The sequence below is a fragment of the Chrysemys picta genome, chromosome 12, assembly GCF_011386835.1.
Source record: "Chrysemys picta bellii isolate R12L10 chromosome 12, ASM1138683v2, whole genome shotgun sequence".
Taxonomy (NCBI): Eukaryota; Metazoa; Chordata; order Testudines; family Emydidae; genus Chrysemys; species Chrysemys picta.
This window is the reverse complement of record NC_088802.1, coordinates 44,539,354-44,650,998: the sequence shown is the minus strand read 5'-3', so window position 1 is coordinate 44,650,998 and position 111,645 is coordinate 44,539,354. Positions and strand designations below refer to the sequence as shown.

The following is a 111,645-nucleotide window of genomic DNA, read 5'->3' as shown; positions in this document are numbered from 1 at the left end:
CTGCCCAGTGGTTTCTGCCTCTGTCATCTCTCCCCACACAAGCAGTCCACGCTCAGGGCAATGACAGCCCGGGGAGGGGAAGGTCACAGATCCACTCCGGAGTGTGACAAGTCGTCTGTTCAGCTCACCAACAAGCTAATGGTTTTTGGCAGGAGTCGTCTGCTTCTCCAGGCAGCTCTGCCCACCTCCAGCCCCCAGCCTTCTCGTCCCACGGGGCTTTTCTTTCACAGTCAGCACCATTCTCATCTGCCTCTCTGCCCATCTGCATCCATTTGCCCGTCTCCTCTTTCTATCCCTTTAAACACCCTGGCTCTCTCCTACACTTCCTCTCCCTCTCCTCTTCTTTCCTGTCTTCCCCTTTTTCTCAGGCTCATTCACTGCCTTAACGCCAACAGATCTCTTGCTCTCCCCGTCTCTATCCCTCACCTGCTGCACTGAGCGGAGCTAGGAAAACACCAGTCTGGGACAGGTCTGAGCATGTCTCTTCTTCGCTCTCCCCATGCCGTGACATGTTAGCAACTAGCAGAAGCTGCCAAGCCGTTGAGTGGAAAAGCTCTGCTCCGTGTGAACTGAGATGCTGCCTTGGCTCTGGTTCGTACAATCTGAAACACATTCTAACACCGAGAGGCCGACACCTTTCTGCAAAGCAAGGCAGCCAGGGCAGACTGTGCGGCAAAGCGCCTGGATGGCTTTAGATGGGTGGCTGCCTGGCAGAAAGAGGCATGTTTTGCCGACAGATTATAGTGTACAATTTTTGGAAGAAAACAGCAATACAGGGGGACAAAACCCCTGGAATGTAAATTAAATTTAAATGCCAGCTTTGCTGTGGCTCGGAACTGGAATCCCTTAATCTTGTCTCCAAGTACGTCCCTCTCGTAGCCATCCTGCATGCACAGCCCCTGGATCAAACTCCAGAGCCCAAAGGATGTTGCAACGAACTGGGCCAGGTCAGGACATTTGGAGCCCCAGGCTGAAGTCCCTGCCAGTGAAAGGGGTACCGTTTGCATAGTGGCTAGACAGCAGGACTCCTGGGTTCTATTCCCATCTCTACTTCTTGTATAAGCAGGAGCCTCAATATAAACTTATAAATGCCCCATGCCTCGGTTTCCTCCTCCATAAAATGGGGGTGATGCTCTGACCCAGCTCCCAGAGGGCACTGTGGTTCAAGTCCTTACTGTTTGCACGGGGCTTTGAGACACTCAGATGAAAGATGTTAGTGGAAGGTAGAGAGTTATTTGGTAGTGCCCAGGCCACCTGTGCCTGCCTCCCGGGATACAGCTGCACTGGCAGCATGAGCTCTTCGGCTGCGACTGACCTCCAGGTGACCTCACTGCTTTAAGAGAGGACTTGAAGCTAAGACAAACAAATAGCAGGAGCAGCTGCAGAACACGTACCTAATGCAAGACATCAAGCGGTGCAGAGGGCCGGACACCCATGGGACGGTCCTAATTAAGGCATTCCCCACCCCTAGTTTGCGATGTGCCATGAGGAGTTATTACCAGGCCCCCTTAGAAAACTGCAAAGTGCGAAGAGAGCTGGTCACCTCCCCCCCCCCCCCCCCCTGCATCTTCACACTGCATCCTGGCTTCTGGGAGCTGACTCCAGCTATGCCAGGTCCGGTGCAAAGCCAGCGCTCCTCCCCTGAGCGGCATGCACACTTGGGGAGAGCCTCAGCACAGAGGAGGCCAACCTTAGCCCATACCCTCAGAGGGAGGCTGGGTGTGACCAGGTGCATCTTGAGGAATCACTGGCTGGAGAGGTGAAGGAGAGGGAGAAAGATGAGCAAAGGGGGAGAAAGAGAGAAGGTGGGGGGGGGGACTGGAGAAGTGGGAAGGGAATCAGAGAAGAAGAGAGAATATTTCTACAGCACCTTTTCTCTTAATGAATCCTAAAGCAACCACGTCACTGAAATGCAGCCACCTCTGGGGTGCAACACAGCAGCTGTTTGGGAGCTGCACAGCCACACAGTGTGATGGCCTGAGACAGAAAATGAAGGAGGATAGTGGATCCAGGAGAAAGTGGGGAGGGAATTTCCATCTGCAGACGTTAGTTCCCAGAATGGAATTTGAGCAAACTGGAGCACCCCCCCACACGTCTCACTCTAGAGAAAAGCGAGCCAAGGCGCTTGGGGAGAACAACCCCATTGCAGTACGTTGCCCTAGGGAGTGCCATGAAACACAAAGCACTGCCACGCATGCTTTCCTGAATCGGGGCCTTAACCCTGGGATTCACACAATGCAGAAAGAAGATGAACCCGTCTCAGGAGTTTGCACGCTGTGGGAATGATGGATGGAGCTTGGGGAATAGAGACTGATCCTCTGCGGCTCGTCTCATGCTCCTCCTGTAGCAGAACAGCTCCTGCCCCCTTCCGGCAGGTACAAAGGCAGCTAACAGCGCCTCCTGCAGCTCACATTCAGAAGCATCTAGCGGCCTGATGGCTGTCACAAATCACTGTGCTGCCAGGAAAGCCAGACTCAGCCATGCCAGTGCTTTGCCCCAACAATTCACCTGGAATCGTGCGTCTCTGCAGCTGGTGAACCCTTCTCCCGGGGGCCCTGACCAGAACACACATAATTTTTATAAAGTGGCTTTACTACTCCAAGAGGAAACATTTTTCATCTTTAAATATTGATGCCTTATATAAGAGGCTGTCTGGAGACTCCAGCTGCAGCTTGGCCAGAAACAGGAGAGAAATTGTCTCCTGGCTCTCAGGAGAGCTTCTGTCCCATCTCAGTGAAATCGGTTCAGCAATGTGTTGGCTCAGAGCCAGAGGGGTTGGACTGGAGAAAGAAAGACCAGTCCAAAACTCAGTCCAGCTCCTTAGCTGAGCCCTAATCTTAATTTTTAGGTGCCGATAAATCCATGCCCAGTGCAGACACATACCTTGACCTTGGCTGAGGTCTATCTCAGTGGAACTAGCTACCACCTTCAACTCTCACAGTTCTCCTGGCCACTTCCCCACTCTACCCCCTGGCCTTGGAGAAGCTCCAGAATTTATCAGATTGGCCCAGGCAACCTAGGCCAAGCCCAATAAAGAGTGTGCCAACCCATAAGCCCTCTCCTCCAGTGGACCACCACCCAAAGGAGGGGGCTTGTTTGGGTAGGATCTGCCGGTTGGTGGGGGTAGGGAGAGGGAGTGGAGGCTTGTTTGGGGTTGGGTTTATGGTATTAAGCTATTTAGGCAAGGATCTGGTTGCTATGGAGGGAGGCAATAGGATGGGAAGTGGAGAAAGGAGTCAGTGTGGATACAGTCAGAGAAGTTCTACATTTTACAGGATGGATTTTAACTCACCAGGAGTGAGTTCTCCCAGACACTGGTGTGGTTTTCACATGCACCGTGCTGCATATCTGGGTAAGTCCAGGCCTTGAAGACAGGTTGTTGTTTCTTCTTCTGTCTGTTTTTTGAGCAATTATTCTACCTGGAGTTGGAAGGGGGGGGGGGGGGAGTCACAAGGAGGAAGAGAAAGGTAATGTGTTTTCCTGTTAGAGACTGCCACAGTAAATGCGATACAACACACACACACGCTTCAGACTGGAGCTGGGAAAAATCCCAGCAAGCCGATGCATCAGCTCTGGTCCTGCCCCACATGCTCTCTCTGAAAAACGAACCCGCACAAACAGGGAATTTTTCAGCTACTCAAACAAAGGCTGGTCACAGCATTTTGAATCAATATATTTTCTTACCCAGAAAATAAAAAATAAAATAAAAAAGGGGGGGAAATATTTTAAAACATTTTTGCATGGGGAAAAAAATCATTTTTGACCAGCCCTGTTCATTACATCCACTTCTCTCCAGAACCAGCAGACTGCTCCAACCTAGTCAGATTTCACCCCTTCCTCTCAGCTCCGGTCTGATTCCACCAAACCCTGCTCAGGACCCAGTAATTCTGCCCAAACTCTGAAGATGAGCTGGTTCCACCGAGGGCTGGGGACAAAAGCTGGGTTCTAATGGGTGTTGAGACACCTTGGCTTGGGCATACTGGCCAGTCTGCATCCTCCTTATAGTTTGAAGGCTGGTCCTACCACCAGCAGAGTCAGTGGGAGTTTCACATTTGACTTCAATGAGAGCAGGAATAAGCTCTATGTGAGGAAGGGTTTTGTCTTATTAATTAAGGTTGGTAAAATGCTTTGAGACCCTCGTTGGAAAGGCACTAGAGAGAAGTATTAATTATTATTATATGGCATATGCATATAAAGTAAGAATTTAGGCTGATATTATGGCCCCAGTCCGGCAAGGTACGTCAGCACATCCCTAACTTTAAGCCGGGGTGGGCAAACTATGGCCCGTGGGCCGGATCTGGCCCATCAGGGACTGCCACCCCCATGGCACCGCAGGTCCCGGGCTGCTCCCGGAAGCAGCCGGCATCCAGTCCCTGCGGCGACGGGGGGGCAGAGGGCTCCATGCGCTGCCCTCATCTGCAGGCACTGCTCTCACCTGCAGCTCCCATTGGCCAGGAACAGGGAACTGCGGCCAATGGGACCTTCAGGGGAGGTACCCGCAGGCGAGGGCAGCGCGTGGAGCCCTCTGCCCCTCCCTCTCCCAGGGGCCGCAGGGATGTGGTGCCGGCCACTTCTGGGAGCGGCATGGGGCCAGGGCAGGCAGGAAGCCTGCCTTAGCCCCGCTGTGCGCTGCTGCCACCCCGTTGCTGCTCAAGGTAAGCAGCACCAGGCCGGAGCCCACACCCCAACCCCCTGCCCCAGCCTTACATTCATGGCCCTGCATACAATTTCCCCACCCAGATGTAGCCCTCGGGCCAAAAAGTTTGCCCACCCCTGCTTTAAGCACATGTGTACTCCCAATGGGACATCTCCGATGCTTTGAGTTAGACACCTTACTGAATTGGGAACCAGATGCCGGGTGATCACAGTAACTGCATGCTTGTATTCGTATTTACAGAGTCTACCTAATCTAGCAATACAGGCAGAGATGAAGACACACTTCTGGCCACACCAGATCTTTGTCCTGTCCTTTGCAGACAGCTTGGGTCACAGTTTAGATAAAGACACTTATCTTTAGCTACAAACTGTGGAAAACACTATCACCTCTGATTACCAAACAGCACCTCACCACTTGCCTGATGCTGCCTGCCACTGTGAACCTAGCGTGCATTGGATGTTTGAAGGACAAGGAAATTTGAAACATGAAACTTCCAGCAAAGGGGGAAAGGCCGCGCTGCGTGGGGATTTGGAAGAGTCAGTGCTGTTTTAGGGTATGTGTGTATGAGAGGAAAAGAGAACAAGTGTCTATTGCTAGTGGCTTTACTATAGTCACTGGAGTTAAAAGTCCATTGAAATTAGGGGATACCCCAGATGTTGGCTCTGCCTAAGAGCAGAATTCATCTTTGGGTTGGATATGGAACACTGTGCAAGTCACTGGCAGTGGGGAATAACACCTGAGACCCATGGATCTTAAAGCATACCACTCTACTGCCTGAGCTAAAGCGCCTGCTCTGGGGTAGCCAAACCTATAGCAGGTTCATCAATAGAGCTGGTCAAAAACGAATTGAAAAGTTCCAAGACCGTTTGCTCCCCACACTGGCCAGCTCTCCAGCTGAGCAAGGCATCCAGGCATCTGAATTTCTTGCTCACCCAGAAATTTTTGAAAAATTCCATTTTATTCTTACAAAAATTGAGTGTTTAAACATTTCCATCCTGCAGAAAATTTCTTATTTCCAACTTTTTTTTCTAGTTTGGAATGAAAAACAACTTGGAAAAGTAAAAGTTTCCAAGGGACCAAAATTCTGGTTCCTGCCCAGCTGTACTCCTCAACCGCTATGCGTGGCCCAGCCACCACTAGGGGGTGACAGAGCGCCACACTGAGGGACTGGGTTACAAATACCTGTATGTCCCAAAAAGGTTAAGTGGCAGAAAGTTTGCAGCTAGCCTGGAAGCCTGAGCAGAGGGCGCTCACTTACAGCATTTCATCACTTCTCTGCCTGACTTAAGGCCACAACCTTGGAAAAAAATTATTAGAGCTGGTTAGAAAATGGTGTTTTCCATGAAAATTTTTGAAAGAAATATATTTCATTACGAAAATGCACAGAAAATTTTCCATTTTGCAGTTAGCAACCTCCCCTCCCCCCCCAAAAAACCCTGAAAACATTGTTTTTTGAAAACTGAAAAATTCATTTTTTCAAATAGAAAATAGAACATTTTGAAAGACGCAGAGATTTGCCACAAAAATTTGTGTTTGAGAAGAAAGCCATTCCCCGTCACCCCACCAATTCTATCCCGCTCTAAATCATGAGGGAGATAAAAAGTTGTAAAATTTTTTGGAGTTTGGGGCAAGAGTTTGGATCGTTGCTTATTCTATCCCAACCGGTTCTCTACTCATCTGTTAACGCTACCAAGTCTTCAGCCAAGGGTGTGTTCTACTCTTCCCCCCACCCCTGCCCATGTCTGTCTGATCTATATAGATTGTAGTTTTTCACGGCAGAGACCATCTGCTTCTCTGCGTCAGTACAGCGCCTTGCACCATGAGTAGGGCCCTACCAAATTCACAGCTGTGTAAAACGTGTCACAGGCTGTGAAATCTGATCTCCCCTGTGAAATCTGGCTATTGTAGGGGAGACCAGTTTTCACAGAGCTGGGCAGCTGGAGAGCAGTGGCTGCTGGCCGAGAGCCCAGCTCTGAAGGCAGCACTGCCGCCAGCAGCAGTGCAGAAGTGAGGGTGGCCTGGTATGGCATTGCCAACCTTACTTCTGCACTGCTGCTGGCGCTACCTTCAGATCTCGGAGCCTGACCAGCAGCTGCCCTCCGGCCGCCCAGCTCTGAAGGCAACAGCACAGAAGTAAGGGTGGCAATACCACAGTCTCCCTACCCTTGTGACACCCCCCCCCGGCCCACGACTCTGTTTTGGTCTGGGACCCCCCACAATTACAATACCATGGAATTTCAGATTGAAATCTCTGAAATTTATGATTCTTAAAATCCTATGAGTGTGAAATTGACCAAAATGGACCGTGAATTTGGTAGGGCCCTAGCCATGAGGCCCCATTCTTGGCTGGTCTCTAGACATTACCATAACAAACTAGATCATTAATCATAATGTCAGGATTTCCATTCCGGGCTTCTGTCGCTAGAGGTTAATTATTCAACTGTGACAGTTCACACCAGGCTGAAGTATGTTAAACAAATCTTCAGCCCAGGAACATGCTGATCATTAATCTATTGTGGAATGAAGCCATGTGGTTGTGTTCAAATAAGAAGAGGTCGGAAATTGCAGCTCATCAGCGCTGGGTGCTGCTCTCCTTAGAGACACTGTAGCTAAAAAAGTCCACAAGCAAATGATTCAAAATCAATTGTTCAGACAGCAAGCTGGTGTGCGATGCAAAGAAAACCCCAAAGACTGCCCACGTGAGAAGGCTTTTTAGGAGAGTCAGGGCTATGTTCAGTCTTGGGGCTCAGATTTTCCCTGCACATTCTGTGTCTGGCCTGGGATGCCTAGGGCCCAGGGCCGGCGCTTCCACTAGGCGACCCTAGGTGGTCGCCTAGGGCGGCAGGATTTGGGGGGCGGCAGGATTTGGGGGGCGGCATTTTGCCGTCCTCAGTGGAAATTCGGCGGCGGGGGGTCCTTCTGCTCCAGGTCTTCGGCGGAAATTCGGCGGCGGGTCCTTCACTCGCTCCGGGACCCGCCGCCAAAGTGCCCCGAAGACACGGCGCGGAAGGACCCCCTGCCGCCGAATGCTCAGAGGAGGAGCGCTGCCGCCTAGGGCGGCAAAACCCTGGTGCCGCTCCTGCTAGGCCCTGCCTTGACAAAGGATTTAGAGCTTGGTCCAAAGCCTCCTGAAGTCGGTGAGAGTTTTCCCATTGATCGGACCCGAAGGTTCCTCCCCTGTGGCTTTGCACTGCACTAGTCAGTCATCCTGGGAGACGTCTCTCAGCGGTTCACAAAACAACGTGTTTGCCACCAGCAGGGCAAGCCCAGGAACCATCAAGGGCCAGATTTTCCCAAGAGCTCAGTTCCCATTTAGGAACCTGTAGAGGATTGGACTCACCACCAGTGCCCCAGTGGGGCTCTCCTTGTCTAGCGCCCCCTGCTGACAGCTGCTCCAGCCCTGCAGTGGTGCCTCTTGTCATGACTCATCCCTCCAACCAGGTCACTTTAAAGCCTCCCCCCTTCCGGGGTAACAGAGTCCAACAAACAAGAATCTGGTGGCCTCCCGTCAAGTCTTCGATCGAGTCAAGACCTGCTAATACTTCCACCCTTGGTCTCCGGGGTTTTCACCCCGCCGCGTTCAGTGGGCCAGCAGGGCAACCCAGGCTCCCCTCTCTGGCTTCCAGCACAGGGACCTTGGAGCGAGCAGGCAAGGCCTGGCTACTCCAGCTCCCCTCAGCTTCTTCCCTGGGCTTCTTCCTCCCTCAGCCAAGCAGCAGCCTTTCCCCGGTGCCCTCCTGGCCCCACTACATACCTGTATTCTTCTCAGGCGCCGTCACCCCTACGGGTTCACCCTTCGGTCAGGGCAGGGGCTCCCCAGGCTCCTGCCTGGAGCTCCCAGACAAACCCCGTATGAAAATACAAACTTCAACCACCGCCTCACGGATTCCCAGCTGTGTCCAATCACAGCAATTAAGCTGGGGGATAATTGCTGCATCACAGGCCAAGCTGAGCCTGACTCCCCTGAAGGGGCCAGCCAGCCTGAGACAGCCCCCAAATGAGTAGCTGGCTTTTCCCAGAGAACTCAGCACATTGGGGGGCCCATGGCATGCTGAGCACTTTGATAGTCCGGCCCCGTTTGTGGGTGCAGAGCCCTCTTCTGGCCTAAGTGCTCAGGAGTCGCTGACATATCACCTGGGAGATTAGGATCCATTTGCATCAAGAGCAAGTGCTGGCCAGGTCTCTGTGGTTATCCCGTAACTCCATCCCACCTGCCATATCAACTGGGCAACCAGGAACACGCACCAGGGGCCTCAGTTTAATGCTTCATCTGAAGGACAGCATGGCTCAGCACCCAGCATGCCACAGCCTCACCCTCCACCCCAAACCAGGATTGAACCACAGTAGCAGCATGAACCCTAGCTTCTTGGAGCACAGATGTTACCGCCTATAGCTAACAAAGCCTCTACACCAGCTGTTCTCAAACGTCATTGCCCCATGACCCCCTTCTGACGACAAATATTAGTACACGACCCCAAGAGGGGGACCGCAGCCTGAGACCATCTGAGTCCCACTGCCCCAGGCGGGGGGGCAAAGCCAAAGCCCGAGCCCCACCACCCTGGGAGGAGGGGAAGGGTGGGGCCCAAAGCCCAAGGGCTTCAGCCCCACTTCCCAGAGCTGAAGCCCTTCGGCTTTGGCCACGGGCCCCAGCAAGTCTAACACCAGCCCTGGCGACCCCATTAAAACGGGGTCGCGACCCACAGTTGGAGAACCGCTGCTGTATACCAACTCTGTTCCCAACACTCAGCATAGGAAGTGGATGGGGGGGGGCATCAAAAGGGGGCATTGAAGTGCACTTCATTATGGTTCCTCTCTGCTACCCCAAGGCCATTGGGGACCATCAGAAATGGAGCAAGAGTTAGAGCATTCCTTGAGGCTGCTCTAACTTCCACCTGGGACCAAGCAGGCCCCTGGACAATCACAGGTGGCTTAAATCCCCCTTTTGCTCCCCTCCTTGCCCCAGATGCAGGCATGGAGTATCTGAGACTCAGGCCTGGTGAGTTGGGCTCTATTAGCTGCGGTGTGCGGATTTGTTCCGTTCTGTCTGAGTTTCTGGAAGGGAAAGAGACTCTGTCTAGCATGTCTCTCCTTTTAAATTAAATTTTGTTTCTCACTCTGCTGTGCCTACCACCCTCTCAGAAGCTCGACAATATTTTTTTCCTCTTTCCTCTCTTAACAGTTTTGTCCTTTTCTTTCCTTTTCGGCAAACACTGATTTACTTTTTTTGTCTGCCTTCCTCATAAAGCCTGAGACAACATGCCTGCGCCGGGCTCACGCACTTCCAAGCTTATTAAAACCACCGTCAATGTCATGGCAGCCTGGGGAAGCAGATCTGTCAGATCACTCGTGTTCCTTCTGCTGGCAGGATGGATAGCTTTGCAGGAGGACAATAGCATTGCATGGACATGCACGAACTAGCTATTGGCTACATTCATTTCTCAGCAACCGAGTTGTGGGTTTTAGAATATAAATCTAGTAGACAGAAGATAGAAGAGAAGAGATGGAGAGAGACGCGATGGGAGATAGATGTAGGGATCCCGCTGTAAACCACTGAAGTCAATGGAGTTACACCAGTATACGTCTGCTGTGTATGAGATCAGACTCTGATCCTCAGGGAAGAGTTCTACATAGATCAGAATCAGTAGAAATAATGAGAAATGGAGCAAGGGAGCGCCGCTGAGATCCAGATTAGGTTTGGGGTTACATCTAGGATTCAGGCTACAGGACAAATCCGGGGTCAATTTAGCTGCACCAAGGTTGCACAAGCCATTCCCATGTGACGTTAACGCCACATGGTGGAAATCTCACATGACTAACAATATCCCCCCCAAATACAGCACGGAGGAAATGCTGGTGAGCTCACTGACAGCAGGAAGTGTCAGAGGGAAGGCCCCCGCGAAGAGCTGGGACCTGATCATTGTTCAGGATGCAGATAGGAATCCTGAGCTATTTGGGGTCTGCATTCGTACAGCCCCAGCTCATTCGAGGATTTTCTTCTACTTAACCAGAACTCGAAGGAGAAAGGGGCCAGGTGTCCCTACCTCATGGGGAACAAAGGGAAAAGGTGAATTTCTGCTGGGCTCAAAACAGCGAAACCATGCCACTTCCCACCCCAGGGCAGCACCGACCATCTGCCAGATCCCTTCTGGGGAAGCGAGGGAAGGTGTGTGGTATGGGAAGAGGCAGTGTTGTCTAGTTGGCGGAGTAGTGTACGCGGAGCTGGGACTCTTAGGTTCTATTCCCAGCCGTTGTAGGGAGTGTAATCTAATGGTTAGAGCAAGAGACTGGGAATCAGGACGCCCAAGTGCTTTTTCTTGGCTCTCCCGCTTATAATAATCTCCTAAGCAAGACCAAGAGGGTGACTCCTTGCCAGTCAGATTAAGGTAGGGCGTACTGAGATTCAGCCTGTGCCATTAAGCAAGAGGAGGAGGTCTCACTAGAGGTCCTGTGTGTGAGGATGGCAATTCCCCACTCCTGGTTTTATGGAGCTGAGTGGCGGGACTTTCTCTATGTCAGCATCTGATTGAAATAAAGCTGCTTCTCCATTTGCCCTGTAATGTCACGCGTGAGGTAGCTTTACCTGGGGACCCTGCCTCAGGATCTCTGGCTAGGCAACCTTGAGCAAAGCGCTTTCTTGTGAATTTTGCGGGAACAAAATAGGCACAAGCTATGGACACGCTGGGCTGCAAAATCAGAGGCAAAAGCATTGTGCCCTTCTATGTAGAGCAGCGTCCTTGTGTTTCGAGAAGGTACTGCTTAATTTGAGAGGATGCATTTAGGTCCAGATGCCTCTGCCTGGAGTTGCGAACAGTTCCCGACCGCCACGGCGCTTCGGCTAGGGTAGAGGGATGGAGCCAGCCCTGCTTGGCTGAATGAGCCAGAGCCGCTAATAATGAGTAATGAGGGCCAGCACTTCAATCACGCCTTGGCCGCAGCTCCATGCGACCTGGTATGTGACAGCAGAACGGGTGGGTGACATCACTGTAATAAGCATCCTGGATCTATCCAGAGCCCCATGACTAATTCTAGATGTGGCGGACATTTTTAATATTCCCCCATGAATATTCATGGGCTGTCAACGATGAAAAAGGACCCTGTCTCTAGCCACTCTCCCCTGCCAGAAGGGATTGGTGGGGAGGCGGGAGCGGAAGGGAAGGAGAAGAGGAAAACTTCACTAGCCGCACAGGGAATGCAGAGATCACTGACGTTGATGGAGATTTGCTGATTTACACCAGCTAAAAATCCAGCGTCAAGGAAAATCAGACTGGTCCAGAGCCAGTAACTGACCCAAGTCAACCGCCCTGAGATGCCAACGGGAACCGGAAACCTTTACCGCCCTTCAGAAAAGTTTAAAGAACCTCACTGACTAGCTTTCCAATTGACGAGATGTACTTCTGGGCCCACGTACAATTTGCCGTCAGCTCCTATATGTGACCGTGCCTTAGGACAACGCTGCCTGCAACACAGACACTCCCCAAGCACCAGCAGAAACTCAGCCCCTTCCCTAGCCCAGCTCAGGCAAAAGCCTGGATAAGCAGGTAGTCCAAGGGCTTCAGATCAAGCCCCTAATGAGCAGCGCTCCCAGCAAATCCACAGTCCTCTTGGCCACAGTGTGTTCACTTGATGATGAACAAGAGAAAAGGATTTGCTATATTCAGTCAAGTCTAGTATCCCGTACTGGGGATACTGGAGACTGTATCTTTAAGGGCTGAGCTTCCCAGATAGAGAGTCTGGGTGGGATTCTGTGAGCAATCTCTCCCAAGCACCTTAAACTCTGAGGCCCAGATCCTCAAAAATAAATAGGCATCTAAGGACCCCTAAATATCTTTGAGGACCGGGGTCTGAGTGATCACTGGTTACCACAGCCAGTAACCGGTGCATCAAGCCCCAAGTCACAGCCAGGCCCTCCAAGCGCCCCAGAACACAGAGCATGCAGAGGAAGGGGTGGGGGTTACCAAAGGCCTGTTTATAATTGCTTTTGCCGCCACCACTTCCTGAATTTCCACCATTTGTTTCAGTTACCTGGGGCATGGGGACAATCTCTCTGACCCTTGTATCGGGCTGTAAAATCATAGCGTGTCATCAAGAGCTGCTCCCCAGTTATAATCAGGGTGGGATTACCCAGGAGCAGTTCCAAGGGTAAGGGGCATCCTAACCAGCCCTTTAATTTATTGCTATTTTCTAACTCCTCGTGCCTATGGGATAATGTCAAACCGAAGGAGAAAAATAAGCAGGGACACTATTTAAGCTGTCAGCCAAGGAAATGAATGTAAAGGCAGCAATCTGTGCTAAGTACTCTGAACGCATCCACACTCATCCTGACGCCAGATAAACTGCTCGCCTGCCTCTGACAGGCCACACTTACACCTCCAGTAAGTCCATCTGCAGGTAACCTGGAACTAGCAAGTGCTTGCCTCTCCCACCTTCCTCTGCAGATTTGCTATTCAGGATCACGTCCTTCCCTCTCCAGAGAGATGCATGTGACTGGGGACTCCTTCCCTAGAAGCCTTCTGGGAAGTGCAAGGTTCTCAGCATACAACCAGCAGCCTCTCTGAGCTGACACTTAAAAGAGGCTTTATGATGAATTCCATCTCTGATTTCCTAGCTATCACCCCGGCAAGTGCAGACACACCCAGGGGACATTTCATCACCTTTCCCCCACTCTGAAGCTCTCTGCCCAGCAGCCCTCAAGGCAAGAGAGCCAGGAACGGACCATTGAGTCAAGGTTCTTCCACCTTTCCCATGCACAAAGAAGCCCTGCTTGTCTGCTGCTATGGTTGGCCAGCTCCACTTTGACATGGACCCTGCCTGCACCTTAGGGACAGCTGAGGATTCATTCACCTCACCTTGAAACAGTCTTCGCCACATTGGCTAATTACCCAATACATCTATTGATTTCCCTCATACATTTCGCCTCAATCGATTGATTTGACCAGCCTCTGTAACTCACACTAAATTAGCTGCTATTAGTCTGTCGGTAATTTGCTGCGAACCAGTTATTGGGAGGCCTAGATTTGCAGAAGCGTATGGCTGCTGGGGCACTTGCAGGTTCAGTGGGAAGGGAGCCCAGAATGCAGTGTTGAGTTTTCAGAAGGAAAGTGAAGGTTCGAAATCTTAGCAAATCACGTGCCGGTCCTTAAATGCAGGGGAAATCAGGTGCGATAAGAATTGCCCCAACCTCAGTGCAACTCACTGCAGTAGGCATGACTGATTCCTTGCAGTGGCTTTGCTGAGTAGCGGAGGCACCAAAAGTGAGCTCTTTTTCACCCGGTATGGCCCCTTTTTCAGGCACACACAAGCACAACACGTAGCAGTTTCCACATTAGCACACTTGTCCTTTGGACTGAGCAGCTAGCCAACATTTGGGGCTTTGCAAGACATGAACGAACAGCCTCTAAATACTGTTGTGGCGATAACTGAGGCTTTATGAGGTCCATTGGGCCTCTGGTCCTGGACCCTTATCTCTGAGATCAGCCACAATGGGAACTAGGTGCTGCTGCGTGTCTCTCATATTGTCCCTGGCTGGTTTAATGGGGCGATGCAGGGGCGGCTCTAGCTTTTTTGCCGCCCTGCACGGCAGGCAGGCTGCCTTTGGCGGCATGCCTGCAGGAGGTCCCCAGTCCTGAGGATTCGGCGGCATGCCAGTTGGAGGTCCGCCGGTCCCGCAGCTTCGGCATACCCGCTGCCGAATTGCCGCTGAATCTGCGGGACCGGCAAACCTCCCGCAGGCATGCCGCCGAAGGCTACCTGACTGCTGCCCTCGCAGGGACCGGCAGGGCGCCCCCGCAGTTTGCCGCCCCAGGCACATGCTTGGAGTGCTGGTGCCTGGAGCCGCCGCTGGGGCCATGCAGATTAGCTGGGGCTGAATGTCCTCCAGCCTCAGACATATACCAGCAGTTTCAAAGTATTTGCACCTCACTCATGACCCAGTCCGCTTCTGAGAGCGCCACATGGGTATGGGTTACAGGCCACATCCCCAACACTCCTCTTTCCTACCTGGTGCAGATTTTAGCACCACTTGCGCCGTCCTCTGAAAGTGCCCAAGCAGGCATCAATTCCACTCGCACCTGTTGTCAAGGGTGCAGTGGCATGAGCCCAAACCATCAGCCAATGTAGCCTCGTGGCGCGGTGGAGAGACACTCCTGGAGCATGGTGCAGGAAAGGAGGGGTTGTCGTTGGTGGAAGTGACTGCTATTGTGGGGGGATGCACCCGGCAGGTGGGGGAATGCCCTGCACAACAGGTGACTAATCATAGAATAACAGACGAGTGAGATGGAGCAGGCCTCGTCAGGCCCGGCTCGGTGGCCATGTAGGACTGTGCTCTAGGTTGTGCTCTCTAACCCTGGAACGGCGTTCCCATCTCTCTCTCGGAGACACTACTTCACACTTTAATAGCTGAGGAAGGACAGCCTTGAGGTTAAGATATTGGACTGTTAGATCTGGGTCTGCGTCTCCGCTGGGCCGTGACCCAGGGCTAGTCACTGCATCTCTCTGTGCCATGGTAAGAATACTCCTGGGGAAGGATGGCCCAGGGGTTAGTGCTATCCTGGGACTTAGGAGAGCCTCGCTCTGTGGTCTTGGACAAGTCATTCAGGGCCAGATTGTTAAGGGGATTTAGGTGCTAAAGATGCAGATAGGTGCCTAGTGGGATTGTTAAACAGGAGTTAGGCACCAAGCTGCACCTTTCAGCGCCTAAATACCTTTGAACGTCTGGCCGTTAGTCCCTCAATTTCCCATCTGTAAAATGGGGACAATGGTGCTTCCCACGGGTACATTGAAACCGGTGAAGGGCTCAGAAGGGCACAAAATGCTTCGATAACCCTCTCCCTGTTAGGAAAGTTTTCCTGATTCTCAGCCTCAATCCATTAATCCAAACCAACCCCCCTAAAATAAAGGGGACAGATCACTTATCTGGTGAAACACCCTAATCCTTGCTGAACAACTGGCCGTGGCAAATCATTTCATTGCTCTCCTCCGCCATGTGTAAAATGGAGATAGTCCCGACCCCTGCCATGCAGGGTGGCTGGGAGATGGATTTATGTCTATAAAGAGCTGGGAGATCCTCCGTTGGCAGGAGCTGTAGAACCCCAAAGCAGCAGAAATGCACTTGCCTACCTTGCAGTGCAGCTTAGCTAATCGTGTGTGAAATGCTTTGAGATTCTCAGATGAAAGGAGCGAAGCACAAAGTGTGTTAGAGGAAGGACGACACAGGGAGTTTTTAAAAACTCCTGCCATATATCAAACCACTGAAATCTCCTCGCAAAGAAACGATGGCTGAGATTCTCTCTGGCCATGCAAAGGGCTGAAATACAATTAAGAATCTGGTCCATTAAGTGTCTCCTAAAGCCGGGGGCCCGGATCCCAGCTGGACGAAATCAGTGCAGCTCCATTGACTTGGACAGAACTTGTCCAGTTGACAGCAGCTGGGGATCCGGCCCAGGAAATTCACAAATTTGAGCCCTGATGCTGCTTTCTCTGAACTCAGTGGGAGTTTTGCCCTGGATTTCAATGAAAGCAGAACTAGGAACTAAGCAGCCGTGACACGTTTAACCATTTCAGCGCTGCCTAATGGAAAAGGCACCGGGGGCATCCTCACCTCTGCGTTGGTGCCCCATGTCCTATGCCTCATCTGCAGTGCGGTCATTCCAGCAGCACTGCACTTGAAATACCGTCCCACCGCACCATAGGCCAGGCCAGCACCTATAGAGTTAACCCTTTTCGATTTCAAATCTAGAACGCAGCAGGAGCGAAGGCTTGGTATTGAGTGTAGCATCGCCTTCCCCCTCCCAAGCTGCCAGCCTCAACCACACACGTCGGAGTCTTTCAGATCCTTAAATAAAAGGAGCCTTTTCCATTCTGATTAACAAGAGAGTCTTCCTGGGAGACTTCACTGCTGTTTGTTCTCTGCCACTGGCTTGTTTAATTTACCAGCCCATAATAGCGGCTAAGAGAATGAAACCGCTCGGCTCCCTGCGGCCCCCTTGGCACACACCTGAGCTCGGAACAAAGCCCCCAGCCGCCTTCCCCGAATCCTTCGGGTTGTGACATCTCAGAAGATTGGCCTGTCGGAGGCATTTGTGGCAACCCGCATTCTCCGCCGGCGCTGTCACAGGTAGGGAGAGAATTGGCCTTTAGAGTAACAAGGGCCGCACCTGCTACTCCCTCTGCTAACTGCAGCCTTTTCATCTCCACTGCCGCGAGAAATGGATTGTGTGGTTGATTGAGATGGACAAAAAACACAAACTAGCGGCATTCACACAACCGCCCTCTCCCTCCTACACCCCCGCATGGCTTTATTGCTTGCCCGCCCTTCCCCCGGCTCCCTGTGAATGCAGGGGCTGGGCTGACCAGAGGAGAGAAAGGGGGACAATTGTATCAGGGTCCCAAGCTCAGGGTCCCCACCAACTTCTGTAACGTCTGCGTACATAAAGCGAAATGGGAAGGGATGAGGCCCCAGCAAACATGATGTGCCAGGGCCCCACACTTCTCTCAATGGGCCAGAGCGGCGATTGGCTCCAAGTGCCATCACCACCGCTGGCACCAGCAGATATCTTTCCCTTACAGCAGGGGCTTCATAGGAGCCGGCCCAGCAAGATCTGCCCAGATTTCTTGGACCACCCCAGCACATGGGTACCACGATCCCGCTGCCTTCCTGGCGGCTTCTGGGCCTGCCTCTGGGCTCCCAACCAGGGCTGCTGCCACGCTGCCCCTCCTGGCAGGCTTTCCCCCCCACCAGGCATTGAAGCCTGGGGTTTCTCCAGCTGCAGCGACTCAAGCATCTGTCATTCTGCCCAGTTCTCCCCACTCCCTCCCATCGGCAAAGAGCCCCTTGTTCTCCAGCCGGACTCTTCTCCACCACTGGCAGCTCTCTGGTCCTTGCCTAGCTGCTTAGCCCCACGTGCTTGGCTTGGCTATTTGCTGGTGCTCTGGAATAGGCTTCCCCCGTAGAGCCTGGCGGAGCAGCTCGTCTCTCGCCTAGCAGTCCAGTCCGGCAGCCACCCGCACTTGTGTCCCACAGCTCCAGATGCTGGAAAGCCAACTGGGAGTGGCACTGCGAGAGGGAAGGTGCTGAGTCACCCACACCCCCTGAAATAATGCCCGCTCAGGCTCCAACCTCGCCCTCTGCCCGCCTCCTGGTGCACGTGATTGAGCTCAGCACACCTGTCCTGTCACCTGCACTACGGATTGAGCGCCATTCCCCGCAGAGAGCAGGAGGAACCTTCCCAGAGCAATAATGCATGTGGGATATGAAGGCCAGAGCTGTTCCCATGGATGGCACAGAGCTGCAGGCATTGCACTGCCAGTCACCACCCCTACACTCCTATTTATCACCTTCCCTCCCAGTTCTCAACCATTCCATCCCTTCTCTCCGTCCCCACATCCTTCCATCCCTTTTCCTTCTCTCTCCATCCCTTCTCTTTACCCCCTCCCCCCACTCCTCCCTTGCATTCTGCTCCTGGCAGGCGCCTAGCCCCGGGAGAGACGTCCACCCCCTCTTAGCTCCCTCTCAGAGACTCTCAGCACCCTGTGCTCCTTCCACCTCACTCTTCCCCCTGTCCCTGTCCTCCCTCATACACCAACGTCCCCCCCCCAACATAACTCAGAAGCACTGCCAGGAAGTCTCTAAACAGTGAGTTTAATCTGGATTCAATATGGTAGTTACTTGTAGTTGGTAAACACCAAAAACCTGTTTAAAGGGGATTAATAGCTATGTAATCTAAAAGCAAGTGTCTACTGCATGGCTGCTCCCACAAGGACCCAGCTCCCCCTCAGCCCACGGCCACCTCCCACCCTGCTCCCTTCTTCTCTGGTTGTCAGGACTTGACCCACCTCTTGCTGTCCTCTTGTGGAACTAACAACTTGCTGGATGCCTTAAGCCGTTGTTTTTGTTTCCACTGAGTGGCAGCCGAAGCTGCCAGTCCCGTGATAAATTAATGAGATTGCCGGGAAGCTCCCCCTCAGGAGATGGAGACCTTAAAGTACTAAAACTGGTTAAAAGCATCGACCTGTGCCTGCAAAAAAAGAAAAACAGCAGGGGACCAGCTCTGGGAACCACCTACTCCACGAGAGGAGTAGGCGGAGTCGACGGGGAGCCTGCCGTGTCTGGACCCACGGTAAGTTCGAACTAAGGTACTTCGACTTCAGCTACGTTATTCACATAGCTGAAGTTGCATATCTTAGTTCAAAGTGGGGGGTTAGTGTGGACCAGGTATCAGGTTAAGAGGCAGGGCTCTCACCGCCTCGGCGAGTTAGTGGATGCGCCGCCATCACTCTGCTATCTGCAGGGCTGCCCGTGGCCCTGCTAGCCACCAGCGGCTTGTTATCAGTAGTGCGCTGGACCAGGCACTCCCGGCCAGCTGACCCCAGAGACAGGAGTGCTGATGTCCCCATTCCCCCTCCCAGAGAAAAAGACATCCCTTGCCACCTAAATCCAGTTATCCCGGATAATACCCTACCTCCTCAGCCCTTCGAACGTGGTCCCACATGAGGAGACGATCCCATGCCCACCCCTACTGAACAATACGCCGTAGCTCTTAAATAGAGCTTTTCATCAATGCATTCCAAAGGTGCCCCCGTCTACCTCAGTTTCCCCACCACTGCCCCTCTTTGTGCCTCTGTTTCCTCTCCTGTCCATTATCTATAGCTGTGTATGTACAGTGCCTAATACAGTGGGCCCAGATTCTACTGTATCAGAATACTGAGGGTACAGGGAAGCAGAATAACAACTCTTCAGCTGTGGCTCTCAAAGCACTTTACAAAGAAGGTCAGTGTCATGATCCCCATTTTACAGCTGGGGAAACTGAGGCACAGATTGGTGAAGTCACTTGCCCAAGGTTACCCAGCAGGCCAGTGGCAGAGCCAGGAATAACCCCCAAGTTTCCCATGTCACAATTCGGTGCTCCATGAAGCGACACTGCTCCCTCTCCCCATCAACGTACATATTTAAAGCCTCCCAGGTCACAACTTGCCTGCCGTACAATCCGGGGGCTGAAGCAATCAAACCAGCACTGCAACACCTTGAAACATCCTGTGACAGCGAAACGCACACAGTAAACGTCTCCGCTCTCCTCCATTAGCGGCACTAGCTAGTCGTTGCCTCTCCTCTCTATCAATACACTGATCGCCGGCACAAATCTCCAGCGACACCACGGGGACATCCCAGTCACGTGGCATCATGGCTCACGTCCAACCCGCATCACGGTTGTTCCAATGCCACTTTCGAGGCACAACACAAGCCTTCCCCAGGGGAGCTCTCCGGCCAGTCATTCCTGTAGCCACGAGGAACTCGCCAGCCTGGGCTTGTCGATAAATGCCAGCCAGCCATTGTTCCTTAGGGATCAATGAACTTATGCTACAGTCAATGAACCTGCTGAACTCTTACTGGGCGACAGGGAGAGGCGAAAGGGGTGGGGAGATGAAAGAGGGAGAAAGGGGAACAAATGCAAGTGGAAGGGAACAAGAAGCAACGTGTCCTAGTGGATAACACATCAGCCTGGGGGCCGGAAAACCTTAGTTCAGTTCCCAACTCTTCCACTGCTGTGCTGCATGACCACTGGCAAAGCACTTTGCCTCTGTTTCCCTTCCCTCTCGTTGTCTGCCTTGTCTATTCAGATTGTAAGCTCTTCAGGGCCCAGATACGGTGGGTTTGTACAGGGCCTATTGCAATGGGACCCTGATCTCAGTTGTGCCCTCTAAGCACTACTGGAATATAAAGAATACTACTAAGTGGTGCGGAAGGTAAAGGAAGCGGAGAGAAGGAATTCCAGCTCATTAAACTGCTCGGCCTTGGCTTCCCGCTCTCCAGTCCTGACCGTGTTCTCTCTCTTTGCCTGGCTGATAATTATTACCGCTTCCTCACACAGCGCCAGCAAACAGTCCCCCGTGCTTGCCACTTTCTGCACAGATAGGCAAACTGACACAGACCAGGTTAGAAGGGAAGAGCATGTTCGCATGTCTCTTAATGGTTCCCCTGCTCCCCGCACCAGGGAGAGTTGTATTAGAATGTGTTACACTAAATGTGCCACTGCTGTTCCTAACGGCTCCTGCTAATGCATTCGGTTGTCTGCGGCATCACAGTTCACCTCAGACGGAGCCAGGACGATCCACCCCACTCTCACTTTTTCATGGCTTTTAATAGGCTGAGAGGTTGGAGGTTTTTTTAAACTTTGGCTCACTGCAATCATTGCTCAGGCTTGACATTATTGGGTTCTGGTCTTGACTCTGTCACTAACTCACGGCACAAGCTCCGGGCCTCAGTTTCCTCATCTCTGAAATGGGGATGTTGACTGTCATCCACCGCAGGAGGGCCGGGGTGGGGACCAGATTCTGTGAGGATAAACTAATGACTGCGTGTAAAGCACTTGGAGATCTTTGGGCGAAATCATAATGGTGTGACAGCTGCCATCCTGGTCAACACTGAGGATTAACCGATACCCTCCAGAGCGAGTCAGGTGGAAAAGCCAGGCTCTGTAGCTGGGAGTTGTACACCCTCTGTGGATCAGACACAGACAGGATGTCATAGAGAGCTCAGAGGCCCGGGCGGCCTAGTGCCTAGAACACCCAACTTCTGGTCCTTTGCCTCGGTCAGGGCAATAGAGGTGCCTGTTCCAGATCTTAGGCCAGGACTCTTCAACTTTCCACCCACATCTGGGACTCACCCTTATGGGCATGAGGTAGGGAGACCTGGGCCCTCCCTCTGCATCTGGTCCCAGCCCAGGGCCCTGTGGGAGATGACACCGGCAGAGTCGTCCCTGCAGCAAGTCCAAGTTTGCTTCCCTGAGCTAGAGCCCTTCAGTTTGGGGCATCGCCCCTATAGCCCAAACAGTCACTCACTCAAAAAGAAACGAGGGGTCCAAAGGAGCAGAGCCCTGCAAGACCTGCTGGTCTCAAAGGAGGCGGTGATTGGAGAAGGCTCTGCCTGGTGCCATACCTGCTCTGTGGTCTCTCCTCAGGCTCCACCTCCTGTCCAGCTTCCCATAGAAGGGTTCCTCTCTGCTGCAGCGTGTCCACCCCCCCTTTACCTGGGCTCCTGAGCTCCCTTCTAACCCGCTCCTCCAGTCGTAGCCTATCTGGCAGGCCTGGAGGGGCGGGCTACCTGGGCCCAGTATGATCTTTTAACCCCATGGGCCAGGGAGGGGTTTGTATAACTCACCACAGGAGAACATGTACCACTCACTGATCAGTGGGTTACACACCTCTGGGCAGAGGGAGCCCAAGTATCTGGGGCCTAATGTAGTTCGAATCCCAGATGAGCCTCTGCTCACATGACAGCCGCCATCTTGGATTGAAGTGGGGCCTTCCAGAGCTAGAAGCACAAGTCTCTCTACATCTTGAATTAAAGATCCAGTCTCTCTAGCCAAGAACGATGACAGACCCACACCCTCTGTGGGTTAGAGACCCACAACACACCCTGGCTACTGGGTTACACTAGCATTTATATAGCCCCGTATAGGTACAAAGTGCTCTACCGTGAGGCAAAAAACAGCCCTGGAGTTATAGCAGGGCTTGGTAACAAATCAATTCTCTCTCTGAGCCAAATGTAGATGATCACCATGTTAGAGAGGGTGAAACTGACGCACGGAGGTGACGTGACATGCGGAGTCTGTGGCCGAGCCAGAAATAGAGCCCAAACCACTAGACCAGCCTCTCTTGGACTGCACAGTATCAAGGCTATTACACAGGAATAATCTCAACCAAAACACTCCCCAGCTCACTGCCCCCTTTTCCACTGTCCGAGGCAGGGAACAAGGACTTTTAAAGGGAGTCAGGAGGACTCAGCCCTGTGTCCATTGCTAAGTGAATTCTGGACTCCTTCTGTGTGTGGCAGGCAGCTACTCGCGTTTCAGGCTGAATCAAGCTGACTGCATACTGAGCCAGTCTGGCTCTTTCCTGTGCAGAATAATGGTATTGGGAGGGCTGGGCGGGGGGGTGGGGGCGGAAGAGGGGTGAATCCTGGCATTGGCTGGAACACAAAGCAGCAATCTCAGCACCGCTGGCCTCAAGCAGAGAGTCTAGCCGTGGCAAGGAGACAGAAGGGGACTCCTCCATGTCTCATGGAAATGGCTTTCCTCTAACCAATTCCCAGGGGAGACTAATGCCCTGCAGCTGACAACCAGAGGGCTCGAGGGGCAGGGACCATCCTCACTAAATCATGGAATGCAATCTTCGCCCTGTGGGAGCCAATTCCGTGCACACTGAAAATTATGATTCAAAGCACTAGAAAACCCACCAGTTTAAAGATCCTAATGACACCCCAGAGACTTCACTAGGCATAATATTTGCAATGAGCAGAGTTATAGAAAGGAACAACCTCATCGTGTGTCCTGAGCAAGTCATTTCACCCTGCAGCTCTTCATCTATCAAGTGAAGCTAACCCATCCAAGCACAGCGACGGCCCTAGGCTGCTCTGCCTGGCCCTGCTTATCCACCCTCATCCGTGGGGCTCTGCCATTTACACCAGAGTCATTTGTCCACTTCTCCTACAGTTATCTATGAGCTCCTGCCATACCATCCCCTGCAAGGGGCACTTTGGTCTGGAAGCCCACTCCTCATTCAAATATATTGTTAAGATCCAGGTCTATTGCCATGCCTACATGAAATCAGCCAGCCAATAACGGCCCAGGAGAAGAGCAGTTGGAGATCATCAATGAATGGTTCATATAACATTTATATATACATATATTGAACTACCAACACATGCAGCCACGTTGCTTGGGGTTTTCTCCCCATCCCCAGCCTGCATCTGTTTGTCTTTCTGATCCTTGATCCTGCAATCAAATACATGTGGGCAAACCTCTGTGCCCACTCAGATTTCATCGAGTTGCAGGATCAGGGTCACAGGGCCCACTTGTCAAGAGATCTCAGTGCCCAGGCAGGAACTGAAATAAATGGCCAGGTTTTCAACTTGCTCAGCCCTGTGGTTGCATATTTTGTGCTGAGCTCTTTTGAAAAATCTGGCCCCGCTTATGGGTGCTGGACAATTGTAAACGTGGCCCTTTTTTGGTAAGTTCTTTGGGGCACAGACCATGTTTTCTCTCTGTTTGCATTGCACATTGTGGGCACCACGTGAATATAAATAATAATATTAAATCAGCAGCAAATAATTCGTGACACGTTCTAGCTGATGAACGCCACCTCTGATTGGCTGCAAGCAGATCACCATTTTCACAGACTTATTTGCTATCTGAAATTATTCAGCAATATTTTTCACAAAGCTTCTCTCCTACTTTATTCGCCTTCCACAATCGGAGTCATACCGTGTAGCTGTGAATGGGGGCATATAATAAATCATATAATAAATAAAATAAAATAATAATAATAATACTTAGCTCTTACATAGCACTTTTCATCAGCAGGTCTTCAAGCTCTTTACAATCAAGCCAAGTGTCGTTTTACAGATGGGAAACCAGAGGTACAGAGAGGTGCAGCGATTTGCCCAATCACCCATTAGGCCAGTGGTAGAGCCATAGAACCCAGGCCTCCTGAGTCCCTGTTTAGTGCCCAGCCCACTAGACCATTGCCCATTAGAATGGGAATCATATGATCTTCTCACTGGGCAGGGCTCTGGCAAGAAATATTGGGGAGAGTGGACTGAAATCATGAGTGATGTGGAGAAAGTGAATAAGGAAAAGTTATTTACTTGTTCCCATAATATAAGAACTAGGGGCCACCAAATGAAATTAATGGGCAGCGGGTTTAAAACAAATAAAAGGAAGTTCTTCTTCACACAGCGCATAGTCAACTTGTGGAACTCCTTGCCTGAGGAGGTTGTGAAGGCTAGGACTATAACAGGGTTTAAAAGAGAACTGGATAAATTCATGGAGGTTAAGTCCATTAATGGCTATTAGCCAGGATGGGTAAGGAACGGTGTCCCTAGCCTCTGTTTGTCAGAGGGCGGTGATGGACCACAGGAGAGAGATCACTGGATCATTACCTGTTAGGTTCACTCTCTCTGGGGCACCTGGCATTGGCCACGGTTGGTACACAGGATACTGGGCTAGATGGACCTTTGGTCTGACCCAGTACGGCCATTCTTATGTTCTTATGAAAAAGGTGCTTTCAAGTGGTTGATGTCCTGAGCTGAACATGTCCTTTGCACAAATAGAGGAGCTAGTAAAGCTTGCAGGTGAAAATGTTGGTGAAAAGTGAATGAAATGTAGGGCAGGAATAAAGCCAAAACATTAAACAACTGAGCTCAAAAAGTGCCCCCAGATAGCCAGTCAGATTTGTAGTCCTAGATGGGAGAGATCATGGCCTGACAGCACACCTCTGGGCTAGGGCTCCAGGCACAGTGAACACAATGTAAGCTAGGCTGACTCCACTGACCAGTGGAATTACACCAAGGACAAATGTACATTATGTATTATTTGTATCACAGTCGCACCTAGGAGCCCCAGCCATGGGCCAGCATCACAATGTGCTCAGGGCTGTACAAACACAGAACGTCGAAGGTCCCTGCTCCAAACAGGGAGCAGAGACGAGACAACAGGCAGATCCAGCCAGACCGAGGGGGAGGGCACAAGGAAGCAATGAGACAATATCCGTTGTCAAATGGGTGGTGGTCTCAGCACAGCAGCTGCTGAACTGGTGTCAGGTTTTTTGTAGTAAAGGAGAGTTTTAAGGAGGGATTTAAAAGGCGACAGTGAGGTGGCTTTGGGGTATTTACGGGGCTTTCCCCCAGGCCAGCCCGAGACAGAGCACAGAGATGTTTATTTGAAAGCTGAGCAAGTCGGCGATGAAGGCTAGCATCACTGGTAGAGTGGAGGAAGGCCAACATCTCAATAGCATAGGAGAGATGACAGGCAAGGCAGAGGCAGGCTGTGAAGGGCCTTGAAAGCGAAGCCTCTCTGACGTGGAAGACGTGGTAAATACATTGATCTTCAAAGCTATTGAGAAACAGGACCAAATCCATCCCTGGTGTAAGTGGTGGTGACTCCAGCCAAGTCAGTGGAGTTCCTCCTGCTTACACCAGGGCTAAATTGGACCCCTAGCACTTAGCTTGCACGTTGGACTCAACAGAGGGGCTCGTTTAACAGCACAGCTCTAAGTTCTGGTAACCCTTTAATCACAGCCACGAAGGTCCATTAACAGAGTTAATTAAAGCATCAAAAGCCGATCAGCGGTCCAATGAATAGCAGCACAAGCTGGTTTGGAAGCATTATAGCTCTCTCCCACAATTCACCAGGGAAGCATGCAAATTAACATGCTGTTCTGGAGCCTAATGCACTATATGATTGTAAAACCATATAAAATAATTGTTTGCAAAATAAGCAGCCCTGTTAATGGCCGGTATCACCCATTAGGCAGCATCCGAGATGGCAAACACGGCACGAGAGCAGGGACGGGCGCAGTTTTACAGCATGTCCCTTCCTCGTCGCAGAGAACTTCCAGCTCCCAAGGGACACGAGGGAGCCTTATAGGAAAGCCCGACAGCCTGGATGAAAAACGAAAGGGGCAGGCGTCGAAGCAGCAGGGCTGGGATCAGCAGCACACGGGCGTCCGACGCAAAGGAAAAGTCAACAGAGAAATCTGCTCCATTGCACTCCAACTTCCACCCTCGCCCTGCGGCTGGGGAGCCTTGCTCAGCACCGCCAGACTGTTTAGTCCTGTTGCCTGACATCTAATGCAAGTCTGCGGTGCAGAGAGCAGAGAAGAGCCCATTAAAAGCAAGATGTTGCTGAGGAAATCACTCGCCCCTGCTCCCACCCAGCAGAGGGCCTGTTGAGTCCAGGATTCTGGATGTGATTTGACATCGCACGTTAGGGCCGCATGCATCTGAGCAAAAGGCGGCCTGCAGGGATGGAGTCTGTACTATAAGCAGCTTTGCACGGCTCCAGCCCGGGTGGAAAAATCTTCCCTGGCCCCCTGCAGCGCTTAAGTAGTCTCCATGTACTGGAGTGGGGATGTGGGGGAAGAGAATAGGCCATTTAGCCTGAACAGCGGTGTCACAGATAAGAGGGGAAGTTTTAAGGGTAGCTAATGCAAGTCGATGTAGGAGAACCCCACTGTGGCTACTCTAGCAGGGGTGGGTTGGTAAGACTGGTGGAGAAGTGGGTTTCTTGTGTATTGCCCTGCCGACCCCGAGGCAGACTTTGCCTTGCTTGTGCATCTGTGCAAAGCAAGTGCAACCCCCGGAGTGAACTGCCAGGGATATGGACACACCCACTTCGCACAGATGGGAGTGACTGCACCAGGGACAAGGTGGGGGAGTGGGGGATCAGACGCAGATATACACACACCCAAAATAGCAACCAAAAAAAAAAAATGAAGGGGTGGGGGAGAGAGCTTCCAGCCAAAGCTCTGCTGTGGTCTTCATTAGAGACAGAAGAACCATCCGCCCCCACCGCTGGAGGAGCGGACACATCCAAAAACATGCTGGGGCTTTCCAGGCCTGAATAAAATAAGACACAGCCTGATCCCAGCCCTGACAGGCTCAGACTGCCCCTCTCAGCCTCGCTGGGTTCGTTTCCCTCCCAGCTTTGTTTTACTATCTGATTTTTCCCCATCTCTGCTCCTCTTCTCACACTCTCTCCTCAGAGGAATCAGGAGCCCAGGGACAACTGAGTTCAAGTCAAACTGTCCCACACGCTGCAGGGCTGAGCGGGCTCGGAACGAGCCCCATGAATTCCCCCAGCCCCTCGCTGCAGCGTAGGACAGCTGGGCCGGTGGGTGGGATACAGCAGCGAGTGGGTAGAATTCTCAGACTGGGTTACACAGGAGGTCCGACTACGTGATCAAATAATCCCTTCTGGCCTTCAAATCTATGGACCGAGCACTGGACCAGGTCACAGCGGACCTGGGTTCAATTCCTTCCCCATCCTCTGCAATGCTGAGCAAGTCACTTAATCCACCCTGAGCCGCACCTGTCAAGTGGGGCCCCTACTTCCCTGGGGTGCTGTGCGGCCAGATCCATTGGTGACTGGTGAAGCGCTCAGTGTTCTGGCGATGCAGGCCATAGAGATAGCTGGATTGCTAGTGGCATCTAGCTGCCATCCCCAATGCATTCACCTATGTAGTCACCCAATAGACTTACCCCACATTTACTTCCCCCCACCCCTCGCTGCGTCTCACCAGCAGCCTGCTTCCCGCTCTCGTGCTTTGTTGGCTCTCCCCTGCGGCTCCGCCATCGCAAATAACAAACAGATTTCAAAGCCCCCGTCTCACATTGATGTAACATCAATACAAACGGAGATAAAAGCTCAGCGCTCCAGAAACAGCTGCCGATCACACAACGCCGGCTTTGCCATGGAATATTAATTGGGGTATTAAAGGGAAAGTCTCGCTAGTGCAGCCTGAAAGGCCAGGTCAGCAGCAAGGCTGCTCTGGCTCCGCCGCTGGGGGATGCAGGGAATGGGCCTGGCATGGCTGGAGAGAGCGGAGGGGGATCTGCTATGCCCATCTGAGGGAATCTGCACCCCTCCTCTGCATGGTCCATAGGGCAATGGGGGGATCATTGGAGGAGAGCAGGTGTGTGGGACCAATCCCCCCATATTCAGACCGAGATGCCATCTCTACTCCTTCTGTGGCTCCTACATGGGAGCTCAGCTAAGGAGAGTGGGGACGACAGCCACATGTTCTCCTCTCACCGCAACATGAGTTACCTCTCCCTGAGTGGCTATAAAAACCTCTCAGCAACATTTACTCCCAACAGCCGGGCTGATGGGGGCCCAGTCAACAGCAGCTGCGGGACCTAGCCTGCAGGGCACCTGGGCCTCGGGGAGCACGGGAAGTCTGAGCTCTGCAGGATCTCACCCTTTCTGTGGATCCTCACGTTCCAGCTGCACCATTGTCCATTCCGCTCTGCGGTCGCTCCCAGCAAGGGGTGCCTGGGGCACAGTGGGGCTCAGCTGTGGAGGTGACCTGGACAGGTGACACTGCGGAGGCCAGATGGCATAGCAAGGCTGGGATCTAGCTCAGCCTGTGCGAATCGTGCTGCTCACCCTGGCCGGGGCAGATGAAGGAAGCGGGGGGGGAAGGCATAAGAGAAGGAAGCGTGTCCAGCATGCCACATGCCACATCACATGGATGCCAAACTATCTCCCCCCCGCCCCATAGCGCTCCATGGCTCAGCTGATCGTTATGTGCTGGATTACTGTGCAGACAGCATTTATCCACCCCAGACAAGGACAACTACTCCCCTCTGCCTACAACTCAACGATCCCGCTACATCCCTTGCCCTCCCCATTCTCATGTCTCAGCCTTCCCTGCATCTCCTTCCCCAGCTCAGCTTTCCCCTCTCTCCCCCGCAGTCTGGGCCTCTGCAGTTGAGTCTGTGCATAACCAAACCCCTTCCCCAGCCCAAAGTGGGTCACAATGCCCATGTGGTATGGCCTCTAGTTAGCAGGCAGTGGGCCAGGTGGTACCTGGCACAACAGACAGGCCTTTGGGCCTCCCTTCGTAGAATTGTGTAGCAGGTGCAGCAGGAGAAGACAACCCAGCCCTCCCTTCCCACCCACACCTCCCCCGCAGCTGCAGTGAGCAGGTCACACAATAGCTTCACCATTCAGGTCTCCTGGTTTGCACTGATCTCTCTGTCTCTGCACTTGCTGTGCTCTGACATTTATGCTAATGGGGGCAGGATGGCAGCAGCGTTCCTCAGCCTTCCCCCGGGGGCTCATTAGCAGACAGCTGACTAAGTGAGGAGGCCCCCATTTGTGAAGGGTTGTGGAGCCCCTTCTTCAGGATAATTGCCTCCCGGGAGCCAGCTCGGCTTCTCTGACACACACACTACGGGCACCAGCAGCCTCCTCATGCTGGCCCTGGCAAGCTCAGCCCCATGCCTAACAGTGACTCTTCAAGTACCAGCCTCTCATGAACCCTCGCCCCAGCGCTAGGCCCTCACTTACGTGGCCTCTGGCCTTGGAACCCCTCAGACCTGCCTGTCAGTGCCAGGCCTTTGTTTATAGGGCCTGTGGCCACACAGCTCCTCTCACACACTCCCCTCAGTGCTATGGCTGCACTTGGTTATAATGCGTCTGACCTAGGTGGCCATCCTCAGTGTGAGGCCTTGAGTCCCATGAAATCTCATTCTGAATTCCCCACAGCCATGGCTGGCTGCCCTGGGCTGGGAGAACAGATGGGCCTGTTGGAATCAATGTGCAATTGGCCAGGATGGCTCCACTGAGCATTATTTTGTAAAACTGTGTTTGTCTGAATACTTGGGGTTAGTGGGGCAGGGGGTCAAGTCGGGAAAACCCCATTCTACTTGGCTTCTTACCCCACATGCCTCGCCATGATGTTTCATCACGGCTCACAGCTGAATAGAAAGATGGTCTTGGGCTCCCCTCCGCTCCCAGCCACGATGCATGGAGCATCTGCCCTGCCATTTGTAACTGTACAGATCACCTCCGTATCGCCCACCTCAAGCATTCAAAAATCATGACGTTGGCTTAAAAATCATGAGATTTTAAAAATAATAATACATTTGGGGTTCTTTTTCTTTGCCTTCTGGGTTTTTGAGTACGAGGGTGCACCGGGGTAACATTTTCAAGTTTTTCTCTAAAATCAGGAGAGCTAGTAACTTTTTTGTTTTTAAGATAAAAGCTGAGTAGGAAAACTTAGATTCACATGATTCTGGGAGTTGGGGCTTTAAGACAAACACAAAATATCACAAAACTCACAATAAAATCATGACACTTGGCAACACAGTCTCCTCCCCAACTGTTCGCAAGTCCATAACACTCCACCATTGATGACAATGACTGTTTGCAGGGAAAAGTAACATTGGGAGATTATCTAATGCAGTTTTAGTTTCTTTTAACGCTATGGAGCAGTTCGAAACAAAGAAAAGGAACCATGTGACCTGCCAGTTCTTTGCAAACCACCAGCAAGGAAGGACCCCACTGACCACAGCCTGAGAACCATTCTTATGGACAAAAAGACAGACCTGGTTCTTTATTTCAGTCAGCGAGCAGCAGTGGGCACCTATTGATCTGAGAGCGATTGACAGGTGAAGGCTAGAAGGACAGAGACACAAAAATGAAGCCAGTATGCTTCAGTATTCCACCCTTACTATGAGAGAGAGAGAGAAAGACTACAGAATTCCCCCTTTAGTAAATATGCCATAATATTTCTCGGATATTAAAAAAATACAATATACTATAGTATGCTACTATTAAAAAAACACCACCATAGTCTACAGAATTCCTCCTGTATTGAAAAAGGCATCAGAATCCCACAAGTGACCACCCTTATTAAAACATAGCCCAGGACATTGCAGTAGAGGGGTCTGGCTTTATAAGTGTCTGTGGTGTTGCTAGATTATCCTGCAGTCACTGCAGAATACTGTACCTTGACTTATAAGGGATGACAGCAAAGATTTGTAAAGGTATTTAGGTGCCCAAAGATGGAGACAGTTGCCTAGTGGGATTTTCAAAAGCACCTCGGTGCCTAACTCCCACTGGGAGTTACTTATCTGCATCTTTGAGTGAGTTGGGGGGGAGCTACCTGTGAATGGGGGGGGCAGAGGGATAGAGGGGGGCTACTGAGACTGGGTGGGGGATGATGGGGGAGGCAGCAGACTCCAGACTGGGCAGGAACATCCTCTCTCTTGCTGGGCCCATTCCAGCCCACTTCCTGCTCTTTGGCCTGATCCTGGGTGCCATGGCAACCGCTCTGGGTCCTGCTCTCACCTCGAACCCCATGCCCGGGCATGAGGGAGTTTAGGCAGGGGTGGAGCCCCAACAATCTTTCCATGACAGAGGCTTTAGCTTTCCCCTGCTCCCCTGGGTCTGTCACCCCCCTGTTTAGCTGCCTAAATACCTTTGAAAATCTGGCCACCAATCCTTTACGGAGGCAAGGCACCCCTTAGTTTCGACAGGCATTTTGAGGGAGGAAATACTTCAGGATAAACTCTGAAGCTAGTCATTCTGCAATGGCACTTTGCAACAAGGATGAGTTAGATCAACGCTCTGTCCCTCCTAACCCTGCCCTCTGACACAGACCCCACACACCACGAGTTACCCCACTGACATCTCCATTAACACCGAAGCTCACAAGCGCCATATGCCGGAAGCCTGGGCACAGCATCCCAGCATCCCAGAAGGAGACACCACAGGCCCCATTAAACACAGAACACGATCAGCATGGGAGTCACTGAGCAGAAACTTTTCACATCGCTGCTTCTTGTCATGTCTGTGCACCGTGGCTGTCAACAAAACCTTAATGTAATTGTGCAGACAAGCAAGGGGTGGAAAACAACAGTTTCAGCAAATCAACGTAATTTGCAAGGAAATTGGTGAGTTACTGGCAGGAACAGTAATGAGGAAGGAAGCTTCTTGGGGAGAGTTTAACTTTTTGCTTCTTATGCTGCTCTGTCTCTTGGGTCATCGGCTCAGTTGCTCCATGAATTCAGCCATTGACGGGAGAGGAGCATTTGACGACAGGACAGTTTGACACCTCTTGCCAAGCCCCAACGGAAAAACAGCTACCCTTCCAGTGGAGTGAGCTTCCTCCCAGCAGTGCCTGGGGAACACCACCTCATCTTGCAGCCTGCATCACTTCCCTGGGGGACCTCTCCTCACAGCTGTGACCAGGGCGTACCTTGTTCTCCCACTGTGTGTTTGTTCTTGCTGCAAAGCCCTGGAGAATTCCTACTTCTCTAGTGATGCAAAGGGTGCCCCTTCATGCACTCATTCACTGCCATGCTCTATGGCCGCTGTTCTCAAACTGAGGGTTGGGACCCCATTTTAATGGGGTCTCCAGGGCTGGCATTAGATTTGCTGGGACCTGGGACAGAAACTGAAGCCCAAGCTCCACCCCCACTCTGGGCTGCAGACCCCCCCTCCACACTGGGGGCAGCAGGGCCCGGGCTGCAGACCCCCCCTCCACACCGGGGGTGGCGGGGCTCAGGCTGAGCCCCTCTGCCCCCCTCTCCGAAGGTTCGTGTAGTAACTTTGTTGTCAGAAGGGGAAGTTTGAGGACCCTTCTCTATGGGATCTCCCTGGATTTCAGCACTGTGAATTTAACAACTGTGCCTGCGTCTGGCTCAAGGATTAATCTTACGGGTGCTGACACTGATGTCTTCATCTGTCAGGAAGAAACCAAGCCTTTTTAAAGTTTCAATTGAGTTAAAGCAAGAGGCTGCATCCCCAGAGGCCAAAGGAACGGGCTGAAGCAGATTGATATATGTGATTTTTTGGGGAGGGTGTTTTACTTATATTCAGCTTCGCTGCGCAGGTGTCTCTGTGATTTTCCCATCCACTGCCTGTGCTGGGAAGGCTCTGGTCTTCCCGCCATTCTCTTTTTTCATGACAGACCCTCCCCAACTCAGCTCCTGGCCCTTTAAATAGACGTTTTGCCATGGTGCAGTGAGGATTGTCTCCTGTCTTAACCTACATTCCTTCCTTTTCAACTCAGCATGAGCAATTAAAATTTAAATAAGAGGCTCTGCACTGCAGCAGGGACTGGTGGGGGGGGGGGGGGCGATGGAGAAGGGAGCACCCTCTCAGCCAGGCTCCAGCAGTGCCACCGCCCTGGAGGTGAGAATTTATTCCATTCCCAGCTAACAGCTCCAGGCCGGCATCGTCACAAAACACCCTTGGGATGGCAGGGTCAGGTGCTGACGCTGCTCAGAGTTGGAAGGACTATACCATGCTGAGAGCCTACAGAGAGAAAAGCCAGCCCCAGGATTCTGCTCCCTACCCCCAAACACTCAGTTGGTTTGGCCAGTAGGTCATATCAGAGAGTTCTCAACAACCAATTGGCAGAACGGCATCGTGAATGCCCAGCACTCTCCCCCATTGTCACAAGTGAGTTGTCTACAGTGGATGTGCGCTGGGGCAGATCAGTTGTGGAAGGGCACCTGACTAACTCTGGTTTGCACTGGGTTGGCAGCTAGGGGGCGCTGAGCTGGAGCTGGGCATTGGGGCATTAATTTTGTGCCTAGAGAGGGCAGCGTGTACCGACCAATGTTTCTGGGATCTGTCTGAACACAATGGGGCCAAGTTAACATTGCCCCAGAAACATTAACATGTGAATGTCTGGACCCTTGTATTGCAACCCTTCCAATTCACATTGAGGTCAGTTCAGTTTCTGCACTGACATTTCCTTGTGTTTGTAAATATGCCGAAGGGAACGCTCTTGCCCGGAGCTAGAGTGGCTGGATTAGCAAGCCTGACAGCATAGGTACTGCAACTATGGATGCAGGGGGTGCTGCAACACCCCTTGGCTTGAAGTGGTTTCCATTATATACAGGGTTTACAGTTTAGTTCAATGGCTCTCAGCACCCCCACTATACAAATTGTTCCAGCAGCCCTGCCTGACACGTCTTTTCCAGCGCTAACCTCCGTGATCTGAGAAACCAGAAGTGTACACCCAATCCCACTGTTGCTAATCCCAGGCATTCAAAAATCAGATTGGCTTAAAAATATAATCAAATGGGGGCTTTTTTTCCTGGCCTGCTGGCTTTGGCATCTAGGGGGCACTCAGGTCACCTTTTTTCCACAACAATGAGGGCTAAATTCTTTTTTAAATGAAAGCCAAGATTCTCATCTAATCACCAGACTCCAGGATCTTTGAGAAAAATACCAAATGTCTCAAGATGTGTGATAATCATGAGAGTTGGCCATGCTGCCATCCTGATGAACTTCCCTTTAGAAGGAGACGCTTGGGATTCAAGACTTTTCCCATAATAGCTTCTGAAAGTCAGGCAAACTAGAGAGCAGCCCAAGTGGCAAACTTTGCATCCAGTGTTTGCCCTGAACTCTGCCCAAGCTTGGGGAGACTCCGGTGAGATCAGGGGGGTCATCTTGGCGCATAGGAGCCAGCTGTGAAGTTTGGGGGCTTTCCGATTTGAAAGTCTGGGTCACCCCATGATAGAGCTTAGGGCCAGATGTGAAAGTCAGGTCTTTCCCCAAGTTGGAGGGTTTGACCCTCTGTCCAATGGGAACAGAAGTTCCTGGGAGCAATCATTTTGCATGGCCCCACATGCTAATGAATCGAAACAAGACAATGCAGGCTAGAGCAAATCACTGGAAACATTTAAATGTTAAGAGAAACACACACACACACACAAATCCAAAGGGTCGACCATTAACCTCCTGGAGCAAGTGAACCATAAAGCCTCTGGCCTCAACATGTGAAAACCAAGTGCAAAGAGTTACAAAGGAATTTCACAAAACTGGGCAACCAAATGGCAGACGAAATTCAATGTCGATAAATGCAAAGTAATGCACACTGGGAAACACTTCCAGCTATAAATACAAAAGGAGGGGGTCTAAATAAGCTGTTACCACTCAAGAAAGAAAGATCTTGGAGTCATTGTGGCTAGTTCTCTGATAACATCTGCTCAATGTGCAGCAACAGTCAAAAAAGCGAACAATGTTAGGAGCCATTAGGAAAGAGACAGATAACGAAACAGAAAATGGCATAATGACATACCTGGAATACTGCATGCATTTCTGGTCACCTCATCTCCAAAAAGATACATTAGAATTGGAAAAGGTACAGAGAAGGGCAACAAAAATGATTAGGGGTATGGAACAGCTTCCAGACAAGGAGAGATTAAAAAGACTGGAACTGTTCAGCTTAGAAAAGAGACAATTAAGGGGAGGATATAATAGAGGTTTATATAGTCATGAATGTATGGAGAAAGTGAAGAAGGAAGTGTTATTTAGCCCCTTCATATAACACAAGAACCAGCGGGTCACACGATGAAATTAATAGGCAGCAGGTTGAAACCAAACAAAAGGAAGTACTTCACACAACCTGTGTATACTTCTACACAGTCAACCTGTGGAACTCATTGCCAGGGGATGTTGTGAAAGCCAAAAATATAACTGGGTTCAAAAACGAATTAGATAAATTCATGGAGAATAGGTCCATCAATGGCTATTAGCCAAGATGGTCAGGGACACAACCCACGTCCTGGGTGTCCCTAAACCTCTAACTGCCAGAAATAGGGATTGGATGACAGGGCGTGGATCACTTGATAATTGCTCTGTCCTGTTCACTCCATCTGAACCATCTGGCACTGACCACAGTCGGAAGACAGGATACTGGGCTAGATGGAACATTGGTCTGACCCAGTACGGCCGTTTTTATATTCTTATGATAGATTCCCAAAAACAGTTTGGCCTTTTTTAATTATTATTCTCTTTCCCTTTTCCAGGACAGTAAAAAGTGCTCACGAGATGAGGTGCAAAATTCCTTCTTGACTTCAAAGACATTTCTCCTGGCCAGTTACTCCTGATTCCTGGCATACTCCGTTGGAAAGCTCTTCACGCAACCAGCTGGCAACGTACAGTACAAAGCTCTTGCTTCCCCTGCGACTCACGCTTCCAGATTACAGCATCTTTTTGTCGAGGTGAAAAGGAAAGTAGGAAGCAGCCTGCGTTTCAAAGGGAGCCTGACAATATCAGAGAGACTTTGAAAGTACTGTGCTTCCCTGTTTGCAAACAGAAATGGGGTAGGGGAGAACACCAAAGTTTACATTCCACCAAAGGGATCTACTGTCATTAAAGATGCCCCATTCTGCCTAGAAGGAAGAGATTGTTAAAAAAATCTCTCTCTGATCTCCATGCAATAAATAACATGAACGCCTTTAAATGAACACAGAAACCAGGGCTGCCATGATGATGAAACATGTATCTTCCTTCCTCCATGTCATGGAACCTTCTGCTCGGACACATGAACTGCATTATGGTACCTCCAGCATCTGGAAGACTCAAGCAATGGGACACGACTGCATTTCCTCTGCTAGAGATTGATCCTGCAGCATTGGAGTTTATGGGAGTTTTCCCATTCAATAGGAGCAAGACCAGTCCCCCTAGGGCTGGTCAAACCGTTTAGTGATGGGAAAATTGGGTTTTTTGACTAAACAAAAATGTTCTCTAAAAGTGTCTGTTTTCCATGGAACTTTCAACTTTTCATCAAAAAAAACCAAACACCCAAAAACCAAAATCTGAAAAGTTTTGATTCAGAAATGCCACAGTTGTGTCTTATTGAAGTTGTAGTTCATGTTCCCCCTTCCCTGTTTCTCCTCTATGTACTATGCTCCCCAGTTGGACTACATCTTCCATGATGCAACACCGCCAGGACTCCCATGATGCACTGCAGCAGCTTAGCAAGAAGGGAGGCCATGGTGCACCATGGGCAGTGTAGTCCAGCTAGGAGAGAGGACTGGAGCCATGAGGCACCCAAACTGCAATTCTCATAAAGCAGCATAGTGGTATTTCTGAATCAAAACTCTTCAACTTTTGACATACCCACAAAAAAAATAATCAAAACCCAAAACTTTTGGCTGAAAATGTTTGGTTTTCAGCCAAAAGTTTTTGGGTTTTGATTATTTTTTGTGGGTGTGTCAAAAAGGCAGTTTTCTAAAAAAACAAACAAAAAACAATGAAATGATTCCCCACCTGTTTTCATTGAAATTTTCCATAGGGAAAAAACCCAAAACATTTTCCAACCAGTCTAACACTGAGACCTGGCAAAGCATCCAGGAGAATCAAATACTCCAATACAACTGCATTACTGAGCTATAGCATAGTTTCTGGCAGACTAAAACACCAAGCTCTGACCTCCTCATTACCTCCCCAATAACACAACATGCAGGAAACTAAAACAATGACACACAACTGCATTATTTCTGCTCTACGACAGCATTCTGCAGACTACAGCACCCAATTACCTCTGCTATAGCATATGGACTGGCTCACCTGCATGTCTGCCTGCTACTTGTATACACACTGACTTATTACACCAAACCCCAGCTTCGCTTCTTACTCTACTGCCCATGTAACACAGGGCTGTTAATATCCATCAGTTGCCTCCTGTTTATGTCATTTACCTGTATAACTCTGTGTATTCTCTGTACCTGTTTAAAAAGATAAATCAGTAAATAAAAGACAGGGAAAGCAAGTTGGCTTATTGGAATTTCAACCTTAGCCCAGCATTCACTGTGATTCAAGAGCAAGGTAATGTTTCTATCCCAAAGGATTGCTGTTCCTATTTCACAAAGCCAGCAGAGGGGCAACAAGAGACCCACTTTACACTGCACAACACCCTAGTGTGTAAATCGTTCTTCTGAGGGCTGGCAACCATCTTGTCTTCCAAAAATGCTGCCTCTGAGCAAAGGGAGCAGTGAGCTGTTGCCTGCTTTTATAACCTGCAGCCTGGTGGTTATAGGACGGCTTCAACCAATCAGAATGGGGAATAAATAGGCACATATAATGAATCCTCCCAGGTCTCTCTAGGAAGTTGGAGTCTGTCTAGAAGTTAGGCAATTCAAGGCTCTGAGGGGCAGCCTAATGCACCACAAGTCAAGTGGATGGACATTATAGTCCAAGCAGCCCCTCCTGGTGGTTCACAGAATGGAACATTTCAAGAACTGCCCCATAGGGGATCTGTGGCGAGGAGCTAGGGCAATAAAACAGTCTCCTACACACAGGTCTGCAGAGTGAAACCTTTGGACTAAGCCTGACCCCAGGATGGGTAGTCAGCAATTCTGCTTTGCTGTGTGATCAGGGACAAGCCATTGGGCCTCTTTGTGCCTTGACTTCTCTGTCTGTGTCATCCCCATCCACACCTTGGAAAGGTAAAGTGTTATTCAGCTGTTTGTAAGTGCTAAATGTTGGTTTCATTGCAATAAAGTTTCAGTAGCAATGGCCAGTCAGTAGCTACATTGGATGCACTGCCCATTGCTCCCCCAGCTGCTGCGGGCTCTCTTGCTGGCTGTTAGTTTGTGGGGGCACATCAGGCTGCTCTAATCTCCTTTTGACTGGCACTTCTCAAAGCAAATTGCTCAGTCACCAGGGTCAGCCGAGCTCCAGGTTTGCTGCATGTAATGCAAATAGAGCTGCTAGGCGGGGAGTGAGGCTGTTGCCATGGGGTCCAGAAATGTCATTCGCTAGTTCCCTTCTAGGAACAGCAGCGGGGTTCGGAGACCCCGCACCTCTCTCTATCCATCACATGCCCAGCAGAGTCATTGCCTCTTCTTTCCAGTGTCACACTGTCCCCTCCCCTTTCTGCCTCCTGTGCAGTCATCAGTCCTAGGTGAACACGCTCCTGAGGAGCTGAGCTGGGAGTCCAAGGGGCAAGCAGCTGAGACTGGTATCACCCAGGCGACAACAGGGCTGAGAGGATGATGGTCAAGCCAATGTATCGGGTCCTCATTCTCTTACGGTGGACCCGATTCTGCTACACTTACTCCGGTCCCTTGCTCCCATGGGTAACCCTATCACTGGGCTGTATCTGTACCTATGGTACCAGCCAGCACAAAGGTAGCAGGTCAGGCCCAATAGGGTTAGTTACTAGAGTAGCATCCCTCTGTGACGTTGTGCAGTCTATATGGTTTTATAAAAACATGATAATACGTGAATATAATGTAACTGGGATAGTTTTAGAAAAATATGGTAAAAAGTGAATATAACGTAACTGGGATATGCTTCATGGAAAAGGTCTCTTGTAAGGTATCATTACAAAGCTTATAATCTACTGAGTGTGATCATCCGATTTGTGTAAATGTACCACTCTTGTATCTAAAACTAGAAATGTAAAATATAACTCTGAGGGCCTATTGTAATTATGTAAAGTGTGGGCCATTAATGATGGTTTGGAATCTTGATGACTCCCATTGTCTACAGATGGCTGTGTTTACCTGTGAGTCTTCCTGTACATGTGTGTGCTGACAAGTGAGTAATGAAGTCTTGCAGTGACATGTGATCATGTCACCTGAACTGGAATCCATCTTTAACCTGGTGCTTTTCCAGTGAGGGGGGGGTGGAAACCCAGAGGGACAAAGGGTTCCCGCCTTATGCAAAAGATATATACAGGGGTGGGAGAGGAGCCATCATGAAGAATCCCCTAGCTATCACCTGAGCTGGAACAAGAGCTGTACCAGGGGAAAGAATTGTGCCCAGGCCTGGAAGGTGTCCAGTCTGAGAAAAACTTACTGAAACATCTCTGAGGGTGAGATTATTTGTATTTAGTTTGATTAGACATAGATTTGCGCATTTTATTTTATTTTGCTTAGTGACTTACTTTGTTCTGTCTGTTACTACTTGGAACCACTTAAATCCTACTGTCTGTATTTAATAAAATCACTTTTTATTTAGTAATTTACTCAGAATATGTATTAATACCTGGGGGAGCAAACAGCTGTGCATATCTCTCTATCAGTGTTATAGAGGGCGAACAATTTATGAGTTTGCTCTGCATAAGCTTTATGCAGGGTAAAACGGATTTATCTGGGTTTAGACCCCATTGGGAGTTGGGCATCTGAGTGCTAAAGACAAGCACACTTCTGGGAGCTGTTTTCAGGTAAACTTGCAGCTCTGGGACAAGTGATTCAGACCCTGGGTCTGTGTTGGAGCCAGATGGGAGTGTCTGGCTCAGCAAGACAGGGTGCTGGAGTCCTGAGCTGACAGGGAAAACAGGAACAGGGGTAGTCTTGGTACATTGGGTGGCAGCTCCCAAGGGGGTTTCTGTGATCCAACCCGTCACACCCTCCATCACAGCCTGTTCCATGGTGATGGTTAGAGGCCCCTAGATCTCTTCTGGCTCCTTTAATTAGGCAGAGAGCCGGCACAGGAGTAGGAGAGGCAAAGCAAATGGGAGAGCTACAAAGAAGGGAAAAACAAAGGGGAGATCAAGCAGTGCCACAGCTGGAAGACTGAGTGCTGACTAATTCACCCCCTGCTTTCCCGACACAGCTGCAGTGCCCAAGAGGGGAGGGGCTTGCCCCAAGAACCCTCCCTGGCTTCATGCTCTGCTAGCTGCCTTTGGTGTGGGAATGAACTGCCTGCCTGCACCACCAGTGAGGGGGTGTGAGCGCAAGGAAGACTCCACCGCACTGAAGGAAACATCTCCCGTCCTCTGGCCTGACAATGACTTTGCTTTTAATGGGAGCCAGTGTCCCAGCCCGCTCCTGCCCCAGGCACCACGTACCCAATTAGCCACGCTTCTATTTTCTACCTGATACGGTTTGAGCATGTGTTTAAAGTGACCCACGCGGAACTCTCTGAGCCCAGGGGAGTCAGGCTTTAACCGAGGGATGCTATTAGCCCCAACCAGGCACTTACGCTGGTTCCCAGTGGTGGCAAGAGGGAAATGGAGCTATTTGCTCCCACTTGGACCAAAACCAGCAGCCGCTGCAGGCTGCACCACTGATTCTTAAAGACCCCACTGCACATGAGTAAACGCCCCATGACACAGGGAATTAGACCCGGGGTTCCCAAACTGAGGGCTGCGGCATGGTCCGCCAGTGTAACTGTGTTCTCCAGTCAAGCTCTTAGTAAATCTTTAACTCCATGCGACTCATGTGAGCAAAAGCTATAGCAATGAAACGTTTTGAGCTGTATATGCTGGACAGAGTATAGAAAACAACTTCATTTATTTATAAAAACCCAAGCTGCAATATGTCCAGTTGAATTCTCGCGAGTACAATGATGCATTTCACTGCAAGGTAACCTAGCAATGTCCACACAGGACGCCACTTACAACTGTAAAAAAAATGGCAAGCAGTATTTCTCTCTGACTTGGCTGGATTTCTTTTTCAGAAGGAAGAAGAATGCACGGGTGGAGAAGATGATGAAAGTCCTGGACCATCTACAGTGACACAAAATGAGCCAACCAAAAAAATAAAGTGGTAAGAAAATACCATGAGGCATGCTTGAAGTTTGGATTCTCTTTTACCAGACGGGTTGAGTACCTGTTGCCTCAGTGTGTTATAACAGAACTGTTATTTTATATTTTTATGTACAATATTTGATTTTTTTTAATTAGTAGAGAGTATGGTTCAGTCTTTACTTACAAAACCCTAAAATCAGATTTTACACTAAAAAAAATATTGAAATCACAATAGAGGGTTCAAAGTTTAAAATCAACAAATAACTGTTTTTTAACAATTTTGTTAACATTGTTGTGTTGCTTATTGTTCAGTTTTTACATGATACAATTCTACATTGTTTGCCCTGTTTGAACACCACATTTTGCTCTCAAGGTGTTTTTTTAAAGTGTAGCTTTACTAAAACTGTTTGGTTTCGAAGAGCTTAAAGCCGGTCTTTGAGTGCATATTGCTAGGGATTTCTATCCTTACAACTGTTTACATTAAAATGAAAAGGAAACATGGGAATTCTTTATTTACAGTGTTATAGTTTAGCTGTATGTAATAATTACAATTACTAATCATCCTAGTTGTTAATAGTGGTGTTAATAGTGGGCCCGCAGTGCCTAGTGAAGCTGCACAGGTGGGCCACAGGGAAAAAAGTTTAGGGACCCCTGAATTAGACCACACTGCCTGTGGCCCACTCGAATTAGCCACTGCTGCGCATGACTGCTCACAACTAGACACTCCTCTGCATCCCCCTTGACACTGGCTAGACGAGGGCAGTGCTTCGCAGCCTTTTCAAAGGGCAGATCCTTCTTTAAGGTAAAAAAATATTGTGACCGTCCTTGCATTTACGATCAAAGTATGAGTAAAACTGTATTCATGCTAACAGTGCTAATAAACCTGTTTGTTTGATTTGTGCGTGTGTGTTTGGAGCGGCTGACGGAGAATCCTTGACATTGAAAGGGGAGGCTGTGCAGGGAGTGAGACTTTCTTTGTTTTCATTTGTAATAAAATTTCCAGTGCCTCCCCTTGCCCATGCCTCCGCCCCGCGCCCTGGATTGCCTTACACAACACCCACCCCACTCCCAGGGATCGCAACCCACCAGTTGAGAAACATTGGAGTAGGGGGAGGGGAAGTCAGGGCTCCTGGGTTCTATTCCTGGCTCTTCCTGTCTAACCTGGGCAGATGAATCTCGCAGTGCCTCAGTTCCCATAAACAGGGAAAATGCCACCTCCCGGGGTGGTGCAAACCTACATAAGAAAAGGAACAACCTGATTGGACATTGCTATGATTAGATTCCACTGCATGTGGACTCTTCATATTTGACTCAACTGCATGGTTCAGATTAGAACTGACTGCACCTGTCCCTGGGGATTTGAATGCCGGGATCATAATCTGCCCCCAATGGGCAGTGCTCTTGAGAACTGTGGAGTGTGAGTCTTCCTGATGAGGAGGAGGAAAGACACTGTTACAACAGAAACACAAGGGCTAAAACCATCTCAGAAGACAGAGCTGCTCACGGATGGGGGCGGGGGGAGCCAGCAGGGATGGAGGGCTGTGACTGCTTGTCAGTTTCACTAAGAACAATCCGGCGGGCGGCTTGGGCAAAAGGTGACTTTATTGCAGAGTTCTGCGCTGCGTCCGTGCACAGTCACCGCGGCTTTCTCGTTAGTCTATTTTCTTTCACCTTCACCGAGACGGCAGGGTGCACGGCGAGGCCACGGGCTGACAGCTCACAGCAGCAGCAGCTTGCGCAGCTCCTGGGAGGAGGTGACGGGCAGGGAGCAGGCAAAGTTTTCACAGAGATAAGCAGTGGCTTTTCCCTCTTTTCTCTCCAGGGAGGAGAGGAAGGGCAAGTGGTGGTACAGGAATCCAGTGCTGTCCCCGTCCGCCAGCATCAGAACCTGGGATACACAGAGATGGAGAGGGTCAGGGATGGAGTGAGAACACAGTCCAGACCCAGTCAGCTCCCCTGGCCCCCCCGCGGGAAGTGCCAGTGCTGACTGCATCACACCTAGACATGCTAGGAGAGGAGAGGATGGAAGGCGAAGAGAACCAGATACGGATCTTAGGGTATGTCTCACTGAGCACAGCCCCTTCGATCACATCCCCACACACTTCACTGGTGCTATTTACTAACCTCTTCGAAGGCTGAAGGGACTGGGTATGTTTAGTTTGGAAGAGAGGAGATGGGGCGGGGACATGCCAGCTACTTGAAAGGCTGCCATCAAAAAGATGGAGAAAAGTTGTTCTCTCTTGCCACAGGGGGCAGGACAAGAGGCGATGGGTTCAAATTCCAGCACAGCAGATTGAGATTAAATCTCAGCAAAAACTTCCTAACTGTAAGAACAGGAGGCCAAGGGCACAGACTGCCTAGGGAGGTCACAGAAACGCCTTCACTGGAGGTTTTCAAAAGGAGGCTGGAGAGCCACCTGTCTCAGGTGGTTTGGATGCAACAAAGCCTGCATCTTGGCAGGGGGTTAGACTACATGACTCTTGCGGTCCCTTCCAGTCCTATGCTTCTATTTCAAAGAGATCTGGGCCCTACTGACCAACCCATGCTGCCAGAAGAATGTGGGACCACTAACTGCCCCATTTCTAGCCCTGTCCCCTTTCCTGCACCCCCCCTACATGGCATATCCTGCCTGACTCAGCCTGCTACCCCTCCTCCCCTTGTGCGTGTCTCCCCTGAGGCCTAAATGCCCGTTTTCCCCTCTTAGCAACAGAAATGTACGGCACCCTCCTGACCAGAGTGAGCATCGGAGCATATGGCCAGAGCTCCTCAATGCAGGTCACTGCATTGGAATGGTGTCCCTAGCCTCTGTCTGTCAGAGGATGAAGATGGATGGCAGGAGAGAGATCACTTGATCATTGCCTGTTAGGTTCACTCCCTCTGGGGCACTTGGCATTGGCCACTGTCAGTAGACAGGATACTGGGCTAGATGGACCTTTGGTCTGACCTGGTACGGCCATTCTTATGTCACTCTCCTCTCATTGTATCTGTGGTAATTTAGGGCTCCACCCTGGAAGGTGCTGATCCCTGCCAACCCCCACTCAAGCCATCCTGCTGGTACATTGAAAGGGCTCAGCGTTCGGTGAAGGGTGTCACACAGGGCTTGGTGTGGTGACGGTGGGGCCTGAGGAGGGCTGGGCATGCACTGCTGAGTATCACGAGAGGTTGAGTGTGCAGTGATGGGAGCTGTTCATGGAAGGGCTGGCATGCAGGGAGGGGTACTGTCTGTGGGCTCAGTGTACAGGGAGGGGTACCGCCTGGGGGCTCGGTGTGCAGGGAGGGGTACCGCCTGGGGGCTCGGTGTGCAGGGAGGGGAGGGGTACCGCCTGGGGGCTCGGTGTGCAGGGAGGGGTACCGCCTGGGGGCTCAGGGTGCAGTGAGGGGTACTGCCTGTGGGCTCGGTGTGTTCTGTGTGTGGGTGCCTGGGCAGGGTTGGCATGGAGGGGGCAGTAGTGCCCAGGGCTAAGTGTGCAGGGAGGTGTGTTGTGCAAGGGTGCGCTGGCATGCAATGAGGGGTACCGCCAGGGGGCACAATGTGCAGTGGGGGGTGCCCGGCCGGGTGCTCGATGCTTATTCGTATGTGTAGCTGCACAACCCCTCCCTGTCGGCTCCCGGCTGGGAGCGGCCGCATGGGGCCCATCGTGGTGCTGGGCCGTGTGCTAGGGCAGTGACTAACTCTGCCGCAAACCCACCCAAGTCCTGTTTACCCGACGAACAAACTGTGATCAACAGCGCTGCTGGCAACACCCCCGCTGCCCAGCAGGCTTCAAACTCACTTCTCTAATTGAGCTCAAACGGCGTTAATCTCTTTTAAGCCATGCCAGCTTCCTGCGGGCAGGAGTCAGAGCCGCAGCCCAGACAGACCCAAGCCGGCCTGAGAGTTAACGCTCCCCTCAGAGCCCTGCGACATTCGACAAGGAGACGATTTCCTAACTGGGGCAGACGCTAAATAACCGAGTCCCCCTCTCAGGCCAGTGGCTGCATGTTCAGCACTGACTCCCTTTCCCCCGACACCACCTACAGAGCCCAGAGAGGGGGACAAATCTTCCAGCACGCCAGACAGAGGGGGGACAAAGGCAGGGGGCATGGGGCAGAGCAGTGCTGGTGCAGGATGCAATGACACCGGGAGGCTGTCCAACAACCCTGCCACTGGTGGCTCATGGCTAAAGCTAAGGCTTTGTCATGGATATTTTAAGTAAAAGTCATGGACAAGTCACAGGCAATAAAGAAAAATTCAAGGAGGCCCATGACCTGTCCCTGACTTTCAGTAAAAATATGCATGACAAAATGGGGAGCTGCGGGGTCCCCACGGCTGGGCAGTTGCGGGGGGAGCTCCGGGGGCCCCCAACGCCCATGGGGGCCCAGAGCTCCAGGGTCCCCCGCCACTTATGGCTCAGAGCAGCAGCGTCCTCCCACTGCCTTGCTGCCCGTGGCTGCTGGGAGCTGCAGGGTACCCCCACAGCAGCTCAGGGGACCCCATTGCCCCAGGCAGCAGGGGTACCGCACAGTTCCCAGCCTCCCACCCTAACCCAGCAACCACCACACAGATCACACCCACACCCCTGAGCACAGACACACTCCTGACACCAACAAATGCCTATTACCCTAACCCAGCAACCCCCACACAGATCACACCCCTCAGCACAGACACACCAATACAACCGTACACATCACACTGATCACACCACTAACCCCTAAACACACACACACTCCCCAGCAATAGCATACCCCAACCCCCTCACGGATCACATCTGTTCTTAAGCACACATACACACACACAACCACTGACACAACCCTCACACCCTAATGCAGCAAGCACAGCACAGATCATACCTTTGCTCCCCGGCACTGACATACAACACCCTAGAGCAGCAACCACTGCACACATCACCCTAACTTGCGCTTCCACACAACACACGTCAGTTCCCCACCCCAACCACCGCCTACCAACTCCCCCAAAATCCCACACACTGCACCCCACCAGCACAGCCCCACCCACATCCAACTAAGCCTGCTTCAAACCCTGCGACCCATACACCTCTCCTAGCTCCTTTGCTAAAGCCCCAGGCTTGCCCCGGACTCCTCCCAACCAGGCCTCAGCCTGCTCCGCACAGACCCGGCTAGTCTCCCCCGCACTGTCCTCTCTGACATGCCCCAAACTCCCGCCCTCACCCCAACAGCTGTCCTGCCCCAGTCCCCTCCATCTGGGCGGCAGGTCCCCTCGTCACACAGCAGCCGCTGCTGCCCTCTTACGGACCATCTCTCTCTCCCAGGGCGCTTCCCATTCAGCCTGCTCCCATCTCTTCCACAGGGGCCTGGAGCTAGCTGCCCCCTCCCTGGCTGGCAGGGCCCCCTCCCCTGTCCCTGGCTCCAGCTCAGAATGGGCATCCTTTCTCTCCCACCCCCCTACCGCCTCCCCCCAGTGCCCCACTGGCTTTGTCTGGAATTAATTCCAGGAGTGATTAATTACCAATTCATATCCAATCTGATATTCATTATTCATTTTCTCACAGCCTCCCTGAGGTCCTCTGGCTGGGCCAGGACAAAGCAGGGCCGGCGCGCTCGCGCTCCGTGGAAGAGGAGATAATGAAATCCTTCATAATTACCCCGCAGGCCATTAGCAGGCCAGGGAATTAACCCAGGAGCAGGCTCAGGCCCCCGCCCGTGCCAGGCCTCTGGCAGTGACTGAAATCTGCCTGCCACCGTCAGGACACTGCCCTCGGCCCCTAGCACTGGGCAAGATTAGGAGGAGAAGACACCAACGTCTCTTTCCTCCCCAGTCCACCAGCCCCTGCTGGCCCGGAGAGTGGGGAATCCAGGGCATGTTCTCAGAGGGGCAGTGCAAGGAGGACTGCAGCTCACAGGTAAAATCTGGACTCCCCCCTTCTAGCCAATCAGCAAGAGCCCCACAAGCCTAGTCCACCTTCAGAGTCAGAGGAGACTTCAATGAAGGGCTCATCCACCTCTTTCAGAGAGCACAATAAGAGCCACACAACCACATGGGGCAGCCCGAGACCCCCTGGCCTACTGAATGCAGGGACCCTTGAAAGAGTAACGGCAAGAACTGCACAGATGCAGCTTCCTTTGAGCTCAACGCGTGTTACAAGAGTGGGGGTGACTCTAAGAGCAAGCGTCACAGCGGGTAAAGGACACATTCTCTGGGGTGGGGGAAACTGAGCCACAAAGCAGGGAAATGACCTGCCCAGGGTCACAATGCAAATCAGCGGCAGGTCAGGAACAGGGTGCATGACTCCCGGCTCACTACAACCAAGGGTTGTAAGCTGTAAACTCTCTAGTGTAACCATAGCCTAAGTTGTATAGTTTTCTGCTTCACTTCTTGTTCCCAAGCTGCCGGGTAGCATTGCTGATGGCTGCTAAAGAGATGCCATGCTCTGCCCCAGAGTAGGCTGCACTTTGGAGGGGAGGAGAAGTGAGCCTTCAGGCCCTACATCTTCCATCAGTTGGTGAAGTGTCTAAAGGATGAAAGATGCTAGATAAACGAAGGATGCTACCGCTATTAACCCCTGGTTATCATGCACCTTTCCCTGAAATGTCACCATATAAAATGACAGGCCTGAGATTCCAGGCGTGGGTCCCTGTTACCCCAGCTCAGCACAGCAAAGGGTTAAATGAACATGTCCTTCTGCGGCACTCACTGATTCCTCCCTCCTCACAGACCAATGGCTGCTTTCTTGCCCCGGGTGTCCCCCCAACCCCCAACACTGGTAGCCAATGTAAATTCACCAGCTCTCTCAATCTCAATGCTGTTTTTTCACTACGGCAAGGATTTCGCTGTGATGTTTGCGAGGAATTAATTACTGGAACGACCTAGTTAATTACATCAATGCAGCCGAGGCTAGCCCCCAGCAGCCTGCCAGCAATGGGTGGGCGGGCGGGGGCGTCGCGTTGACGTCTCTTAAACTCCAGACACAGCTGCTCCCCAGAGCCCCGCCGTCTCCAGAGCGAGAGAGGGGTGGAGAAATGGAGTGCGGTGGGCAGGGACCCGGAATGGGTGGAGACGCCTGTGATGAGCTTTGGGCGAGCGGCCTCTGGTGGGGGGAAAAGGCAGTTTGGGCCCAGGCTGCCACGCGTCTCGTTGGACAGGGAAGTTGCTCTGGGGTCCCGGTGTCTGAACCTGTCCAAATACTGAGCAGTGTGGCTGAAGGCTTTGCCCCTCCTCTCCTTTAGCTGAGGTGGGCAGCCGGGGAAAAAGAGCCAGTTAACTGCCAAGGCGCGTAACGGGCTCCGCACAAAGAGGACGGGAAGCAGGCCGGAGAGGCGGCAGCGCTGCCAGGCACATCCAGGGATCCCAGGGGGAAGCCGTGCTGAAATCCCCCAGCCAACGGTGCCCCAGCTCCAGCCCTTCTGGATTCGCCCGCCCCACACTCGACCATGCTCCCTGGTGGGTTCCACAGAGCTCACGCTCCCTGCTTGCCCTGGGGAGAATGGAGCCCTCCAGCCCACTCCCTGGATGACCCTGGGACTCTGCTCCCACTTCAAGGCAAGCCTGTACCCTGGACTAGCTTTATCCTCCCTGCGGGAACTCTCCTGGGGCTGGTTCTCCTTGCCCTGTACTTGGGGCAGGCACGGAGACTGGTGCAAGTGGGCACGGACTGCACCCCTTGGTAGCATTTGCATGGGGGCCAGAGACGGCCTGAGGTGCAAGTGTAACCTAGCGCTCTGTCCCCCTCTAGTGGGCAGGGGAGAGACAGGCCCCTTGAGTCTGCAAATAACATCCCATCATTAAATCTCTCAGAGCCTTTCACTGCCAGGTCATTCTGCTGAACCCAGCCCCGGCTGGTAATGACTGGAAGTGGCTGGGAAATGAGTTGATGGTCTCAGTCCAGTTCCTGTGGTGACCTGGGAGCCGTGGAGACTGAGTTAGCAGCACTTCTCTCGTCCTCAGAGGTGGGTTTCTGCAGGTCACACCAGAGGCACACGGGCAGGATGGCGTGGGGGGGCTTGGACTGCTGCTGCCTGCACTGCCGATTCTGGGCACAGAGAGGACGCCAGCCCTAGGGCTGACAGCCTGGCACCTCTCAGCAGCACAGTGTGTCAAAAGCCCCAGCAGCAGCAAACCCTGTTGCATCCATGGGACCCAGCAGCATGGAGGCATCTTTCTTCGGGCTCCTGCCTGGAGTTTCCTGCGCACTTAACCTCTCAGCTGCAGCAAGGACAGAGCTGCCCCCTCCCTCCAGTGGCAGCAGAGACGCTGCGCCTGGCTCCTGCTCTGGCCGCAGCTCCGAGGTAGCGACTCACAGGAGACTCAGGACACTTCAGCTCCGATTCTTCTGCTTTCAGCCCCGGTTAACCAAAATGCGAGGGGGCAGGTAAGCCCTAGTACGACAATCCAGGAGGTGCTTGTGTTCAGCAGCTCTGTCTCCTTGTCAGACTCAATTACACGTGGAAGAGACAGGATCTCTCACCCCAGGCCCCGGAGACAACAGAGAGAGAGAGGCAGCTATCACCAGGACGGGTGCAGGCCTCTGACATCCTGTCCATTATAGATAGGCTGAGCAGGGCACGGTACTCGCTCGCTGAAGACACCAGCACCGGGAGAGTGGACCCTGGTCTGTGTAACTTGAGATGTTCTGATCCAAATTTTCCCAAGCTTCAGGCGGGTTGGAATCCAGGGTTCTGGTTAGGCCCATCCCTATGGAAAACTGACAAGAGCCCCTCTCACATCCCCAACTAATAAGGATGTCCAGACTGGGTCAGACCCAAGGTCCGTCTAGCCCAGTATCCTGTCTTCCGACTGTGGCCAATGCCAGGTGCTTCAGGGGGAATTAACAGAACAGGTAATCATCAAGTGATCCATCCCGTCGCCCATTCCCAGCTTCTGGTGAACAGAGGCTAGGGACACCATTCCTGCCCATCCTGACTAATAGCCATTGATGGACTTATCCTCCATGAACTTATCTAGTTCTTTTTTGAACCCTGTTACAGTCTTGGCAGTCAGAAGACCTTGGACGGAACCATTTTCCACTGGGAAATGAAGTTCCCTCAAAATCAAAACGCTTCACAAAATCACGTTGATTTCATAGAAATTTCATTGTGGAGAAAAATCTGGGAAAAAGTTCCGCCAACATCAAAGAATCCCGTTTCGACGTTCTCAAAACAAAAAGTTTTGATTATTTACCCGGGAACAACTTTTTGCTTCAACATTTTTAAATTTTGAATTTTATTAGAGATTATGAAATTCAAATCGAAATAGAAACAAAACGTTTCGACTGATCTGAAATGAAGCTTTTCTTCATGGAGAACTCTGAAATTTTTGCATTTTGTTCGGCGTAGAACTTAAACCAAATTTCAAAATCTCGTAATCCTCCTGAAACAGAGTTTCCGTCCTCCGCATAGTGCTACGAATGACACGATCGACAAGTCAGCTCCCCATCCTGATGATGTCACATTTCACTTCCTGTTCAACAGGCTGTTGTCATTTCCTGTGTGTTCTCCTACATGTCATTGTTTATATCCTGAGTGACACAAGGCCGCTGCCCATTCCTCTGCTTGCATCTCAACAATGCCATTGTTCTCTTCACTGGCTGTGCTCAGGAACTAGCAACTCATACCTGGCTGTTCTAAAAAGCACTGAAAGTTCATTTCAAAGCACAGCCGTCTCTCTGCTGAGGCTGTCCTTGTCTCTGGTTTACCAGTCAGTCAGTCTCCAGGGCTTCTCTGCTCTTTTTACTGGACTCTTTTATAGACACATGGAAAGACTCCAAAGTAAGTTATTTCTTCCTGCATTCTGCAAAGTGATTCTAGAGACTGGGGTGTGATGCAACAACAGGGAAATAACACGTCATGTCAGAGGCAACGTTTATTTAGAGGAATAGGGAAGGAGCCTTTTAGTGCCACAATTTTCACTAGGAACCAAATGGAAACCATGCAACAGGACACTAGCATGTCATTTAATTCAATATCCATTGGCAGGACCGGAGTCAGATGAAACCACAAAGAGGATAACCCAAATCCATCACCAGGTGCAACCCTGCTCAGGCTCTTTTCTATAAGGCAGGAAAAGGGAAGGCTCCAGGAGATCAACAGGAGCACAAGAACAACAGCTGTTGTTAAAGGAGCGGGGGAGGGCACCTGCTCTGGTTCTGCTAACCGATCTGCTAAAAACAGAGATGGCTGCTGGGTTCTTCATGCACTAATAGTTGTGGCCGACAAACAATTGGGCAAAAAATTCTCAACCTTCCTCCGCTCATCAGCCAAAAACCAGCTGTGGTTTCTTACCCTGCTCCCAATCCCACAATCCTCTGAGGTCACAGCCCACAATCCTTTGACAACCCCAGAGACTAGGCCAAACATGGAATGCTCGGGCGGTTGCCAAGGAGCCCACACTTTGGTATTTTAACTATCTCCACAAGTCCAGGCTCTGACGTGAAACCCATTCAAGGGACCAATCTTCCTCCTGCTCTTTCCTGCCTGGTACTGCGGGGAAGGCAAACCCAAGAGGCAGGGGCACTGGAATGGGGGGAGGGGGGGAAAGAGGAGGAGCGAGCGGAGGCCAGGGTCTTGGGGGGAAGAGGCGGCACAGGAGCAGAACCTTGGGGATAAGGGGCAGCATGGGTGTGGGGCCTCAGAGGGAAGGGGTGGCATGGGGCGGGGCCTCGGGCTAAGGGGTGGTGCCATAGAGGAAAGGGGGCGGGGCAGGTGGGGTCACGGTTTGGGCGTAGGTGGCCCTCCCACTTTTAGGGAGTTTCCATCGCCCGTACCAAGAGGAGCAAGAGATATTCCCTCACCTATCTCTGCAGTGCTGGAGTGAATGTCTCGAACAGCTGGGCTTTGGCTTCCAAAGCTCCGTGCTGCAGTTGGAGGCAATTGAATTAAACAGCTAGAAAGGAAGTGAATTTCCTTGCCATTTGATTTGCTCGCGCTCCCCGGTCGGTTTGTCGTCCGAGTCCCGCTCGCAGAACCTGCTCAGGTTGCAGAGAACAAAGGCTGGCACAGCTGTTGAACAGGGAGCAATTTATTAACAGTGGCACCAGAGGACTCAGCCTCCCGCTGCCAACACAGTACGTTCAATTCCGGCAAAGTGGGTCACTGGCTTTAATCCTTCCAAGGGAGAGAGGGAGGAAAGAGACCCCGCGAGCAGAACAAGGACTGGCCCAGGGCACACTGGAGCCATGGGACAGGCCAGCCTGTCATGAAGCCAGCACCAGAGAGATGCTGGAGCCAGCAGGAGAAGAACAGGCTCTGGGCAACCAGGAGCCACGTTCCCTTCATTACACCTCCCCACCTCCTTTGCCCACAGGGGATTCATCCCAAGGGAGGGCACACTCTGGGGTTGCCTCCACCCACCCCTGTGAGGCAGCCCAGCCTGCAGCGGAACCTGTGCATGCCCAGCCACCTTGCGTCACACCCGACGCTCAGCCAGCACCACCCACTGGCTCCCCGCAAGAACCCCACTTTCCACTGCTGCAACCTCCCACCCCGGAGGCCCTCAAGCCGCTGCAGCCCTGAGTAAATCCAGGCTGACTCTTCCCTGGCACGTATCCGTGCTGCCTACATTAGCTCTTGAGGCAGATCCCAGGGAGGGGCACAGGGCTGTTGTGTAGAATGGACGGCGACCATCCCGCGCAGGGAAGAAAGGCCAGGAGATGACGGGGCTGCTACAGACACAGACCAGAGTCACTTACAGGAGCCAGTGACTGGCTGGGGTCCAGGGAGCCAGGGAGAGATTGCGGGGCAGTGATGGGCTGCACCAAAGCCATTGCAGAGAGCATCACGGCTGCGGGGTCCTGCCAGACACATACACCGGGCCAGACTGAGATCCTGCGGGCACTGCTGAGGGTCTATTCACTTCACTGGGATCATTGCAGGGCTATGATGTGCACAGTGACTGATCTTACTGAGTTGAACCAGCCTGTTAACACATCAGGGCTCTTACGAGGAGCAATACAGAGAGCAAGTGTGTTGTAGCAGAGGTGCAAGGAGAGCTCCTAGGACAGGCGTGTGACTCCTGGCACTAGTGCGCAGGCGTGCGGCTGGGCATGCGACACCTGGCACTAGCGCTCTGGCATCCGGCTGGGTGTGTGACTCCTGGCACTAGTGCTCCGGTGTGCGGCTGGGCGTGTGACTCCTGGCACTAGTGCTCAGGCATGTGGCTGGGCATGCGACAACTGGCACAAGCGCTCTGGTGTGCGACTCCTGGCACTAGCATTCCGGCATCCGGCTGGGTGTGCGACTCCTGGCACTAGTGTGCCGGTGTGCAGCTGGGCATGCAACTCCTGGCACTAGCGCTCCGGTGTGCGGCTGGGCATGCGTCTCCTGGCACTAGTGCTCTGGTGTGCGGCTGGGCGTGTGACTCCTGGCACTAGTGCTCAGGCGTGCAACTGGGCGTGTGACTCCTGGCACTAGTGCTCAGGTGTGCAACTGGGCGTGTGACTCCTGGCACTAGTGCTCAGGTGTGCAACTGGGCGTGCGACACCTGGCACTAGTGCACTGGTGTGTGGCTGGGCGTGTGACACCTGGCACTAGTGCACTGGTGTGTGGCTGGGCGTGTGACACCTGGCACTAGTGCTCCGGTGTGCAGCTGAGCATGCAACTCCTGGCACTAGTGCTCCGGCATCCGGCTGGGCATGTGACTCCTGGCACTAGTGCTCCGGCATCTGGCTGGGCATGTGACTCCTGGCACTAGTGCTCTGGTGTGTGGCTGGGCATGCAACTACTGGCACTAGCGCTTCGGTGTGAAGCTGAGCATGCAACTCCTGGCATTAGCGCTCCGGCATCCGGCGGGGCGTGTGACTCCTGGCACTAGTGCTCCGGCGTGTGGCTGGGCATGCAACTCCTGGCACTAGCGCTCCAGCGTGCGGCTGGGCGTGTGACTCCTGGCACTAGTGCTCCGGCGTGTGGCTGGGCATGCAACTCCTGGCACTAGCGCTCCAGCGTGCGGCTGGGCGTGACTCCTGGCATTAAGGTTCTGAACTGCTGCTGTCAGAGATGAACCCGGTCCAGCTGTTCACAGCTACGAACTTTCTTCTCCTTTGGCACTGACCCCATCCCTTCTCTTCTGCCCTGTTTCGTTCAGCTCGACATGTTACCAAGTAAGCAAGCTGTCAATCAAAGGGGCAGAGACATTGCCGGCTGAATGTGACAGCTGCCACGGGGTCCAGCTGTCACGCTGTTCGGAGGGATTTCTGCCTCTTCCACGGCAATCCGACAGCTCCACTCCCATCCCCAGACAGCAACGCTGCAGCTCCTCCGGCCCCCAACCGGGGTGCTCTGTGCTCCTTCCCAGCCACGCCGGGGCCGGCAGAGCCACACAGCCCTAATCAGGAGTGACGAATCAATTCCGTTCCACTGGGAGAGCAGAACACGAGGTGAGCGATGGGAAGATGTTATACCTCTGCTCATCCTCCACAGGGGAATGCCTTAAAATACAGTCACCGCTAACTGCAAGGAACAGCCACGCGCCAGGGGCTTGTTTAACATCTAAAGGGATTGCATCCAACATGCGGGTGAATGACAAACCCCCATGCCCAAGGCAACTGTGCCGCGCAGAGCTGACTGCCCTCAGCCCATAGCACGGACAGCACAAGGCACTTGGGGGCGAGGAAAATGGGGGCGGCACTGGGCTCATGGGAACTCCTGGACCTGAGAGTGGATGCATGGATCTTGGTCTCGGAGGCTGGGGCTGAGGGAGGATCTAAGGGAGGTTTGGGGATTCGAATGGCTGGAAGAGGACATTAGGCTCGGGGGTGGGGAGGGGGGTTCCTGGCACACCAGGGATCTGAACTAAGGGATCAGAGGAGCTTCTGGGGGAGTTTGCAGGGTTCCAGTTGAGGCCGTGGGGCGGGGAGCGAAGAAGATGTTGCATTTCCAGGCAGAAGTTGTGTTGCTGAGTTCAGTAACCTAGATACATGTGCAATTCAGTGTTGACAGCCAAGCCGGCTACGTCCGCCCTGGAACAAGTGTCTCTCTCTGGGAGCCCCATGTAAACACATACGCTGCGTTGTAACAATTCATTTCCCGGGAACGGGCTGACAGAAAGAGCCTCTGCGGCCATTTCTCTGTGTCAGGAGAGGTGCCCGGGGAGTGGCATTCATGGTCCCTGCCTCCCAAGCTGATAAACAAGGCACAGCATTTGGAAGGTGTGTGGGGAAAGTAGGGCACCCCTTTAAAAGAGAGGCGGGGATGGATAGGGGGAAGAGTGGGTGGGGAGAAAGAGCATCAGGAATCCAGCAGGCTGCAGAGAGCCACCGCCAGGTGTGAAGAGAGGCAGGGAAGCAGAACCAGCCTGTGTGCCCCTCTGGCAGGTTGTGGAGAGGGTACCTTGTTTGGAGCGAAGACGGAGTGGACACAGCGGAGCAGATCTTTAGTATCTTCTCCTTCTGGGGCGCCGCAGATAACGACCTGTCCGCAAAGAAAGGAATGCAAAGGTGAATGGAAACAGGCTGTAAAGCCCACCCACGTCAGGCCGGCTCCCCAAGTCTGTTTACACCAGCTGCAGATCTGCTCCACTGGCTCTTCCCTCTCACTCACAGGATCCCAAAGCGCTTTGCCTAGGAACCAACCGACAAACTATTCAGGGATCGCTTCCCCCACCATTGAAATGCAGCCACTTTTGGGGCGGAACAAAGCAGCTGTTTAACAGCGCTCAGCAACACTACCGCAAACATTTCGGGCCAGCCACGAGAAACGTCTCATTCAACTGAACCTGCAGGAGGACTCTGAGTCACAGAATATAATTCCAAGATAGAATCTGGCCAGGAAACTGGGGTCACCACGCACAAAGAGCCCGGGGGCATCACTGAGCACAAGAGAACAGGGCTCTAATTGTACGTCTCACCTGACAGACAGCACCGTCACTGGCAAAGGGCCTCTTAGCACGGGGCTGCGGGGACACTGGTTCAGTGCTGACTCAAGGGGAGGGCGTCCCCTACTGAATCATCAACATGACTGCACTGAACCTTGGGTTCCCGCATGCTAGCGTTGGCTTGGCTTAGCCGGGCAGGATCACACCGTAAGGTGGGGTAGGGTGTGCAGGCCAGATGGAGATGGGAGAAAATAACATAAGAACGGCCATACAGGGTCAGACCAAAGATCCATCGAGCCCAGTGTCCTGTCTTCTGACAGTGGCCAATGCCACATGCCCCAGAGGGAATGAACAGAACAGGTAATCATCAAGTGATCCATCCTGTCGCCCATTCCCAGCTTCTGGCAAATAGAGGCTAGGGACACCATCCCTGCCCATCCTGGCTAATAGCCAGTGATGGACCCATCTTCCATGAATTTATCTAGTTCTTTTTTGAGCCCTGTTAGTGTCTTGGCCTTCACAACATCCTCTGGCAAGGAGTTCCACAGGTTGACTGTGCGTTGTGTGAAGAAATACTTCCTTTCGTTTGTTTTAAACCTGCTGCCTATTAACTTCATTTGATGGCCCCTACTTCTTGTGTTATGAGAAGGAGTAAATAACACTTCCTTATTTACTTTCTCCACACCAGTCATGATTTTAAAGACCTTTATCATATCCCCTTTTAGTCGTCTCTTTTTCCAAGCTGAAAAATCCCACTTATTAATCTCTCCTCACACGGAAGCTGTTCCATACCCGTAATCATTTTTGTTGCCCTTTTCTGAACCTTTTCTAATTCCAATATATCTTTTTTGAGATGGGGCCACCACATCTGCACACAGTATTCAAGATGTGGGGCATACCATGGATTTATATAGAGGCAACATGATATTTTCTGTCTTATTATTTATCCCTGTCCTAATGATTCCCAACGTTCTGTTGGATTTTCTGACTGCTGTTGCCCACTGAGTAGATGTTTTCGGAGAACTATCCACAATGACTCCACGATCTCTTTTGTGAGTGGTAACAGTTAATTTAGATCCCATCATTTTCTATGTATAGTTGGGACTATGTTTTCCAATGTGCATTACTCTGCATTTATCAACATTGAATATCATCTGCCATTTTGTTGCCTAGTCACCCAGTTTTGTGAGAGCATCTGCTCTATAGGAATCTTTCTCTGTCGCTGATTTTCAAGCGTGCCCATCACCGCAGCCTCTAGGCGCTAGGTGCGTGACTGGCACGGATGAAATGCTTGGGGACCAGAGGCAGAGCCCTGTGTAAATCCCCATTAGGGTCATGGCACTGTAGCCGGAGCTGCCCTAAGAGCCGCCCGCTGCGCTGGGCCCTGCAGCAGCGTCCCCAGCTTGGGAGCAGCGGGTCTGGGCGGGATTTGCTAGCCCATTCGAAGGCTGCATTGAATTCCAGCGGGAGTGGAGACAGGCAGAGAGAGGGAGGGGATAACGCTGGGGGAGAAGGGGGCTCACTCCCCATGACTGACTGCAGTAGGGATGTGGGCTCTGGGGTGGACCTAGGGCGACCAAAACCCCTGAGTGGGGGGTGGGGGACCTGTGCGCCAAGGCTGGGTGTTGAACTGCATCAGCACAGAGCAGGCAGGAGGCGGGGATCCAAGCCGCTGTCATTAAGAAAGGCAGGATACCCTGGAGCGAGGGGCACTGCCTTTTGCTCGCCTCTCCTGTGTGCTTGCTGCCGGGTCAGTGTGACCCCACGAGCGACGGCTCCCCCTGCTCCCACCCTGCGGGAATAGGCTCTCTTGACCTACAGTGAATTAGCAGCCCCAGGTTCTTCTTCTAAGCATTACAAGCGAGCCAAGCGGGGGTGGCAGACAGACTGGGGGTGGGGTCAGCCAAGACTGACTTGATGCCCGTGTACACACGCATGCGCCCTCTGCTCTCAGCCTGCTCAGCAAGGAGGCGTCTCCTGCACACTAACCTGGGGCGTGACACGAGCACATCAGGGCTCAGCAGCCTGTTCTGCCCTTTGGAAGGGCAATACTCAGCCCTCACCCAGCCTAGCTAGCTCACCTGTCTGCCCTGCCCCTTGTCAGAGATCTCCGGGAGAGAACGGATGAGGGGCGGGCAGGGTATCGGAGAGACCAGGGGAGGGGAGTGGTGGGCAGGGGGTATGACAGAAACCGGGGGAGAGGCAGACCAGGGGAGGGGAGGGGCGGGAAGGGAATATGACAGATACCAGGGGAGAGGCAGACCAGGGGAGGGGCGGGGTGGGAAGGGAATATGACAGATACCAAGGGAGAGGCAGACCAGCGGAGTGGAGGGGCAGGAAGGGGGTATCAGAGGCCAGGGGATATCAGAGACCGGGGAGGCCAGGGGGTATCAGAGACCGGGGGTATCAGACGGACCATGGCAAGGGACAAGTCTAGGTAGGGCCTATGTATCAGAAAGCAGAGGGACACAAGGAACTGCGGAGAGAGGAAGGCAACTAAGTCAGCTGACTGGATTCGTGCTGTTTCAATTGTTCTTTACTTCCTGTCCCAAACCGCTTTGTAGTGATGCTGAGTGCTTTCTCCCTGCTGTCGTGTGGCACCCCAGAGGTGGCTGCATGTCAGTGATGGGGAAATGACCTTTTCCTTCCCCTGCGGTAAGCAGCATTTTGGGATCCCCCGTGCTATGGGCTCGCTCATCCTTGTGATTCATTCGTCTCCGCCTCGCCCCTCCCCTCTCACCCATCTAGTCTGCCTGAAGGCAGAGAGTAGAAAGCCTGCAAAGGACCAAACCAACCAGAAACAGATGGAGAAGCAAAGGAGTTCATGGAATGGTCACGGGGCGATTTCAGAGTCACTCCTAGTCAGTCGCTTACAGTACCAGCCTAATCCGACCCCTGGGGATACACCCAGCAGAATTGCCACCAGCTGTTCCCGAACGGGGAAGCCGTGGCCAGTGGCTGCACGCACGCTCCAGCCACTGGGGGCTCCGAAGGGCACAGCTCTCTCCCCTCCCTCCCCGGGGGCTCTCTGCGGGATGGAAGGGTATGTCCCACAGCCCTATACACCCTAATATCCCCACAGGAGCTGCCAGGCAGAGAACCCCATCCCTTCCCCAGGGCACATGCCACCAGCCACAAACCAATGTGCCTCCGCCGGGGAGCGGCAGCCTCGCCACCCAGCTGGTCCAGGGCAACAAGGACACCAGCAATTGGGACTAAGCCTGCACAGCTTCCCGCACAAGCCCCCAGCAATTCAGACTCTGCCCTCCCTCACCTCTGGTGATCTGACAGTGGAGAGGGATGCCTGAGGACCCCTGTCTGCACAGAGGGGCTCGGGGTTTAGGCTGAGAGGATGCCTGGCTCGTGTTTAGAGGGTAGAATTCCTGGTTTGTCGTGTCTTCCCCACTCTGGGACTCAGTGTCCGCCTGCTGTGGACTGGGGATGGTGGTCCCTTGCGTGGGAGCTGTGGGATTTCACGAGTGCTTGTACGGTGCTCTGGAATCGCAGACAGACGGCACAGCGCATGGGTAATACTCCCTAGTGGGGCTTCAAACCCAGCCATGCTCCCGAATCCTAACCACTCCACGGGGCAGTGATGCCCAGAAATCACCTGGAAGGGGGCAGGAACAATGGGCCAAGACACACAGCCAGCCAGCCAGCCCTTCAGAAGCCAAGTCCAGGCAGACCTCAGCCCCTCTGCCTTGTGCTGTCACCTCCCAGCACTGTGGGATTCTCCCTTGTAAGAGCTGGCTTGGAACGAAGCAACGCAGCAGCGCAAAGAGCTGCACAATTAAAGCAAGGGAAAGCGGGAGGGAGGGACTCTGCCCCTGCTCTGCCCATGACCTGCATTCGATCCTAAAGCCGGTTAAGGACAAGGATGACAGGCATGTTCTTACCACCCACACGGAGCGCTTTCGTCTGACTCTGCCATTCACCAGGGCTGGGACAGTGCTCCAAAGAGGGCTATCTCCGTTCTGGCGTCTCCCTTCCCAAATACACACACATGCACAGCAACACTCGGGCATGCACATGCACAAATGCACACAGCAAAACCACAAGATACAGAGGCACACAGGTGCATGCGTTCGTGCCCAAACACACAGGCCCATAAATACACACATATGCACAAATACACACAACCGTGCACACACACACACACACACACACACACACAAATCCAGATGCACACCCAGACACAAGAACATGTGCCTATGGGCAAGAGCAAACTCACACAGACACCGCCATCCCTTCTCTCAGATCCCCCTCAAAGGTGCCCCCAACATACGAGGGAGGGGCCTCTACACTAAGGCGGAGCAGGACTTGCCGGGGGAGCAGCAGGTGCATCTTTGACCACACAGATCAAACTCCCTACCTGTTTGAGAGTGCGGTGAAAGGCCACGGTGGCTCGGGCCATCTCTGGCAGGGCCACGGGGATCTTCAGCAGCCTCTCCGAGAAGGCAGCCAGGATCTGCCCGGCTTTCTTCACCCACTCCATGTTGCCGGAGTAACAGGCTGCCCTGAGCAGGTTAGCGACGGCCACGGAGTTGGTGCTGGGCTCCACGCCATCTTGATCTACAGGGAGACAAGAGCCTGTCAGCCCAGTGCCCCCCAGGTGCAGCACTCACCATGGGGACATGGCTGCCTGGCATGCCAGCAGGACGGCGCCGAAGGAGCGTGTCAGGGTGTCAGGGCTGGGCACCGCTCAGCCTCTCCAGGGCTGCTGCTCCGAGACGCACTCAGGGCAGATGTCTGCGAAGGCTGCGGCCTTGAGACTTGGCCACGGACAAAGCATGAAAAGATCCAGGGGCTGGGAAATCTTTCCCTGGGGCCTGTTTCAGCTTCATCGTGGGGAGGTCAAACCCAGGCTGCTTGTTAAAAGCCATTACCAAGGCCCCCAGCAACTCACGGCAGCAGGGTAGTGGCCTGCACGGCCATGCTGGAGACCCAGGCTCCAAGCCTGACTGGGACGCTCACTGTCTAGGCTGGGAAAGCTACAGAGAATTCCCATGCTAGCCTGCAAGGACCTCTGCAATCAAGCAAGGACTAGCATGGATGGGCGACGCCCTGCATATCAGCGCCCCCTTGTTAGCCAATGCCCGGCACCACCACACAAAGCACTACTGAGGACTCTGCTGCTTTGGGGGTATCCTACTCTCTGCTTCTTGATGAAACTACGACTACAACTAACGAAAACGACAGCCCAGCTTCTTGTAGGTCCTACACATAAACCCCACTGTGCCCAGCATGACATTATGATGAGTTCTCAAGACTTCCTCGTGCTCCACTTGAGTCTGGGGGCCCAGCCCGGCTCCACGGGGCACTTACCATCCTTCAAGCGGAGGAGCAGAGAGGAGTCCCCGGCCTCGCTGGAGAAATACGCAAAGCCTTTGGAGTCCCAGAAGAGCTCGTCTTGTTTGCGCTGGAGCTGCAGGGCCCACTCCAGCCAGCTCTGGTTCAGCGAGGCCTCGTAAAGGTCGAAGAGCGCCTGGATCACAAAGACATAATCCTCCAGGAAGCCCTGAATGGGAACAGCGCTGCAAAGACAGTCAGGGAAGGGAGGGACAGAAGAACGTGAGATCCACCACACCGGAACGGGTCTGCGGTTCCTGTTAACACTGGAAGGCAGATGATCCCCCCGTCCAGCGGGGCACTCCGCTGGGGAACACTGCCCCATGCAGTGGAGGTCTTCCTGAGCCCAGCTTGTGGTCAGCTTATGACCTGAAGGATATTGGGCCAGATCCTCAGCTAGTGCAGACTGACTTTACTGGAGCTAAGCCAGTTTACACCAGCTGAGATCTGGCCCGTTATTTGTAACCTGACACCCTCTTGCCGGCACATGGTCCCCAGCCATCTCCCACATGACTAGTAAAGTACCAACCCGGATACTGAACTAGATACCACGGGCCGGATCCTCTGACTTCACAAGGTCAGAGCCCCTCAACTCCCACTGAAATCAGTGAGAAAGGAAGGGGCTCAGCACTGCTGAGGATCAGGTCCTGTCTCCCAAAATGGATGCCCCAGTGCTGGGAAGGGTGAATGGAATATGGTTAGGGACCCATCTCCCTGGCCTCACATTCGCCCCCAAGCCCAGAGCCCTGCCAGGCAAATAACAGGGTCCACAAACACGTGTGCAGCCCGTCCCATGCTGCAGTCAGTTGTTAGCCAGGCAAATAACCTTCCATTCAAATTGTCTTCATCCCGGTTGACACACGCCTAATTTGTGTTTGCCCAGGATTGCGCAGTGGCAAGGAAGGAAGAAGTGAAGTGGAGGGTGAGGGGGTTCATCTGGATTGTGGAGCTACTGGCGTCTGTTGTCACAGTCATCCCATTGTTTCTTCGGCGCTGCTGGCAAATATTAAAGAAGTGCCCAGCGCTGGGGTGCTATGCAGCTCCGAGCGTGCAGCCGGCTCCCTCGCGCCTGGACTCCAAGGGGGCCTGCGTGTGCGTCGTGAGGGTCTGTGCAGGTACCACTGCTGCACCTGTATCTGCACTCACCTGCTGGTGCGCATGCTCTTTGCACGCATGTGCACCGTATGCCCTGACGTGTGCGGGTGTGCTCATAGGCACGGGCACATGTGTGTGTGTTCAAGTCTGCCCCTGCCCTACACTCTCTGTATGTCTACACCATGCGTTGGGGTGTGCGTCACTCTGGAGGTGCGTGTAACAAACACACCAAGGCCTCCCAGACGCCAGCAGGGGTCGCCAACGGGATGATCTGTCCCTAAAGCCCCTCCGGCATAAGCTAAACTGGAACCTTTCGCCACCAGTGGGAGGCTGAGAGGGGCCAGCCACTAGAGGGAGAGGTAGTCAAAGGCACGGCACACAGGCGTGGGAGGCTAGCGGGGATAGCGGGGGGTTAGCAGAAGCTGTTTGGAGCGGGCCCTTTGAGTGTTTCCCTCTGGGCAACAACTAGTGCTGGCCCTTGATAAATGGAGCTTTGTTACCGATCCTGTCCAATCTTGATCTGTGCGTAGACTGGCGTTGACCGTACTCAGCCCCCTGGCGGAGCTGTCATTCTGCAGGCAGCAGGGGAAGAAGGTGTCTTCAAATGGTAAAGATAAGAAAGAGCTGGGAGAGGATTTGACCTTAATTCCTCTGAGCTCTCTTGGGAGCCCATCCACCCTGAGCTGAATTAAGCGAACCTCAAACACACAGACACGGGAAACAGACCTGCCCCAGGCTGTAGCAGCATCCGCCCCTCTGAGCAGAACCCCAGCCCCGAGGGGGCAGGCAGACAGAGCTGAACGGACCCACGGGCAGAGGGCTGCATGGAGACAGATCTGTGAGAAGAGAGGCTTGCACGGCCATACAGACAATGGTCTAGACAGACCCCCTGGATAGAGGGTCCCTCCAGCTGTACACAGAGTTCTCTGGACTTGCCACGCCAGCGTGGCCTGGCTGGGATCCTGCTTCTCAGTCTCTCCCCTGCTCTCTCGTTCCAAGGCTGCAGCCAACCGGCCAGTCTGCTAGACCAGTGGCAACGTCCTGCAGCACGAGCCAACGTCAGCCTCTCCCTCCGCAGCCTGGCAGCGGGGGCAGTGAGTGCAGTCCTTTGGCTGCCTGCAGGCTGGGCAGCGTGAGGGCCCCCAAGGGGACGGCTGGGGCCTGCGAAGTGGGAGGCTGTGAATGGGGTGGAGGACACTCAAAGGGATGCAGAAAACCCGCTCCTCACGGAAACCGGAGCCCAGACACCACAGCAATGGCCACCCTTGAAATGCAGCAGAACAGATGAGGCAGATTAAAGAGACAGACCGACTGATCTGACAGACAATCGGCCTTCTTAGTTCTATGCTGATGCCCCCTCAACGCCACGCTGAGCGACTCCTCCCGCACTCACCTCTGCTCCACCGCGCTGCCTTTGCCCCGGTAGCAGCTCCGCAGCAGCCTGCCGCTGCTGGCATCGAACAGGTGGCTTCGCAGGAAGTCAGCAGCCCGCCCGGCCCGGCTGACGTACTCCTCCTTGCCGAGGATCGCCCCGCTCTGAGCGAAGCCCGAGATCATCAGGCCTGCATGGGTCAGAGAGAGAACAGAGCCTCGCTCACTGACCAGCCATCTCCACTCCTTTGTTTAAACAGCCCGCCTGGAGCTTCGCTTTGCTGAGGTCGAAGCCAGGCTGAAAGCAGCCCAATAACCAGCGTAAGCCCCTGAGAACGCCACGTCTCATCACAGTGGCAGCTGCCAGGAAATAAGCTCCAAAATGCCCCTTTGGTGGAATACGGAGTCCCTCTCATCTGCAGTACCCCAGCCACGCCGTGCGGTCACGACAGACAAGCACAGCAGCCACTCGGACTCCGGGAGAGCTCACACGCAGCCTGATTCATTGGGAGGGCACGCCGGTCAGGACAGAGGTTACTACCTACCATGGGACGCCTGGGCTTGTATCAGCGATAGACAGACACCTGGCCCCTTCACTCCCATGCCAGCCAGCAGTGTCAGTGCTGGCCAGGGGCTCTGATCCTAGCCTGGGACTTGAACCCATGACATCGCAGCCCCACTGCGCCACACGGACACTTTTGACAGTTTATATGCGTTAAGGAGCCTCTACAAAGGCTGCCCTGAAAACCGGAGAAAGGTTCTGCTGCCCCCTGCTGGCACATGGGAGAACCGTCTCGGCAAGCAGTCCTGAGTGCCCCCTCCTGGGTTTGCTCCCTTATAACCCTGCCACTCGCAGAGAAACAGCCAGGGCCAGGAGGCGGAGAGCCTCAAAGAGGACGTAGCTCAGCAGCACCTGGGAACAAAGGTGATGCCTGCGCTAGGCCTGCAGGAGAGGCAGGGGCACTGTCCTGCCAGATGCCTTCCCAGGAGGCACCTTGCCCATGCTCCCAGGGGGCCTCTCAGCTTGACCCAGGGCGCTGGAGATGCCCCAGAGGTGAAGAAAGGTCACAGTCCAACAGACGGAGAGCAGAGCCCAGCAGGGACCACCAGCAGGAGAAGGGGTCGGAGGGGTGGGTGGAGGGGAAGCCATGGACAGTCAGGGAGGGGATGAAAGGAAAGCCTGTGATGGGGCTGGGGAAAGGGAAGGCAGACTGGGGGTTAGAGGGAAGGAAAGGGAACAAAGGGCATAGGGCTGGCCGGACTTAGCCCTGCCTGGAATGGAGCCGCCCTGCTGCTGAGCTCCCAGCCCAAGACCTCTTGGCAGGGCCGGCTCTCGGCTGTGAAGTAACAAATGCAGGGACCCCTCGAGCAATCGCCCCTCACCTCTGTGTGCCCAGGATGCCCCAGAAGCCTGACATACCTCCCACCCCCTACCCTCACACTGGGAGGCTCTGCAGGCCCCCAGACCATTCCCTCCAGGGACTGGCAGGCCAGAAGGCAGAGCCAAAGGACAAGTCCAAACAGGGAGCAAGGGAGGGAATTCAGCCATGACCGTGGGCTAAAGGCACTGAACTCAGGGGTCCAAAAGGGACCCTAGGCTCTGCACTGCCTCCTGCTGGCTGGGCCCGAGACTGCTCTACGCCCTGGGTATCTCCCCATCTCATTTCTTGTAGCACCTCCTGGTGTCTGGGACAATTAATTCAAAGAGCCCTCCCTCAAACCACTCTCTCAGCTGATCTCAGTGTCTGCATGGGCTGCCCACTCCTGGGCAGAGGAGACTATGGCAGCACTGGGTTAGAGCTTGGTCCAACAGGTCCGGGCACAAGGCCCCTGCTCCTGGAGTCATGTGATAACAGCCAAATCTCAGCTTTCATTTAAAAAAAAAAAGTAAGCTCCTAGCCCTCGGGGTTGTGGAGAAAAGCTTGATCATGTGACCCAAGCGTGGCTGACGCTTGCCTGAGTCTGCACACAACCTGAAACAACAGCTCGGAGAGGTGTGAGCTGGCCCAAGCTCTCCAAATGAAGCATGGAGCCATGTCGTGGGGGCAGTGCCCCAGTGCAGTGGGGGGCAAGGGAGGTCCCATGTCATGGGGTGGGCCTAGGACCCCAGATTCTGTAATCCAGCCCTGGACTATGGTTTAGAAAGGCCTCTTGGCTGCTTTAGTAGCTGAACGTGACTCCCAGCGAGTCGTGTGCACCTTTCACACCCAGCGACTCCCCTGAGCCCGAGGGACCCTTCTCACCATTCCAGGACGCCAGCATCTTGGTGTCCAGATGCGGGCGCGGTCGGTGACCCCGGGCTTTGCAGAGCCGCTCTCTGCTCTTCGCCAGCATCGTCTTGAGCTGTTCCAGGCCCAGCCCGAACCTGGCTGCTGTCAGCTCCAGGGAATACTGCACAATCAGCACGTTCTGCCCCCTCAGCTCCTTGTGCGGGTCCTGAAACGAGACGCCAGCTGCATCACAGCTCCCACCTCAGGGACCAGATGAGGCTGCACCCCCGGCGGGGCCTACACTCGTGCCCTCCAGGAACCTCTCTCTCACACAGGAACAGCCAGGACGGCCTCCCATCACAAACTCAAGTGGGTGACTGCATCCTACCCCCAGGGTGGCTCTCTCCAGGGACCCCTAGCTAGCAGTACCTCCCTCCCCAGCAGCCAGCACCACTCCTCCCCCAGTATCCCCAGCCACCAGTGCGCCTTCCTCCCAATCACCACAGCTACCAGTGTGACTAACAGCCAATATTTCCACATAGTGTCTTCCCAGTATCCCCAGCTGCTAGAGTCACTTCCTCCCAGTACCCCCAGTTGCCACGTATCATCCCCTCCCAGTCCGGCTAACTGTCGATATCTCCATACGCCTTCCCAGAATCCCCCTGCCCATATAGCTACTTTGGAATCCTTCTCCTCAGAGGCCAGTGTCCCCCATGTCCCTCCCTCCCCTCCTCCATTTCCCTCCCCATAGCCTGAGGCCCCCTCTCCCAGCTCACCTTTGCTGGGCTCACGTTCCCACCTTCCTTCACCCCATAGTGATGCATGAACACATCTGCCAGAGTCTTCCTCTCCGAGGCCCCCTCCACAGGCTCTGGAAGGAGGCGCCGTATTTCCTCTGCCGTCCACACGCAGAACGCCCCCTCCCGCTTCTCTTTGGACTTGGCTGTTGGGTAGGAGTCTGCGTCCTCTGCGCTGTAGAATCCTCCAGCCTGAAACATGCAGCAGCACCATTAATACAGACACGCTGGCCGGTCAGAGCTGCCACCCCCTCACCACACATGCGTTAGCCATGTATGTTCAAGCCTCTGTAACTGATCACCCCGGCCAACGGGCGGCGCTGCAGGGAACAGGGCAGAGGGGGATACTCCGGACACAGAGAAATCTCCACCCCAGCCAGCAGGAGGCACTGCAGGGAACAGGGCAGAGGGGGATACTCCGGACACAGAGAAATCTCCACCCCAGCCAGCAGGAGACGCTGCAGGGAACAGGGCAAAGGGGGATACTCCGGACACAGAGAAATCTCCACCCCAGCCAGCAGGAGGCGCTGCAGGGAACAGTGCAGAGGGGGATACTCCAGGTATAGTGTACTGATATATCAGTATAGTGAATAGGGGCACTGGTCTGGGGATGCAAGAGATCTGGGTTCAGTTAGTGGCTCAGTTTCTTGTCTGACCTTGGACAAATCCCTAAATCTCCCCGTGCCTCCGTTCCCCCTCCATAAAATGGGGATGGCACTTCCCTCCCCCCAGGGTGTTGTGAGGCTAAAATCCATTACTGATTGTGAGCGCTCAGACAGAACCGTCGTGAGGACTATGTAATACCTACATAGGTCAGGCATAGACCCGTCTCTGTCCCAGCCAGCAGGAAGTGCTGCAGGGGACAAGACAGAAGGAGACAGAACTGGCATAGACCAGTCTGTTGCAGCCAGCAGAGGTGGGGATACACAGGCACGAAGGAGCCTGGGCACGGGGAGCGGAAGAGCGGGTTGCCCTCGTGCCAGTGACTTTGATCGCTGGCGAAGCACGGGAGCCACCGGACGTGACGGCAGCAATGAGGCAAGTGATTCCCGCACCCATGCGAAGCTGCTGACTTACCCTGTCGCTCAGATCTCGGGAGACATAGAGCAGAACGTCCGCAGCAACATCTGCAAAGAATTCATCGCCAGAAATCTGTTAAAGACACAATGAGGATTCCATTCCAGTGCTAACAAAGGAAGGAAAAGCGACGCTAACAAGATCGAGCAGGGGCTCCTGATTTAAAGAGCTCACGCAGGGAAACAGCAAATCTACTGGTTCAAGGATTGCACACCCAAGACTGGATTGGAGGGTCGCCGTCACACCCGGGAAATCTGCTGGTGTCTGTGAGTTACCGCAGATCTACCCCAGGGTTGCTGAGAGCAGACGTCCTTTGGATGCTTACACAAAGTCAAGCGCAGAATGTCCCACCCAAAGCTCCACTCTTGCTTGTGTTTGAAACCTCAGCAGCAAAACCCTTTGGAGGCTAGCAGGGTGAGGCAGGAATCCCCGTCTGCCAGAGACTGGCAGAGCGTGGCGAGAGTCCCCAGCTTCAGACAAGCCAAGTTTCCTGGGATGATCTCAAGACAATAGATGGGCCAGTAATTTCATCTGCCTCCATTGCAGGTGACAGGTAACCAGGATCCTCAGATCCATCATACTTGGGCCCTACACTTAGACCCTGTATTGCTCTGGTGTGGCCACGCACAGCCTCTCTCCTGCTGATTTACACCCGCTGCTCCCTGTGCCGGGGGTGCTGAGCTCCCAGTGGGGTCCGTGTCCACGCTCTGCCCCGGGAAGGCGTCTCCACGGGTGCTCAGCTGAGGAATCTTCCCAGTTGTGCCAGGCTTTTGGCTGATGGCTCACAGGTTCGATAGCTTTCCTCTGCACCCTCTGCGTAACGGGGAGAGGAGACTCAACCTGCAGGCAGCTCGTGAAGCCAAGCTAACGCCAGCCTTGCCAGCAACTTCCTCTGGGCTCTTCACTCCAGGCAGGTTGGGGGCATGAGGCATGCAGGGGCATCCTTCATGCCCACACCCAAATGCATGACTCCGATGCTCCTGAGACATTCCTGCCCCGTGCTCCTGGCAGAGGAGTTGGAGCACAAGCGGGTCCTTCCTAGGACACATCCCAAACATGAAGTTCCCCATCCCATCTGCAGCTCTCTGCCCCATGTACAGTTCTCCGGCTCTCTGAGACCAGGGGTTCACACCTCTCACACACGCTCCCCTTCCCAACCTGTCAGCAGAGAGAAGGAAGAGGGTGGTGTTACTGAGCCTGGCAGAGAAAGGGTTAAGACCAAGGAAAGAGTATTGAGATGGGACAGGGAGCCACTGGGGAGCTGGTGCAGGGACCTTGACACACGGGAGCGGATATGCTGAGACACCCAGGTATGTCTAGATTAGACATTGTGGCCCTGCTGTAACTCCAGTTCACTGATCGCCGGTTAACCCGAGGTGGCTAACACCTGTGTCCATCCTGATCTACACACTCTCCCAGCGTGCATCCCAGCGCTCAGCCACGGGTCAACAACCAGTGCTTGTGCCCTGGGAAACACACTGGTGGAACGTTTCCAAAGGCGTTCGCTAACGGGAGTTCAGAGGGGACCGATTGACTCTCAAACACCGTCGAGACATGTGGGGAGGGTGGAGGGACCCTGACATACAGGGGTGGAGTAGGGAGGCACTCTAAGAAACCCCCTGTCAGGTCTCAGAGTGAGCAGCTTCTGTATCTGAAGCTGCTGCCAGATTCCCTCAGCCTGTCTTCGCTGGGAGGGCCCAGTTCTTCCCATCTGCTCTCTGCTCAGCGGTCTGTGAGGAACGAGTCTGCGGTTCCTGGGTGAGACGCTAGTGGATCAATGTTGCCATCACAACAATGCCCATTGCTGACAGTGTCCGGTGAGGGCTGGGGCACGTTGGCAGGGCTGCACGGGGGAGGGGTGCGCTGCCATTGCTGGTGCTGTACCAGTGCTGGGGACGGGACGCCGACTACCTGCCAATTTGACACAAGTGCCGCACTTGCTCTGCAACATGCTGGGATTCTCCAGAGCCACAAGGAGCGGGGATCCCAAAGGTCATTGAAATGATCTGGCACCTAACTGCCTTCGGCGCCTGTCGACGGCCTGGCCCAGAGCTCCCTCTCGCCTCTCATCCTGCCAGTGCTTGTGCAGCAGCTTCTGCGCCTGGCCGCCACAAAGCTCGGACAAACTTCCCCTCAGTGCTACGGACAGGGCCTGCCAGAGGGTCCGATGGAGTTTTTGACTGGAGCCAGGAAAGTAGAGGTCTGGGGGCTAGTCCCGGTTCTGTCACTGACTTGACGTGTGACCTTGGCCAAGTCACTTCATCTTGTTGTGCCTTAGCTACACCAGCTGTAAAACGGGGACAGTGCTACTTCCTCACCTCCCCCCCCCCCCGCCCCCCGCTTTGTAAAGCTCTCAGAGGCCCCTGGGTGCTGCATTCACAAAGTCACAGCGTTACTCTAAGGGACTAAGCCTGAGATCTCAGGGGGGAGGCAGTGAATGGGGCCAGGGAAGAGGATGTTGGCAGAGCCTGCCAGGAGGGGGAAGGTGGTGGGCGTGTCCCAAGATGCCGGGAAGAAGCTGCCTGCTGGCTTGTTTGGAATTCCCTCTGCCTCAGGAAGCCCGTGTCACCAGGCTTTGCTCTGGCAAGCCAGCTCTTGTTCTCCTTCCCCTGCGGAAATCCCCAGCCCCGGATAATGCCATGTAAATCCAACTGCTCAGCGATGTTCTCTCATTGCCGCCCTAGGCGCTCCTATCCGCTCTCATCACGCTCCTGTGGAACCAAACAGCCGGCTAATGCCAGGAGAGCCTCTCACCAGGGAGTCCCGGCTGCACTGCTGCTGCTCCCCATCACCACCGACATTTTGTCAGGGACAAGCCTGTCAACAGCCCCTTTCCATCCCAGCCTCCCCTCACCTGAGCAGGAGTCTTGGGATAGGACCTGGAACCGGGCTGAGCAGGGTATCTGTCTCTCTCTCGGCACCAGAGGACAGCTGGCAAGTTTCCCAGTCCTCCCCACACCAAGCACACTCTCCAGTCTAGACTGTCCGAAATGAGCTGCTTCTTGCTGAGATCAGACCTCTGCTCAGGGGCCAATTCTTCCGAGTTTTGATTCAGAACCTTAAGTTATCACTAGGGCTAAGAGTTACAGTGGGCCTACCTGAAACGCCCTGGCATAGGCCACTGCTAGCTGCCCCTGATCATACAGCATCTTCTCAAAGTGAGGAACATGCCATCTCTGGTCGGTGGAGTAGCGGTGGAATCCCTGCAGAGACAGAAACAGTCCACGTGGACCAGGGCACAGCACATCCCTGGTCAGCCATGCGATTAGACCTCCAGGGTTTTCTTTCATGCTACCCAAGCAAGATGCCTCCAAGAGCCATCGCTCCGGGCCATCTAACACCCAGCCCCGCTTACCTGAGCAATGTGATCATGAATCCCACCATAGGCCATCATCTTGAGAGTGTGCAGCGCCATCTGCAGGGCCCGTGCACCATCAGGGGATGCCCGGTGTAGGGCCCAGTATGTGAACAGGAAATTTAAATTGACTGCAATACAATAACAAAGCCGCGCACCTGAGGTCAGTTCCATGCCCTGCGCTGCTCCCTTCTGCTGCGATGGCTCAGCTAGGAGACAATGGACTGACCTGGCGTGGGGAACTTTGGAAACTCTGAAAAGCCGCCATATTCCTCATCATATGATTCAGATAGCTGCTGGAAACACCTGGCCATCACCTCTGGAAAAGGTGGGGGCGAATCTTCCCCTTTGATGCTGATCTCAGCCCTGGCCAGCAGCGCTGACATAATCCTCTCGCTATTCTCCACAAGGGCATTTTTGTTCCGCTTCCACTAGGAAGGAGACCATGAAAGAGCCGGAAGGTCAGTCTTGCCCCATCAGCTGCTCATGGCCTTTGTCCCCTCTTGATGAGGTTCCCTGTGTTATTCAAATCCAGATTCTGTCTTCAGACCCCAGTCCAGTTCTTTGGTCCAGCACCCAATGATTCCCCTCCCCCGATAAATTCTAATCAATCGCTAACCCATCCAGAGCTCTGTACCTCTTCCCTATGCAGAGTCCATCAGCCAGTGTTTTTTCTCACTAACTGGTCCCTCTCTTTTCCCCACATCCACTTCGCTTCTCCCTCAAACACACATGTCCCCACTATCCCAACCCCAAATCCAATTTTCCCCATCAACCCTCCAAATCAAACAATCAGTGCTAATAGCAAAGGCTAGTCCACTTCCCTGTCCCAGGTTTCTGTGCTGTATTTTTCTGATGAGGACCCAAAAACCTACCACAAAATCTCACGCAGCAAAAATGTATACCTGATCGGCAATTCGGAGAAGCACCGTTCGAAAGCCGACTTGGTAAATTCCATCTTCGGGAGGGAAATACGTCCCACCTATGAAGGGTTTGAGGTCAGGAGTCAGCCACACACTCATTGGCCAGCCCCCTCCACTGCTGGTAGCCTGCAAGAAAAACCATGGATAAGTGATCATCTCTCGGCCATCCCTTGGTATCATAATGTGTGTATCTAACCCAGGGATGGTGGAGAGGTTCTCCCCACACCTCTTGTCATGCATTTCCCCTTTCTTGTCATTGTCCCACATCAGACCCACCTCCTCACCTGCACAAAGGTCATGTAAACTTTATCCACATCTGGCCTCTCCTCACGATCCACTTTTATGCACACAAAGTTGTCATTCAGAATCTTGCCGATCTCTTTGTTCTTGAAGGACTCCTGCTCCATCACGTGGCACCAGTGGCAGGTGGAATAGCCGACTGAAAACAAACACTGTCAATTAAAGAAAGGTTCCAAGCTGAATACTGGGACAAATGTCCTACTAATGAAATCTATTCACTGTGGAATACTCTCCCAAGGGGATCCCCATTGAATAGGACAGTTACAAATCGGATTGGAGAGTAAACTGCAGGGAATGAGTCTGCATTGGGGAATGCAGGTTAGGTCACTCTGTCATTTCCATCTCTAACCCCTATGATTTTGCCCCATAGACTCTTGTAAACAAGAAGGAGCCCATTGGATAATAACATAAGAACGGCCATACTGAATCACATCAGAGGTCCATCTTGCCCAGTATCCAGCCTTCCGACAGTGGCCAATGCCTAGTGCTTCAGAGGGAATGAACAGAACAGGTAATCAGCAAGAGATCTGTCCCCTGTCGCCCATTCCCATCTTCTGGCAAACAGTGGCTAGGGACACTTCAGAGCATAGTTTTGCCCAACTTAAACTAGTGTCCATTTAAGAACTAGTCTATCTGTGGGAATTAACCAGAATTGATCATGCTTAATCCATTTTGGAAGTGGATTGAGCAAAACCTGAAAACAGCACTCTTATTCTGGATTAAGTGTATCCACACAAAAAGGTATTCAGGAATAGCTATAGTTATTTAAATTCATATCCTATCTTATTCTGGAATAACCTCTGTGTAGACAAACCGTAAAACTATCTGATCCTCTCATGCTGACACATAGTACAAGGTTATCAGGCAACCTTCTCAAAGGATCTCCAGTGCCATTCACATACCAGCCTGAGACAAAGACGCTTGGCCTATGGTGTAATTTACATAACCATGCATGGGGAAGCTCAATGCATTTGCTCTTGGGTTACCTGACAGAAATATCAGCTTGTTTTCTTTCTTTGCTTTATCAAAGGCTTCCTGGCCCCACGGGTACCTGGGAGAAAAGAAAGAAAGGGGCTGCTGGGTTTTATAATGATATATTTTACACTGGCTGAGGACCTGTTATAAGATGGGAGGCAATCAGTGTGCTCGTTGTGGATAATCAAGTCCTATTCTGGGCTCTGGACTGTAGCACATGGTCACCTCCTGCCCCGCAAGGTTATCATAAATCTGAGCATACACGACATGAAGGGAAGAACTCCATAGCCTCAGGGTGACACACACAACTCCATAGCATCAGGGTGATGCCCAACCCCCCCCCACACACACACACATAAATGTCCCTAATAGAAAACTCAGGCTATACACGGGCCACAGGGTGCCCACCACTGATTTAAGCTGTGCTGCCATCCATCCCAGATCCCACGGACCCTACCCAGCTTCACTGTTGGTACAATGAAAGGGAAGAGGGGAAGGCTCTCTCTCACCAGTCCACCGGATTGTGGGCATGCTGGAGGAGGTAGGGAGACTTCTCGTTAATCAGACGGTTGGTGTAACGATGGATGCTAGATCGGCTGCTTTTCCCTCCTGTGGCCATGGCTGGGCCCCCTCTCAGAAACACAGTCCTGTGACAAGGAACACAAAGGTTTGTTAGCATCACTCACCCCCGAAGTCGAGTAAGACACCAAAGTCCCAAGAACTGCTAAGGACTGGATCAGCATATGGCCCAGGCTTCTTGAGGTCCCTGTACACGCCCGGAGTGATCCCTGGTGGGCCGGCTGCGGCAGCGTGGTCAGTCTGTATCTGTGAATGCTGCTGGTTCCTCACTGCAAACCCAAGGCTGGAGTCATGAGCTGTGACACTAACCTCTTGGGTTACTGCAGGGGTCTGAGTGGAGGTGACTTAGGCCCCGCCAGCACAAAGCTAGCTCAAGCACGCCCCCAGTGGGCAGGGGAAGGAGTGTTAATGCTGCCATTGTGATGCGGGAGCTGTGTCATAGCCCAGCTGAGAGCGGCTCCCACAGCCCAGGTGCACAGCTGCAGCAAGGGAGGGCTGTGTCCTCTCCCTCCAGCCAAATACCATCTCCTTAGCCATACCCCAGAAGGCTACCTGTTCAGCATACACATGGCTCTTCTCCCTGCAGCCCCCAGCCCGATAGGTATGTGGCTCCTTTGAGCACACTCCAAAACCCTTCCCTTTCTGTCCAACACAGACCATCCACCTATCTAAAGCTCAGAATTGCCACCTCATTCTGCCGCAGATACCTGTACTCATTCCCACAGTATGTGAGTGCCTCACAACACCCCTGCGAGGTAGGGGACAGTTATCTTCCCCATGCTTCCAGCTGGGGAACCGAGGCACAGAAAGGCAAAGTGACTCACCCCAAGTTACACACGGTGGGGTAGGCAACTGAACCCAGGTCTCCAAAGTCTCCAGCCAGTGTCCCAACCTGGACCACACACAACCTCCTAGCACCCCAAGGAAACTCAGCCCCCAGGATCCTCTGTGCTGAACCACTGAACCACTCCCCCCCCCCCAAACATCTCTCCTTTTACCTCCTAACTGTACCCACAGACCATAAAAGGCCTCACAGCCACAGCCTTGACTCACTCCACAAGGAAACCAGCAACAGGGACTTTACATTTACACAGCACCAAAACATGCCAGATGCTCCTCACACTGATCCAGAGACAAGGTCTTTCCTCAGAGTTCCCAACCAAAGAGGCTTGAAGCCAACGAAGGATAGGAAGTAACATACACAAGTAATTCAGTGAGCCGGGTCTCTTGGGTCCCACACTTTTTGTGGGGCTCATCTTTTCTCACTCTCTTGCCATCATTTTGGAGAAGACCAAGGACCGGGTGGGCCTTGTGAATGGAGTAACTCCTGAAATAGGACATGAAGGAGGAGGAGAGGATGGAGACAGGGTGGAGAAGGTCTGGAAGGGGGTTCCAGATGGGGGGGGGTGTGGAATGTGGGAGACAGAGCAAAGACAAGAGCGAGAGACGAGAATGAAAGGGAAGGTTAACTGCAAAGCTTGGGCCAAGAGAAGACAGACAGGTAGAGTAGACACTTATAAGGGGGATTAGCATGGAGTGATCCTGACATTACACAGCTTCTGGGATCAGCTCCAAAGACTGCAACCCACAAAAAATCCATGCTGCACCAGGCAAATGTACAGGCATTGGCACGACATCGAACATCCTAACAGGGAGGAATGGGGCTCAGATTCAGGGACAGGCAGACGAAGCAGCTAATCTCTCTCTGGTCATTACCAATCTGAACAGGATCCGTGGCAGGCTGAACAAACACATAACTCCCAGGAGCAATATTGGGTCAGATCTAGCTGTAGAGAACACTTACTCTCGTACTGCGATGAAGGGAATGCCTCAGTCCTAGGGGTGGCAAAGGGGAATAGGGCTATACTGGGGTTGGTAATTTGACTGGCAGTAGGATAGATAGGGCACCTTATTGTAACCTTGTATAACCTCCACCCATTCTGTTTGTTGAATCCCCCAGTTATCTCTTGTCACACACGTAACGTGTACAGTGTTTAGCACAATGGGCCTCCTAGGGGCTGCCAGATTCAGAATACAAATCATGCCTCATAATAAGAGCAGCAGGCAGGACAACACTCTTGGGTGTGGCAGAAATTCTCTCGGGGCCAGACTAGGGGGAGCAAAGGGATCATAAACTGTCAGCACCAGCACAGACAGAGGGGCGCGCTGGGCTGGACAGAACGCTGCCCCCCAATGGATCAGTACCAATGCCAGACAAGGGGATCCTACTGGGGCAGACAACATCGCCCTTGGATCCGTATCCTAGGCAGAGAGTGGGTCAGACAGAACCACCCAAGCGTCAGTAGCAGCAACAACACAGGGCGCTCCCACCAAAACACAGAACCACACATTCTCCCCCGCCTTTCGGGGCTGGCTCAAAGACAAGCCAGGGACTCTCACTGGGTCAGAGAACCACACGCCCCTTTGGGACAGCGCCAGACCGGGGGACGGAGGGGGGCGGGTCCCATTGGGTCAGACAGAGCAGCCTCCCTCCCCCAATCCTGTGGGGGGATTAGGGGGATCCCCGTGGGCCTGACCGAACCCCCTCTTTGGATCAGTGCCGGGAGGGCTGCTCCCCTCGGGGATCCTGTGGCGCTGTGACCATGTCAGCGTGTCTCCGGGTTCCCGGACCGGGCCCAATCCCTGGCCCGGCTCCGTTCGGGCCGTTCCCTGGGCTCTGCCCCGGTACCTGCGAGTCCAGGCGGCTCGGTTCGCTCCGGCCCGGCGGGACAGGAGGCAGCAGCAGCGGCGGAGAAGGGGGGCGGAGATCATGGCCGCCGCCAGCGACCTACTCCCGGGCTCGGGCTGCGGGGAGGCCGGCAGGGGGCGGCAGCGGCTGCCCAGAACGAGAAGCGGCCGGACAGCCCCGGGCCCACGGGGAGGGACAGGCGCGCTGCGCCGGGGAGGAGGAGCCCGGCCGCGGCTAAGGCCTTCCGGCTGCCCGCACTCCGGGGATTGGCCTGGGCTGAGTTCCTAGGACAGGGGAGACCTGGCTCAGGCCCTGGGCGGGGTGACTGGGGCTGCGTTCCCAGGACGGCGGTGACCCTGGCTCAGGCTTGGGGGGTGACTGGGGCTGAGTTCCCAGGACGGGGGTGACCCTGGCTCAGGCTTGGGGGGTGACTGGGGCTGAGTTCCCAGGACGGGGGTGACCCTGGCTCAGGCTTGGGGGGTGACTGGGGCTGAGTTCCCAGGACGGGGGTGACCCTGGCTCAGGCTTGGGGGGTGACTGGGGCTGAGTCCCCAGGACGGGGGTGACCCTGGCTCTGGGGGTGATTGCTGGCTCTGGGTTTGAGTCCTGAGCCGAGGCAGCTCCAGGCCTGAATCCTGGGGGACCCTGCAAGGCTTTGGGGTTTGAGCCCCTCTCTGCAGTCCTCTGTTCAGGCTGGGCTAGGGCCCAAGCCTTTGCTCCCAGGAAGGGCCAGATCCCCTGTTACAGGACTACATGCCAACACCTCTGTCTGTAAAACTGGCCTCTCAGTGAAATTAATAGGCACCAGGTTTAAAACAAACAAAAGGAAGTACTTCATGCAACACGAAGTCAACCTGTGGAACTCATTGCCAGGGGATGTTGTGAAGACAAAAGTATATCTGGGTTCAAAAAAAGAATTAGATAAGTCCATAAAGGTTAAGTGTATCATAGGCTGATAGTCAAAGTGATACAACCCCAGGCTCTGGGTGTCCCTAAACCTCTGACTGCTACAAGCTGGGACTGGGTGACAGGTGATGGATCACTAGATAAATTGCCCTGTTCTGTTCATTCCCTCTGAAGCATCTGACACCAGCCACTGTCAGAGGACAGAATATTGGACTAGATGGACCGTTGGTCTGACCCAGTATGGCCATTCTTAGGTCATCACTGCTGGAATACACAGCACAGCAAAGCCTACCCTGGATACCGCTCCTGGGACATTAGACATCAAATAAGGGACTGGTGATCATTCTGCACTGCACTGCACGCACAGTAAAAGTCCCTGCCAGTACTGCCAACACCAGGCATTCAAAAAGCATGAGTCAGAGCTCCCCAAATCAGGAGATTGAAAACAATAATAAAACTGGGGGCTCTTTATTCACCTTCTGGGCTTTGAACCTTTAAGGGGGGTGTCACATTTTCCAGTTTTTCTCTGCAACCATGAGAGAGAGAAACGTCCATTTTTTAAGAATGAAAGCTGAGATTCATGTGATTCCAGGAGCTGGGGCTTTCAGAAAAATTCCAAATATCATGAGATGATAAAAATCATGAGAGTTGGCAATAATCCAGATTGTCTACTCTAGCCACCACCTCTCTCCATCTGAGGGGGGAAAAGGTGTGTCCTAATCCCGTGCTAGCTATCATGAGGTAACTAACATCAGGTGAAATCCTAGAGAAGACAAGGTAATCTGTAGTTTTCACGTTAGCAACTCAAAGTAAACCTTGGGGGAGCATGGGTTTATCACCACCTGGTAATGTGTTAACACTACAACTGCCGTGTCTTCCTAGGATTTTCCCTCATGTTAGTTACCTCTTGTGAGCTAGCATGAGGTAAGTACACACCTTTTTTCCTCAAAAAGAACAGGAGTACTTGTGGCACCTGGTGAAAAAAAGGCCACACTATCCCCAATAGGATTTTTTTCCCTTTTCCTCTACCCTTCCCCAAGTCGCTAGTGTCTCTGTGCCCTTATGCTTGTGGTTGTGGCCAAAAAGAGCTGCCACCACCATCTGCTACCCCCCAGTGTAGATGGCTGCCTTCCCATATGTGGGCGGAGCCAATTTCCCCACTCCTGCACAAGCTGCATAAAACACCATTGATCCTTCAACACAGCTTGATCAGGTTAGGCCAATGTGTCAGAATGACTGTAGGAGACTCCCCCTGCTCCTCCTTAGTCACTCTGACATCATCAGGATCTGTCTGTGCCAGATCACTTCAAAATAGCCTGTTCTTGATCTGTGGCATTCCAGTGACTGAAACCTTCTGCAGAAGGCTAAGTGGTTTTATCATCCACCATAAGCAACGGAGGTCAATTTAATCCTTTGTGTAACTCCAGTGTAGTCTGACTCAGATGGAACAAGCATTAACTCAATGGAGCTAAACACCAGGGATACATTTGTCCTGGGGGCTGCAATGTCGTAGGATGTTTCCTTTCAGAGTGAATATTCGGAACCTATCAGTTTATGTTCACCCACACTGTACATTTTGACTGAAGGGAACAGAGTATCCCTTGTCTATGTAATTTCTTTACTTTTCCTGTGAGTAGCTAACTCTAATGGATCTCTTGTGTGAGCCCTTCTGCCTTTGCTGTTTCCTTCCTTGGTGGAGCAGCAGATTCTAGCTTTAGAGAACTGAGGTGGGGATTTTCAAAAGCACCGTAAGCCTTGGTGCTACTACAGCGTCACCCCATGGTGTAGCTTGATTGTTCCTGGTAACTCAACTCCCAGCCACACACAAATCCCTCACCCATGCGCAGTAGTGCACTAGGCCAGCACAACTGGAGGTATAGGACAGCCCTCACAAGCTTGTCTTTGCTCCAAAGTTAATTCCTGTTATAACTCAAATGTTGCCCCCTAACTTGAATCACTTTCACACACCGAAGCCCTTAAGGCAATGGTACCACTGCATTTGAGCTAAGTTGTCTGGCCCCATCGCGGGTATAGGCCAAAGCTGGAGCCAGCACAACGTGTCAGCTGCTAACACAACCATGCTAGTGTGGTTGCTGATTAGCTCCATTAAAGTGCCACTAGTCCTCCAATGCCTTCCCACAATTCCCACCCCCACCCTGTACGCAGAAAGGACAGATGACTTCTCCCACAGTTCACTGAGAAAGAAGCCACGGAGTGGCTCCGCTTTCTGCAGGCCAAAGAACTGTGGGATAGGACCCCAGAAGTCTTAATGACTCACGAGTGAGTGCAGTGCCAGCAGGGGCATAGTGTTAATTCAAAAGAACAAGTGTTACTTCATAAGAATGGCCTTACTGGGTCAGACCAAAGGTCCATCTAGCCCTATATCCTGTCTTCCTACAGTGGTCAGTGCCAGGTGCTTCAGAGGGAATGAACAGAACAGATAATCATCAAGTGATCCATCCCCTGTCGTAGCATGGCTGCTTTCACTCAAGTTCAGCTAATTCGACAGAAGTAACTTGAGTGTTGATAACTCAAGATAACTCGATATCAGTGGGAGTCAGGCATGTAGGTGCCTTTGAAAATCCCATAAGATGCCTAGCTGCCTCATTAGGTGCCTAAATAGAGTTAAACATCTGGCCCTTAACTTCTCTGATTCATTTATAAAATGGGGATCATGATGGTGACCCACCTTTGTACAGTGCTTTGAGATCTATGGATGAAAACCACTCAATAAATACTAAGTATTATTATTTATGAGTCCTTCATGGTCCTGAAGGCCGGGGAGCAATGAACAGACTATTATGGACCCAGTCCCTCTTAGGTTTGGTATCCAGACCAGGTTGCCCTGGTATCCAAGGTCTTTTGGGAAACCAATGGAGAACTGTGTTCTTGTCTATGAGTTCACAGTATAGCCCGAGAAATGTATTCGCCTCCTCTGGCTGCCCATAATGGACTGCAACATGAATTATGCACATGCAGAACAGCTCCCAACCATTTGCACTTACTCTTCAGTTACAATAATTTGGTGTTTCACCCAGAGAAACAATGAGGATATATTAATAAAATTCATCCAGTATGCGAGAGAGGACAATCTGCCAGAAAGTAGAGTGCAGCAGTATAGAGCATCTGACAATGTACATCACATCACACACCAGCTCTGTGTGGCTGGTTCCTTGTTGTTTGTAGTTCCACGCTGGATGGAGGCCCAGCGCTCGCTTGTCATCATGCCTAGAAAAATAACAAGGCTTGATGGGTTTGTTGTGCCTTTTTTCCCTGCCCAACATCAGCTTTTCTGAACCAAGGAGATTGCTCCACTCCAGTCTCCTTCTGCAGCTGCCTTACTATTCAATTAACTGCTCGGCATTGATCTGCTTTTAAGTGCCACTGGGTAACCTGCACACCTGCACTCCCCCCTGCCCAGCTCACACCAAAGAGGAGAAGGACTGGGCCACATTAACCTCCCCCTGCCTCTTGTTAGCTCTTGAGCATCGATTTCCTATTTGTGCAGCGGTGAGGAGAAAAAAGACGCCTGAGAAAGCACAATGCTGTCCTTTTACTGGCGTTTATTAATGACACGGTGGGAGGAAAAGCACATTTTTGCTAAGGGGGTTGATTCAGTGCTGCAATAGATTGGCTTCCCTCCCCCCGCCGAGTCCATGTTTGTTTGCTGCAGGATGTGAAGAGAAGATGGTCTTAAATATTCGTTGTCATGAAGGTATGAAACCAGCAGCGCTGCTTGGTAATTGACAGATGAGTGATCATTCCCCCAAACCCCAGCGTCAGCGCCTTGAATTTCCAAACGCTTGGAGTCTGATGGGTACAATGTAGCTGCAGCGCCCGGAGCACAGGGAGCCTGACTAAATTGATTACCTGCTAAACCCAGGTAGATTGTTTCTATTTTGTTCCTGCTGTGCCTTGGGGGGGGGGGGGGGGGGATTATGTAACATGTACAGAAAAAGCTTTTGCAGCAAAACAGATCAACATGCAGAGCAGATATCAGGACTGCAAAGGCAGGCCGCTTCGAGACCTGGAATATATGACATTCGCTTCTTCCCCAGGGGATGGCTTGAAATGTTTTCTTTCTTCCTTTCTTTTTTTTAGTTTTGCTTTATGTCTTGGCTTGATTGTTACTAAAAGATCAGCTATAACACCTTGTTGCACTGGCTTCTTTCCCCATCGCCCCTCCATCCTGACCCCTTAAGAGAGGAGACTTCAGGCTCTGTGTTCATTCACGGTTAGCAGTCCACCACCGCTTGCTATGCTCTGCCCCCCTGCCATGGAGGGCCCATTCCAGCCTTGGGTAAGAAGGGAGGTCAGGGTCCATGTTGGTTCAACTCTGCCTTAGAAGAACCCTTCGCACTTCAACCCCATTTCAGCCCCCGTGTGTTAGGTTGGAAGGTGATCACCAGTTGGAGTCAGACAGAAATTCCCCCATGCCATTTTAGCTGGGGTGAAGGTGCTGCCTCCCTCTGTAGTATTGGCCACTGGGCACGGTCAAAGCCAAGAGAATGGCATGGATGGATCAGTGGACTGGTTCCAATGTTATTCCTTAAAGACTAACAGCTCTGTTAGTCTTTAAGGTGCCACCGGACTCCCTGTTGTTTTTGTGGATACAGACTAACACGGCTACCTCCTGATTCTTGACACAATATTATTCCTGTTCGTCCTCTAGGTTACACCGAAAAGGCTCTGGAATTTTGTGATGGCTGAGAATGACGAGGGATCTTTGCAGATATGGTGGAGGTGGCCCTGTCCAGTCTGTAAGGCGCCTGTGCAGCAGTCCGTGCTCCGAGAGACAGCCCAGAAAGTGAAACTTCGGGAGGAGGGGGGCAAAGGTGGCTTTAAACCAGTTTTGCACAAGGCAGGTTATATCTGTGTGCTCAGGGCATCTGCAGTTTCTGGTATAAACTAGAGTAGTCCTGGGGGTGCTCTAATTTCTGGCAGCCAACACTGAGCTGTGCGGAAGGCCAGACTCCCCTGTAGAGCAGGATGCTACTGACCTGTCCCCAGGCATGGCCCCTGCACTGGGAGCTACCTGTAAGGGGGGTAGCGTAGGGCCACTTACACTGTCCCAACAGTATCATAGCAGCCCTGCAGCCCCTATATGTTGCCAGAACAGTGTACAGAGTCTGGGGTAGTGGCCAGAAGTGGACTCTCTGTTACATGACAAAGGAATTTCACATTTTACTGTAATTCATTTGGGGAGAGACTCTCATGTCTTTCAAGGATTGGGGAAATTCATAGCTTGGGATAGGACAATAATGTGACACAGAAGCTCCTTGGCAAAGGGTCCCCTGTTCTTTGCAAATGATGCTTACCTCAGACCTGACAAACTCAGTACACCAGCGATGTGTTACAGGATATTTATCCATAAAGAATAACAAGTAAGGTATCTAGAGAAAGCTTGTAACTTGTCAAGAGTTATAGTCATTATGAGATGTGTACGGGTGATATTTAAGGAATAATTTTATAGGGTTGCCAGGTGTCCAGTTTTTGACAGGAATGCCCAGTCGAAAAAGGACCCTGGTGGCTCTGGTCAGCACCACTGATCAGGCCGTTAAAAGTCTGGCTGGCGGCGCAGCGGGGCTAAGGCAGGCTCCCTGTCTGCCCTGGCTCCGCACAGCTCCCGGAAGTGGCGGGCATGTCCCTGCAGTCCCTAGGCACAGGGGTGGCCAGGGAGGCTCCATGCGCTGTCCCCGCCCCGAGCATCAGCTCTGCAGCTCCCATTGGTCAGGATCCGTGGCCAATGGCATCTGCGAGGGCGGTGCCTGCAGGCTAGGGCAGTGCGCGGCACCCCCTGGCCAACCCTGTGCCTAGGACCCGGACATGCCGGCCGCTTCCGAGAGCTGTGCGGAGCCAGGGCAGGTAGGGAGCCTGCCTTAGCCCCGCCAGCCGGGAGTTGCCTGTGGTAAGCGCCGCCTGGCTGAAGCCCGAACCTTTTCCCACACTCCAACCCCCTGCGCCAGGTTGGAAACCCATCCTGCACCCCAACCCCCTGCTCCAGCTCTGAGCCTCTCCCGCACCCTAACTCCCTCCCGGAGCCCACATCCTATACCTCCTCCCGCACCCCAATTCCCTGCCCCAGCACTGAGCCCCCTCCTACACTCCAAACCTCTCATCCCCGACTCCACCCCAGAGCCTGCACCCCCTCCTGCACTCCAACCCTCTGCCCCAGCCCGGAGCCTCCTCCCGCATCCTGAACCCCTCATTTCTGGCCCCACCCAAGAGCCCACACCCCCCAGCTGGACCCCTCAGCCCCTCCCTCACCCCAACCTGCTGCCCCAGCCCAGTGAAAGTGAATGAGGGTGGGGGAGAGCGAGCAATGGAGGGAGGGGGGATGGAGTGAGTGGGGGCAGGGCCTCGGAGAAGGGGTGGGGCAGGGCAAGGGTGTTCAGCCGCAGCAGCTCCAGGCACCAGCGCACCAAGCGCGTGCCTGGGGTGGCAAGCCACGGGGGGCACCCTGCCGGTCGCCGTGAGGGCGGCAGTCAGGTTGCCTTCGGCAGCATGCCTGCGGGAGGTCCGCCGGTCCCGCGGCTTCGGCGGCAATTCGGTGGCGGGTACGCCGAAGCCGTGGGACCAGCGGACCTCCCGCAGGCATGCCGCCGAATCCGCGGGACCGGGGACCTCCTGCAGGCATGCCGCCGAAGCCAGCCTGCCTGCCGTGCTTGGGGCGGCAAAAAAGCTAGAGCCGCCCCTGGTGTTCGGTTTTGTGCAATTAGAAAGTTGGCAACCCTATAAGGTAATTATATTGAAAGTCTGCTTTATGGACTGGGAGTAAAAGTTAATCACCAGGGGATAATGTGTCTCAGTGGTAGCCCATTCAAGCAGGAGGGAGTTGTCACCCTGCCCTGGTTAGCCACTGATGTAATACCAGGCTCAATTGTCTAGCCTTGTTCCACCCCAAGACTTTCAATGAAAAACCATCAGAGACAACCGCAAACAATCAAAATCGCCTGGAGGTCAAAAAGGAACATTACAACAGATGGGGGATCACCCTGGCTCTGGATAAAGACATCAGTAGAACACAGGGTGGGGAAAGGCCCCTGGATCCATTCACTGAGCAGACATCGCGGGGGGGGGGGGGGGGGGGGGGGGGGGGGGGGAGAGAAGAGTGCTCATGAAAAATTGGATACTGGTTCCCAGGAAGCCAGCTAGCCAGCCCTGCAACAGACTGAACGTTGAGAGGAAAGCCTAATTTATTAGCTAGGAAAAGTAACTATTAGTAAGTCTAGACCCAGTTTCCGTTTGATGATTTTGTTTTGTATTGTAACCATTTGTTTCCATCCGTCACACTTGTTTCTAGGAGAATCGCTATCCTTTCTCAAATAAACCGTCTTTTGTTTTATTACAAGTGCTGTGTGTTGGGGGTGAGGGGTGTTAAGGTAAAACTGGCACACTGAGACACACTGCTCCTTTGGGGGCAGAGGCTGTGGGATTTCTGTGAGTAGCCAGTGACAGGGACTAGCTATCACTGGGACTCGGGGACTGGGCTGCAGGTATTGTTAACCTGCAAGACGAACTCAGGGCTGGCAAAACCCAGAGGAGAGTGGTCGAGGGGCTGACAGGCTTAGGGAGCGGACACCAGCCACCTCAGGTCAGACTCCCTCTGGCTGGAGGCAGGGGGTGGTAAGGTGACTCGAGCCTGGGGACCCCATGAAATGTCAAACACACAAGTGGGATCTGATTTCGTCTTGGGAGGAATATTGTGCTTTCCATCTAGATGACATTAAACAGCCCCTCATGCTACCCAGTCGCTTTTGCCCCTCTAGCGTGCTATCACTGCCTTTGAGATGGGGGAGCCCAGTCTGGGCCTGCTTCCAGGCCGTACGTGGTGGCCTCTCTGGCTCAATGTAAAGGCCGCCTGGACAGACGGCTGTAGCGGAGACTGCCTGTGAGCTGACAGATGTTAGCCATGTTTATTGTTCCACAGGAGAAGATGGCGTTGACATGTCCATGCCCCCCACACAGGCAAACAACAAACCATCTCCAAAGAGCTGCCAAGGGAACGTAGCTGGGCAAGAGAGCGAATGGCAGAAATACACCCCGAGCGAAGCCAGAACTGAGGTCCCCTCTGTCTGCTCCACGGGCAGAGGATCTGCAGGCCAGCAGTGAGCCGGATGCTCCTCGCAGGGGCCTGGCTCAGTCAGAAACAATTCTTGTCCTTCAGAGCTCAAGGCAGCAAGTCTCCGGCTCATTCTTTTAAAGAGACAGCCCTCTTTGCTTTGACACAGAAACGGCTCAAATTCCTGCTCGACAAACGCACCCAGAAGGCCTGGCAAAAGATTCCACGTGGGTGCAAGAAGCAGCTGAGCACTGCTGAGAGGTCAGACGGACGAGGAGCAAGGCCGTGCTGGAGAGAGCTCCAGGGTGGGAGGAGGATGTTCACAACTGGAGGGGAGAAGCAGAAGGGCATTTCTCAGGAATGGGGAGTAGAAAGCCCGTGGGAGGAGGATGTTCACAACTGGAGGGGAGAAGCAGAAGGGCATTTCTCAGGAATGGGGAGTAGAAAGCCCACAGCATTGGTAAAATAAAAGGTCAGCAGTGAGATTCTCATCCCTGCTCCAGACTCTATGTGCCTCTGCACTGGTATGCACGAGCCAGAAACAGCCTGCAAATGGCTGGGGGGGGTGGGGAAATGCCCCTGATACAGCCACCGTAAGCATCTCTACACGCTGGTTCCCTTGCCAGGCCTGGTGCAGGGGATGTCCCAGGAACATGGGGTGTTGCCCATTGCACCAGGGAGTCTAGGCTGCAGCAGCCCAAAGGCTGCCCAAGGTGGAACCCCAACTGCTCTATTTTACACCAAGGACCATTTTGTCCCTTGTAGCAGGTCAGAATTGGGAGGGTGCAAAAGTGGCTGAAAGCCCCTGGAGGCACAGCACAGACTCTCATCCCAGATATGGGGAACAAGACGCAGGAGTTCTGGGAGGAAACCGACATCCCTGTGACAGATGCTTTATAAATCCATCCAGGCACATGCATGGCTCCCACCACTGTAGCGTCAGTGGGCCTGATTCCCCACTGCCCTGCCCTTCGTGTGGCATTTACACTAGCACAAAGTGGGTGAGAAATGCTGGCAAATCAGAATGGCAGCATTGTAAACCTGCTTGGCAATGTGTAAATGAATCCCCAAGGTGCAAGGCAAGTGTGAATGCCAGAGACAGGGCAGCTATCAAAACAGGGATGGGTCTGGATCCAGAGGCCAGGCATTGCTGTGACGAGGCTGACGGGTAGACGGTAAAAGACACAGAACGGGGAAGCAAAGCCTTCTTCAAACTTAGGAAGGGAAATAAAGGATAAAGCCCAGACCAATTTCCTTGGAAGTCAGAAGCCCCACACCAAAATACACTAGAATATTTTATTGTTTTATAGTCAGTTCATGTTTTCCTAAGTTCGGTTATAGCCACGAAGTCTCCATTACTGTGCTGCTACTGCTGCCGCTTTAGAGAAGTGTTAAACGTATGCACTAAAGAGCTAACAATTGCAGGGCAACTCCCCCTTCCTTGTCCCGTCACCCCTCCCTCTGCTGTGTTAGTGTCTCAGAGTCATCCCCTCCCTCTGCACAGGGGTCTAATGGAGTTGGCATGGAGTCCTCAAAGTAAGACACAGCTGGCACTCAGGACGTTAACCTCACACTGTCCCCACCCTACAATCCCAGCTCATTAGCCCCTCCTCCCCCACTCCAATGTATTTCCCACTCAGCACAGCAGTCCTGGCACCAGGGCTTTGACTGGCTGAAACTGGAATCCAGTAACTGAAGCTATCCAGGCCTGTGTGGATTGTCTCAGAAGGGTTTTGTCTCTTGTCTCCTCTAAGGGAGATGGGGTCAGGCTGTGAGGATCTGCACCAAGGCCAATGAACACATGGGGAATATCCACAAAGGATCAGCGTTCCAGAGGTCAGCACCTCATGGAGAACAGTACAGAGGACAACATCAGCGGAAAAGGTTTCCAAAGACCAGCACCCAAGCAGAGTAACATCCAAGTGACTGCAGCAGAGAAACAGGGTTCCCAAGAGTGACACCCAGATGTGGGGGAGGAAAACATCTGGATAAGGCAGGCACAGAAGAGGGTCCCAAACATTAGCATCCAAATAGAGGAACATATGGGTGACAGCAGAAGAGGAAGAAGATTCTTGGGATCAGAGTTCAGTCATCCCCAGGGCCATGGGGAAAAGCATACAGGTGACGGGTGGAGGAAACAACGAGGAGTCCGGTGGCACCTTAAAGACTAACATTTATTTGGGCATAAGCTTTCGTGGGTAAAACCCACTTCTTCAGATGCATGGAGTGAAAATTACAGATACAGGCATAAATATACTGACACATGAAGAGAAGGGAGTTACCTCACAAGTGGAAAACCAGTGTTGACAGGGCCAATTCAATCAGGGTGGATATGGGCCACTCCCAATAATTGATGAGGAGGTGTCAATACCAAGAGAGGGAAAATTGCTTTTGTAGTGAGCCAGCCACTACAATGTCCCTATTCAAGCCCAAATTAATGGTGTTAAGTTTGCAAATGAATTGTAGCTCTGCAGTTTCTCTTTGAAGTCTGTTTATGAAGTTTTTTTTGTTGAAGGATGGCTACTTTTAAATCTGTTATCGAATGTCCAGGGAGATTGAAGTGTTCACCTACTGGCTTTTGTATGTTACCATTCCTAACGTCTGAATTGTGTCCATTTATTCTTTTACATAAAGACTGTCCGGTCTGGCCAAATGTACATGGCAGAGGGGCATTGCTGGCACATGATGGCATATATCATATTAGTAGATGTGGAGGTGAACAAGCCCCTGATGTTGTGGCTCATGTGATCGGGTCCTCTGATGGTGTCGCTAGAGTAGATATGGGGACAGAGTTGGCAACAGGCTTTGTTACAGGGATTGGTTCCTGGGTTAGTGTTTCTGTGGTGTGGTGTGTAGTTGCTGGTGAGTATTTGCTTCAGGTCAGGGGGGGCTGTCTGTAAGCGAGGACTGGTCTACTTCCCAAGGTCTATGAGAGTGAGTCAACACTGGTTCTCCACTTGTGAGGTAACTCCCCTTCTCTTCATGTGTCAGTATAATAATGCCTGCATCCGTAATTTTCACTCCATGCATCTGAAGAAGTGGTTTTTTTTACCCAGGAAAGCTTATGTCCAAATAATTCTGTTAGTCTTTAAGGTGCCACCGGACTCCTCGTTGTTTTTGTGAATACAGACTATAGGGCTACCCCGATACTTGGCAGGGGAAAGGGATTTCTAAGGAGTACTCCTCCTGTCCCTGGGAACATCCTGACCTCCAGCAAGCATTTTGGCTGCAAGTCTCAGCAAGTGATTGCACCTTCCATGCAGATGACAGAAGGATTCCTCTATCCCACTGACGGGCCCACAATGATCTCTAAGAGATCTATGGCGACTAGAAAATGTCTGTTAAGATGCTTCATACTGGGCTCTCTATGTACCAGCATCCGGTGCTGGAGAGTGGAGGGCCCTAGATAATTAAAGCCCTTTCTTAGGGACCCTCCATCTACTCTGCAGAGCATGGGAATGCCAGCTGATGACAGGAGTGTCCTTATTGCCGTTAGAGGCAGATCTAGCCATCCTTTACCCACACTGTTGGAACAGGTACCTCTATAGCACTTCAAGCAAGGAGATTCATGCTAACTGGTCTCTGGGACCTGGGCAGGTGTTGGGTTAGGAGTTTCGGCTGAATAGTTTCCTCCATCACAACTAATGAACTTGTGCCCACAAGGCCTTTGCATGAGAACACGCAAAGATTTCCATAATAGCTGGGGGCGGGACAAGAGAGACTACACGTAACACAGATCCAGAGACTTCAGAGGAAAGGGTTCATCACGCCCTGTGAGGCGGGGGGAAGAGCAGAGCCAGTCAGTGGCAACAAAGGCTGAGGCAGGTTGCTGGGTAGCTGTGGAAACGGCCCTGCTCCGGCCTGCGGGAAGGCACTCATGGAGACGGGGAGGGTCACTGGGACACTGCTGAGCGGAAGAGGGAGTGAAGCACTGTAGGTCATGGAGTTCATGGTCATCCCCATGGCCATGCCTGGCACTGGGGAGCTGGTCCTCATCTGATTGAGTGTTGGTTTGATCTGGTCACTGGTGCTGAATGGGTTTGTGGGAGAAGGCGCACTGAGACCTGTCAGGAGAAAGTACACAGCATCATCAGGGATATAGTCTACTAGACAGGAAGTTAGAGGATAGGGTTAAAGGTCAAGGCTAGTCACTGGTCTCAAAACATACTGCTATTAAATTCAACTGCTAAACCGGTAGTTCAGGAACATTCAGGGTTTGACTCAACCCCAGAAATTCAGACAGAAGACTGAAAAAATTAGCTTGAGAGATTAAATTCAAACCAAAGTCTCTGTCATGAGTTTCACGCTGACCTCCGCTTCCTGGCCAGGATCAGAACTTTAGTGTGGTTTTGTTTTTCACTATGATACTAAGGGCAGAGCTCAGTCACTGTAGGTGCTGCATGTTAAACCAAGTCATTGTGAAAATGTTCCCATCCTTTTGTGACCTTCTGATTCACATCAGCTCATGAGCCACCCGAAGGTCCCACCTGTCATCCTTACATAGCCCACCAAGAGCCTCAGGGTACACCTACACTGCAACGTAAGCCCAGGGTTAGTAGAACTCAAGTTAGCAGACCCTGGGTTTGTTAACTTAGGGCTTGAGCATCTACACTCATTTGTAACCCCATGTTAGGAATTGCTGAACCCTGGGTTCCCTACTCTGGGGCTCCAGCATCTACACTGCATTGTGCAGGCCCAAGTTCAACCACCCATATCCCAGACTTCTTAGCACCCTCCCAAAATGTGGCTGCTCTAGCCTTTTGTTCGTGGTGCAGCGTGGGAAAATCTGACTGTCCACCAAACTTGGACAAAGAAAGCTGGCCCATGGGACTGTGGGATACTTTTTGCGGATTCCCAGAGCACAAGTTCAGTGGGGCTGCGTTTACACTGCAAAGCAACAGGGCTTGAACCCTGGGTCCCGGGTTGACTCAGGCTCGGACCCTTCACCCCTGTGGGGTCCTGGGACCCTGGGTTAGTGCAATTTGTGTGTAGACAGAATGGGGATTAGTCTTGAGCCTGAGTTTGAACCCTACACTGCAGCGTAGACATACCCTCAGAAGCGGCACAACATCCTTCAGCAGTCTTTTCGACTGGGCCCTGGGCCCCATGACCTACCTGACAAAAATGGATTATGAGTCTTCAGGGTTGCGGGGGCAACCACCAAGGAGTCCAAATTCACCAGGGAGGAGGCAGTTGGGCCAAGAAAGGACTCTGGAGTTTTACAATCTTTCCTCTCTTTGTCGGAGTCAGTAAGAGAGTCTCCTAAGCCCGCAAGATCAAAAACCTCTGTGTTCTTAACTCCATTCTGCTTGGTGCTGGGAATCGGGTCGCCAAACAGGTCCAAATCTAGAACAAACAGCAGAGACTTCATAGCATAACAGAGATGGGATAATGAGTGTCAAGAGAACAACAGGCAGAAGTGTGGACTGTCACATGAGAGAGAAGCAGAACAGTGCATCCTGCAGACTGAATGCACCATAAGCCAAGTGACGTTGCCTCTCTCTGCTGACTGTTGTGTCTTGAAGAGTCACAAAGCACACGCTTGGATTGCCTTCACAAACGCTTCTCTTTTATCTGGGACAAACTTTCCTTAACACAGAGAGTCGTTGCAGGGAGTCTAGCTCAGAAGCAGCAGTCTCTGCTTCAAGAAGAGCAGTGTCTGCTCAGCAGCAGGTCGCAGCATGCATTGTTGCCAGACTCAGAAGACAAATGTCAATGGAAGTTTGCCCCATCTGATCCCAAGTATTTCTAGCTAATGGAAAAACAGTAGCTTGCATGGACTCTACCTTTGCCCATATGCAAACACTTTGGGATAGTTAACCCTTTCGTCAGATGTCTAACGCAGAGATGAAATTGTACGACACTATGACAGTGAGAGACTTTGAGGCCAGTAGCCATATGCCATGGTGAGTTATAATCACGCAGATGCATGCCACAATATTCCCACAGAGCCCCAGGGAAGCTCTCACCCTCACTTGCAAACACACCCGCTGACTTCCCCCCGTTCCACAATGCCCTATTTACCCTTCCGGCCCCAGCACCCCTGATCTGTTTGGACTCTCTTACCAACAGGGCTGTTAGGCTTGGCAGAGGATGGGGCCTGTGAGCTCTCATGTTCCAGCAGCTCTGTCGGCTGTGGCGGTTTCGCAAACAAGTCAAAAGTGACATCACCTGAAGCTGAGAGGAAGAAGGGAGACAGACAGACCCAGAAGGGAAGTGAGGGGAAGGAAAACAATAGAGGAAGGACAGAGGGAATCAATTTTTAAAAGGGACAAAAACGAGGCAAGACAAGCAGAGATGGGGAGTTAGGGGTTAAGGAGAACATAGAACACCAGCGAGAGGGAGAAAGGAATTAAATAGGTCAGTGAGTCCTGAAGCTACCTGTATGAATGAGCCACTGAGTCCAAATCAGTGACCCACTGACCAACCAATGCCAGTGGACGAGATAGAGAAACTTAGCACGCAAGGGAGGGCCCACTTCATACACGCCATCCTCTGCAGCCCGGCAGGCTGCCCCAACAGTTAGTGCCTCAGAGGGCAACAGGAAGGTGTGTTCAGACGAATCCCAGACCTGTAGGGACAGGCACGCCCCATGACTCCAGAAACCTGTCACCTGCATAGACCGAGCAAAGCTAGCAACCCAAAGAAGTGCCAGTGACCTGAATTCCTTTCTCTAAAGGAAAGAATCATTGTTGAGAATTACTTAAATTCTGAGCTTTGTTGAGCAGGGGCCATCTTTTGTTGTGTTTGTACAGCACCTCGCACAGGGGGGCCCTGGTACCGTAGCTCCAAGGCACAATGGCAATACAAATAATACATGAATAATAATAATTAATTAATAACTAAGGCAAGGAAAAGGTATTCACTAGGGGCCAGACTGATTTCATTCACATGGATTTAAATTCAGAGTCATTTCACTATGAATGCATGTCAGTGTCAATGAGATCAGAATCTGGCTTCTTTTAAATATCCATTCCTCCACTGATTTCAGTCGAGTTATGGCAAGCTTACACCACTGTAACTCAGATCAGAATCTAGCCCTAAGAAATTTGTTCCCTCAGAAAGTATTCTTTGTCTGCAAATTTGTGCTTCTACACATTGTGGCTCTGTTTCCCCCGTGTGGGCCTTACCAGCACTGGTATCACACTGTGTAAGTCCAACTCTTGTAGTTTTTTTTTCCCCAGTGGGACTAATGCAAATTCCTCCATCACACACTACTGTCCTCCTGGGGGTTCCCCCTTTGGGCATTGCAAGGGCTTTCACCATACGCTGGACAGACCTGATCTGTGGTTTTGTTATTCTTTTCCCAGGGGGCTATACCGTTTTCACTATAACTCTATTTTGTGTATAGACATGGCCAAGAGTGGGTCTAGGTCTCCCAGTGTGCTCAAGATTTAGGTGAAAAATCTGCTACATTTGCCTCCTCGGGAGAGGGGATGAGAGTGGAGCTGGCAAAGTGGACCATCAAAGACGTTCCCTGGGAAGGAAATACAAGACGCAGGTATTGGCTGAGATTTTTAGAGGATCAGAGGATACTGGATCCCAAAAGAAGGGGATGTGATGGTAAGTATCGTGAGGATGGCAGGAAGAATAATCCGAGCTTCAAGTAGCAATGGAAACTGACGAACAAAATGAGCTTCTCTTACCTGCCCTGGGAGGATTGTCAACAACACCTCCCCAAGGATCAGCAGCAGAAGTAGCATGAGCGGAAGCTTTAGAAGGTGGGGATGCCTTTACCCAGGCATCTGCTGATGACAGACTTGAAGAGACGGCGGTCTTCTCCCAAGGGTCAGAGGAGGAGGAGGAGACTATGGGAGGAAGATCCCAAGGCCCTGTGGAGGTCTGGTTGATCGATGCTGCCATCTGGTTTAGAGGATCCCCGGAAGCAGCAGGGATTGGAGCCCAGGGGTCTGCAGAGGGGACCCAAGAAGCTCCTGCTGGTTCCACATTGGACTTTAGACCTGAAAGACACACAGGAAGTTGTGGAACACCGGCAGGGAACCAGTCAAAGGCACTGCAGAGAGAACTGAAACACAGCCAGGGGTGGGGCAAAGAGGCAAATAGGTTAGAGAGGAGCAGGAGAAAGAAAAAAAAGAATAGAGCAGGTAATCGGGAAAGAAATGCATAAAGCAAAATGAGGCCAGAAGGCAGGACGCATTTAGTAATCAGCCCATGTTTACCATTTGTCACCCTTCTTCCTTCATTTCTCGTTTCTGTTCAATAGCCCGGGTGTGGTTAAAAGTTGCTATGAGAATGCAGTGAGTGAGCCGAGGATAAGGGGAAAGGGCAAACAGAGAGAACACAAGCACAGATTCTTACTGTTAGGTTCCCCAGAATTGGAGAAGGACAGAGCTGGAGGGGAGAAGGTTCTGCCATTCTCCCAAGCATCAGCAGATTGAGAGTTGTCCCCACCTGGAATATCCCATGGGTCAGCTGAAACATGGGTTGAAGTTACTGGCGCTGGTCCAAAAATGTCTGCCAGCTCCACAATAGAGGACTAGAATTGTAAGGAGAAAAAGAAACAAGTTAAGGATCAGGGATACTTGCAAGGCCTCGTCCGATATTCCTCCTGGAGCAAAAGGGGCTACTAGAGGGGTTTTTCCCAGGTAACCCCAGACATCACCCTATACAGACGCTCCCCGACTTACACAAGTGTTCCGTTCCAGAACGCCTTGCGTAACTAATTTTGCGTAAGTCGGAAACATATACCCGACCATTATGCAAAAAAATAAAAACAAACAAACAAAACCTATTTCTAGCTTACGGAACTTTTTCCGTAAGTCCGGATTTGCGTAAGTCGGGTTTCTGTAACCCGGGGGGCATCTGTACTTCATGCAGAGAAGCAGCCTGATCTTAGAGCTGGGCAGGAATGGTCTGATCTGGCTTCTCTCTGTAGTCAAGAACTACGTCATTTAAAATCTATTCCAGCTAAAGCTTTAAGTGAATGCAGTGCTCCTGCACAAAGCCAGGGGGACAGCAAGGCCAGCTGAACTCTTCTACTTATGCACAAAACCAATACAGCAGAGCAGAAACAGAGCAAGTGTCTCCCAGCCCGTTCAAGCCCATCCTGGAGGGACAATCAGGGGTAATTCAGTTTCCTTGGTTAGGCTGCTAATGAGGTGTGAACTGTTATGGACAGTCTTTTTTTTTAAATCATGCAGACATGAAGAATTACACTGAGATCACCAGATCAAGTCACATACACCACTGAACAGCCATCAAATAATAATCCCTTTGCTCATTACCAATCTAGGATAGATTTGAACCAAAGACCAAGAGATGAAATGTTCTGTACCCGATTATATATGTCCCCAGCCATCCAGACCACCAACTAAAGCTTTTCACCTGACTTTTCTTCATCTTATCCTCTTCTTTCTCCTCCTCGATACCCATGTGGGTCTCTTCCAGTGCCCTCTGTAGCAGTGAGTTCTCTCCTTGGCATGCCCTCACTTCCTGCAGTCAAAATGGACAGTGCATATGTCTGGGATGTGAACAGTAAAGACACAGGATAAATGATCACCGATGTGCACTGACTCTCTGCAGAGAGACCAAGGTCAGGGGTTGCTGTGCATTACAGTTTCGGGCATTAGCCAGCAGCAGCCTTGTTTTATTTTACTGATGTATTTGCACATTTCAGGATAAATCCACTGTCAGGAATGTTCAGCGCACAACTTTAAGAGCAGTGAACGTAAGTTTCCAGCCAAGCAGGCACCAAGCAGAAGGATTGGGGTACACCACTTCCCAGGAAGACACCAAGCAAGGCAGAAAGTTACACCATGTTTAATACTCCAAAGGTCCATTTAGAAACTCATGACGCTAGAATCCAAGAAGAGGAAAGTGCCCTTTGATCTGCCAGGTGTGGGGTACCTTCTCATGCTCCTTTTTGCTCAGGCGGAGCGCTATCTGCAATTGCAATTCTTCATCTGTGCTGGTGGCTGGAGGAAGCGGCTGCTGCCAATGAAGGAGAACTGAATGAAATTGCTTCTTTGACCCCAGGTCTCTGTATTTGCTACCAAATTATCGCCTTCCTTGTAACCATCTTTCTTTCAATCCCTCGCCTGTTATACAGTAAGTCTTTTTATTCAGCCATTTATCTATTCATCTGTTGCTACTCCTTCTTCTATCTAGCTAGTCAACCACCGATCTTAATGTCTATTCTTTCATCCATCCATCATCCATGCACCAATCCATCTGATCTTTCCTCCATATACTCATCAGTCGGTCTCTCTTTCCTTTTCCATCCAGCCATTCACCCACCCACTGTTTTGTTTGTCTGTTCATCTACTCTTCTAGCACTCTGCCCATCAATCCATTGCTGGAGGGGCTGGTTTAGAAGCTTCTGGGTTGAAACAACGCCACCTTGAAACCACAGGTTTGAATCCTGGCACAGTTGACTTAGCCCTTCTCATTTTTTAGATATATACATGTAGCTTCTTATGCAAAGTCTTTGAGGTGAGGCCCTAACACCAACATCCCATCTGTACTACGTGAACATAAAAGATCCCATAGCACTTTTCTTAAGTCCTCCCACTGTGGTGTCATAAGCTGGCTGCTGCGCTCCACCTCAGAGGTGGCTGCACTTCAGTGACGTTGTCTTGTAAAGCACTGTGGGATCCTTCAGGATGAAAGGTGGTATATTAATGTAAGATGTTGTGTGTCCGCTATTATTTGACAGACAAACACCTTGCCACTTCAGGCTCATCTGGGCCCTATAAGATTCTATCTTGCATTGTGTTTATGGTTATAAGCTTTGTTTAGACTTTTAGCTGCCTGTCTTGTCAGGCCTCTAACCATACAGCTTCCCCTGTGACACTTCTTCCCCTTGCTGAGGTCAGAGCATATCAAGGGCAGCCTTTGCAAAAACTAAACACTTTGCAAACTGCTCAGGAGTTCAGTGGATGTTTCTGCTCTTTTATCGCCATGGGAACATCATTAGCAGATCTTCCATTAATAACACTGATAAAGAATAACAACAGCTCATTGCATTGCTATAGCAGTTTCTGAGAATCAGAGAGTTCTACGGGTGTTACCGGTTAATCCTCAACACCCTTGTGATGACAGCATTATCCCCACTTTTCAGATAGGAAAATTGAAGTACAGATAGGTTAAGGGCTTGTCTATACTTACGCGCTGGTTCGGCGGCTGGCAATCGAACTTCTGGGTTCGATTTATCGCGTCTTGTCTGGACGCGATAAATCGAACCCAGAAGTGCTCCCTGTCGACTCCGGTAATCCTGCTCGGCGCGAGGAGTACGCGGAGTCGATGGGGGAGCCTGCCTGCCGCGTCTGGACCGCGGTAAGTTCGAACTAAGGTACGTCGACTTCAGCTACGTTATTCACGTAGCTGAAGTTGCGTACCTTAGTTCGAATGGGGGGGTTAGTGTAGACCAGGCCTAAGCAAAGATCTTATAGTGCAGGGGTGGCCAAATGTACTGATCCTCTGAGCCGCATACAACAATCTTCAGAAGTTCGAGAGCCAGGGCACACCTGCCAAGGCTCCAGGCTTCACCTGCCAAGGCTCCAGGCTTCAGCCTTGCAGGAGGTTCCTGACGGGGCTCAGGGCTTCAGTCCCACTCCTGCTGAAGTCCTGAGCCCTGTCAGGTGCGCCCCGCAGGGCTGAAGCCCCAAGACCCCCCCTCCCCACTAGGCAGAAGCCCCTATCCCACCACCCCGCTGCAGGCAGAGGTCCTGAGCTTCCCCCTCTTCCCCAGTCTGGTAGGTGGAGAATGGGGGGAGGGACATGGGGGGCTCTATGAGCCACACTTTAATGGTAAAAGAGCCAGACTGCATTTTGACCATGTCCCTTCATGCTGAAAACGTTGATTTGGTGGACATACAGTTTGGGCCCTTCTCCACTAAAAGGTCAAACATGCAGATGGGACCACAACTACCAGCCGCAACAATTGACATCCCTACAGAATCCTTCAGCAAGGCCTGATGGTCTGTGAGAACTCATGAGTGCTAACGGAGCCAGGAGCAGTGGAAGAGGGCTATTCTGCATGAAGCAGTGTGACCTAGACGCAGGGGATGGCTCTAGGGTCCCATTACTTGGAGTGGGGGGCAAGTAGTTTGGGACCCTGGGAGGTCACTATTTTAGAAACAAAACAACCTTCCAGGAGTCCAAGGGCTAGTTAGATCCCTGGAAACGCTTGGATTTTAAGAGTTTAAAAAAGGAAAACTTGGCTCCTGTGTCAACGGTTACCTGTGAAAAGGTAAAGACTCACCGTCTGCTGCTGTTCCATTGTTTAACATTGGATAACTTTGTACATATTTTGGCCTTTCTGACCATAATGTGGGGTCCCTTGAAGACTGTTGGGCGGGGAGGAGGGGGGAACAAATGTCCCTTTTGCCTCCCCCATTCCCCGGTTGTGCCTGGCCTGCCTAGATGGGTGGTTCTAATGGGCTTCTCTTTGACTAGAATGTTCCTTCAGCACTAACCACAGCAGCTTCCCCGATAAGGTCTTGGAAGCTACAAATAGCTACATTTCTGGGACTAAAATAAAGACAAGTTCTTTGATGTCCATCAAAGAGCTTCCAGGAAGGGAAGGGTGGGAAATGGTGACTATTTTGCTCAGAAACAGGGATGGTGGCCATGTAGGTAGCAATCCTATAACCAGCCAGGCCTCCAGCAACTGTGCGTGGCTCCAGCACAAAGAGGAATGCTAAGGCCTAGAGCCAATCCTGGCACAGGGACAACCTCAACCACCAGAGGCTAAGCCAGGAGAAGGTGTTTGAGAGACATTTTGGTCCAAGCTTCATTTAAATATAGACTACAGTGAGGCGGGAAAGCCCTGACCCTGGAGGGGTCACCCAAAGGGTGGTGGTGTCCCTCAGTGGCTTTGTCCTCCTCAAATATCATCAGTATCGTTAGAGAGAGGCAGTGCCAGTTGGCGTTAATCTCAAACTGCGTGTGTGTAAACAAACAGTCTCTGCCTGGAAAGGGGGAAGCAGATCAGCTGATAAGAGAGCTGGGGAAAGTACATGAAGGACAACACAAGCTCTAGGCTTGGATTTTGGGGCTGACTCTAAAATGATGAATATAACAGTGAGATGGGAAAGACCTGTTAAGTTATCTTTTCTACCCTCCCCTCCACTCCCCCTGGCCAAGACAGAACTTCTTTCTACGGTGTCTTCCAGACCTTTGTCTAGCCTAATTTCAAATGATCCAAAGTGACCTAATTAAACACAGTCATGTGGAATAAACTTAGTGATCAGATGCAGACACACTAGCACAACCGCATTCAAATGACAGCTAGAGTCACAAGTACACGGACCAGTTCTCCAGGATGTTTGCAATTCCTGGTACAGAACCCATCCTCCCTGGGGGACACAGGTTCTCCCTGGTATCTGCCAAGGAAATAACAGAATCATTCTGGGCACATCAGCATGAAATCTTCATAGTTAAAGTAATAGAATCAGAGTAATTTATACATGAAAGACAATGGGTGAAATCTGGGCCCCATTGAAGTCAATGGCAAAACCCCCATTAACTTCAATATCATCAGGATTTCACCCAATGTATTTAGAGCAGCTGGATTACATATGAGCTGTAGGGAGTCCTTATTCCTCATCTCCAGACTGGATTCTATTTACCTTCTTTGAAACCACCTGATGGCACATGGAAAAGGACCATTCATCTTCAAGGCAACCACATGGAAGAAAGGATTTAGATGGACCGCATCTATCTTTCTGAGACCATTTGGAATTGATTTAAGATGTACTGGTACAGTGCACACACCAAGTCATAGTCTCACTTGTATGCACAGTATATGAAATGGGCAACAACTGTGCAATAAATCCTCATCATGCCACGAGATGCTGATGTGCTGTGTCTGCATGGAGCAGCCAGTGAGAAAACAATACTGTGCACACTAGCATGGGGGTTGACAGAGCCTAGAAATCTCTCTCTCATGCCTTACTACCATGATCCCATAGACTCATAGGCTTTAAGGCCAGAAAGGACCATCATGCTCATGTAGTCTGTCCTGTACATCGCAGGCCACAGGACCTCACCCACCCATTCCTGTAATAGGCCCATAACCTCTGGTGGAGTTACTGATGTCCTCAAAACTTGATTTAAAGTCTTTAAGTTACAGTCTCATACAGTTACATTTACTCCAGTTCAAACCAGCAAGTGACCTGAGCCCCACACTGCAGAGGAAGGGAACAAACATCCAGGGTCTCTGCCACTCTGACCTGGGGGAAAATTCCATCCTGACCCCAAATAAGGCAAATCAGTTAGACCCTGAGCATGTGAGTAAGACCCACCAGCCAGACCCCTGAGAAAGAATTCTCTTAGGTGACTCAGAGCCCTCCCCGGCGTGCGTCCCATCTCCAGCCGCTGGAAATATTTGCTCACAGAAGTCCTGGATGGGCCACGTGACATTGCAGGCAATCACACCACCCCACAGGAGAGCGGCAGCAAACATTACCTTCTCAGCCTCCTCTCGACTCATGGCGAGTGCAAGCTGTAACTGCAGCTCCTCCTCTCCAGTCGTCTGGGGTCTTGCCTGTTCCAGGTCTGAGGTTTGCTGAGGGGACGAGGAAGAGGCTGAGATAAAAAAAAAAGAGGAAGAGTTCAGATTGAAGGAGAAGGAAGAAAAACAGAATCTCTGGAGTTGGGATGTTTCTAGGAGTCAATCCGCAATGATCACCCACCTTCTCCTCCTCAACGGCTTTTCTGCTCTCCCCTCATTCCCACCACCCAGCTCAGGCTACAGGACCTTCATGCTTAGCAACTGCCCTAAATGCTTGGGGAGCATTGACATCACAGAGCACTCAGAGAGACAGTCTGCCTTTAAAGAGCTGGAATTCAACCACAGGCCTGACTAAGGAGAAGGGTGGGGATTGGGGTCAGGATGCAAGTGGAACAATTACCCCTCAGCGTGCTAGGAATAAAATTGTGTTTGTCGGCAGGGACCCTGTTAGCACAAGAATCTCTACACAATGGCAGGGGGACTCCACCAAAGCAGGCAGCTTGGTGTGAGACTAGGAAACTATTGAAAAGTAGTTGAGGCTAATATTAAAAAAAGCAGCAGCTAGAGAAACGTTTTAGAGTTGCAACCTCCTAACATAAACAAGCTCCCGGTGTTCGAGATGGCATCTGTGTGGTGCTTCCTTCAATTCTGTATTCTGAGTGCCTTGTTTACCCATTAATTAATAATGCCTTGAAGACAGGAAGAAATTCAGACTCTGTGAGACGTAGAGTCACAGCCTGAGCTTTTACTCTCCAGAATGCCAGCTGCACGTGAGGATGGCCCAGAGGAAGACCAAAGGTCACCTACCCCATGATATTAAAACAGAAAGAAAACTGTGTCTGCTTCACAGTGGAGACTACTGGCGATGTGGCTAGAAAGTAACCGATATGGGTTTTGAGCCGCTGCCCTAAACGACTGTGTTCTGGACAGGGCTGCCAAGATAGACAAGAGCAAGCCCAAAATGTTCCTTCTGAACTTCAGACACCCAGTGATCCACTTCCCTTGGGTCAGAAACACCCACGTTCTCCATACCACGCACGGTCGGTAGCACTGCAGCACTTACAATTAAAGGATGATGGAGACCCCCTCGGCCTGCCATAGTCTTCTCCATACTGCGATGTCCGCCTGCCATAGGAGAGCTGCTGGCTGCTGCTGATGCCCGTGCCCTCGGTGGACATGCGCTCTTTGGTTTTCAGGGCATGAGCCCTTTCCTGCTTCAGCCTCTCCTCATCCTTCAGCAGACCCATGAGCTGCTTGACTTTCTCCCGCACGTTTATGCCTTGGTCCTTGCCGTCACGGTCTGTGTACTGGAAGTCTTTCAGAGTCTGAATGGTGTAAAGGTTCTCCCGGCACTGATGGGCCACCTTCTCCGATCCAGTTTTGATGAGGTAATCCAGCAGGGTCAGTGCCTTGTACACGTGGCGCCAGTTCTTGCCACTGTCGTTGAGCCGCCTCCAGATCATCCCCATGATCTCCGCGAAAGCCACCGTGTTGAAGGTCAGATCTGCAATCTCAGACATCAGGGAGCTGGGTGGGCCCCAGGAGTCATTGGAGGTCGCCTCACGCACCTTGATCTCTGCCTCCGAATAATTGTGCACAATGTTTTTTACCTGCCGGCGCAAGGCAGAGGTAGTCATAGCTGAACCTTGCAGAAAGTCCACAACGGGCAATGAAGAACTGAGGAATAAACAGTCTGGGACCCAGTGGGAAAGTCACCGTTCCAACTTCACCAGTGAAAGAGTTCTAGCTCACTAGGTTTTACGTTGATCTGGAAAACAGATAGAAAGTGTTAAATACAATCACCAGTGAAAAAGGGACCCAGTCTGCATTCCCAAAGCACTTCTGTTGCTCTCTGGCAGCACCTACAGTAATTTTCACCTTTAATGTGTATCATCAAGACATATTAAATGTAATATGAAAAATTATAATACTTCTATTCCAAACATCCTTGTATTTTGTGACTTAACCTTGCTACTTACTGCAGCTAAAGGCAAACAAGTTAAATTTTTATTTGATCGAGATGAATCCAAAGGAAAAATCATATAGAAAATAAATAGTCGGTTCTTATAGTTTCTCCAGATATCTCCTCTTGTATTCTACAGTAATATTTGGATCGGATTTTACCATATGGTTCTGCTCCTAAAAGTAACTGTCTAAAAATGGCACCTTCTTCCCCCAAAGATCTGCTTCCTCTATGTACTAAGTCACACATAGTGGCAAAAATAGGTGTATACTGTTTTTTCAATGGAAACACACTATGGGAGAGGGAAATGGATTCCATTCTGTCGATTCTATGCATCATCAGAATTGTTAACTAAGTTCCAAATGCATCTGCTTTTAGTCAACAGGGTTTTTTATACTGGTGCTGATGCCACAGAAGGAAAAGAAAACCAGCGGGACTCTTAGATCCCAGTATGCATTGGCAGAGCTTGCAGTCAGAAAAACAGCCACCTTTTTACAAGTAAACTCAGCAAATGAGCTTCTTTGAGAGGCAATAAATATGGAATCCCCTGCTGTTGTTTTCCCAATCACTTGTCGAACTGTGATTCTTCTCCTGGAAATTATCCACGGCCTTCTCCTGTTAGAGAACAATTGGCTCAAGACTGAGGATTAGTGCATCAGTTTGGCTAAAATAAGAAACTTTCCCCCCAACAAACCTGTACCCCCACACTCAAACTGACCATTCTCTGAGCTTGGAAGCTGGTTCTGGATCCCAGCAAGGGAAGCAGGTGCTGCAATGCCACAAGTGGGCCTATTTTCATGATATTTCCTATCAGAAACAAAGGTGCTAGAGATGACAAGATTTCTGACCCAGTTCCGTGCACCCAGGCATTTTGGGTAAGCATCCCAAACTCTGGAGTGCTTAGGCAAGTCAAACTGACCCTGAGAATGCTGAGGTCTGAGAATGCTGAGATTTTTAGAGACTCTCTATGCACCAGGGGCCAAATCATGGCTCCACTGAAGTCAACAGGAGCTTTGCTATTGCCTTCAGTGGAGCCACGGTTTCACCCCAGACTTTTGGTTCAGTTAGAGAGTGATGCAGGAGTTTTGTTCAGGGTATATCTCCAGCCTGCATCTCTGTAGAGAAATGACTGGCAGGTTCACCAAACCTCTTCCTCTCTTTCCGAGTTTCTCTCACGGCATTACTGAGGTAACCCCTTGTTCTTGGAATGGACACTGAGGGGGCCAGTAAATCTGAAGGTGGGATATGCCAAGCAATACTCCCCCCCAGGGTCTGAGAACAGGCAAGTATTTAGTGGTGTATCAGAAACAAGTGTGGTGGTTTCAGTCCAGCTCCTGGGTGTCCACATCTCACCCGGTGCTAACTGACCCCACTGTTATCAGTCTCAGCAGAGAAGCTGAATGCAGATTGGGTCATGGAGACTGGGTTACTCTCCAGCTGCCCTGGTGGCTTCTCCCAGTCAGGCTCGGGTCATTCTGGTGCAGGAAACTTGCACTATTCTTGCCTCTCCTGTAACAATAACCTCGAGCACTTCACACACATTAACTCAATTAGTCCTCGCCACAGCAGAGAAAGGCTGCGATCCTCCGTTGACAGAAGGGATAACTGAGACACGGAGGTCAAGTGACATCCGGCAAGCCAGCACAGCAGATCAAGATGAGAACACACAAGGCTCTGTCACTGGCCTTGGGCTCAGCCCACCAGACCACATGGCCTCCTGCTGCCACTGTGCTTGTCCTGCAGATAGAACAGAATCTCCAGCACCTTTCAAGAGCACGACACTCGCTACAAGTTCTTTTTTAAACAAGTGCATTCCCCATGCGGGGTCTCCGTCATGTTCCTGCCACGCTACAGCCCACCTAACTGCTAATGTTATATCCAAGCAGAGGTAGCAGGAGAAAGGTGGGTGGAGGGAGAAATTAATTTGATAGAGGGTGGAGGTGGTGGGTGCAGAAAGACGAGAACATTTTACTTTGAATTTTCTTTCGAATGAGCACAAAGTATCTCTCTCTCCCCTCATGCACGCACACACACTCGAACACACACACACACGGGGGTGCAGAGCAGCTAAGCCACCCTCCAGAGTCCCACGGACAGGATTTGCATGTGTAGAAAGTAACCCTCAGCCCTGTTGCGATGAAAAGACGATGCATGTTACAATGAGGTTTTCAAAGCTGTGTCAACAGAAAGGAAATTGGGACCCATGACTCTCCACCAGCGGTAGTGACGGTGACGGCTGCAGCGTAGACAGGGTACTGATGTTTTAAAACTGTCATTTAAATCTACTCTGAGTAACCTGTGAGGCTCCAAGCTTCTGGAAGGGGGGAACAATCAGGGCAGGAGTTTCCCCTCCCCCACTCCAATTCTCTGGTGATGAAATGAGCGTAAGGATCCTATGAGTTGTTTCCTCCTTCCTCAGGAGAAGGGCAAACCATGAGTTGCAGAGCTACCCCAGTGACCTCGTGGACTGCTTGTGCTCAAGGCCAACCTTTGCTTTCTAGGCCCATCCCCTTCACTTCCCGCTTCCCTTCTTGTGCTCCAGCTAATGTACGCTTGGAGATCACCGCACAGCACTGCCCGCACTGCTCCAAAGAGAAGGCTCAAGTCTGACCTGTGCTAGAGATCCTATCCCAATTCCACACTCTGACTGGGTTTGCCCCTGACCCAGCACTCCCAAGAGTGCGGTGACACAGTGGTTTCAGTCCTCACCTCCTGGCTTGAGAGGCAACTGTGGGGAGGTGACTGCTCCCTGGAATTCAGTTGCTACATCTTGTTTTCATCCTTACTTACCCTTCCTGAGTGACTCAGCTATAACCTCCATTAGGGAACCTCATTTTCTCCATGACGGAGTTGGGGCTGAAAATAGCTTCACGTGAACACACCCATGAAGAGTACGCATCTCCCACCACCTTCCATTAAACCAGTCATGTCCTAGAATTGCTTAGAGAACACCTCAGATGAACAGGCCCCGCCTCTGCCTGGGTATGGCCTGGTTAACCCCATGGCCATCGGTGAAGAACAGGCCACCCCCCGACCCCCAGCCAGTGTAGGCATCACACTCATTGAGGCAGAGAGAGAGGAATCCGCAGAGATGGCTCATGGGACTAAAGAAGTTTCTTTCAAGACATTTCCCTGTATTGATTTCCTTTCACAGTGCAGCCCAGCTCAACCCGCTTACTGTCTTTAGATCTTAGTGCGGCTAAATGCCAGTAAAATGACTGCAACCAGAGACAGCAGTACCCGACGGGGGTGGGGGGAGACATTCACTCCTTACTGCTTAAAAACAACTGAGCTGATCAAGTTAAGTCCTTCAGGATCAAGATCAGCACTTTCCCTTCTGACTGCAACAAGGTTATTGACGAAGTTCCACCTTCCCTGCTGGCGAACGCTAGGCTTTTGCTGATTAAATTCTCCCTTGTATCAAAGCCTCAGCTCGGGACATTCCCTTCTAGCTCCCAGCAGGTTCCCTCTTCAGTAGAAGCCCCAGGTCCATACATTCCCAATGTGCCAACTAGCACCAGGGCTGTCTCCAGCCGGCAACGTGTGCTGTCCGTGCAATTATTCACCGGCTTGCAAAACTTCCCAGAAAGTTTTCAGTTTTTATGACGTCCAGAGACGCAGGAACGAAAGAAGGAGAAAAAACAAAAGTCGGACATGGGTGGCAGCACGGAGGAGGCAGAGTGTTTGTGCCTGGAGCCCTGCCAATGGTGTTAAAAGCAGTGAGTTTTATCGAACACAATATCCCCAGGAATATAAAGGGAGTGAAACAGAAACCGTGTGGTAGATAAGGCAGCACCAGGCAGCCTCATATGGAATTACTGCAGTGACCTTGAGCAAAAAGCAGTCAGGTGGGGAGAAGGACACAGTGGCTCGGCACTGAACCAAATTGCAGGGTCTCCGCCAACCAGGGAGCTTTAGTGATCCCAGCAAAGGGGAAAAGAAAGGGCCTCGGGAGAGAAAGAGACCAGAGCAAGAGGAGACAGGGAGAGAAAGGCAGAGAAGGGAGAGGAAGAGAGACAAGTAATGATTGGGGTAGAATGGTGGGGGGCAGACTGATAGTTGAGAGAGATGAGGAAACAGAGGAAAAGACTCAGGATGACAGACAGGGAAAGGGAATATGTCAGCAAGATGAGGATGGGAGAAGAAGGAGAGACAGATGGGGAAGAGAAGAGAAAGATGGGAAAAGCCTTGTTAACTTTAGCAATGTGCACGGCCCTCCCTCTTGGAGAGAACGTTGGCCAAAGCAAAGAGAAGAAGCAGGTGAAATCCAAATAGCAATCAGAATAACAGTGCGAGGAGTCAGCCTTCAGCAAAGGCTCCATCCATGGCTGCTTTCCCCTGTGCCAGAGATGCTCCTAACAAACCCGCAGCTGGGTTCCAAAAGGCCATTGCCACTGACTGCCCCCTTCTCAGTATGCCCCACTGGGCGCCAGGCTCACAGGGTAGTACCCAGCACTGAAGGAGGGGGATAAGTTACAGGAACTAGGAAGGGGTTGGGCTCTTCTTACAGCTGACAAAGATAGAAAGGGAGGAAAAGACAGAGCGAGAGACAGGGAGGGAGGGGGAGAGGGAGGGAGTCTGGCTGCGAGACCAAGGGTGAAACTTGCCAAGAGCCCAACCAAACACTCAGGTTCTGAGGAAAATCTTACCCAGCATCAAATCAAAGCCAGGGGCCCACCCTGACGTGTTCAGGTAACTACATGCAAGCACACGCAAAGCACACACTTACCCCCTCGGCTGCATATGCCTCCATTCAGATCTGCGATAGCTTGGGGAATTACATAATCCCCCGGGATCTTCTTTTCCCTTCCCAGACGTCTGGAACTCCAGGCCCTTCTCCTGTGTGGAGGGTATTTCACAGGCAGAGGGGGACCACCACTTCCGTCCCAGGGCAGGTGTCCTGAGGGGAGGCCTGAGCTGAAGTCAGCCAGCCAGCCCGGGGAAGTCGGTTGTACTGAGTGGAAGTGGCCACAATGCTCAGATGACCAATGCAACACCAGAGAGGGTGGGGGAGGAGACAGGGAGGGGGAGTTGACACCAAGGAAAGGGGTTGGGTTTAGGAGCTGGGGCTACACTTCAAACCAGCCCTGACCCTAGGAAGGCTCCCCCGTGCTGTTCTATCCATATGGTGAGTGAACATGCCCCAGTCACCACCATCCAGTACCCTGGGCAGGTTGGGGGAGTAGGGGAGGCTTTGCCCTACCTCAGTCATCCTGAAGCAGCCTCATCTCAGAAACTTCGGGCCCTCCTGCAGTGGGCTGCCTGAGCTCTGTTGGGGGAAAAAAAATCCTACAGCTTTGCCAAACTAGTGATGAAAATAAAAAATGTGCTTCACTGCAGTCTGAGATACTCCAGCGTCCAGAACCTTCCTCCCCACCCCCACCCTGCCTCCCCTGCTATCCAGTCACCTTCCTTTTACCACAGGATAGCTCCTGTCCCTGGCTATGGTCCCCAGACATCCCAGCTCAGCAATGCACAGGGAGAAAGGAGTCTTACCTCTGGCACTGGCTTCCTCTCTTGTCTCTGTGACTCTGAGCAGCTTCCCCGGCTCTGCAGAGTGCAATCGGCAGACGGTGCTCCGATCAGCCCTTATACTGGTCCCTGCAGCTGACTGTCCAGGCTTGGTGCAGGTTCAATCCCAGAGTTCCTAAATCCATCCAATCCGGAAAGGGCTACATCCCTTCCTCGCTGTTCCCCCCCCCCCGGGGACCAGGCAGTGTGTGCTCGGAGGTGGATGCTGTAGTTATTCCCTGAGACTGTCAGAAATCTCTCTGCTCCTTGCTGCACGGTGTGAAAGTTGCTAAGCTGGCTGGGCAGGTCTGTCTCAGCTCTAACAGGACACGGCAGGATTGGCTGCTCTCATTAACCCCTTCAGCTCCACAGACTTTACAAAAGCTCCCAGCTCTTCAATGATATGCCCCTGTGAAGCCTAGGGGGCTAGCAGAGAACTCCCAGCTCTCTTGAACCCTTTAGGCGCTGTATGCAATAGGGAAATGATGGAGGGACTCCTTTGCTGAGACTGGAGGAAGGAGAAATGCAGACAGTGTATAGAGGGTGGAGGATGTTTAAACGCTCAGTCATTGTCCCCTTTGGCTTCCAGCCAGTCACTTTTTTTTTTTAAGCCAGTGTTCTAATGTAGTCCAGAGCTGCAGCTTCCTCTGGACTCCGCCAGCTGATCCCAATGCAACCCCAATGGCATCCCAGCCCCTTTTCAGTCACATCTGTTAGGATTCTACAGGATCTAAGTTTGGAACAAACCTCGCCCAAAGGAGCAGCCCTTCGCTTTCAGCCTCTCCTCAGTTGTGGGAGTGAGATTTTCCGCTTCCATCTGTGGTGGCCCTTCCCTGAAGAACTACCAGACTGTGGCTCAGGGAGTGAGGCACTGAATGACATTCCAGAATAAGTCAGATCTCTTGCTGTCATCATCACCACCCACATTCTCCCACAGCCTGGGCCTATTATTTTAATCACTGACAGGATTTCAGGGTTTTTTTTTTTTAATATTAGAAATCCCTGACATCTTCTTAATAGAGAATACATCTTCTGTGCAGAGACATTCTTGTGGGTAATCAGTAATTAATTCCCTCCCACACCCCCTCTATATGATGCACAGAGAGTGGGAGCTTTGAAAGCAGTCCCACGTATGACCACTCCAAAGCCAGGCCAAGACACATGTAAGCAGGCTACTCATGGCGACCTGAGCCATGGAGCCAAAGGTTCTGCCTCAGGCTACACCAGAGAAGGTAATCTAGGAAGATACCTAACAGCCACCTCCTGGGCCACTCTGAGTCTCCTCGGGATGACCCTCAACTCAGATTTGTTGCTGTCTGGAAGACGGCCTACCAGGGGAAAGGGAGGAAAGAAGTATGCCAGATCATGCTCCTGCCTGGGAATTAGAGCATCCACTCCCAGCGCGAGTGGAAAAGACCACCACCAGAATCTGCTTTCATGAGCTGACCAACAGAATCCCCCTAGTGGAGATAAATCAAGAGGAATACCATCTGGCTGGTCTAAGGCACTGTCTTTTCTTTATCTTCACTTTCTGTTTATGAGGATGTCTGTGTTCTGATGTTATATGGGATACAGTCATATGCCACCTATAAATTATTTTTCATATACCATGCTATAAATTATTAAATACTTACAAATAAATGCCAAAGCATGGAGGAACAGGGATCCTTCCTGCCTGACCTGTATGGCTTGGCAGCTTGGGATCTAGATCACCCATTATCCCTTTGGCTAAAGAAATTACCCTCTTTTGAGGGCTTATACTCCAATGGAAGGGCACACATTGGGGCGCTTAATAGATTTTGTCATCTGAACACAGCCAGGCCCTACAAGGGTGTTTTCCCCTGAAAGGAAGAGGTACCAAGCTACTCTGGACATCAACCAAGTCTGCAACTGTAGAGCCAGGTGGGATGAAATGGACACCACCACACGACAAGTGGAAGCCAAAAATCTAGTTCCCACACCTGTTAGGAGAAAATGGGACATAATGAAAATGAAGGGCTGCTCCTTGCCCTGCCTGCTCAGCAAGGGACACACACTTTCAGTTCAGTGTGGATGGAAATACAAACTCCTCCTTGAGACAACATGCTACTCAAATGACTAGCAGATGCTGATAGACACCAAAGGTTGGAGGAAAACAACTCAGCACAAAGAATGGCTACTTACCCTGCATTCGCTGTGGTTCTTTGAGATGGTGTTGGCAGTGAAAATTCCACTGTGGGCATGCATGGGCCCCAACTGTGCAAGATCAGTGTGTTTGCACAGCGGTGTCTGTAGGGGTTGCGCAGGTGCCCTGTGCTACCTCATGCTCCAATGTAAGGGCATATAGGGCAGAATGGCCATGACCCTGCCTCATAATGCAAAGCCTGGGGTTGCTGAGGACTCTGAAAAGTGAGGGATGGAGGGTGGGTCATGGGATCTGCACCAACTACATCTCAAAGAGCCACAGTGACTGCACGATAGATAACCGTTCCTTCTTTGAGCATATGTCAACGGAGTCTTAGCTGCATTAGTTGAATAGTGATTGTAGCACTGTTCTCCCGAGGTTGGCATCTAACCTAGCAGCTAAGTCCGATGTGTAATGTCCGACAAAGGTCAGTGAGTTACTCCATGCTGTTGCCCTACAGATTTAGGATATTGCCACACTCCTGGAGTAGGTGGAAGATGTCGCTTGAGCTCTGGTGGAGTGAGCCTTAACATCCAAAAGGAGAGATACTAGCCAACTAGTAACATTTTGAGATGGCATGTATTATGCTCTGGTATATTCTCTGTGATGAATCACTTGACTTTATGAGTGGCTGGCTATGGCTCCAGATAAACAAGGAGCCAGTCTGGACGGGTTTGTTCTGTCAGTGTAATAAAGTAAGACTCTGGAGACACGCAAGTTCTTTTTTGGTACAGAATGGGGTTTCAGGAAGAAGATAGGTTGATTAACTGAGTGGTTCAAATGGAATTCCAAGACCATCTTCTGGATGAACATAGGATGAGGTTTCAACCCACCTTGTCTCTGAGTAAGGTCACAGGGAAGTTCAGCCATGAGTGCATGCAACTGACTGACTCTCCCTGCCAGAATTATGGCATTTAGAAAGACTGCCTGGAGAGTAAGGCACTGTAATGAGTGTTCTGAAAGAGGCTCAGAGGGAGGCTCCGTGAGATTCCAGAGGACAATATTGATGTCCCATGCAAGGTTCTCTGACCTATGGGTAAACACGTAACAGGCCTTTGAGACACTTTGATCCCGTCGGGTGCAGGATGACTGAGCACGACTGTAAAGGAGGATGGCAAGCTGAAATTGCAGCCAGGTGGACCTTAACAGAGCTGAACAAAAGGCAAAAAGTGTTTTAAATGCAATAAGTAGTCAAGGATCTTCAACATCAGAACCTTCTCTGGGTCCAGGTTCTGTTGGGCTATCACATTGAGATTCTTTCCCATTTCAAGGGGGGGGGGGGTTGAGTCTTTCTTGTAGCCGTCTTCCTACTCTGTATCAGGACTGCCCGAACCTACAAGGAGCAGTCTTTTTCAGTAGTACTCAGCCAGCCAACATCCAGTGACTATGGGTCTGGATGAAGTATCTGACCATGGTTCTGAGATACTGGGACCAGGCAGTCTGGGAGCTGGTTAGGCCGCTGGATGGGCATCTGTAGTAGGTCTGTCATCCACAACTGTCTCGACCAGTAAGGAGCTACAAGAATGAGTGTGGCTCTATCCATCCTGATCTTGGATATCACCCTACGAATCAGTAGGAAGGCATGAAAGAGGCCTTGATTCTATGACAGAAGGAAGGCATTTCTTAATGATTCAGGGTTCATGCTCCTTCTGCAGCAAAAGTTCTGACACTCGGTGCTATTCTTGATCTGTGATTGGAGTCCCGCATCAATAGAACACTGGCTCTGTGATGAACCTTGGCAGTGATTACTCATGGTTGGTGACAGACTGTCTGCTTAGGTAGTCTATTAGATTGCTGCTGACTCCCAGGAGATGAAGAGCATCTAGGGTTATCCCCGGGCTGGTGACACCATGTTCCGAGC

At 52.0% G+C, this 111,645-nt stretch overlaps 2 protein-coding genes across 18 annotated transcripts; both read right to left on the bottom strand.

Annotated features, from left to right (window-relative positions):
* Positions 1-41,264: 41,264 nt before the first annotated feature.
* SPATA20 (spermatogenesis associated 20) lies at positions 41,265-76,907 on the bottom strand. Of its 7 annotated transcripts, none has more exons than XR_010591882.1 (17): positions 76,703-76,896; positions 73,944-74,081; positions 73,446-73,510; positions 72,444-72,598; positions 72,142-72,285; positions 71,466-71,667; positions 71,237-71,367; positions 70,980-71,084; positions 67,882-67,956; positions 66,784-66,996; positions 66,041-66,233; positions 63,820-63,988; positions 61,308-61,516; positions 60,355-60,554; positions 55,499-55,579; positions 51,967-52,174; positions 41,461-43,109 (listed from the first exon to the last, which is right to left on the bottom strand). XR_010591882.1 is itself a non-coding variant. In XM_008177542.4 (16 exons), the coding sequence occupies exons 1-16, from the start codon at positions 76,783-76,785 to the stop codon at positions 42,939-42,941; spliced, it is 2,334 nt and encodes a 777-aa protein (XP_008175764.2). In that variant the 5' UTR covers positions 76,786-76,907; the 3' UTR covers positions 41,265-42,938. The 7 variants fall into 7 exon arrangements, 5 of the variants coding, with proteins under 5 accessions (XP_008175764.2, XP_008175765.2, XP_042703902.2 ...); XR_006173898.2 differs by lacking the exon at positions 76,703-76,896 and adding an exon at positions 75,215-75,678; XM_008177542.4 differs by lacking the exon at positions 51,967-52,174 and having other exon boundaries at positions 41,265-43,109; positions 76,703-76,907.
* Positions 76,908-86,952: 10,045 nt separating this feature from the next.
* EPN3 (epsin 3) lies at positions 86,953-108,157 on the bottom strand. Of its 11 annotated transcripts, none has more exons than XM_065563493.1 (12): positions 107,606-108,155; positions 107,313-107,378; positions 106,839-107,009; positions 101,210-101,914; positions 100,102-100,220; positions 95,538-95,621; positions 95,016-95,123; positions 93,990-94,167; positions 93,317-93,631; positions 91,737-91,847; positions 90,786-91,016; positions 86,953-89,734 (listed from the first exon to the last, which is right to left on the bottom strand). In XM_065563493.1, the coding sequence occupies exons 4-12, from the start codon at positions 101,781-101,783 to the stop codon at positions 89,418-89,420; spliced, it is 2,037 nt and encodes a 678-aa protein (XP_065419565.1). In that variant the 5' UTR covers positions 101,784-101,914; positions 106,839-107,009; positions 107,313-107,378; positions 107,606-108,155; the 3' UTR covers positions 86,953-89,417. The 11 variants fall into 11 exon arrangements, with proteins under 11 accessions (XP_065419565.1, XP_065419568.1, XP_065419570.1 ...); XM_065563496.1 differs by having other exon boundaries at positions 95,538-95,618; positions 107,606-108,154; XM_065563498.1 differs by having other exon boundaries at positions 94,083-94,167; positions 107,606-108,151.
* Positions 108,158-111,645: the final 3,488 nt, after the last annotated feature.

Coding starts and splice junctions, on each gene's coding strand:
- SPATA20 (XM_042847968.2), bottom strand. CDS start 75,546: ATGCTAATCCCCCTTATAAGTGTCTACTCTACCTGTCTGTCTTCTCTT. Junction 72,599..73,445: donor CAAGCTGATATTTCTGTCAG/GTAACCCAAGAG, acceptor GTTTGTTTTCAG/TCGGCTATTCCACCTGCCAC. Junction 71,668..72,141: donor TTCTCCGAATTGCCGATCAG/GTATACATTTTT, acceptor TCTCCTTCCTAG/TGGAAGCGGAACAAAAATGC.
- EPN3 (XM_065563493.1), bottom strand. CDS start 101,783: ATGACTACCTCTGCCTTGCGCCGGCAGGTAAAAAACATTGTGCACAAT. Junction 94,168..95,015: donor ATAAGATGAAGAAAAGTCAG/GTGAAAAGCTTT, acceptor TTACAATTCTAG/TCCTCTATTGTGGAGCTGGC. Junction 91,017..91,736: donor CAAGCCTAACAGCCCTGTTG/GTAAGAGAGTCC, acceptor TGTTTGTTCTAG/ATTTGGACCTGTTTGGCGAC.